The following is a 128,957-nucleotide window of genomic DNA, read 5'->3' on the forward strand; positions in this document are numbered from 1 at the left end:
TTGGCATCAATGTGTTGAATCACACTGTGAGCCTCAATCTGTTGGGCAAAAACGTCAACGTGTGAAGTTTCCTGGCGCATAAAATGTATTCTGAATGGAGGATGCTCATCACGCTCTCTCATGCACACACACTCATCAACATAAACAATACGCATATGAAATACACACGCAGGAGAGTGGGCAGATTAAAATGGTTAGCTGTAACAGCCATCACAGCAGAAAAATGGACCTAACACTTACTCATATAGAATGAAAAGTGTGATTATTCACCACGTTTAATATTCCGTATTGGACTGCAGACAACCCAAATATTCGCAACCAACAATTAGACCAAGTTGCTATTTTGGTACCCCCCCCCCCCCCCCAAAAAAGGTGTCAAATCCACAGGACATCCTATGAGATGCATTCCCTTAGCTTTCGTATTTTTTTCTCACTTCAGGGTGATTTTGGATGATTCAGAATCTTCCTCCCTTTGCTTGCTTTCACACACACACGCACACACGCACGCACGCACGACACACACACACACACACACACACACACACACACACACCCACACACACACACACACACACACACACACACACACACACACACACACACACACACACCACACACACACACACGAGAGGATCTTTGTGAGTAAATCTTTGCCATGTACTGCTGTTCTTTATTCTTTTTCTTCTCATACCACACACACACACACACACACACACACACACACAACACACACACACACACACACACACACACACACACACACATGCACACAAAGCTACGAACGTGCTCTGCTGTTTGCGTCATCCTCTATTTCCACGGGTCCTGTGCTGATATAGTCTGAGTCTTCTTTTTCTCAGAGCTCGCTGCATTATTTATTTATTTATTGAAAAATTCAGCATCTTGAGCCACGCAGCATGCAAATATCCAGAGTAATATCACCAGCGAACAGCTCTATGATCAACTCATATGTCGAGAAATGTGAACTAATGTGTGACAGGAAGTTGAGGGTTTTGTGGCAAACTTGGTCTTTATTTCAGGAAATATTATTCTTAATTAATATTATAGGAAATAAAATGAGCTTGCGGATTGAGCTGGTTCACCACTATTTTATCTGACTACAGTATAGAAATATAGGATAGAACACAGTATGATTCTGCTAAATAAAACATCATGTTTATTATTCATTTCACTTGTTTTCATTTAAAAAAAATTGTACACATTTCCATTCTGCCACAAAAAAAAACAAATCCTGCTGGTAGTGATGGCCAAATGAAGCTTCGTGAAACAGTGTTGTTATTTTCTGAGCCCACTAGATGGCGCTATTTGTTTTAAATTCAGTACATTCTCAACCAGTTGTTGAGAGAGACAGTTGACAGAGAGCGCCATCTAGTGGGCTCAGAAAATAAAGACACTGGTTCACAAAGCTTCATTTAGCCATCACTACCTGCTGGCTGGTGTGAGAGTGGACGATTCTGGACCTTGCTCTCCCTTGTCCCCTGTGAGTCCGCCATTAGTAATAACATCCTCACAGTCCAGACCTGGGTCCACAGGCAGGCATGTCTCTCCCCCCCCCACTGTCCCATCCTTCCCTGGTCTCACGCTGCCGCCATTTCAGTGATCCTCTCTCTATCTTCTATTTTTTTTTCTAAATGGCTAAACTTTTGGTTAAATTTGGTGAATTATTTAGCCCAAATTTTTATTTCTGCTAACAGCAAAAATAAGCTCACTACAACCCTTCATATCCATCCAAGTGAACTCATGAGCTACCTGCAATTCATTTCTAACGCATTTATTGTTCAAAATGAACCTTAATTAACAAAAATTATTAAACGCGTTAAGTTTGACAGCACTAAATGGCACGATCATTTTCATAATCATGATGCTCACCCATGTCGATAGCTGACTATGCAATTTGCTAAGATAGGGATGAAGGCAGCCCGCTCCTGGTCTTCTAGCTCAGGGGTTCCCAAAACCTTCAGCCCACGACCCCCAAAGTAAATGTGCAAGTGACTTGCAACCCCCCCAATATAAACGTATAAAAACATTGCCCACAACCACGCACTTGTTAACTTGCGACCCCCCCTCTCTGGCTCGCGACCCCCCTGTGGGTCCCGACCCCCACTTTGGGAATCACTGCTCTAGCGGATGTGAAATGAACTCGGCTGTCTGTCCCTCATCATGTCCCTCTGTGAACTTCTTGCATTTTGCTGCATGTCTCCATGAATTTTTCCCATCCGTCTTTCTCCTTACGTTTTCTACGAGCCATTGTCACGTCTTATGATGTAGGCCCATAGTTGGACGGCCGTTCTGGAATTTTCCCGAACGCACAGACTGTCGGTCCGTCCCTGCAGGCTACTCAAACAGTAGCCCCTTTAATGTTCTTTGTATACTGTACTGGTTGCTGGTTAGCATGTGCTTGGTGATTATGTGTCACATGTATTAAGGTTAACACCATGCTGCTACACAGAGGACCTTCAGATACTACAAACCAAATTGACAATAGGAAGGGATGAAATGAACACAAGTGTGTGTGTGTGTGTGTGTGTGTGTGTATGACGTGAGCAGCCTAATGTGAACATTGTCCAGCTCAGTCTTGTGTCTGGAAGTGAGGCTGCTCTACAAAGAGATGTTGCCTCGACAGCTATATCTGTTGCTCTGTGAAGATAGATGGCAGTCCATCATCATGGAAATTCACCTGCTTTTTCTTTACATTTCCTACACACACTGTGAGTCACGAGAGGCTGCGTTCTGGAGGGCCGCTACGTACCCTGAGATGGCTGCAGTCACGGGCAGCTTTGGCACCATCTGCTGGTGGAGTTGGGAACTCCACCCCTCAAGCACCCGGCATCCCAAACACACCTGAGACCAATCAGGGCCTGATGAGCTGAAGGGCAGCTTAAAGCCCAGAGACACAGTTGGTGAGGAGTGTTGTTTGGGAGACAAGCTCAAGTTGTGCTCTCAGAGGATCTACAGAGGATCGAAGCGGCACTTCCATGGGAAGGATTGAAAGACTGGAATACTTACCTGAAGACTGGAATACTTACCTGAAGACTGAGAGAGTTCTACCGACAGATAGGCCACGGGCTGCGACGCTGTCTAAAAGTAAGGCTGAAGACTGTTTTTCAAGAAGAGATTTACCTGAGGGAATCAGGTTTATGATTTTTGGTTTGAAGAGACATTGTTTAAGTTTGGACGTTGCAAGAGCAACCATTATCCTGAGTTACCTTTTTGAACTTGGCTTATCATTTTGTGTTAATTCCCAAGAACAATATTAAAAACCTTTGTTACACTCTAACTTTGTGTCCTTGCACTGCTGAACTGTCCCGCCGAGAGCCGTGTAGCCTCTAATGATATCCCATCGGGTGGAGAAGGGGGCCCTTTCAGACGAAAAACCAGGAATGTAGAAAAGGGAAAACCCCCCGGAATTTTTGATATCCGGTTTTTCCCGTTTGGCCAAAACCCCCTCCCAGAAAAAAAAAATGGGGGCCCGGGTTTTGGAAGCCCTGGGGGCCGGCCAGAAAGGGCCCAGGGGCCAAGGAAAACATGGCTCCCTGGAGGGCAAAGGAAAAGGCCCAACTCTGAAGGGGGGAAAACTACAAGGCAGAGCCATTTGGCTGTTTGAAAGGGAAACCCCGCCCAATAAAAGCGGGGGGGACTTAATCAAAGAGGGGGGCCTCAGAGACTTTTGGGGCGAAACTGTAAGCCTTTGAAGCCCCAGCCACTAGGGGAAGGGGCGGGGCCAAAGGGTTTACGGGGGGTTTGGGAAACGGGCTACCCCCTTTCTGTGGGGGAGTAGCCTAAATGCTGTCCGGGCCCCTGGCCCCCAAACCGGGCCCCGTGATACGAGGAAATAAAGGCGGAGATTCAGCAGAAGGGGGGGGAAAAACAAGTTCGGCATGGCCCAGGGGGTTTCCACAGCTGGATCTTTAAACCCAAAACCCCCTCCTCGTCCCCGTGCAGGGAACTTTTTGGATCCGCGGAAATGGTGGTCCCGGAGAAGAGTTACGGAAGCGCATTAGTGGGGGGGCCGTTGGGGGGGAAAAATCCTAGGGGGCCTCCCTTATGGGGGGGCAAAACGACTCTCACCCAAACGGGCCCTTTGACTAAAAGGGGAAACCTGGGGGGGGAAGCCGGGGAAAAGATACCAAGCCACGACAGGGGATGCTTCAGGCCCCCCGGGAAAGGGGGGCAACAGGTGCGTCCACCCCACAGATGGGAGGAGGATGCCCAAACCCGAAACCCCAAGGGCCCCAAACCCCAGCCATTTAGGAGCTGTCCAGGCTCCAGGGGACCCCGCCCCCCGCCGGCCCCCGGGAAGGGGGGAATCCGGGGGACCCAAAACGCCCCAAAGGTTTACCGGGGGTGGGGGGATGGGACCCCCTCTGGCAGGTGGGGAACGGTGGAGGACCTATGCCGGCTGGGACCCCCAAAGCGCACCACCCCCCCAAATTTTTTGCTTCGCTCGTGGGGTCATGGATGAGGCCCAGGGCCCCCAAACCCCCACGGCACGGTGACGGGGAATCCCCAAATGGGTAAAAAGTTTCTGAGATTTCCGGTAGAGGGGACCACCCTGGTCCCCAAAAGGTTGGGGGGGCCCCCATCGGGGTGGGAAATTTCGGGGAAAGCCCCCTAAAGGTTACCTGGTAAGGGGAACCGGGGAAAACTCCCCCACCACAAAACTCACAATGACCACCACCGGGGGGAACCCGTCCACCACAGCGGGAAAGGGGTTGGATTCCCTACCCTTTCCCGGGCCTAATTGGACAAAGACGGGCCCCCCCTTCCCCGGGTGGAGGGAGACAGGGGAGAGACGGCCCGAGTCCCAGGGAAAAGGGAGAGGCAGGACGTACTCGGGGGGAGAACGAAAAAAAAACCCCTAAGAACCCCTCCCCAAGCCTGTGTTCTTGCGGGGGATGGGGGGCCCAGGCTTTCGGGTTGGCCCAGAAAGGAGGAAGAGAACTGGCCCAGGAAGCGCTCCAAGTTTTCCAGTGAGGAAGACGCCCCAGGCACCCAAGAGCTTCCCCCCACAGGCCATTTATGGTCCCGCCCCATTTTTACAAGATCCCTCTTAAAATGCCTTGAAGAATGTGAGGTGCTAAGGAGGGATTGGTATTTTGGGGGAAATGGGGACAACCCCTCCCTCCCCCCTTTTTTGCGGGGTAAACCGGGGGTTTTGGGGTGTTCAGGGGGGTTAAAAAAAAGAGGGGCGAGGTGGGGAACGCTCCTGTCCCAAACCCCCAAAGGACCCCCGTGTAACCTACCCCAAACACCCCCCCGCGGGGGCCCAAACCTAGGGGTGGAAAAGGAAAAGGGAAAGGTTTCTTTGGGGACGTTTTTTGGGCCCCAGGGGTCCCAAAAAAGAGTTTAGAAAAATACGGGCGGAGTTGCCGGATTCCCAGAGGGGGGGGCCCCCAAAAGCCCAACAAAAAACCCCGGGCTCTTTCCCCTTACCCTTTATCGAGCCCCCGTTCGAGAGGTAGGCCCTGGACATTTTGGGGCCCCTTTCCCAAAAGGGGTCCCCAGGGGAACCCTTTACTTTGGGGTTTTTTCCTGGATATTGAACCCCGGATATCCTAAAGGCCATCCCGTGGGGGAAGGAAGCCCAAAAAGTTTGGGCCAAGGGGATTCCTTTGTCAACGATTTCTGGGGCCCCCAAAAGGGGGGGATATGACAGACCAAGGGAGTCCATCATGCCCAAAGGTTAAAAAGGGAACTCTGTACTCTGCGGGGAAAACAAGCAGTGGGGAAACGTCGGTCACCACCCCCAAACAGCGGGCTCGGGGGAACTTTTTAAAAAACCCCCCAAAAACCCATGCGGGGGAAGGGCGATCGGGGGAAGCCCCCGGGCGAAACGGGGATCGCTGCAAACCGAAACCTCCGTTTGGGGGGAGAGGTCCTTTCAGCGTTACGGTTTTTTTCCCTTGGGGTTTTGCTATCTTACGGGCCCCCGGGACGGTGGACTTTCCCAAAGGGGGGCCTGGGGGAGAAAACCTGCCCCCCGGGGGCCCCCTGATGGGCTTTTGGGGTATGGGGAGAGGAATAAAGGGCCCAAATTATCCCATGAGGCGGTGAAAAAAGGAGGCGGGCCAAGGGGAAAGCAACCCTCCACAAAAGTTTGTAAACCCCAGAGAGTTAAGCCCGGGGGGAACCCGGGGGTTTTGGTCCTGGGGCCAAACTTGGAGGAAAAATTCTGGCCCCGGGCAGGGGCCCTCCCGAGGTAAATTAAAACGGGTGGGAAAAGAAAAACACAAGGTGGGGGGAAACCAGAAAAAAGGGGAAAGCCGGAGCAATATACCTGAAAACCTTTTAAAAACAGTGGACCCCCGGGGAGGGGGTTGTTCATTTGGGTCAAACCCCCACAGAAAAACCAAAGGGAAAACCAGGGAGGGGAAGAGGTCAGGGGGGTTTCCAAGCCTGCCCCGCATAAACGGCAGAGGGGCCCGGAGTTGTGGAACGCAACAGAGAGGGTTTCCCCCCCTCCCTCCTGGGAAACCCGGGGGGTTCAACATAAAAACCCGCACCACCCGGGCAAAACGGTGAACCACCCCACCCCTTTTAACGGGGTGCGGAGGCTGCAAGGGGGGGTTATACAAGAGGAGGAAAGGAAAGGGAATGTGAAACTAGGGTTGATGAAGAGCCCAATAGTCCCCTGGGCAAGCCCCATCTTTGGGGGTTTCCCCAAAGCCGGGGAGGGCTGGGCCCACGGTTTTGAAAGGGGATTTTCCCGGAAAAAGTAAATGAGGTGTCGGTTTGAGGGATATCCCATCCCTAGGGTGGTGACTTAATAGTTTCTTTGGGGGAACATGCACGCTTCCAAACCCCCTTGCCTAAAAAAAGGATACTGGCAGGTCCCCCTAAACCCGGCGTAAAAGGAGAAGCGGCCTTTGCCAGCCGGGGGGGGTTTTACCGGGGACACCCGGCTCCCTTTTGGGTTTCCCCCGGCGCCCCGGTACGTTCCAGGGCGGATGGATAAAAAGGCCTCGCTCCCCAAAAAAAAAGGTACGCAGCAGCTATTTGGACGGTGGTCATACAAAGCCCCGACTGGGCCAGTCATTACCCCGATGGGCCCGTGGGGGGGATTCCCCTCGGGGAAAAGAAAGGGCCCCCGGCCCAAAACCCAGAGAAGTGCGGGGGGGGCCCTTCGTGAGAAAAACTACCTGGGGAAAACCCACGGGCGGGGGTTGGTAAAACCCTCAGGAACCCAAAAGTTTGAGGGCCCCATACGGGGAACGGGGCCCGGCCCTCACAAAAAGCAGGTGGGTTTTTTGGGGCTTTACCCGGCTATAAAGACGGTTTTATAACGGACTTTGTTACCATTGCTGCCCCTCTAACAAAAGGTTGCGAGAAACCCCACTCTGGGGAGGGTGGGTGGAATCCCGAGGCGGAAGGGGCCCTTCTGACCGAAACAAGTTTGTGTTCCGGCCCAAACCCTGGGGGGCCCCGGGACTTGAAAAGGGTTTTTCTTTTCCAAAGGCGGATGTTCCGGGGGGGTGGGTCTGGGGGTGTCTTGCCCAGGCGCAAACGGGGAGGAACATCCCTTTCTTTTTACCTCAGCAGGAAGTACTCCCAAAGGGGGAAAAAAAATTTTCCCAAATGTGGAGAAGGAGTCCCTTGCGGTCCCTGGGCCCGGGAATCCCTGCGGTTCTACCTCCGGGGAGGGAGGGGTTTACGGTGGTGCCCGGCCCAAGGGCCCCCAAACAGTGGATGGCCGGGAAAAGGGGGGAGACAAAAGGGTTTTAAAAAGGTGGTTCTTGGGGCCTACAGGGGTTAAAATTCTCGGTTGTGAAGGGGGGAAAGGGAGCCACGGCAATGGGGAAAATTCCCCTTTCCGGCGGGGACGCCTTTTTCCCCCTCTTTCACCCCGACGAGGACGTCGGTCTCGAGGGGGGGGATGTTTTGGTCACGAGGGGCCCTGCGTTCTGGAGGGGATACGTACCCCTGAGAGGCCCTGCAGTCAACGGGCGCTTTGGCCCCCATTGCGGGTTTGGATTTGGGAACTCCACCCCTCAAGAAACCCGGGCCCTCCCAACACCCCGAGCCCCAATCAGGGCCTGAGAGTGAAGGGGGCACCCTTAAAACCCCGGAAAACACATTTGGTGAGGAGTGTTTTTTGGGAGAAAAGCTCAAGTTGTGCTCTCAAGGATCTACAGCGGATCGAAGCGGCATTTTCCATGGGAAGGATAAAAGGGAAATGGAATACTTACCTAAAGGACTGGAAAAACTACCTGAAGACTGAGAGAGTTCTTACCGACAGTAGGCCACGGGCTGCGAACTTGTCTAAAAGTAAGGCTGAAGACCTGTTTTCAAGAAGAGATTACCTGAGGGAATCAGGTTTTTGATTTTTGGTTTGAAGAGGACATTGTTTAAGTTTGGACTTTTGAAAGAGCAACCATTATCCTGAGTACCTTTTTGAACTTGGCTTATCATTTGGTTAATTCCCAAGAACAATTAAAACCTTTGTTTACACTCAAAATTTGTGTCCTTGCACTGCTAAACTGTCCCGCGAGAGCCGTGTAGCCTTCAATGATATAAACAACACACACCAACACACACACACACACACCACACAACACACACACACACCCACCACACCACACAACCACACAAGCTGTGCTATTTGTACCATACTGACCGAACACATACTGTACAAGAAATGAACCCTGGTCATCGTATCAACACGCACCTTATCAACCCCAGCTGATGTGCAGTGTTTACAATGTTTTCTTCTTCTGTAATTATCAGTATGCGTAAAGCAAATTGACAACTGAACTTCTTCAACTCAATCTCTCAAACAGTCTACTTTCCCTGCACTCTTTATGCTTCCTATCTCTGCAGATGTCAGTAAGCCTTACTTGGAAGTGAATTACATTTCCAGGGAGCTTTGGCAGAACAGGACTTATTCGCATTTAGTAAATGTGGTGGGGGGGGGAAGCGTTCCTTCATTTAGAAAATAACATGAAAAACCCTAAAATGAAGTGCTTAAGATTCACTTACTGTATGTACCTATTAACGGCGTAATCCACTCAGAGAACACCGCAATGCATTGTCTGCCTCTGAAAGGAAGTCCCATCTTTTGTAGGCCGGTCTTGGCATGCTAATGGTTTCCTAACAGCAGCATTTCACAGAAATACTGCAAACTCTAGGTCTGCCTTATGAAAAAGAAATTTATTATGTATTCAACCTTTGTTTCATCCCTGCTCCATGATAGTCTGCATTATTAGATCCATCTGCATTCCAGGAACGGACTTCGCCATCTTGCCTGACCCTCTTTCCTTTAACGAACCTCATCTGCTTTACTTAGTGTTTGCCAACATTTCTCAGAATGCCTTGACAACACTGAGAGAGGAAGAAGTTGTCTTGTTTCCCAACTGAGAAGCAGTGAACCATGCACGGTACTTAAAACACAGCAGGACTTGCAGCTGCATTGGACTCTGGTCTAGTAAAGCTGCTGTCAGTGCAGAAACTGGGATCTTGTTTTTTTTTCTTCCTCTTTGACCGCTGAACAATGATGCAAAATGGCCGCTCTGAAAACGTCAGATTACAGGATGTTGTGCTGTTTTTCATTATAAAAATCAATGACTGTGTATGTGTGTAGGTGTTTTTCGCACCGACAAACCAAGAGAGAATTATCAACCAACTCTGCCGTTCCTCTACGTCTGTCCCCTCTTTAAAAAAATGAAACTATAGGTTGTTTGCTCAAGCCGCAATTATGACCCATAATTATGTTTATAGATGTGGCCATAGTAATTATGAGTGGAGTAATTGAAGTGACAAAGTATAAGAGTGCAAAAACCGCGTAAGGATGGAGGTGAATGGGTCAAAAAAATATAGGCTCTTGATTCCCATTTGAAAATAAAAATAAATGTTTTACAAAGTTTAATTTTACCAAAACCATTATCTTCTTCTAAACTTAACTACTTACTTCTGTTGCCTAAACCTAAACTAAGTCAAGCCAATTTTGCTGGACGATAAATTGTCCCAGAAATGATGGCGATAAATGATAATATTGTCGTTCTGGGACCATTTTCATCTAATGCAATGATAATGGCATAATAATGCAGGTACACCTTTTGAAAGATCAATAAACTTTTACTTCTAAAGAATATTTAACACTGGAACTGAAAGAAATTTGAAATGAACAAAAAAAAAATAACAATACATTGGGTGCTCAGTTTCTGTTCACAAAAAATGCACAGGAATAAAAACCAAACACAGTCAAAAACAGTAAATAAAATGGAAATTTTTCCATTTAAAAATTATCAAGCTCATTTTTATTTATCATGCGATTCATTGATTCATTGCATATTGCGACAGGCCAACCATTACCTTCTCGGGGTCGTATGTCCTGCCACCTTTGGGGGCGCTAATTTATGAAACGATCATGTTGGTTGTGTTATAGGGTGTGAATAAGTGACCTACTGTATATCGTCGTATGGTTTGTTGGTCACTTATTCATACCCTATAATACAACCCATATGAGCGTTTCATAAATGTAAATGAGTTTGATCATTTTTAAATGGAAAAGTTTCCATTTTCTTTATTGGTTTTTGAACGGAGACTGAGAGTCCATTTTATTTATTGTTTTTGGCTGTTTTTGTTCATTTAATTAATTTCTTTCCGTTCCAGTGTTAAATAATCTTTAGAAATAAAAGTTTATTGATCTTTAAAATGGTGTACACGCATTATTATGCCATTATCATTATATTAGATGAATATGGTCTCAGAACGACAACATACCATTGCCTGAAAAAACTCCTAAGGAATGGTAATGCTGTTCCATAGCTGATGTGTTAACTGTTTTCGGACAACTTCTCCATATTAATTTAAAAGGTGATAGTATGTCAGTGTTTTTACAGCTTGTTTCTGCTGCCACCTAGTGGCTAAAAAATCAACTACAGCAGATTGAAGTGATGAAAACGTAAAGGGCTTTTACGTGTGCTGCCCCTACGGGTTGTAATTTGCTGCAGACTGATTTGTGTCTAAGGCCATGGTCTCTCTGAGTGTCTTTAGTAACAGATTGAAGGAGTTGAATGATGGTACATCATGCTGTAGATGCATTGAAGTGCTATGTTCCCCTATGTGAGTCTTACTCATGTGATCAGGAATTGTATTGTGTGTAACTGTTGCAGCCTATGTTGTGTGTCTAAAACTCTTCTCTTGGCCAGGACACTATTGTAAAGGATTTTTTTTTTTATCTTAACAAGGCTGTTCCTAGATAAATATATAGAAATATATTTTTAAATTGTTGAGTGCTGAACGGGCTAAAAAAACCTGCATTGTTGGGTTGGTCAGCCACTTTGAAAATGCCACATGTAAAGAATAGCACTCTGCGCTAACCAAGGTTTTAGGTTTTAAGTCAGATGACCAGATTTCTCAGACAAAATCCGGGGACAGTTTCAGCTCAGAAGCGGATTTAACTCCAAAACACGTCATGTTTTTATTTTTGTAAAACTTGAAACGGGGACACTAGACCTAGAGCTGTTTCCCCCAACAGACAACATTATGGAAAGGATTTCTAAGGAGGTCAACCTTTCTGTTAAAGATTAAGATCCTTTTTTAAAACATAAAAGTCTGCGAAACTGCGTTGGATAAACCCACCAGACTCCATGTAAATAATCAGTGATTTAGCATCGTAAAACACGGCTTTCTAAAACATCTCTGAGCTTGTCTTGAGCGACTATCGGCTCCGTTTGGTCAGCGTTTTCTTTCTTTCATTCCAATATCAGTCACAGTGAAAACTGGGGACATTTCCGGGGACAGATCTAGCCGGGGACAGGTCACCAAAAACCGGGGACTGTTCCCGGAAACCGGGGACGTCTGGTCACCCTAGTTTTAAGCCTCTTACTTTCTACAACAATACGTGGAAATCTGTGTAGAAGCTCACACAGGAGCCAACCTGCATCCTGATCTAACTTGTTACAATGATTAAGTATGCTCAAGTGTTCAATTTGAAAATTGTAGTAAAGTATGCAGGCTGCTATTAGATTTGGTGCATTCCAGTTCTCATGCAAAGCCTCCTAATGCAGCTCCAGCACATTTCAGTAACTCCTACAAAAAAGAAAACACAGTTGCATGTGTATTTCTGCAGGCTACACAACAGTTGCACGCCAATAAAAAAAGAAAAAAAAGGCTTATCAGTAGTAGTGTGTTTTTTTTAGTAATTACTTGCAGCGTTTGACTTCTAACCATAACACCAGCTCCGCAAAACACAGTGTCCTGTTCCTTAAGCCACACGGACAGATGGATAGATGACTGATGCACAGGCGGAGGCAGACAGATGACAATCCACCAGAGCAACAGACTGACAGAATGCTGCCTGTGGTTGAATCACTCACTTTGGCACTAGCAAAAAAACGTGCTAGCTACTGATTCATATGTTACATACTAGCATCAACACAGCAGGACCCATGTGCACGTGCATGCAGAAGTTATGTTCTCATCATTCAAGCCTGCATTCATTATTTAGTTTTGGCCACTGGGGACAGAAGAAACAAGCTAGGTGTCAAGGCAACATTGACATGTGACTTTTTAACCCTCATGTTGTCCTCGGGTAAAATTGACCCGTTTACCTATATCAATGTTCTTTTTAATTCCCCAAAATAACATGATTGATTCCACACAACGCACAAAACAGTGGAGGTGCCCCCTGATGGTAATAAAAATAGAATGCAGGTTTAGGGTAATTCCTCATTGGCTTTGTCTATTGTTTTTACATTCTATGGCAATGTTTCCCAAACTTAGAGTCGGGACCCAAAATGGGTAAATTGCACTTCAATCTTCTGTGAATGAGTGTTCTTTTTTGCTACACTGGTCTGTTCAGCTCAGATGCAAATGGGAATGGGAACAAGTGAGAGTGGTCATTTTTAATGATTCTCCCTGTTATCTACCAGGCATTCAAAGGGAACCGAGCAGCGCCGAAGGCATCATTATCATGGAAAAAATATACTTCAGATACATTTAAATTCATGGTTTGTTCCGTCTTTTGTCCACAGTTTAAACATTTAGATGTTACAATGATTCATGGTGTACTTTTGTAAATTTGGGTCCCGGGGAGACACCAAATTTCTCTTTTGGGTCTTAAACTGAAAATGTTTGGGAACCACTGGTCTATGGGTGTTGAGCAGATAGTCTACAGCGGGATTTTAAAGCTGTTATGCTAAAAACAGCTGCCTGCATCGGCTGTAAATAACACTATGGGGGCAGAGGGCATGAATCTAAATAATGAGCTGAAACTTACTAGAAAGCTCTGTAATGCTGAGGGGAGCTGCGTATTCTGGGGATATCTCTCTGTCGATTCATCACTACCAGCGACGCATTTCACATTGTCATTTGATACATTGTTATTACGAAAATATTCATGCCTTTCATCAAAATATTACCCGGTTTCACTAACTGCAACTTCTTTCTCTTGGAGAAAAAGCACATTGCGGGCTATAAAATCTGACTTCTGACATTGATGTGATGTGCAGATGATTCTGTGTGAAACAGATTTTGCAACACACTCCTCTTTAAGTCTCTGTTTTAAAGCAATTAGACAAACGTTAGGAGAGCAATCCAAACAGACAGAGAGAATAACAGGGGGGGGGTTGGCCGAGGGCTGCTGACTGAAGGACAGTTCCACAAATAGGAAAAGCTCGACCTGACTCCACCTGGTCCTGCATTTGTACTGTGGAATGTACCATCTAAAGAAAAACATCATTGGCACATTGGTATATGTTCCACAAAGAACGACCATGGAAGCTTCCATGTAATATGTCAGTCCATAATTATTAACCTTCAACATCAGCAGCATGTGGTTAACCGTAACCTTATGTCTAATCTGAACATAATGCTGACTCCGCATCCCTTCTGTCCAGTGTAAGGACATCTTGTACATTGTATCTCCACTGCACAAACAATCCAAACAGTATTGCGCAGACTACTTCCTAAGTATGTTCAATACGAGCACACTCCCATAAGATCTCTGTTTTCATCTTAAAGAGACTCAGACACAGTGTTATTGCTCTGTTGGGATTTCCTCCGGGCTCTGACGCATTTTCCCAATGAGGACGAGCACTTGCACAATACCCTGCGGTTCAAGGCTGGATTCTCGATTCCAGGGCTGTCTGCAGCTCTTGAAACAGATCTGATCCTGATAAGCAACTGTCGGTTTCTATTTTGTTCTTGATTAACGGGAACTTTGTGTCTAGGTTTCAAGGACTTAGCTTGACACTTGACACTCTGTACCAAAACGATGTTAACATAGAGGAGCTTCTGGCAGCTAAAGAGACAGATGTTTATCTCGGGAGCAAAAAAAGAGCTAAAAGAGGTGTGAATATTAATATAGACACATTGCTAAATGTCTCCGAGTGTTTTTCCATGTCAGCTGGATGTGTAAACAGGTGATATTTCTGGGGTTCGGGTGTAGCCAGCGGACATCTGGGCCACCACTTCCCTCTTCTGTGCGCCAGGTCCAATTTGAGAAGCAATAATGAAGTAGGAGTTGCGAGAAGATGTCTCTATAAACAGATAAATAAATAAAAAAAAGCTAATACAGTACGTCATCAGACAATAGCCAATAGGATCCAAGATTGCCTTTTGGCCAATGCGTTCTTTTGGACTGTTTCCGCAGGATGCAACCAAAGCCCGCTTAAATGCGATTGGTCAATACTGCTTGGACTACAAATAAAAAAACAGAAGGCTTTGATACCAAAATCTTGCCCCGTTGCCTACGGTCTGCATTCATATTCAAATATCAGTTCATAAAGATGAGTTGAGAGGGCTGCCCCCTCTTGATTGATTGTTGATTTCTGGTCTTAGTAGACTTCTTTCATGCTGAATGACTTATTATCAAGAACCTTATGAGCACAAATCTGTTTAACACAAGATCTAAAGTGGGGCTTTTTATGATTCTTTGTGGAGAAACTCAATTTTACAGATCTGTCGATAATATCTAACTTATGGCTTAGTCGTGAAAATCCTATGAGTGTTAGTCGACTAAGAATTTCTCTGAGGACAGACCTACTAAATATGCAACTGTTTGCTAATATATTTGCAAAATCAATTATATAAGGTGTATGATTTGGTCAATACTGTCTTTAGAGGTTTCTTCTGCCCCCAGTTCTGCTTTAAAAGCTGCAATAAAACTTTAATTTCTCTGTATCTGTTTATTATTCAAATTATTATTGCAGTACACCGTTTGTAGAGGTGCATCATGCTGGATTTAGAGGCCTTTTAATCAAGACAAGAAGAAAACAGAATTTAAGAAGGTTGGATATTTGCTATTGGTAATCTCAGCCTGAACACACATTTGGCCTTGAAAAACTGAAGTCTCTCAAGTCTTGCCAGAACAACAGTAGTCAGGGCTAAAGAGCCAGACAGCTTTCCTGGAACTCAGAAAAAAAGAAGGGTCAAGGGGAGTTACAGAAGGGACCTTTATTTTTATTTTTATTAACGATAGTATTTTATCTCTGTGCTCTCTGAGGCCACAATTTGTGTGAGGTAATGTCATTACGTAAGCATACAAAAATAAGACCTAAAGGAAACCAAACCCTGGCCAATGCCCCAGCTGTGTGTCCTGTTTCAGTGACATTTTGTTGCTTTTGAAAGCATACTGTATTGTTGACTGGGACGTAACATGAGGCTTTTCTGGTGCGATAACGGCAGAGGAAGCACACACCCGTTAATTAACATTTCGGAGTACACATGCTATTGGTGTGTCTTAAACATTTATGACACATAATTCAATGTAGACATTTCTGTCTTTAAACAATAATCACGGGCCCAAGCTCTTGGTCACTGTAAGCCGTGGGTCTCAAACTCGCGGCCCGGGGGCCAATTGCGGCCCGCGGGATGATATTTTGTGGCCCCCTACTTGACATCAAAGTTAAGTGTTAGTGCGGCCCGCGCGTTCTGAAACTTTCTGTCACTGCGCATGTCACTTGTGGGCTACCGTAGTCTCGTGACAGCGGCGTAACCGTTGTCAAGCTAGCTAAGTACCCTTTGTGGCAAATGCCTGAGGTTTGACAATGTGATGTCTGTTGTTGTGAAATGCACCAACCATATCAGATCTAGGGGTTTAAAGCACCGGCAGTTCAGCGCCCCTTTTTTGAGGAAATAGAGTTTTTTTTTGGAATACCCAGACTCTACTTCCAGCGGCCCCCAAGTAAGTTGAGTTTGAGACCCCTGCGGTAAGCTCTTACTGGCCATTAACCATCATGTTGTCCTTGGGTCAAATTGACCCGTTTTCGGTTAATTTTTTTTTTGTCACAAAAAATGGGCCGTCGAAATAAGCGCTAAAAATGTAAACATTAAAAAAAAAAAAAATTGGAAAGAAAGACCAAAAACATTAAAAAAAGCACCCACAACATACAAAAAGTGACAAAAATGTGGAAAAAAAGTGATTAATAATTTTGAAAAAACATGTTTTTTTTTTCATGGTTGATGAAAAGACAACACAAGGGTTAAGAGATCCTCATTTCAACGTGCTTCCAGTGGAAGTAATATGGTCAAAAACCACAGTCCTCGTTCTGAATAAATATGTATTACATGTGATTGAAATGTGTGCAGGCCTGAGTCTGGTTGTTGGACTAAGCATAGCTTAGATATCACGTCACTTATCGAGCTTTAGTGTGTAACTTTTTGATGTCAATGAACGCCCGTTTTTGCCAAATGAGTCGCTACAAAGCTAATCAAGACTTCCAGCTCCACACAACCCTCTGTATTTCTCCGTACGGTTTTGTTCAGAAGATTGAGACGTACGGTGACGTTTTTTTAAACCTCCGTGGCTACTGTGCCAACACTTGCAAAAATTGTGCTTTCTACGATATCTGCATCTAAAGTATAGTTTGTTAAGTGGTTAGGGACAGATTATGGTTATGGTTAATAAATACCTGAGAGCTAATTGTAGGTCTGTGATGCCTTGCGACATGTTGGGTCCATCAGGTCTGAAACTGGCAATGAATGTTGGCGTTGGACATCCAGTTGGACGTTCCTGGTTTGAGTGGAGCTTGCATGTTGACGTCCAACAGACAGAGGGACTGGAAACTTTCAGAAGTTCTGTTATTCTGCTCAGTATCTGAGCCAAACAAACAGCCAGTAAGTTTGGAGGCTGACAAAAGCTGGGCCAAGAATATTCTGGTCGACCGCCAACCACATTTAACTACTATTTTGATCCAATTATGTTTCGTAAACATTAGTTTCCACTAGTGCAGAATGTGGGAAAAAAAATCAAATGAATGAAATGCCCCAGTTATGATAGGAAAACCTCTACAAAAAGAATTGTTCCACCCTGCATCCATCAAAATTCTTTCTGTTCTTTTCTATTCTGTTATTTATATTGCTCTGTTAATGCTAATAAAGGAAATCAATAGATGTATTTAACTCAACACACAGTTCAGCCTTCACTAGCCAGATTTAGCATGTTTATAGGTTTAATACAATACCAATAGCAGTTTAATAATAAAGGATTTGCCTGTTAAAGACCCCCTACACAGATGTGAATATGTGTGTGTTTGTTCGGCATATCTGAGTACTGTCTTAGGTATTGCACCTGAATCTCATTGTATGTATAATGTAATGACAATAAAGGAGTCTTATCTTTTCTTATCTTATCTAAATCGAGCATCTCATCAGGCTTTAATGGCAACACAAGTTCCTCAGCATGAAAAAACTAAAATAAACTGCATTTAGTCGTCTTTGTCTCGTCGTGACGTTCTGTCAACCATTCTGTCTTTGTGTCTCTTTGTGCTTTAGTGATGCATGCTGGGATAGACTCCCGCTCCTTAGAGCCATGCAAAGGCTAATGTAGAAAATCTATGAATGCCATGCTGGCAAGGTTTTGTTCAATTCAAGAACAAAACAAATTACACCCGGGACACGGAGCTCGACTGAGCGGCACAACAGAGCTCTGCTACATGCTGAGGTGAAGATCTGAGAGGGATTTTAAAGGCCAAAGAAAACCTCAAAGGACCCAATGCTGTGTAATTATCCAACTTCTATCTGTCTCTCTACACATCCTGTCCAGTTCACACTATGGAGGATGATTACACACAATTGGCCACACCACTGACACATACAGTCACAACAGAAGATGTTGTGGTTCAATGCATCCTCAACAGGTCCGTATGATATAGTATGGACATGTATGCACACCAATACATATATCCTATGAAACCTGGTGACCGCCGGCTGGTCACGTGACGCCGGCGGCTACAGTGACCGGCTACGAGTTCTGTGACGCCAAGTGGCAGTTGCTAGTTGATTTAAGCCGCTACAGAGCTCTTTGGTGGCAGCTACGGTGCTCCGCATGGTGCTCCGCATGGTGCTCCATCGTATCAGCGGTAGTTGGTGGTTCAGTCAACCCGAGAATAGGTGACTTTGGGCCGGGTACAGGGCACTGCGAGCTGCCGGTCCTTTTGGCGTGACATTGCGGTTGCGTTTAGGCTACAAAAAGTGAGGGTTATACAGCAACACACACACACAGTGGATGATATTTTTTTTTTACCCTTAGATACAGTATGGCCCCAGGTTTTCCTTCTCCTCTGCGAGAGCTGTAGTGAGATTCATTCAGAGTGCGAATGTAAACAGAATACCAAGGATTAATGGACATAAAGAGGCAGATGTGGACAGTTGATAGTGAGCTGTTCCCCATGCGTCTATCCTGATATTACAAAACGGACTGAGGGCAAACTGCAGTCTAATAATATTCATATTCAGCTGTTTTTTCATGTGTTCTTTACTGATATGATCAGCAGAGAGAGAGGACATAACAACAAAGAGCAACAAAGAGGAAGTTTCTTATGTTTGGTCAAAATGTCCCACACTGCCAGAGGGTCAACTCAGGATATTGGAGTTTCCAACTTTTGCCAAAAGACAGTGTGGCCCTATAAGTACAACAAACTAAACACACAAAGAAAATTAAAATGTACCTTTAATTGCACGCAAAAAAAGAGGACCATTGAAATCACCTTGGTCATCCTGTTGAACCTTTTTTTTTTTGTGTGTGTGAAATAAAAACACATATATTGGAGAGAAATAAACATTTTTAGACTAGGCACATTACCACAGCACTAAGTACATAACACATGTTCAGCATCCACCACTTTGTTCTTAAAAAGCACATTAGCAGCAACAGGCACATTTGTAACTGACCTGCCAAAAATAGCCAAAGTGGATTCAAACGTACTTACAGCATGTCTTAAATGACCGTGAATAACAAAGCAATTGATTTTTTTTTTCTCAAATGTTACCTTGCTACACAAAATGTGGATATCGTGTATGTCCGATAATGTATATCTATTTTCATACATATACAGTACAAATGACATGGTAAATTAAATACAGATAGCTTCTATTGTGTTGTGGAGGTTTCATTAACCCAATAACCTGGTTTAAATTGGATGCAATGTGTTTATGTGAACAACCAACAAAGAGAAAATATAAGAATAGGTACTGTATAAGTGAATTGTGACACAGATCTCATATTAAATGGCGTAGATCTTGAGCACTACTTATACAAATGTGGTGACTAGTTTGCCTTAAAACAGATGCTACACTGAACAAAATTATAAACGCAACACTTTTGTTTTTGCCCCTATTTTTCATGAGCTAAACTCAAAGATATGAGACTTTTTCTATGTACATATAGGGCTTATTTATCTCAAATATCTGTGTTAGTGAGCACTTCTCCTTTGCCGAGATAATCCATCCACCTCACAGGTGTAGCATATCAAGATGCTGACTAGACAGCGGGATTATTGCACAGGTGTGCCTCAGGCTGGCCACAATAAAAGGCCACTCTATAATGTGCAGTTTTACTGTATGGGGGGGCGGAGGGTGACCGAAAAGTATTCAGTATCTGGTGTTAGGGTTCATTCGTGTACCTCTCCAAAGTGCCAGACGCCATTGAATGCTCACTAACAGATTTGTGAACAATATTTGAGAGAAATAATCCTTTTATGTACATAGAAAAAGTCTCAGCTCTTTGAGTTCAGCTCATGAAAAATGGGGGCCAAAACAAAAGTGTTGCATTTGTTCAGTATATATTGGCTTTTGAATAATTGAGGAAACTTCCTGTTGAATGTCTTAACATTAAGCCCTGAAAAAGAGCTTGACCCACAAATTAAAAAAATATGATGTGTTCAAAACTAAGTTCAACGTTTACAGACACCGGCTGTGTGTAAAAACAAGAATATGAGAGTACAGATTAATCATCCCTGTGGTTTGGGTTTTAGCTCATTCATGACATCAAGAAATTAAGTCTTAAATTCATTAAAACCCCCAATAAACTATTTCTTTAAATATTTTTCAGTGACTCATTTTAATATATTTCCAACACTAGTGGATGGTTTTGGCAACGTGTTATGTATGCGTGCAATTCTATGGTTTTCCTATTGGTGTATCAGTTAAGATGCATAGATCATTGTGAAAAAGATGAAATATGTAAAAAACAAAACAAAAAAAAAACATAGGACTAAGCACCATATCTGCTCTTTACCAACCTTAAGAGATATCTTTGTGCGTGTGTGTATGTATATCGGCATTTACATGACAGTGGTACTCGGTGATCCAAGTCACATGGCAGTACTCCCTCAAAAAGTACTTGTTAAATGAAGACCTGACATAACCGTTGCAGCATCTGTAAGTCCAGGTCCCTCTCTTACAGCACGCATATGTATTGCACCTTCTTGCCAGTGCCTACGACTCAAGGAGTGTGTAGTGATGTCCCCTGTTGTTGTGAGTAAATCACTACTAACACATTCGGCCCTATCTAGCACCCGGCGCAGCGCGGCTCAAAGTCCGACGCAAGTGTCTTTGCTATTTTTGCCATGTTGTTTAAATAGCAAATACACCTGCGCCCATCTTTGCACCCATGGGCGACTGGTCCCACAGGGAGGTGTGTTCAGGTGAATTCTTGGCGTATTATTTTGAAACAGTGAAAAGTGCCACCGACCAACAAAAAGCTAGTCTATATTCAATAGCGCAGCATTTCATTGTTAATTTAACAGCGCATCGGTAAAATGTGCCAGGCTTATGCACAGCGCGCGCACACTATGCTTGTTACACACACACACACACACAGGGACTCGCAACAGCACACACACTCCAAAGACATATAAAAGAAATATGACGGTGCAAATCTGCCATTGTAATAGCAATGTGCCAACGTGCAAACGCACCTGGCTTTAAAAGGGAATGGGAGATGACACTGATTGGTTTATTGCAAGTAACGCCCAAAACACACTTATGAATTAATTAAGACACTAATTACAACCCTTTTGAACCATGCAGCTGGCGCACGGACCCTATTTTTCCCGCTGTTAAACCAGCATAAGTGGATTCGGACATGCCCTAAACACACCTACGCCAGGTGCTTCACGCCGTGCGCTTAGATCATAGGTATCATAAATTAGGGCCAATTAACAAATTAATGTCAAATAGTGGTATGCCTTTTGTTAAGACCAGATCTTGTATATTTAAAAACCTTGGAAATAATTTTTCAAGTTGTGAACAATGGCCTTCCAGTCTGTATTCATTTATATTGATTTTCTTTTCTTTTTTTAAATAAGTGAAGGTTATTATAATTTAAGACGATTTTCTATCTTTGAAACCTCTTATCTTTGTGAGGACTAAGATAGATGATAAATGTGTTTCAGTTTTGGGGGTTAAATTATGGAATCAACCTAATGATGAAAAAGCTCTAAAATTAAATTAATAAAAGCTTAAGAAGTAAGTTGAATAAAATGCAAACTGTAAAAGAAAATTCTAGAATTGTACTTTAAGCCTTCAGCCTATTCCTTTTTTTTGGTTAGATACAGTGGCAAATTGTGGTGAATAATTGTTTCTTTCATCTATGTTAACTGTAATAAAATGATTATCATCATATCTTCAAGACCACAGATAAAAAGCCCCAGTGTTTCCAAAATAAAATCCTGAGTTTAATGAGGAAGAGAAAAAAGAAAATCCTAACAATACATTTCCCAAAAATATTATGCAGACACAGAGCAGCTCACAACAACTTCTATGTGCCCTGTTACTCACCATTTTAAATTCAACGTTCTGCTGTCACAGTTTCTTCAGTGAAGTTGGGGGAAGGTGGATCCTGTCACACTCAGTCTCAGAGTGCCCCCTTGTGGTTGAACAAGTGAATGTCCATCCACAGCAGAGTGAAAAAAATCCAACCTGTATGATATTGTGAATGTGTCTGAACATACCCTCTTTTAATATTTTACCCTCCTTCCTTTCAGAAATTAAATCTGCCAGACGAGCCCCGAAACCCACCGGTGTGGCGAGGACGTTGTCTCTGGTGACCCCTCCTCCCCAAACTCGTCCACTAACCAGGAAGCCAGGGAAGCTGGTGCTTGTGGGTGATGCAGTTCCCTCACTTTCTTTTGCTGTCCAGGATGGCCCTCCAGTCGTCCGACCAGGACAGGAGTCGTCTCTGTGGGGGGCTGAGGGACAGATGCTTGTTGTGGCAGGCGGTGAACAGGATGTGCTCCCACGTTGGTTTGGGCTCCACGCCTGATCAGGAGATATGTTAGGTACAAACATTACTTAATTACATGTCACTGTGAAGAGGGTAAAAATAAACTTTAGACAGCTTTAGACAACCCCCGCAGATCCACTACTGTGGCAGCTGTCTTATACACACAAAATGAGAAATCAAACCCAACAACTGCAAAATCGGCGTTCAAGCTCGACAGAATGGCTACCTTGAACACGTAGGCTGGAGGAAGTTGTGCAGTGTTACACCTTTTACAGGATTCTTAACTCAAAACAAGTCCACTGGGATCATTCAGTAGTCAGCCAGAGAAGGCGTTTTTAACCAAAGAGTGCAGCTAACGTTAGCATAATTAGCTGGCCACTCCCTTCACTTTTCATTTCGGGCTGACAAAACGGTCACCAAATGGGCCCACGTAAGAATCCGTCTTTTTTTCTGCCTCTGTAGGGAATCAAGGACCCAATGTTCAATGAGAACTAAGAATTTTGTAAAAAAAAAAGAAAAGAAAAAAAGAAAGAAAATCTGCTACTGTTATTGTTAGAGACTGCATATGTCACGACGTGCCAGAGGGGTGGAGCTTAAAAAATGATCACTCATTGATCAGGGAGCTGCATTGTCTTTGATTTCAAAGATAAAATTATTATGAATATTATTACAATACAGATTCTCCATTTGTTAATTCAGACGGCAGGCACTTTTGGGTTTGTGAAGCAATATAAACACTGTGTGCACGCACGCACACATTACCTAGAATGTCAGGCTTGTCGTCTATCAGGAGGTCTCCGGAGATTACAGTCTTGTCTCTGGTCAGGATTACCCGCTCCAGAAAGTCATGGCCAAAATGCTTCTCTACCCAGGCATACTGGACACACACACACACACACACACACACACACACACACACACAGGACATACGATGTAATTATAAAAAGGAAACAGAAAAGTGGTTTCCAAAGGGAACAGAGAAGTTATTTATTATGTTGTTAATTGTCAGAGGGCTTACCTTCTCATACGGGCAGTGCTTGTAATGTTGGATAGGGCTGGTGCAGATAAAGACATCTGTGCTGTAGAAAGAAAAAAGGAAACACCAGGACCAGGGTGGAAAATTAAAAACATACAAACATTTTCATATCCCAGCTGCTTATACCTGACAGACACACTATTTATAACTGGGAGTAAAAGCTATTTTGGAGACAGGCTGTGGACCTTCCCTGGTAGGAAAACATAAGGTGACAAAATAAATAAATAAGAATATGAGACACGCCATATAGCAGATTTTCCTGATAAGAAAAAAAGCTTCAATCAGGTGGTTAAAGAAAGACATTCATTTCCACCAGGAAATGTAAACATACAATTTCATAACTACGCCGGCTATTTTTAGATGAATTAATCCGCTGTGGGGTGTGCTTCTGAGAATGCTACCGGAAATGTCAATCGCAGCCTCCTCCGTGTTGACTCAGATTACAATCAAATGAATCCAAGAAGTCATCACTGATACAGTAGCTTCCACCAAAGCAGATAGAGAGCACCAAAAGCTATTAGCCTCAGAAACAGCAACGCTACACCTCTCCATCAATGACTTGATATCAGTATCCGACATTGCAACCCAAGCATTAATGATAATTACCAGTGCATACCTTCCAATTCAGTGCATCCCAAGTAAAGGAGTGTCTCATCATGTGCATCAAAAAACAAATGGTTCCATGTAAGAGAGTGTTTTCATTATGACTTTACACGCCAACTTTCTGTTGTCTGTTGACTTTCTGTCAAGCAAACTGTTATCTGTACGCTGTGTACAGCGGACATAAACATACATGCCACTTGCCGTGTTATTGTGAGAAGAAAGCAACAATTGAGTTTAGGAAAAGAAAAAACGGATGGGTTTAGGAAAAGAAGAAACCGACGGTAAAGTTTAGGAAACGAAGAACCGGATGGGTTTAGGAAAAGAATAAACCAACAGTTACGTTAAGGAAACAAAGAACCGGATTGGTTTAGGAAAAGAAGAAAGCGACGGTTGGGTTTAGGAAACAAAGAACTGGTTGGGTTTAGGAAAAGAAGAAACCAACGGTTGGGTTTAGGAAACAAAGAACTGGTTGGGTTTAGGAAAAGAAGCAACCAACGGTTGGGTTTAGGAAACAACGAACTGGTTGGGTTTAGGAAAAGAAGAAACCAACGGTTGGGTTTAGGAAACAAAGAACTGGTTGGGTTTAGGAAAAGAAGAAACCAACGGTTGGGTTTAGGAAACAAAGAACTGGTTGGGTTTAGGAAAAGAAGCAACCAACGGTTGGGTTTAGGAAACAACGAACTGGTTGGGTTTAGGAAAAGAAGAAACCAACGGTTGGGTTTAGGAAACAAAGAACTGGTTGGGTTTAGGAAAAGAAGAAACCAACGGTTGGGTTTAGGAAACAACGAACTGGTTGGGTTTAGGAAAAGAAGAAACCAACGGTTGGGTTTAGGAAACAAAGAACTGGTTGGGTTTAGGAAAAGAAGAAACCAACGGTTGGGTTTAGGAAACAACGAACTGGTTGGGTTTAGGAAAAGAAGAAACCAATGGTTGGGTTTAGGAAACAAAGAACTGGTTGGGTTTGTTATTATGTATTATGTATTGTGATATAAGACTAGATATCGTCTTAGATTTTGGATATCATAATATTGTAATATGGCATGTTTTGTCTTTTTCTGGTTTTAAAGGCTGCATTACAGTAAAGTGATGTCATTTTCTGAACTTACCAGCTTTTAGCTGTTCTATTATTTGCCTTTACCCACTTAGTCATTATATCCACATTACTGATGATTATTTATCCAAAATCTCATTCTCATAAATATTTTGTGAAAGGACCAAGTGTCAACACCCCAATATCAATGCGGTATCGATATCGAGGTATTCTGTCAAAAAATATTGGGATATTTTACTTTTCCATATCGCCCAGCCCTAACTGAATCTTGTCATTCTGTCCGGTAGGTACTGACCGATTAGGCATTGGTTTTTCGGTACCCGACCCGTGTAACAATGAAACACATCTTCCATCCATCAGTCTGTAGCTCCATGCTGTCACCAAGTCACACACTGAAACTGCTTGTCAAACTGATCACCAAAGTATTGATCATAGAGTCAAATAAACGGTTGCAATATTTATTTCTAGTGTGAATGGTCTTGACTCAAACTGTGTTTCTGTCTAAGGGCTCTTACCAAAATCGCTCATTTGTTTTCACACTCTTTACTTTTTGAATTTTGTGCAGTTTAAGGCATAAAATCAACTCCTCCTGATCACCTCCCTGTAAGCTGTCAGCTTTTCGCATGTGCACACACAATTCAGCACGATTTTGCTTGGAAAAAAACCTGTCCATATCACATTTTACTACTAGATCAGCAGCATCCCAATCCGTTTAGAGATTAGATGAACAGACTGCCTCTTCAAGACCTACTTATCCATCTTGGCCATCTCCTTGACCGCCTCCACTCCTCCTGGCAGCGGCTCCAGTTCTATGAAGAAGTCTTTGGACTCCCAGATACTGATGGCTTTGTCCTGGAGTAATAAAAACACACACACACACACACACAGCTTGATATCAGTGTACATTGATAAAGTGTCCACGTGAGAAGATATGTGCTCTGAAGGCGGAATCTTAAAAGGTTGACCCTTTATTAAAGTCAGGTAGACACTTGGGCTGTGTCTCATTCCAGAGTCAGTACACTGCTAATGTGCACTGACCACTCACTGCCGCAGTGCCCATTGGCTTAAATGGCTTATATTGTCCCAAAAGGAACACTTATATAAAACAATTACCAGAAAGGATGAGTGGTCGGCTCGCCGCCTCTCAAAATCGGACAAAAATCTATCAAACTGACCATTGTCGAATAAAAAAAAAACAGACAGATTCAGCAACTGCACGGCCTAATTCTCACTTAAAATGTTTTCAGAAACACGTTTCAGTGAACAACTTTTGTAAAATTTCAGATCGTATTCCGAATGAGCCGCCATCTGGCAGCCATTAAGTTCGTTTTTTTTTTTTTTTTACATTTATATAGATGTCCAAACCTAGAGACTTTAAAACATCAGTGTTTCATTTATTGATATGTATTTGTGTTAAACTGACACATAACCATCTTTTGCTATTCTATTTTGCTTGGAAACGCTTCCAACTTGCTCAATAGGCGTCGGTTCTATTTTAGACTACAAAGTCACATGATCCTGCAAGGGTGGTGGATGGATGAGATGGTAAAGACATATGGTTCTGCCTGTATAGAGTGCCTATCTTACTTACTTAAGATTGGGTTTTCACAAAATGGTTATTGCGACCCGAAAACGTATGTGGGGCAGCGGCTTATACACTGTCACATACTAGCAGTCTAAAATCTGCTCACAAAATAAATAGATACAGACAAAATAGAGATGAATTTGGCTCACAGGACTCAAACCAATACAAAACAATATGTAATAATGTAATGGTTCAGTATGGCAGTAGTTTATTTATTAAATGGGTTCAAGAGTCCTTATGCATTGTGTCATTTATGGCTACTTTTAGATCTGTCCACTCAGACATTGAATGCAATTTAATTAATTTAAATTGAATGTAAGAGCCTACATGGGACATTGGAGGGGATGCACTGCATGTTGGGTAATATCAAGCTTCAATGGCAAACTCTAGAAAGAGACCTTGGACAGCTGTCATTCTGACACACTGATACAGTGCGGAAATGTGATTAACTTCTGTTTAAGTGTAGGCCTACATTTTAAACGGGGGACTCCGGGGAACCAGCGCAAGGCCTCTGGCTCTGTAAATGTGAATTTCTATAACAATATTAATAGCACGTTACGTACATGCATGTCAGTCACTTACACACAGGTCACTCCTCAGCTGCCCGTACTGCGTTGACACCCAAAACCCTCTCCTGTCGTCCAGGGTGATGTAGGGATCTTCCGGGTACCGGGCCCGGTACTTCTTTAAGAAACCCCCCTCGAAGTCTGCCAAGACCCCGTCCATGTCAACCAGAACCCGCAGTCTCTTACCCGAAGGAGAGGAGGACGACATGTTGACGCAAATCCTATTAACCGGATAACGGAGCAAAGTTTTCCCTCTTCCGAGTAGGCGTGTAGAACTGAACAGTAATAGCATAGCTGACTGTTGACCGGCTGCTACTGCAGTTATGTTCCCAACAACTGGCACTGCCGTTAACCCTCTCCAAACGACGATGGAAACAGTTGATAAGTCCGCCGAAATGTTTTTGTAAATACTGTGGCAGTTAAACCTGGTCGTTTTCAGAACTGTTTGTGTTATTTTTTATTTTCGTAATTTTTTCTTTAACTGCCAGTTTAACTTTATGGGCATATCGCTCCTACTAGGCAACTGCATTTGAGCTAACGGTCGGTAGCTAGCTAATTTTAGCTAGTCGCACAGCAACGGCCAGGTCAAATGTGACATGCCTTTGGCCACGGTGTAATGGGAGCTGTTAGCATCGTTTGTCTGTGTTTCTTAACTGCTCGGGTAGCTATCCACAGCCGTTCTCAAACCCACAGCATCTGAAACATCTGGCTGCTGGTGCTACCTGAGCAGAAACGAGTACTGATATTGAGGTACCATGGAGAGAAAAGCTAGCTAACGCTAGGCAGTGAGAACAAACTGTACAAAAAGTCCTGCTTGCAGCAAAGATATGATAGATGAATATGATGTCTCACTCCTCCGTCGTTTTGTGTGAGAACCATGTATAGGCAATTTGCAGTTAGACATTTTTGCAAATGTGTAAGAAAGAAAGCATTTTACCACCACCACCAATGTTATATATATACGCAACTTCTGCCTTAATGTGACAGTATGCTAACCTAATTCTGATGAAGCAATATTTCTGCATTTCTAAAAAAGGAATGACCCGAGAGGCAACAATTGTTCTGCATGCAGTGACACTTTCGGAGATCCATACATAAAATGCATGACATTTGAAATGTTGCCAAAGTAAATGCTTACTTTTCTATATTTGAGTTGTGTTTTTTTTTCCTTCTTTTGCTCATCTTCAATAATTGGTAACTTGTGATTTTGACTGCCACCAGTCACTACACTTCAGAACACTACAAAAAAACATAGTGGTGGTACAATAAAACAAAGCAATATCCATATTAAGTATGCAGTAACTTTTACCAAAGAAAACCAAGTTTATGAAGGTGATGAACTTCATAAACTTCCATATTGACAGAGTGAATAAATAGCAAGTCTCAAGCCACAATTGAATAAGTGCCAATAATGCTTATTATAGGTAACTAATTTAAATTAGCAGTTCTCAATCATTTGCGTACTTGATGTATTTTATCTGCAAAAGTAAAAAAGTACAAGAGTCCCAGTCCCAGACAAGATAATTTACAATAGTATCCGTATAATTTTTTAGAAGAATAAAAAAAACTTATGTCCAGTCTATATTCAGTGGATGCTTTAAAGTCAGTTAGACGGGTGCTCTTACGGTTTATAACATCTTTGCTGAAAACCCGGTAAATTTTACGTCACTTCCTGTATTTTTTCTTTCATTAAAGGGAGAACTGACGCTGCAGTCTTAAATAAACTAAGGTCCCTTAATCCACAAGATAAGCACAACAAGTGACACACACTGAAATCCTTAAAAAATCAATACAATTATAGAAATTATGACGATTATGAGATATAATACTTTCAGCAAATTGTGTGTCTGGACTGGTTTATAGACTGTTTATTTAATATTAAAGGTCTATGGTCTGGCCCTTTAAGAATCCAATGGTCGGTTGTTAAATCTCGTTGCAGTCTGTTGTTTTGTAATCTCGCGATAGCATCACCTCTGTGGCGGCTGTGTGGCCCCCAGTCTTAGTCCGTACGGAGTTGTTTCTGACGTTTGAATGAAAAACAGTGCAAATTACCTCCACTTTGGACCTAGGAAATAATGGCTTCAGCCTTGGAGCAGTTTGTGAACAATGTGCGGCAGCTCTCCGCTCAAGGTAGGGTTGCTAAACTCATTAGAGTCGGAAGTATTAGCTAGTTAGCTAGCATATGCTATCCAATGCCGTGCCGATAGCTAGGCAGCCAGACTGGTTAGAGCCCTCTTTTTGCTTTATCATGTAAACACATCGTAAAAATGACTTTCTCAGACTGCGAGAGTTGTGTAAAGTGCCACCAGAAGATGCGTTAGTACACAGGGACGCCTATGATAACCGCCAACTGGGTGGTTCCTCAAGCTAAATGTCAAAATCATACTTTTTGTTTTTGATCTAAAAAAATAATTTATGATGACTACCTACCGGTAGTCCCGCCCTGGGCACACACTATTGGTTGGCGAACGGAATTAGAGAATATGATTGGTTTAAAGTCATCTGTCAATCCCACTTGTATTACCTCTGTTGCAAGGCCTTGACAGGACACTTGACCGGGCGATTTATATTGAAATACTCAGCCACGGCTCGATGATTGTTTATAACGTTGTAAGTCAGGTTGTTTTCTACATTTGTAAAGAATAGCATATTGACAGCGATAAACAAAACCAAAATGTAAATCTGTCATCAATCCGACCACAAAAAAAAAATTAGGAAAATGCCACAGCATACTTGACCCCAAACTTGACCCCTTGTCCTTTGTGGATAAACATGGGCCAGCTGAATGAAAATTATTGTATATTTATATAATATTTGTAATGTTAAACTTACTGTACATGTGGAAGGCACAGTAAATCCTCAAGCTTAACTGAATGGTTACCTTACCTATAGTAATCTTTTCAATGTGTAAATTAAATATGTTTTTCACAAATAGGCCCATCTTTGCTATGTGTATTCATATCAATGTTCATATTCAGCCATATTTTTTTGAATAAATGCTTCCCTCTTGCACTTACTTTTAGGAGGGTCTCAGGATTTCTGGCCTTATTTTATTACAAAACAATGGGCTTGCCAAAAAAAAAAAATATTTGTGAAGATTGTTCTGCATCTACCATCGCAATGTAAACTCTTAAATGTAAAAAATGTGTTTTTTCCAAAGATCTAAAAGATATGCAAGAAGGTCCAAAATGGTTTAATTTCTCTCTGTTCTCCTGCCCTCTCGCCCCCCCCCCAGGCCAGATGACTCAGCTGTGTGAGTTGATCAACAAGAGTGGAGAGCTGCTGGCCAAAAATCTGTCCCACCTGGACACGGTGCTGGGGGCCCTGGACATCCAGGAGCACTCCCTCGGCGTGCTGGCTGTGCTGTAAGTCTTTTCAGGTTTGCCTACCTCTTCCTGGGGGTCTAGCATTAGTGTCTGGCATTGTTTAGATTTTAACAGCTTTGATTCCGATTCTTCCTTTTTATTTTACTTATCGATTCTCCATTCCGATTCTATGACCGGTGGATTTGAAATGGGTCACATGCTTATTTTCCAGATAAGAGGAAAATTTTATTTAGATTCAATGGCGTTTGACCACACATTAGAGAGCCGATTACTGTGCTCCATAGCTGCAACTAGGGCTGGGACGATTACCGCAATACCGCGGTCATGTTCAAACCTACCGCGAATCGGAGCTCGTCACCGGCCACACCGCCAAAAACATTGGCCTGCACGTGGCCACGTTGTGTTTAATGACATGGATTCATTGTGTGTAATAATGACATGTCTGATTTGTGCCTTACATGGATTCAAGGTTTTCTAAACAAAATCCGAAAAATGGTTCTCCGTTCTCAGCTGAGGTAGACACGTTTATGTTACAGCTGCAGCGTTCACCATTGCACGTTAGCCTAGCAGCTAGCGGAGTGTCCTTCTGTTTATAGCTTTATCCTGATGAAACGGCACGGTTGAGTTTCAGCCTGCATGCACGTTTCGTAGCCTAACACAGAGCGGCTTATATTGGTAGAGAGAGCTACAAGTTATGGGACTGCAGAGTCGCCCTCTCTGCTCTCTGCCTGCTCAGCTGCTAGACGGGCTGCACTCGTGCTACAACATATGTTGTAAGATTTAAGCACATGTTCTTTTCGGGGGTTACCCCCCCCCCCCCTCCACACTTTACCGGCAGCAGGCCAATTGACAACATATAAAGCCACTGTGTCTTCAGAAGCTCTAGCTTGTTGTTTTATGGTTCACTTTGAACTTATTTTACATCAACTTTGCGATCTCTTTTCCCCACAGCAACCCTCATACCGCTCGATCTCCTTGCGCTACCACACAGGCACTGACGTCACTCACTTAAGGCACCCTGCCTCTCTCTAACTTATGCTACTCTCGTAAGGGGGTCACGGTTTACCGTAATACCGCGGTAGAAAAAAATCCATACCGTCCCAGCACTAGTTGTCATTACCAGTTAGGTTTTAAGGTCTCTCTGGTTCATTTAAACATGTTTTTTTGCTCACCTCCTTCTCTATGCTTCCAGATTTGTGAAGTTCTCCATGCCAAACATCCCTGACTTTGAGACGCTCTTCTCCCAAGTCCAGCTCTTCATCAGTACTTGCAACGGGGAGCACATTAGATATGCAACAGACACTTGTAAGTCCAGACTAACCAAAGCTCTCCGTCTCCTCCATGTTTAAGATGCATGTTTCTATTCTGCTGGTGTTTTTTCTTTTTTTTCTTTATGCTGTACAAGTTCTTAGTTAGACTGAGAACGGTTCCTACACTAATCTGTATTCTATGGCTTATTGTGTTGAGAGTATGTACTCTGCTAAGCTGTGTCACACTTTATCTAAATGATGCCCACTATTTCTCATACAAGTACTTGACTTTACTACAGGCTTTTTCCAGTGTCTGCTGACAGGATCTAAAATGTTTTTTCTAGGATCAATCTGCATTGTTACGATGGTGTGGCATCTGTAGAGTAGGTCGATCTGGTATGCTGGTGTCAAGTAATAGTGCTCAGCAGTATCTGCGATTTGTAAAGTGTCTTCCAGTTCCGCCAACGTCTGAGCTTAGATAAATTTACGTAATAGAGAGACATTTGGCACCCTTGAACCATTTAAGGTTGAAAACAAATGCCAACACTGTATGAATGTTATGTGTGTGTCTAGTAATACGATGCATAACCTGCAGTGATGTATAGACCTATCTTGTACATGTAAGCAGTGCTTTACACTTAACTAACCACTAAAAGAGTATCTGGCTGAACAGGTGTACAATGCTAAGATGAAGCCAGACATCCAGCGCTCTCACTGTCGCCGCAGTTCGGGTTTGTCACCGTCCAGGACGGTTGTGATTGGTTTAAAGAGATACAAACAAGCCAGTGTTTTTTTTATTTCCAATCCCAGAATAGATAGGCGGTAGGGTTGGGCGGTAATACGGTATACCGCAGGGTCTTAAAAATAGCAACATTATCAGTTTCAATAACATCATTAAAAAATGCAATGCACCTATATAGGAGAGAAGGATTAAATATAATTTATTTAACGCCTAAAGTGCTTGTGTGTGGTTGGCATCACATGACAGTGTTGAGGAGAAGAGGAGGGGGGGGGGGGGGGGGTGAGGAGAGAGAATGACCTGGTCTGGAAAGAAAAACACGCCTTTTTCAGTTTGGCAACATTTGGGGTGTAAGGAGAGGTGTTTCAGTAGTGTCTGAACGGTGTAGGCCAGTGATCATCAACTGGCGGCCCGCGGGCCGAATGCGGCCCGCCAAGCCGTTCGATCCGGCCCGCGACTGGATTCCAAAATTGTGAGGATCAAAGAGAAAATATGTAGGCCTATTCTACACTATTAAAGCAACTAAAAGCAGCAGCAACTGAGTCTCTTCTCAGTAATCACCACCATTTATGACTCTATTTAGGCTACACCCCAAAGTCAAACTACCTCTCTGATCATTTAAAGTTCGAGTAGTAATGCCGCTTGCGTGGGAGTAGGCAGATTTCAGTGCGGCGATTTTCTCTGACGCGCCTCTGACTGCTCAGATATGAAATCTTAAAATTTGAATGTTTAGTGTGGTGGTGATGGCGCAGATTGTATTCTTTTGCAACAGCAACAGTTTCGTTGGCAATTAGGCATACTGGTGAGGCATTCCGAAGGTTGGCATGATAAATGCGTACTTTTCAGTCCAGTCATCATTGAAGGAAAGGAAAGGGCAAGGCAGCTTTATTTGTATGCACTTTTCAGCAACAAGGCAATTCAAAGTGCTTTACACAAAATCAGTTGAACAGATAAAACACAAGTAAAACAGTTAAAATCACAAGCATTAAAAAACCCGGGTAAAACACATGAATAGACAGTTAAAAAAAAAGAGAACATAAAACACAAGAATAACAATTTACAGTGCAGCATAAAATTTAAAGAAAGGCAGCATCAAATAGAAAGGTCTTCAGCCTTGATTTAAAAGACTGAGAGTAGCAGCGGATCTACAGGTTTCTGGGAGTTTATTCCAGATATGAGGAGCATAGAAACTGAAAGCTGCTTCACCCTGTTTAGTTCTGACTCTGGGGACAGAAAGCAGACCTGTCCCAGATGACCTGAGAGGTCTGGGTGGTTCATAGTGTAGTAGCAGATCAGCAATATATTTTGGACCTAAACCGTTAAGTGATTTATAAACTAGCAAGAGTACTTTGAAATCAATTCTTTGAGACACAGGAAGCCAGTGTAAAGACTTCAGAACTGGAGTGATGTGATCCAGTCTCTTGGTCTTAGTGAGGACTCGAGCAGCAGCGTTCTGAATCACTGCAGCTGTCTGATTGATTTTTTAGGGAGACCTGTAAGACCCCGTTACAGTAGTCAAGGTCTACTGAAGATAAAGGCATGGACAAGTTTTTCCAAATCCTGTTGACACATAAGTCCTTTAACCCTTGATATATTCTTAAGGTGATAGTAGGCTGACTTTGTAATTGTCTTAATGTGGCTGTTAAAGTTCAGGTCTGAGTCCATGACTACACCAAGATTTCTGGCTTTGTCTGTTGTTTTTAACATTGTTGTTGAAGCTGAGCGCAGACTTTTAATCGTTCCTCTCTTGCTCCAAAAACAACCCCTCAGTTTTTCCTTCATTTAATTTCAGAAAGTTCTGGCACATCCAGCCGTTAATTTGTTCGATGCCTTAGTCATTTTTGTATTGGACTATAGTCCCCTGGCGATAAGGTTATGTAAATTTGTGTGTCGTCCGCATAACTATGGTAACTTATTTTTGTTTTTCTCCATAATCTGAGCCATGGAAGCATGTAGATGTTAACAGAAGAGGCCCAGAATGGAGCCTTGCGGAACTCCGCACGTCATATTTTGTACGCTCAGATGCATAATTACCTATAGACACAAGTAATCCCTATTCTTTAGGTAGGATTCAAACCAGTTTAGTACTGAGTCCAGAAAGGCCAACGCAGTTTTCCAATCGGTCTAGTATATATCGTGGTCGACCGTGTCAAATGCAGCACTGAGATCAAGTAATACTAAGATTGAAATTTTGCCATTATCTGTGTTTAAGGTGGATGTCATTAAAGACTTGACAAGAGCCGTTTCAGTGCTGTGGTTTGGTCGGAAACCCGACTGAAGGTATCAAAACTGTTGCTTAGTGACAGAAATGGTTGAGTTGTTGAAAGACTACTTTTTTCAATGATTTTACTTAAAACGGAAGGTTTGATATTGGCCTATAGTTGCTCATTAGTGACTTGTCTAGTTTTTTCTTTTTTAAGAGTGGCTTGATTACTGCAGTTTTCAGGGCCTGTGGAAAGATACCTGAAAGAAGAGATGTGTTCACAATCTGTAGAAGATCAGAAGTCAACAATTGGAAACATTTTTGAAAAGTCCCGTTGGTAGAACATCAAGGCAACAGGTCGAGGTTTTCAGATGTTGAATATGTCCTCCAGGTTTGTAGGGTTGATCGTGTGAAATTCTGTCATATTGGAACTATTTTGCTTGAACAGACCTGTTTTCATATCAACTTTGCGTTTCATAGCCTTTGAGAGTGCCATTTTACCTCTGTTAAGAGACCCTTTCCTGTCACTTCCTCGGTGTTTGTTTTTCAAGTGCTCTACAAGTAAAATTGACTTAATTGAGTTGAGGCAAAATATCTATCACCCCTGGTGGTTGTCTGTGGTATAGGTGATAGGAACCTGACTCATAAAGGCCTTCAGTTTTGTAATGAAATGGAAAAAGTATTAACAATAAACATCAATCATAATGTTATACCAACATTTTATTTTTTTATTTTATTTTTATTTAAGGGCCCGGCCCCCAAGGAGACTGTCTGGTAAAATTCTGGCCCTCTGACAAATATAGTTGATGACCCCTGGTGTAGGCACAAGACAACAGTTTGGTGTGGGTGTCCGAGCCTTACCTCATCATTTATAATTAGTCACAATAATACCGAATAATAGGGTATCCAAATTTGGACACCGCCCTACTCTAATAGTATAATAGGCGGTGTAGCCAGATCTTACTCCAGCGCTGACAGAGCAATGTGAGACTACTAAAAGTGTCACCTTCCTTCCCTTCTGTTTCCTCTCCCAGTTGCTGGTCTATGCCACCAGTTGACAAACGCCCTCGTAGAGCGGAAACAGGTAAGACTGTTGATTCCAACTTGGCCAACTAAATGTAAATGTAAATGTACTGCTCTTATATAGTGATCTTCTAGTCTTAACGACTACTCAAAGCGCTTTCGATAGTATAGGAACCGTTCACACGCATTCACACACTGAAACCGTACAAGGTGCAACCTGCTCATCAGATAAACACTCACACACATTTACACTCCGATGGAGCAGCATCGGGAGCAACTCGGGGTTCAGTGTCTTGCCCAAGGACACTTCAACATGGGATTGCAGGGCCAGGGATTGAACCACCAACCTTCCGATGGGCAGGCAACCGCTCTACCACTACTCATCATTACAGAGCAAAAAATGTTGTGTTCTTTTTTTTACTGTCTAAATGAATTGGCTTTGATAATCGAGTGAATTTAAAATGTTCTTAAATTTCTAGTTTAGTGTTTAGAATGTAAAACCTAATGTTGAGAAAACACGCAGGTTTTTATGCAGTTGTGTTTTCTAAGAGTCGGTAATATAAAACGAGAGAGAATCTTTGCGTGAGTCTCCACATCTTCACAGGAAAAAGTACTTTCTTGAGTAGCTACTTCTTTATAGATTATGCAATGTATAATTCCGTCATGGCTGCGCAAAATTCTTTTTTTTCCATTCATGACTCACAGCAGCAATCCGCAGCGACGCGATTGCTAGCGAAGACTGAATAGTTCTAATACAGAATTCGAATGTGGTTTATTTATTTCAAAGCGGTGTCTACTTCCTTTTATTTAGTCTCGTTCGTCTTTGGTTTGTGAGCCATACACCTCTAGCCTCCATCAAAGACCACCTGCACAGCTGAACATAGTGTGAACACAGCGTATTTATGGACATTTATTTATGTATGTATTTATTTATGTATTTATTGTAGAATGTCTACCAGCTCCAAAGGCTGCAGGGCCATGGACTCCGTCATCACATTGTAGGGCTGAACCATTTGTGGGAAAAACTCGAATTGCAATTTTTTATTTTTTATTTCTTTTCTGCCAGATAAGTATAGAAGTATTATCCTGTCATAATAAACGTCATACTCAGATTCTAGTCAGAATACACTGCTCCATGGGGCTGCGATTATAGGGCGTGTTTCACCCAAAAATGCCTTTGCACTCATTTGGATAAACCTACAACCAATCAGAGCAACGGAGTATGTGATGTATATTTTGAACTTTTGCTGAATCCTGTAAGTAGGACGGCAAAAACCTCTATCCAAAAATTAATCATTAATAATTCAAAGACATCGTGGCAGAGAATTATATCAATTCTAAGCAACAAAAATAATAAGTGATTCATATTTTCCCCCGAATCGTGCCGGCCTAGTGCGGTACAGGCCCAGGCCGTTTCCAGTGTGTCTGGATGTCTCTAGAAAGCCACAGCTGACTCACTAACTGAACATGTCTTCCTTCTCCCGCAGCCGTTGAGGGGAGTTGTCGTCCTAAAACAGGCAATAGACAAAATGCAGATGAACACAAACCAACTTACCTCAGTTCATGCAGACCTGTGTCAGGTGAGTCTCTGGCCCTGCTGCATCAGCACCAGGATCCAAAATGAACTTGCTTGTGTCCACCCGCCGATTGGCTGGTGAAGGGACAAATTGCACCGGCCACTTAATAGATTACCATTGTTTGTTTGGCTGGTGAGTGAAGCAAATCTACCATCCGTTTGCATATTTTACCAGCATTTACAGTGCTAATTTTGGAGCCTGATTAGCACCATGGCTGTAGTCCTAAATGGCCTCTAACTTTTAATTTAGCTTCCTAATGTGGTCTATTTAGCTGTATTAGATGTAAGATTTAGTTGTATTGTCCTAGAGGGATATTTGTCAATTATGAATCAACATCCTTGTTATCTTAATTGTTTTCTATTGCCTTCTCCTAAATTCAAAGCATTTACATGGTTGTGTTAAATAATTCAAATGCAGGCTTAGTTCCAGCACAGTTGCTGTCTGGTGTGTGTGTCTTGTGTAACCCTCTAAGTTGTCCTCACTACATACCTTTCTCCTTGCAGCTGTGCTTGTTAGCAAAGTGCTTCAAGCCCGCCCTGCCCTTCTTGGAATTGGACATGATGGACATCTGTAAGGAGAACGGAGCTTACGACGCAAAGCACTTTTTATGTTACTACTACTATGGTGGCATGATCTACACGGGCCTCAAAAACTTCGAAAGAGCACTGTATTTTTATGAACAGGTACTCTCACACTCCTAAAATACCCAGATACACACTCAAATACGTATATGTACTGACATGCATGCATTTAATGGCACAGCAAACATTGAAAATTGGTTTCTAATGTGACTATTAATTCTTCAGAGTTTGTTTGTACTTATGCAGGACTTAAAATTCTCATAATTCTCATAATTCCTCCAGGGCAGCATTTCAGGCCTCTATAAACCCTGCCTATGTATGCCTGGAATGCATACAATTTCACTTTTTCTCTGGCATATATGTAGACGCTTCGACTTAGAGACTCAGACTTCTCTTTATTGGGTGGCTAGCATTGTCAATAATGTCCATCAGTTTGTCCAGTGTCCTCCTCTCTGCCACCGTCACCGTGAGTCCAGCTTCATGCCGACCATAGAGCCGGCCCGTCTGATCAGTTTATCCAGCCTGGAGGTGTCCTCCTTGGATATGCTGCCCCCCCCCCGGCACACCCCAGTGTAGAAGAGGACGCTGGTGACCACAGACTGGTAAAATGCTAACGTGTGTCTCGTTTTCTCTTGTCAGGCAATAACCACTCCAGCCATGGCAGTGAGCCACATCATGTTGGAAGCCTATAAGAAATACATCCTGGTGTCACTCATTCTCCACGGCAAAGTGCAGCCGCTGCCCAAATACACCTCACAGATAGTAGGGAGGTTCATCAAGGTATGGATGAATAGCAGCGTTGGCATGAGTAGTATTATGGTGTTTTTCCATTACATGGTACCTGCTCGACTCGACGCAACCTTTTTGTTTTTCCATTATGAAAAAAGTACCTGGTACTAGCTAACAGGTACATTTTTGTTTTTTTAAGTATCATCTCTGTCAAGCTTCCAAGTGTGCTGATGCGATACCAAAAGGTGACGTGAAAACCTGCAGACCACTAGTTGGTTGGAGAGAATTTTCACTAATCACTGCGTCATCATCGCTAGCGACAAGGGATGGGCGATATGGTATAAAATCCATATTGCGATATACATTGCAGCTTATTGCGATAATGATGTATATCACAAAATATAAATTATAATAGAACCATTTTGGAGCAAGTTACATAGACCCTATGGTATTTTTGAGAACATTTATTGTGCAAAACAGTATTTATACAACATAATGTTGCAGATAAATACAATTCAAGTAAACTAGTTGCAGAGTCTTTAACAAAGAAAAAACTTTAAGTGTTGGCCTTTTTTTCCTTTTAGTGTAAACTATTCTAACCACCCACTTTCAAAGAAGCACAGATACTTTAAATAAAAACATATTTCAAACAATGCTTCTTACCTGCAGCTTAATGGAACGCATTTGAGCACACTTGTATACACACACAAACACACACACATGAGCGGCTGTATGTTTTCCCTTTTTATTGTAGTGACAGTGTATATACATGAAAGAGGGAGAAAGATGGGGCACAGACATGCAGCAAAGGGCCACAGGTTGGATTTGAACCTGGGCCGCTGCAGGAGTCAGCCCACATGGGGCAAACGCTCTTACTAGGTGAGCTAGAGCAGTGATTCCCAAAGTGGGGGTCGGGACCCACAGGGGGGTCGCGAGCCAGAGAGGGGGGTTTCCCCAGTTGATTTCCAGAAATAAATAAAATGTAAAAAAGATTAAAATAGCATATGTTAGCCATGTTTTCAAACACGTAAAACTAGTGGCTAAATTTAAAATACAACCAAGCAAATAAATAAACAAAAACAGCCTTTTTGATTTTCTTTCTTTCCGAGTAGCGGTCTGCAACATTAACCAAGATTGGACTTGCTGTGCTCCCAAACTATTGCCATCCATCTCATTAGGTGGGTAAGTTCAAATTAAAATTGAGTAATTTACTGTAGAATCATGTCATGGCTTTTTGGGGTTTTTTTGTGTTGTCAATATCTCGGGGTTTGGATACGTCTGTAGTGCATGCCCGTTTACGCCCAATGTTTTATATACGTTTTATGTGGGGGGGGGTCGCAAGTCCCTTGCCACCGTTACTTTGGGGGTCGTGGGCTGAAGGTTTTGGGAACCCCTGAGCTAAGGACGCCTCGAACCTGCCATTTTTAAATATTTAGCCAGCTGTGTGTTTTTTTTTTTTTTTTTTTTTTTTTGCTTCCACTTTTTTTGAAACTAACTACGTTCTCTGGCTCTGACAACAGCCACATACCGAGAATCAAAAAACAACACACCTTCGACGTTCTGTGTGTGTGTGTCGCGTTAGGTCACAGTAGTTTCCTGCGGCGTCGCTGTGACGACCAGCCACGCTTGCCTCACGCATGAGACGGTACTAAATCTGGAATGGAAATTGGCGGATGACGCACCGCAGCCAAGCCGAGTTCGTACCATGTAATGGAAAAACGCCATTATAACTTAGAATAACCAGATAAGCTAGTCAATAAATATATAATAATGTAATAAATAATTAACACAATAACATGTGCCAAATCCTATCCAGCTCAGAAGGAAATGGTGTTGATTGCAGTGTGAACACACTGTGAAACCCAGTAACAGATCTAGTTATACAGTGGATCATTTGTTGTGCCGTTTAGTCATTTGGCTTTGCTCTGTGTCCTGTCTCTTTGTTTGTCCTCTTCCCGCTGCCCTTAGCCCCTGAGCAATGCATACCACGAGATGTCTCAGGTCTACACCACCAACAACCCGGCCGAGTTGCGCGGCGTGGTCAACAAACACAGCGAGACCTTTGCACGAGACAACAACACGGGCCTGGTCAAACAGTGCCTGTCCTCCCTCTACAAGAAGAACATCCAGAGGCTAACAAAGGTGGACGCGCCTGCGTGTTTGTGTGTTCTTGTATTCTTAATGCGAGCCAGATGTTTTCCTTACTTCTTTATGTGGAGATGACGCTATGGTTTGAACGATACTGTGTGACCGCTGTCTTGATTTTGGTAAAGGATTCAATTAAGTTTAGTCAGAGGGATATGGAATGTGTACTGAACGTTTTAGCTCTAGTGCGCAAGCCAAGTGAGTTGCTACAAAGCTAATCGAGAGTATCAGCTCCACACAACTCTCTCTGTATTTCTCAGTACGGCTATGTTCAAATGATTGTTGGCATGTCGTGACGTCAGGCATTTTCATTACTTCTGTAATGTGTGAGCTATGTTTGAACGTTTACTTATTCCTCACTGGTGATTTGGAAGATTCAATAGTTTAGTCAAGGGATAGGAATTGTACAGACGTTCTTGTGTAGCTCTAACGGGTTTCTTCAAGTCCAAGCATTCTACGTTATTCGATATGTTAGCATCTAAGCGCCAACCTCCTCTCACTTGTGCTCACTACCTTATTAAACCATTGGGGAACATCCCTAAACTGGTGGCTGAACTAAGCAGAGACCACTACAGTGTTGTCTGTTTGAACTACATAGAATGCTGGTGTCTTCGCTAGGCTGGTAACGAAACCTACATATCACTATTAAGGATCAGAAAGCTTCGATCTACACAGGAGTTTTTGGTCGTACCTCACATCAAAGGGCTTTGTCTTACCAGAAACGGTTCCGACAACGCGATGGTTACCTCGTGTGGTGTCTCTCCCTTGAGAGTTTAGAGCACATCTCGAGCGCATCAGTCCCTCTCCTTCCTCGAAGGCTTGATGTTCGGCTCTGTAAGGATCCTAATAGCCCAAGGAGTTCCCAAATGCGTCTTGGGAGAGGCCCCGGAAGCAGACGGAATTAATAGCCACTGCTGGGAATCTGTGGAGCCCAAATCGAGCTGTGTGTGCTTCAGCTAGAGGGTTTGGGTCCTACTGATCTCTCCCACCACAAAGTTATCGTTACGAGAGCATGCTGGTGTTTGTTATTCCTTAATATAAGTGAGTTTTGTTATCTTTATTAGAGATACTTATAAAGGTGCCCTGCCACTAAAAAAAACTTTTTACTTGCAGTTTTTGAAATACATTAGGTCAGAGTCCGTGGTAGAACTTCAGACATTACCACAAATTAATGAAATGCGTGTGGCAGGACACCTTTAATCCCCAATGGGGAAATTACATTTTACACCCTGTTGCTACATACACTTAAAATAATTTTTTAAGTGTATGTAACATTTTTTTAAATGCTTTGCTATATTTGGCTGGTGCAATATTTTTCTTTTAAATCGAGCTGCATAAGCTTTAATCAAGTGAATGCAAAGATCCTAAAAACACTCAACCAAAGAAAAGTAACTGCACACAATGTTCCACTAATAGGTTCAGTAGATGCTTTTGTCTAGTCTGTTTTAATATCAGTTTGGATGTCTCCTGCAGACCTTCCTGACACTGTCTTTGCAAGACATGGCAAGTCGAGTTCAGCTGTCGGGCCCCCTGGAAGCAGAGAAATACGTCTTACACATGGTGAGTTGGTCCAGAAAGACTTGGTTGGTCCAAAATCCAGTCTCTGGTGCCATCTGTCCACTTACTGGAAATCCAAAGCCATGTTTCACTGCTCCTCGTTGTGCTTCCGTGCAGATTGAAGATGGTGAGATCTACGCTAGCATTAACCAAAAGGATGGCATGGTCTGCTTCCACGACAACCCTGAAAAGTACAACAACCCGGCAATGCTCCACAAAATTGACCAAGAGGTGAGGGTGTCCAACTCTTGTTTGCAGTGTTAGCTTTGCTTTGCATGAGGTTCTGTCATGATGTGTTATGCGTGAGCCCTGATAGAATGTTTGGTGGTGACTGCTTTTAAACTGAAGCTTTGCTATTGTTTTCTCCTTTCAGATGTTGAAATGTATAGAGCTGGATGAGAAACTAAAGTCTATGGATCAAGAAATCACAGTAAATCCACAATTTGTGCAGAAGGTGAGGCAATCAAATAATTTTGGACAGTTATTGATACTTTTTTTTATTTTATTTTTTTTACATATGCGTGGATGTACACAGAACAAAATTATGATGAGCCTGAAGACTGAAGCCATGAGACTTTTTCTATGTACATAGGAGGCTTATTTCTCTCAAATAATGTTTACAACTCTGTGTTAGTGAGCACTTCTCCTTTGCCGAGATGATCCATCCACCTCGCAGGTGTGGCATATCTTCTTATTGATATGATGCTGAGTAGACAGCAGGATTATTGCACAGGTGGGCCTTATGCTGGCCACAATGAAAGGCCACTCTAAAATGTGCAGTTTTACAGTATCTGGTGTTATAGTTAGGGTTCCTCTCTCGCTCTCTCTCGACCGGACTGCAGCCGACTTGAGTGGGCAAATCCTCACATTCAATGGTGTCTGGCGCCTTGGAGAAGTGTTCTCTTCACGGATGAACCCTAACCATAACACCAGATACTCTGCCCCCCCCCCCCCCCCCCCCCCCCCCCCCAAATACAGTAAAACTTCAAATTTTAGAGTGGCTTTTTATTGTGGCCAGCCTAAGGCACACCTGTGCAGTGATCCTGCTGTCTAATTAGCATCTTGATATGCCACACCTGTGAGGTGGATGGATTATCCCGGGAAAAGGAGAAATTCTCACTAACACAGATTTAGACAGATTTGTGAACACTATTTGAGATAAAAAATCCTTTTATGTGCATAGAAAGTCTCAGATTGAGTTCAGATCATGAAAAATGGGGGCAAAAATCAAAAGTGTCGCGTTTATAATTTTGTTCAGTATATTTTGCTTTTGTACAATCTCAACATATCTTCCCTTGCAAATATCATGTTTTTTAGTGGCTCATTGCTAAATTAACAATTTTATTCATGGTGCAAAGATGCTTGCTATGTGGTTATAGTAACAGGCGGTCAGGTAGCATTTTTCACCTGTGACACTTGTTTTTCAGAGTATGGGATCGCAGGAGGACGATGTTGGTAGCAAAACATCAAGTTATTCCTGAGGGGCCTCGGACGGGGAGAGAACGCAGCAGCCGCCCAACACGTTCTTCCCAGGATGAGTTGGATTTTTTTAAAAGAGGAAAACAAACATTCTATTGCATAAGGACATTGGTCAAGGAAAATCTAATTGTGTGGAATGGTGATAAATTTGGTTATTCTTTCTTCACAGTGTCTTAAGGATATCAAATTATCCTTACAGAAAAGGAAAAAAAAAATACAATTTTGTCAGTGTTTTATTTATCAATGTTCAGGTTGGAACGCCACTGCTACATTAACAGAAACCACAATAATAAAAACTGGACTTATTTGTTCCAAACGTATGTGTGAATAATCTCACTGTTTTGTATTGGTTCTGGTGCATGAGGGCCGTAACAACAGGGCCTTACATGAAGTAAAACATCTATGACTGGCGAGGGATGTATTCTACATTTGTAAAGACGGCAATCACCGTTATCCTCTCACTTCTTTTGGTGAGAATGCAGATATCATCAATAGCAAGTCTGTACACATGGACATGCCCTTGACCAAACTCTGCACAATGGAGGAGTCGTTCACAATCTGGTGCACTGTTTTTTTTTTTCCTTTCTTGTTTTTTTTAGGTTGGATCCACTAGAGGTCGTTAGAGCACTGTATAGAAAACCGTTTAGACAGCTTGTTATTATTATACGAGGTGAAGTCAACAGATGAAACCAAACTGTCATGTCATTTGGGAGCTTGAGCTTTGCGATTGTGGATCTGTTAATAATAAATTGTTTAAGAATATAGTTCTGGGTGTCATGCCTTCTTATCCCTTTTGGTTCGACTTGTACTTTCCCATCCACTCTTGCTGCTCTTGATTGTCACATTATAACGTTCTTTATTGATACAATGAAGCTCGTTGATGTTTCAGCCAATAAACGTCCTTATACAGACGGATGTGGTTTGCCGGAAAATTGTACCAATCGCGACGCAGCAACAACTTCATAGGGGCGGGCCTTAACCGTAAAATGAATGTTGGCACACGCCAATCAAGCAGAGCACTCGCCGCTCATTGGTCGGCCGTTATGAATGAGGTGGGTCTTGACGACACACCGTGTGAGCTACTGTTGAAATTCCAGTGCTAACCAACTTTAGCCAGCTTGCTAACATGTAATTTAGCTAATGTGAAGGACTACATATACAGCGCTAATCTGGATTTAAATGCAAAAATATTGTATTACCAATATAACTATATCGTAAAAAATCGTCTTGATGATCGCTACTGCGCGTGTCTTATAACTGCAACCAGGACATGTCCAGTTAGTTAGCCAGAACGCAGCACTCGGTGGATAACGAACCTGGCAAGCTAGCCAGACCCTTTCTACTGGGTCTGCGTTGTGGGAATTTGACAGGTTTCATCCACCCAGAGGACAACTAAGCCGGTGGCTGTGACTACCATGAGTCCCGCGGGCTGCCCCCATGTCAACGGCTTCAAAGTGGACAACTGGAAGCAGAACCTGAGGGTTATTTATCAGTGTTTCGTGTGGAGCGGGTCAGCCGAGACCAGAAAACGCAAGGTAACAAGTGCCAGAGGGAGACGAGTGGTCAGACAGGGACGCGCGCGCGTGTGTGTGTGTGTGTGTGTGCGCGCGCGAGCGAGTTGGCGTCCCGTGCGTGGACACTTCCCCGCCCTTCCAAAACAACACAAACATCCGACTCTGAATGCCAGAGTACTGTTCTCTCTCAGTCAAATACTACCCACGCTCTAGTTTTTTGCTGTCTGGCTACAACTAGCCAACATAGGCTACCAACCACAACAACACCTGACTGACTCGCCACAGCAGGCCAACGTGAAGCCAACTACGAGCATCACCGTGGCAACCCCTGCACAGCCGACCGTTAGCTTGCTTCAAAGCTCGAGACCGCATTATAGATTAGAAAGCTGATGTGCATCGGTTGGCTCTGCGCCTATACTGGCTCCACTTCCTTCCACCAGCATCACACGGTGCTATTTCCTCGCAAAGGGTGGTGGTGGTGGGGGGGGGGAGGGGGCAATAATAATTGTTTTAAACTCAACTGAGCTTACTCTACTTGTTATCCTGCCAACCCCTAAGCTATAATGACAGAGATGCAGCCAACTTTGCACTGCATGACGGGATCGATACGATGTTGTTGAACCGTGAAACGATGTGTAATCAGTCAGCATCTCTTTGACACGAGTACAGTATTCTTTAGAAAAGGGAAATCTATTTTATTGAGTCGTATTTATGGTAAAGATGGATACAGAGTGCATTAGCATGTTGTGCATGTATCTTCAATGTGTGAGTGTGTGTTGCTTGGCTACCTACATGCTGTACTCCAACGGGCTCTGGGACAACCCCATCCCCTGTCATCTGTCATGGGATCAGTGGGGAGCTTGTAGTCCTGGAGGCATGTTAACTGAAATAAATGGGGTAAATATTTGCAGAGTCTCCTCCTGTTGTAGTGATTATCTGCCCTCCCCACACACCATGCCCTGAAGAGCAATACGTCTGGTAAAAGGGGTCTACCTCTTACCTCTAAGGCTGCACAATATTAGGAAAATATCTAATTGATTATTTTGACTGATATTGCGATACGATTCACGTTATTGGAGGAAATTACCTTTTTTTTTTTTTTTTTTTTTTTTTTTTTTTTTTTTTTGATTCTCATTGAAAAAAATGATTGAAGTTTGATTTATTTCTTTTACTTTTATTATTTTTGCATGGATCTGTACCAAACCAAGATTATTATATTTTAGACTGTAGAATACGGTTTGTAGATTGTAGACTATGATCGCACTAGTTTGTATTGCGATTTCGATGAAATTGCGATTAATTGTGCAGCCCTAATTACCTCCCTGTGAGGTGCATTCTCATTGATTTTGATTGTGGCTCAGTCTTCCACTGAGGTGGAAGCATGCGGTCCACAGGAGTTGCTCTTTGTTTTTTTCTTCAATGGGACACTTACTCTAAAATGTCCCTGAAGAATGTATATTTCACATCTTTTGGGACTTCGATAAAGAGGGTGATTGATGTTTTCCATCCATTAGTCATTTTCCAATTTAATCTTAGCGCCAGCATATGCTTCAGTTGGTTTGTGTCTGTATGGGAGCATTCTCAAGACCCATATGCTCGTTTATAATGCTTTATCAGCCTCTGGGGTAGGGCTGGGACAGTTACATGACGCCTACCGCGGGTCTGGGCTCGTCACTGACATCACCGCAAAAAAAAAACCTGCTGTGCACGTTGTCTAATGACCTGGATTGTGTCTGATGACATTTGTGTCTTACATGGATTCAAGGTCTTCTAAACAAATCTCATCAACAAATGGAGCAAATCCGACTTTTCACGAGTTGGGGAGGGCAATGTTTCATGACACATAATACCATTCCATTTGTGTTGACTATTAGGCCTATATGCCAGAGTACCTGTGTCTTCCGTTCCTAGCTGAGGTGGACACATTAACGTTATCTGCAGTGTATTTTTTTCTTTTATGTATTTTTATTGAAAACCAGAGCAGCACCCATACAAATCCACAGAAAAGATACAGGTTTCATTTTTTTTGTATTTTGTTTGTATTCCTCCCAGCTGTTTTGTGGTATGGTAGAGCATAACACCACCTTGCAAACACCACAAACCCAGAGGGTAGAGCCCGACCGATATATCAGCGGACTGAGATTATCGGCCAATATTAGGCATTTCCTGATCTATCGGTATTCATAATGGCCAAAGTTTTTTTTGTTTTTTTTAAATATTCATTCATCAGAATCTTTATGACAAATAAATGACCAGCCTAAACCAGCGGTCTGAAACAGAGCTCGGCAGTCCGACCAGTAAAATCAGTTATGTTATTATTAATATTATTTATAATTATTGATTATATTTCAGGCTTCAGTAGACAGGGTCAGGGAGACAAAGAGACAGATTTGTTAGGCATTATAGAAAGAGTAGGAGAGGAGGACAATACAATTTGAAATGATATGAAAAAACAGAGAAATGTATCTTTTTAGATTCAATTCAATTTTATTTATAGAGCGCTAAATCACAACATCAGTTATTCATTGCGCTTTTCATAAAGAGCAAGTCCAGACCGAACTCTGGGATGTTATGTACAGAAAACCAACAGTCCCCACCAAGAGCAAGCACTAGGCCACAGAGATAAGGAAAAACTTCCTTTTAAGAGGCAGAAACCTGGAGCAGGACCATGGCTCAGGGTGGGCGGTCATCTGCCTCGACCGGTAGGGGTGAGAGAGAGAGAGAGAGAGAGAGACAGAGAACGAGAGACGGCCAGAGAAGAGACAGAGAGAGACATGGAGAATTGTGGCAGACGGTGTCGAGCAGGAACATGGAGGCAGCAGCTGACTCCAACCACAGCTCCAGAGCCAGAAACACCTGCAGGAAGACAGATAAAACAGATGTTGACAAAGTTTCCTTTTGGGGACATCATTTGAAATTGGGACAAATTAGAAGTTGGAAAAAAGGTTATAAATTGCTTTATATCACAGAATATTGCAATATGCTTAAAATTGCAACAATATCGTATGGTGGCATAAGTGTCGTGATGATATCGTATCGGGAGGCGTCTGGTGATTCCACCCCCCCCCCCCCCCAAGACATGTCTAATCACATCTGAATGACAGTTGCATTGGATATTACCAGTCCACATGTATTATGTTTCTCAAGATACTGCAGTGGAGAAGAATAACTAACTGCATTGCAATGCATTCTAATTTCCTCGTGTTATAGCAATACATTATGCCACAAGTAAATTCATAATTACTCCTCATGTTTCATTTACAAATAATCCTCATTGCTTCAGCTAGTAGGAGCAGCACTTGAACATGTGTGCACCGAGCTACCACAAAATTGATGTTGAATTCGGCTGACAGTGTGATAATGTCCTCACTTACACTTCTAACCAGGATCTTTCCAGCCCATTACCCTCTGCTGCTCTTCTCGCATAACATCCTGCCGGCAGATGGCTCGTCCCTGACATCGCAGAGTTCCCAGAAATATGACATGGGCAGAACTTGGAGAGTTTGGAAGAACACAAGGCATTACTGAGCGTGTGGCCTGTTAGTACATGGCCAGTGTGCTAAAGCAGAACTAATGTATGTCCATAACTAGGGCCGGGTACCGAATTCAATACTTTTTAGGCAGCAACTTGCAGAGAATTGCCTTCTTTGCATCGAAAAAATGCCTCGTCAACTCGTGAGTTAGTGAACTTGATTGGTTTCTCACGTGGAAAATTCCAAGCATTCCAAATTGCGTCATTACAAATTAGGCCAGAACGTCCAGCCCTTTTTATTAGATAAATATGTCTGGGGGCGGGAGCAAGAAAGTAAATACAGTAAGAAGGTCCTGTGTTCTGGTCTAGTGGTCAAACCAGCTCCTTTCATTAAAATGATCAGACGTTTTACAAGAGACGTCACTACATCTGCTCTGGCCACCAAGACCTCGCTCTGCTCTGCCGCCGTCTGTCCGCCATTTTAGCGGCAGCTGGTTTGACCACGGAGATACGAGTGATGGACCGCAAGCTTGACCTCTTCAAGCAGGTCTCAGTACGCTTGTTTGGCCCGCTTTTGGTACGCACCAGAATTTGATTGCCGCAATCTCTCCCCCCAAACGAACCGCACAAACTCTAGTTTGATTCAACCGAACTAAAGGCTGTTGGTGTGGAAAAAATATTTAAAAATCCAATATTCCGATGTACATACTGTATACAAATTTATTGTCCATTATAAATACCGATGGATTGGGAAATGCGTAATATTGGCGATGATATTGCAGTAATTTTTGTTAAAATGGATTTCATAAAATTGGTATCAACATTTAACCAATACCCAGCCATAGTTGGCACCAACCGGTACAGGTTGGGACATTACACCCTGGTTTTAACCCCAGCAGCCCACTTTAGAGACGGACCAATAGTCCTGGTCCAATAGACTTTCCTCCTCTTTTTCTTCTAGCTATTCTGCTCTGCGTGTTTATGTATCAGAACACGTGTGAACACATCAAACAGAATTTGACATACAAATCAACCCTTTGCAGTTGGCATCTACTTTTCAAATATCACCTTCTCTTAGATCTTCTCCCGTGGCCTTTGACTCTCATCTGGGCCTTTATGCCTCCCTCTATCTCCCTCCTGTCTTTTCTTATCTTCCCTCCTCTCTTCTTCCTTGCATTGCTCATTTCTTCTCACCTGCTCATATTCATGCTGGCTCATTGGCATGCCAGCTTCTCATCTGCATGCTTTTGAACCACACTATCAACCCTCCATCCAATGTCATGCGGCCACCCCCCCCCCCCCCACCCCCGCCCCCTCTATCTCATTTTTCCAACATCGCACTGTCGACTATCAAACAGAATATATGTATTATTTATCAACGATCATTATATGCTGCAATTTAGGTGTATACGTGAATCACATAGTTCTTAAATGATCCCCATGGGCTTCTTTAGCTTTAGCATAAGGTCCTGTTTTTTTTTTGTATACATCTTTTGTATTCAGATTTTCCCAGACGTCAATAGGAGAAATTAATGGGAAATTTATTTCCGGAACCCAAGGTCTCTTGGAGTAAGGACGGGACTGTTGAGCTCTATTTTCTTTTACTCAATGACGCCTCATGTACAGTACTGTACAGCCACATACACACACTTCTCTCTCTCACATGCACACTCCAAAATGTCCCTGTTAGATTGCTTTCCATTCGCCTACTGGGATTCAGCACAAGGCAAAAGAGGTTAAAGAAAAGCTATGTAAGATGTTGTTTTACTTGATAGAAAAGTTATTATCAAAAATGATGAAGCCAAGTCAGGATTGGCCCTTACAAATGATTACATTTCATTACATTGTAATTAAAGAGGTATTTGACATTATGAAATGTAAAAACTTCCTACGCATGTCCTCTAGATCTTCCTGCTGTGGTTGGATGGCTGTTAAATGACATGGTGCATTAGAACATTGTGCACTAGTGGCAATAATTCCCTGTTGTCTCTCTTTTAATGCCTCCCTCATCCCTCTCTGTCCCCTCCCCCTCTCTTCCAGGCCAAGTCGTGTATCTGCCACATGTGCGGCGCCCACCTCAACAGGCTCCACTCATGCCTCTACTGCGTCTTCTTCGCCTGCTTTGCCAAAAAACACATCCACGAGCACGCCAAGAGCAAAAGGCATAACCTAGGTATGGTAATGTTCACTCTGGGGTTGTTTGACAAATCACAACATACTCACATACTACTACTTACTACGTACTGCAGAAGACTCTCATCCACAAAGGCAATCACAGGTGCAGATGGGCCAGGTGTGCTTTTAGGGCCCTGATGGTGGTAACACCAGGCATCCAGACCTGCTATTAGCCCTCTTAGCTTAAACGAGTTGGTCCCTGCCTAAACAGACACACTAACAGCATAAACATAATGCACGCACACACACCCCCACAACGTTGTAATGCTTCTTCTCTCAAAACAAAGGCTGTTAAAAGGGCTAATTATACACTTGAGTAAGAGCTAATGAAGATGTAGCTCAGTGTGATTGCATAAAGCGCTGACTCTGTGTGTGTGGGTGTGGGTGTGGGTGGGTGTGTGTGTGTGTGTCTGTACTTAAGCTTTATTTCTGGGCTCTCGCGATGTAACCTGAAATGCAAGAAATTCCACTAATTAACCCTGACAAGGCCCGCCTGTGAAGTGACTTGACTATTAGTCAAAATAATTCATAATTTTGGCTTTATTAACTCAAATATTAGGTATAATTCTTTACAAATGAGGGTTATTGACCATGGATTCCAAAGAAGTGTAAAACTAGTGGTAGAAGGTGGTGTTTAGTGAAATAAAAAAAAAAAACAATAATTGAAAATGACAAATGTCAAAAAAAGGGTAAAAAGTGTAAATCTTTTTGACCACAGAAGACAACACAAGGGTTAAGTTGGTTATGTATTGGACTTTGCCCGGTATATATGTATATGTCCCGGTTTAACCTTACTCCCAAACCCTTCAAACCATTCATTGGTGCCTGGGTTTATGGGGTTATTATAACACAAAAATGAGATTTGGCTGCACCTTGTAATGACAGGATTATGATTCCTGGTCAAAGAAGGCAAGGTAAAACACTGCACATCAGGGATTTGAGTGTTAATCCGCATTGGATTTGTTAAAATATTCTCCCTTAAATTACAGCGAAGGCTTCTATTTTCAGAGATGCTACGACCACACTGTTTCTCACACGCACGGACGTCGCTTTGTTGGCGAGCGTTCGCCGTGAGATGAGAATGGGAAAGTTACATTTCAATTCGTCACTGGATAAAAATATTTGCATCAAACAGACACAATCTGGAGGGCTCCGGATTTGAACAACGGGGTGGGTGGTTGCTGAACACCAAGAACTGTTGGCTGCTTTCCCCATCCACTCTACTCCCACAGGGACACACCACATGGCCTGTAATAATCACAACACTGCACACAAATCTCCGAATGATTGCAGAGAAGATCGCTGCGTATTACCTGATCCCCCCCCCCCCCCCCCACAGTTAAACAACTGCAGAATGTGTGCAGTCTCAGGCGCCATGTGAAGACTTGTGCAAAAGGCATTCACTTGTAAACTGCTGTCTGTTGCACTTTGTGCAAAGAATATGTGGCGTTGATATTCAGATGGGTGACATTTCAAATGATAACACGCCGGTGTATCAGTTTGCCTTGAGCCTCCACAACAGCAGTGACGCTCCTTGACATACTGTAGATTAGAGCCGTCAATCTTCCTCTATAATACCATTCAAATTTCTTTTTTTTTTTAAAGGTGCTCTAAGGGATGTTGGACGACGTTACTTCTTGTTGACGTTCAAAGTATTTTCAAACAAAACGAGAATAGCTCGCCTCTCCCTCCTCCTCATACCGTCCCCTCCCTTCTGTGCTTCTGCACACTAAACAGTGTTAAAATTTCGTCTCGTCTCGATGCCGTGAACCCAGTCTCGTGTCTTGTGTCTCCTCTCGTGAGCTGGATGTCTCGACACACCGCTAATTCAATCAGAAGAGACATGTTTGCTGATATGTAAATAAGTTTTTTTTTTTCTGTACAGCTCAACAAATGTACAAAGTCTTTGGTGATTAGACTCCATCACTATACGAATCTTTCATAATATATATATATATGGGTAGAGAACCATCAGACCCAATTGTGGAGGGTGTTGTTGGTTGGTTCTTTGCCTGCAACGACAACTAAATAGCACAGGGAGAAAAAGATTTGTAAAGCAGGGTTCTGACTCTGTGATTGGCCCTTGCATTTTGTGTGCGATTCTGATTGGTTTAACAGGAAGGTGAACGCCTCCAACAGCTGATTCCATTTTGGAAGAGAGCATTGATTAAATTGGGTCTTCCTAAAGAATTTACGCTGATCTATATGTAAATCAGGAGAGATTAGTATATATGCGACAGTTATACACAGCAAAAAAGAAAGCGCAGATTCAAAGTTAGGTCTCCCTGAAAGAATTTACGCTAAGCTACATTAGTATACATAGTATGAAGTGCAGAGTATGCGATTTTGGATGCAACCCTGAATCAAATTCCGAATATTTACACTAGGTAGACATTCATAGGGAACTCATATTCAGAGTCCAGAGGCAGCGTTCAGAAGACAGCATGTCATCTTCAACACAAGGCATTGTCCTGTTAGAATGAACCAGCGCCAGCTCTCTGCGCCCAGTAGCATTCCCTTTGATTCTCCACATAACAGAATTAGACTGTTTCTGTGAAGTACGGTACACTGCAGTGTTTTGGAGGAGAACGCTGCCGCAGCATAGACACTGGGGGGGGATGTCCGTAAGAAAGGTTGGGGGTTCGGCAGATGTTGAGAATCTGTTTTTATCAAACCTCGACGTTATCGCTCAGCTCAGAAAGACCCCCCCTGTGTGCGTGCGTGTGTGTGTGTCACACATATTAGGAGTTTAATTAGGCTGGCTGCTGAATCAAATGCTGCAAAGATGGTGAGAAACCATCTAAAACGGAGGGAGAGAAAAGATTTTTTTTTTCCAAAAAGGGACAGATCTCCGCAGCCTGCTGAGTAGGTAATTAAGTCGTCTTTAACAAACCCTGTGGAATTAGCCTTCATTAAACCCCGGCCCCTCCTCCTTCCTTCTTCTTCTCCTCCTCTTCCTTTCTCTCTTGCCGTTCCATCTCTTTCATCTAACCCGTTCTCTGCATTTTCACTCCCAGCTATTTGGTGAATGCTGTTTGCAGCCTTGATTTGGGCTCATCCCTGTTTTTAGCCTCCTCTGTTTTGCCCTCCTCCCATTCCCACCCTGTCAATATCCAGAATTGTAAAAGGATTTCATGTAATTGCACACTCTCCTCTCAGTTCATTTAAGTTCTGTACTCTAGAGTACTTCTTTACCTTCCTCCGTTCTGTCTAGGGCTGCACAATATATCGTTAATTTCATCGTCATCGCATTATATTGATATGCTACTTTCCTTGATATAGGTACTTTCCTGGTTAAATAAAGGTTAAATTAAAAATATATCAACTGGTGCAAAAGACACTCAAAGATTGAAAGAAAATATCAGCAGAAAACTGCACTCTACAATGTAACTGGTATTCTGTTTTTTGTCAGTGGTGCCTTTTTATATCCAATTTAAAGTTCAATCTTTTCAGTAAAAGAATGTCGGAAATGATTTCCTTTTTATTTGTTTGAAAAAAATTCAAAAAGCAGTGTGCACAATAGGGCTGTGTAGTATGAGAAAAAATTGTTGCATATCATAATAACAATAATACTTGGGATTAATATACAGACATTGCAGTGTACTCAGTTCTGCATTTCTGCTGCTTTCAGTATGGCGCTAAAATACAACAGATTGCATGTTGAATTTCAAACAAATAGAAGGAAATCATTTCCAACATTCTTTTATTGGACAAATTGAACATTGAATTGCATATAAAAGGCAGCACTGAGGAAAAAAGAGTGTCTTTCACCACATGTCGCAGCCTTTCGCGATGTGTTTACTGGCGCATCGTTATCATGATATTCAACGTTACCGCATGCTTTCCTCATATTGTGCAGCCCTAGTCCTGTTTTACTCCTCCTCCTGCCTGCCCCCCCTCCATACCTGCAGAGGATGACAGCTGGGAGAAGCTGACAGGCAGGTTGTCATGGCAACAGCAAACTGGTAGCGGCAGGGTATAGAGCAGGTCAGTGAGTGGAAGGACTTTTTTGACAGTGTTTGAACATTTAAGTGAGCGTGAAAAAATGCTGACAATGCCTGAAATGAATGCTGAAGGTCTGGAGTAAGGGCCCACTCGTTGCTTTCTCCGTCTCGGGATGTCTCTCTCGGGTGTTCCTGGATGGTGTTAGTGTTAACAGATGATATGTCAGCAGATAAGCCTGGCTACCTGGCACCGCAGCACCATGGCAATGTGGCCTGAATAGAGAAAGTCAAAGACATGAAGCAGTTAGCGGTTCACACGGCTCGTAGTGGCGTTTGACTAACGGCTTCCTCATGCATTATTTCTTTTCCTTCCCTTTCTCTCACCCTCGTCTGTCCTCCCAGCCATTGACCTGCTGTATGGAGGAATTTACTGTTTTATGTGCCAAGACTACATTTACGACAAAGACATGGAACAGATTGCCAAAGAGGAACAGAGGAAGGCCTGGAAAATGCAAGGTATGACGGCATTAAAAACACACACAGCCATACTACACACTGTTGCACTAGGGCTGTGGGGGGGGATCATTACAGCATCTTATTGCAATATTTTCTTTGGCAATACTGCATCGATACACACAAGTATGGAGTTCTATATTATATATATATATATAATATATGCCAGTACAGTATACTGTATTGGTACTAGAATAATAAAGTCAATTGTTTTTTCAGTTTACTAGAATCTAGTGCTGACAAAGTCTCCCTTTGGGGACGTGTGTGTATGTTTGTGTATTTGTGTCTCACACAGGCATAGGGGAGAAGTACTCAACGTGGGAGCCCACCAAGAGGGAGCTAGAGCTTCTCCGCCACAACCCTAAGAGGAGGAGAATCACCTCCAACTGTACTATTGGTTAGTATATCTATTTCCCTCATGCACACACACACACACACACACACACACACACACACACTAGAGTGCGGATCGGGCCGGATTTTTCTGTCGCGTCCGACAGAGCAGTAACCGAACCCGACCCGAGCCCGACAGGCATTAAGATATTTATGTCCGAACCCGACCCGAGCCCGACACCGTTAAAATCGCATTTGTTTCTCATACTAATGACACATGCAGCCTACGTTTGTTTGTGTGGAAAGCCGCTTTTATTAAGCAATTGTAGGAAGGCATTCGGAAATGTCAACAGATGAGCGCATCAATGCACACGGGGCAACAAGCGCCATTACCTACATAATAAGCTGTTTTAAATTCTAAATGTTCAATGCCTTATCGCGTTGATGTGACCGAGCCCGACCCAAACCCGAACATCCTTTCTAAAAATCTGTCCGAACCCGGCCCGGCCCGTCGGGTACCGTCGGGCTCGGGTCGGGTATCCATCCTCTAACCACACACACACACACACACACACACACACACACACACACACACACACACCAGTGTTGGAGAGGATGGCTGTTTAGGCTGGTTGTCAAACTGGGCCAATCGCTAAGTTTCAAAGAGAGGGACCGAAGGGAGATCTCAGAGGGACAAAAGGTCCCCTGTAAATGTAGAAAGACAGGAAACGGCACTACCACCATCATTGGCAAATGTGCAAAGTTTCCATCTATGCGCTTACATTAAAATGAGACTTTTAAATCATGTCAAGTCATCTAAAAACCATGAGCACAAGACCAAATATTTACCACTCAGGAAATGTATTCATTTGCTTTAAGCTTCCAAAACCAAATTTGTTCTCTCTTATTAGCCAAGATTTTAGGAAATGCCGCTTTCCCATTTTTACAGATTAAAGTGCCAAGAAATGTCAACTCTTTAACATTTTCATCTGGTTTCCTAGCAAGAGACAATTAATTCTGGGTATTGTAGGAATAGGAATAGTAATAGTAAACAGATACAAATAAGAGTGTCCACATAAGAGTGACATGACACTGTCATGAACATTAAAAAAAAAAGTCATAAAAGTACATGACACAACTCTTCTTTTGGTAAGTGTCATTCTGTTTGTCATGACAAGTTAGGGTTAGTGTCATGACTGTGTTGACAGTGTCATGTGTTCATGACAGTGTCATGTCACTCTTATGTACATACCTACCTTCAAGTAAAATGTTACCACTGATATTTTCATCTTCTCAAGCACAATTTCCAAAAATATTTGAAAACCTTCAAACTTGAAAAACTTGGAGTGGACAGCAATTTTGATGAGTGAAAACTAATTAATGATTTGTCGGGAGAGAAAAAAAAAAGGCAAAACTTGAATTTGCAGCTCTCTGTTGAAGATCGTTTAGGTTTCGGTTCGATGAAGTCATGTTGGGCTCTGGGAAGCAATTTTTCTTCTCCTTTTTTATTTTCTGACTAAGAATATCAGAGTTATGAAGGGTTAACCGCTAAAGAAATTTGGCATCAAGCCCAGTTTATACCAAAGACCAGATGCAGCAGTCTGAGTCGGGCCATCTCAGCTGATCCAGTCCCCGGTTATTAGGTTCCAGCGCTTAAGTGACGTCACCTGTGTCAACAGCCAATAGCAAAGTCAGCTGGCTCAAGTCAGTTACAGACTGTCAGCCAGTCGAAATGGCAGACTTTGACGGAGGCTCAACGAGCGCCCGCGGGCACGGTTGTTGTTGAGCGAGCTAGAGAATGACTGAAGAGAGGGAGCAGCGTTGGAACAAAGCAGTGAATCGGAGGAATAAGACGTTGTTTCAGCTCTAGTAGAAATGCAGCTGTAGCAAGAATATCTCTATCCTCATTCATATTTTGAGAAGCTACAAACGAAATCCAGCTACAAAAGCCTGAAAAGTCGGAAGTGAGGACGAAAGTACAGAGAGTTGTTGATATGGAGATGATAGTTGCGTTGGTGTAAACTGGTAGCTTCCAGAACGTTTGGTCTGGGCTTTCCACGCCGCCCTACTTCAAACCAATAGTAAGGTGAAAGCCAATGCACACATCCTACACAATGACGCACATGCAGTGTGTCTGAGATAGCTGGAAGCAGTGGTGGGGGTGTGTGGGAGCGAGGAAAGCTGGCATACGTTTAACACCTTGCACAAGCCTGCAGCGACGTGCTCCAGCACCATTAACAGCCCTGGCTCTGTCTCAGGTGAGGGAGTCTGCAGGCCTCGCTGCTCATCGCTGAGAGCACTACCTCCATCTTTCCTTCCTCTCCTTCCTCCGTTGTCCTCCTCTTTCTCTTCCTCTCCCCTCATCTGTGTGCTGTTTGGTCTGCTGTAATCTGACATGGGTCTCCCTCAGGTGTGTGTGTGTGTGTGTGTGTGTGTGTGTGTGTGTGTGTGTGTGTGTGTGTGTGTGTTGTGTGGTGTGTGTGTGTGTGTGTGTGTGTGTGTGTGTGTGTGTGTGTGGTGTGTGTGTGTGGTGTGTGTGTGTGTGTGTGTGTGTGTGTGGTGTGTGTGTGTGGTGTGTGTGTTGTGTGTGTCTCACAGGCATAGGGACAAGTAGCCTACTCAACGTGGGAGCCCACCAAGAAGGAGCTAGAGCTGCTCCGCCACAGCCCATGTATTCCTGAACCTCTGACTTTGTGTGTGTCAAACAATGTAACTAAACGTCACAGTGACATAGGCCACAACAACTGTGATTGGTCCGCTTGGCCGTGACTTGGTAGCGTTGCATTTCCCCTGACTCATGCCCTGGTTCTCTTCATCTATGAACAACTTGAAATCAAGGGGTGGGTTAACTTTTCATGCCGTGGTCAGAACCACAAAAGGTGGCGGGGGGGGACTTTGTTTCTCCCACGATGACTAGAGTCGGTACTCCCTCACTCTCACTTGCCCTACCTCACACTCCCCGTGCGCACACACACACACGCACGCTGGCCCTGCTGTTCACAAGTATAGACTTGGGGCAACTGTCTCTCTTCCTCCCTCACCCCTCCCTGGGGTCCTGTTCAAAAATAACGTTTTTGTCCTACAGCCAAATGGCTAGTGAATGTTGAAATTTTACCAGCCACTCAATAGATATTTACTGTTTTCTTGGCAGGTAAGTGAAGCAGGTCTACCAGCCACTTGCATGTTTTACCCGCATGTGGCTGGTAGCTAATTTCGGACTCTGCCTCCACCCATCCATCCGTGCTCTTTGTCTAATCTTTTTGTTTTCCTGCTTCTTATTTTTGGATTCCTCTGAACCCGCAGGCCTGCGCGGGCTGATAAACCTGGGCAACACGTGCTTCATGAACTGCATCGTCCAGGCGCTGACACACACTCCGCTGTTGCGTGACTTCTTCCTGTCCGACCGACACAAATGCGAGATGCAGAGCAACTCCTGTTTGGTGTGTGAGATGTCGCAACTCTTCCAGGAGGTAACACAGAATTATTTGAAATGGGTAAAAGACGGATACAAGGCGTAGAAGGAAACATGCTCTCTCGCTCTCTCTCTCTCTCTCTCACCTACTGTATACAACCTTCCTTCTCCAGTTCTACTCAGGCCACCGGTCGCCACACATCCCCTTCCGTCTTCTCCACCTGGTGTGGACCCACGCCCGCCACCTGGCCGGCTACGAGCAGCAGGACGCCCACGAGTTCCTCATCGCAGCGCTGGACGTCCTGCACAGACACTGCAAAGGTGGGACACACCTGTACACAGAGGCAATACATCTTGTTTTGTTTCTTTATTTGCACATGGATAAAACATACAATAGATAGTAGGGGTGGTTAAAGAAATCGAAAATCCTATTTTTTCTTTTTTTAGGTCGGGTAGAATCTATCTCAGTAGATCCCGTTTGTTTGTTTGCTGCTTCCATGGCTGCACTAAACAGACATTCGGTCACTGAACAGACATTTCAAAACAGAAAATGTTAGCATTAGCATTGTTGTCAGAAATAGTATAGCTAGTATTTCAACTTAGGTCATTTTTGGATTTATTACAGTAAATACATTACGTATTGGGCCTTTAAGCTATTAAGTTTGTTATTATTATCTTAATAATGACTCAATAAATTCCTTTTTCTGTCAATTAATTAATTTTTTCAATGTTTTTTTGGGTCTTAATCTATAAAAGTGATGTGGTATTACTATTAAAAAGTATTATATTTGACTTTAAAAATTGTCCAAGAACCCTGTAGGAGGAATGGCAGAGAGGGGGCTTTTATCTCAGTGTAGCCAGGAGAAGGGCTGGTTGGATGAGTGGAGAGGATGAGAAGAGAGAGAGATGCACTGACTGAGAGAAAAAGAGAGGGGGAGAAAGAGAGAGAGAGAGAGAGATAGAGCCACAGTGCTGATCTGTCTCAGATCTGCTTGTCTCTCTGCAGTTTAGAAGCAGAGGGTGGTTGGGAAGTTACACTGCGTGTGGTGTGTGTGTGTGTGTGTGTGTGTGTGTGTGTGTGTGTGTGTGTGTGTGTGTGTGTGGTGTGTGTGTGTGTGTGTGTGTGTGTGTGTGTGTGTGGTGTGTGTGTTTGTGTGTGTGTGTGTGTGTATATCCACACAGATGACAATGGTAAGAAAGCCAACAACCCCAACCACTGTAACTGCATCATCGACCAAATCTTCACCGGGGGCCTGCAGTCTGACGTCACCTGTCAAGTCTGCCAGTAAGTGTGCTCCTGTGTGAGGTTCTTCCAAAGCAGAAAAACACAACAAATCTTTTAGGCCACAATAGAGACTGAATAAAGACATTGAAGCTTAAAAACAAACCAAGCCAAGCCCTTGTACACTACGGCGGTGTCTTACCATACAGCTGCATTGTGTGACAGTGTGCCTCCAAAATGACAGACTTCACTTCACGCCTCTCGCCATCCTGGATCCATACGCTTTAATTCCCTGCCCTGAGGGGAACACCACCCCATCCCCGCCTCCCCTTTTCTCCCCCACCGCTCCCCTCTCCTTCATCGATCAGGCACAAGCGCACACACACACTGCTACACTGCAGCAACAGCAAAAGCCTTTCATGGCGTACAAGTTGATCTCTAGCTCCACCCGGTGGTCAGTCAAAGTGTCTGATCTCTCTGCTCCGAGATGCATTTTTCAGACTTTTTAGGAATTTACAGGTGCTGACACACTGCAATGGACAAGGAAGTGAACCAGCAAAACTTGGTTTGCATTGTAATTGACAGCATAATAATATAGCATACTACCAGCATGTTTCTCTTCTATAGATCCAGACAGAATACATATATATATATATATATATATATACACACACACACACATATACCTCATAGGACACTGGAATCTGTGCAATTTCATTTCATACAATGCAATATTTAATACATTAACCTTTCCATTACTGTGCAATATTTATTTATTTAATATTAGTACTTAATCATTTCATTTCATCACTGTGCAATATTATTTATTGAGTGTTTAACACTTATCTATGTTTACACAACGTGTATTCAAGCTGATTTATATATGTATACAGTTTTATTTGCTCTCCGGACTCAGGACTATGCGCCAGCACCCCCCGCCCCTCTTTATTTCTCTTTTTTTTTTTTTTTTTTTTTCTCTGCACTACCCACACTTTATATCTTTGACTTTATATTTTTGATATTTTATACTGTTATATTCTTATATTTTTTGTGTCAACGCTGTAAAGGGATTGCTTTAATCTCGTTGCACAAGTACCGTGTACTTGTGTATAATGACAATAAAGGCATTCTATTCTATTCTATTCTAGAATCATTAAGCAGGCCACCTTTGAACAGATTTTGGAGCGTCAATGTCCATCCCACCTACAGTTTCTGTATGACTTTGGGTTAGCTTTGGCGTAGGAAAACACACTGTGCTCTTAAAGGAATAGTTTGGATGTTTTGAAGTGGGGTTGTATGCACTACTTCTCCATAGTCAGTGTATTAGCTACTAGGAGTGGGAATTGCCAGAGGCCTCCCGATACCATATCATCCCGATACTTATGTCACAATACAATGTTATTGCGATTTTAAACATATTGCAATATTCTGGATATATTTCCCAATTTCAAATGATGTCCTGGAAAGGAAACGTCAACATCTGTTTTTTCTTAATGAAACATTTCTCAGTTTGTTCATGTCACTTCAGTTTTGTTGCTGCAAAATGAGATTGTCAAGCAGACAAACTGACCAACACATATATAATAAAACATCCATACTTCTGTGTATTGATACAGTGTTGCCACGGAAAATTTTGCGATACTGTATCGATTCCCCACCCCCCCACCATCAGCCACCTAAAAAGAACTCCTTATCAGTTTAACTGTACGTTCTATTTATAATATTTCCACCACCTTACCTTGCCGTCGGACAGCCCTGTCCACCACAGTTTGCCCCCACTCTCTTTCGGCCCGCTAAGACTCCCTCTTCAAAAGTTCAACACATACAGTATATTCGCTTGTCTCCACAGTGCATGCCACTTTATTGTTGCTTTCTTAATCACTCACTTTCATTTGTGGTCTGTGAACCGCTGAAAGTCTGACCTGAACAGCTGATCTGCAGCGATGGCCAACCACCATCTGTTCCAGCTAATACACTGACTATGGATAAGTAGCTCATTCAGCCCCACTTGAAAAGATCCAAATAATCCCTTGAAATTAGAATGTAAGAGGAAGCGATTTAAAGCCAACTTACAAGAAGCGCTGTGCTCTGGCTTAGAGTCTGAAATAGATTCGCTTGCAGACATAAGTGGATCATAATCATCATTTTTAAGCATACAGTTGAATACTGCTTTATTAGCATAGCACCACAACAGGCACGTAGAAAAGCACTATAGCAAACTCAGCGATCCACAACATGTGGATTCTGCTGCCTTGTTTTTGTTTATATCAGAGTTAGGATCTCTCTAGGACATGTCTCTAAAAGAAACCCCTGCTGGCACAAGGCTTTTTGCTTATTCATGATTTATTCACTTTGTATTCTCCATTTAAAAGCCTAACATGGTGCCAACTCATCCTTTTGCTTTTCGACAAAATAAATGGATCTTGGATGTTCTATAAAGCCCAGAACCGATTCTAGCACACTGCAACTAGTCACCGTTTTCAGACAGAGTGAGTTGAGCCTTTCAGTCTAGGTCAGGGGTTCTCAAACTTATTGCAATAATGTTCCACTTTTGGAAATATTTTTTTGGGCCAAGTACCCCCTAAACAGAGCAGAACCTTTTTGGTTATAACTAGTGCTGTCAGTTTAACGCGTTATTAACAGCATTAACGCAAAATGGCGAGATTAACGTTCTTTTAGGCCTAGCAAACTTTGTATTTTTTTCACATGCTTTGCAACAACTAGTAACATTAGAAAAACTACAGCACCACACCGGATCTAGCTAGACCGGAAACAAAACTACAGGCACGCTGCACACACGCCGTTTGGGCTTGCAATCCGGCCAAAGACGCTGAAATGGATGCCAATAACATTCTGAATGGAAATTTTCCTTTTTAGAAGTTGCCAAATGTTCCATTGACAAGACCAAACTGATCTGTGTGTTTAGTCATTGTGGACTGAGGTATCATCGCAGCACGTCCAGTCTGAAATACCACTTGATGGCCAAGCCCAACACACAAATTGCAACCCATTTGAACCATGCACCTGGTGCACTGATCCTTTTTTTTTTTCTTTTTTCTTTTTTTCTCGCCGTCGAACTAGCAATAGTGGATTGAGAGGCCCTAAACGCACCTGCGCCAGGCGCTTCACAACATGCACTTAGATCGATAGTTTCTGTCGCCCCCATGAGGAATTCTAAGTAATGACAATGAAACTGTCATCTTGTCGACATGATTCAAGCCTTACGTGATTGCGACCCTGCTGTTCTCCGCATGCAATAACTGGAAGTCAGACATTTTCAACAAGAAATCCTTCAGAAAAAGGATTTGACGCCGGTAACAAAGGGAGCTCTTTAGATAACATGGTCTGCAGTCCAATTTTTAACGGTCACGAATGCCATCAACCAATATCATAAGTCTTGTATCCTTAACTGCCTAACTGCGCTAAGCTTTAGTGCGCATCTGCGAGCTACGTTCAGTGGAAATATCTCCATAGCCCAGATGAGCAAGCTTAGCTGCCAACATTAGGAGTGCAAGGGTCTGAGCCGCCCTGCCAAGTAGCTGGTGTCTCCCTTTTTTCCCCTCCCTCTCACTTATCTCTGTCTGAATAGAAGAAAACTACAAAGTGCAGTGTCTTACTGTGCGGGTAACAGCGGGAAGACGTGCTAGTCAACACGCAGCAACGCCCTCGAGTCTACATGAGATATCTGCAGCATGTTTTTAAATCTTCTCAATACAGACACAGCCATCTTGTGTGTGTTCTCCTCTCTCTCTCTCTCTCTCACTCTGTCTTTATCGTAGTGGTGTCTCGACAACCATAGACCCGTTCTGGGACATCAGCCTGGACCTGCCGGGCTCCTCCACCCCGTTCTGGCCCCTCAGCCCTGGAGGAGACGGATCTGCACTGAACGGAGAGAGTCACACCACCGGGGCCACAACACTCACAGACTGTCTGCGCAGGTAACTGACATAACAGTGTCATGTAATTATTTCATAAATGACAATACACGGTCGGACTGGACGATTACTTAAACATATAACCTCAATTATGATTAATGAACGATGACTTTGTTGGGTGTTCGTGTCCCAGGAAATACCAATACTACTAATAAAATCAACACTTTTATTGAAGCTTTCTATCAATAAAAAAATTGAAAGATGTCCCTTTTTTTCATCACTTTTTTTCAATTTTTGCCACTTTTTGACATTTTCATCACTTATAACACTAACTCATTAACTTAAGTTTTAGTTTTATGGTAAATAAAGCTAATTTATAGGAAATTATACCTAATATTTGAGTTAGAAAAGCAAAAATTAGAAATTATTTAGACAAAAATTACAGGAATATATGTTGATCGATAATCACAGACTGGAATATGTCGGAATATGTCAACTTTTACTCAATACTATTTCAAAACCACTTCAATTTTTTTTTCAAATGCAATAAAATTGAATAAGACACCTCAAAATTGAATGCGAGTAGAGCTTTGTACTTGCCAAAGAACGTTGTGTGGAATCAATCATGTTATTTTGGGTAATTAAAAAGAACATTGATATAGGAAAACGGGTCAGTGTGACCCGAGGACAGCATGAGGGTTAACTGATTGTTTTGGTGAGTCACACAGGAGGATTACAGCAGGTGTCAAATATAAGTGAGAAGTTGTTGCATTTTGATATATTGCGACGTCTTTGCGATAAATTGCATTTCATTGATTTTTTTTTTTTTCAACTTGAAATTATGTCCCCAAAGCAACATCTGTTTAATCTCACGTAAAGTTTCCATCAGGTGGACCGAAAAAGCAATTGATCTGATTCTACTACCAAAACGTTAAATTCTCATGTGAAATGTACTGTATATAATAAAAGATTGATACTTGGCATCCGTGTATCTATACAGTTTATACAGGCTTTTACAGCCGCTGAAAAATGTTGTGAGACTGCACTGCATCACCCCCCCTCCATCTTTAGCACACTAAACCTCCTATGAGACAGCATCCCTTAAAGCACTCCCATACACAAACACATGAACACTAAAGCTCCTCCTCTCCCATCTACTGTAGGTTCACCAGGCCAGAGCACCTCGGCAGCAGTGCTAAGATCAAGTGCAGCGGTTGCCATAGTTACCAGGAGTCCACCAAGCAGCTGACCATGAAGAAGCTGCCCATCGTGGCCTGCTTTCACCTCAAAGTAGGTGTTTTCTTTGGCTGCTACTTTAGTGCAGTGGTTCCTAAACTCTTTCATATCAAGGAACCCTAAACTGACACAAATTAGACCACGGACCCCCCCTCTTTGGTAAGATTTTGTCCCAGGGGCCACCCTCTGATAGGATTTTTTGCTTTTAGATGTTTTATTAGAGAAAGTGTATGGAAACCCATGGCCACCAGAGCACCTTTTTCTCCCATCCCAGAATGCTGTGTGGACTCGCCAGACCCTCCTCCGCAGCGCTGTGGGGGAGGGCCTGACAATGTGAGACTATTGTGTTACTTATGGATGGAATTCTAGTGAAAGAAACCCCCTCAAGGACCCCTGGGGGATGTTGGTTATCAGAGCTGCGTTTTTTAAAATGAGTGTCATTGTTTGTTTTCAGAGGTTTGAGCATTCAGCCAAACTGCGGCGGAAGATCACGACTTATGTCTCCTTCCCGTTGGAGTTGGACATGACCCCCTTCATGGCCTCCAGGTGGGCACAAACTCCAACCATTTCTTCAAATCCGCTCAGAGCGCTTTATCTGTTCACACCCCTGTATAATCGTAATACAGGAATTGAAAGAAGGATGCGGCGCACAAAACCGAAAGTCCCACTGCAGTAAATTGACTTTGTCCGTTGGACTTGGAGACATGCTTTATAAAAGACACACTAATGACTCTTGCAGGAACAGTTGTTGCTGTTGTGACTACGTTTGCTCTGCTGTGTGTTTCAGTAAAGAGAGCAGGATGAATGGGCAGTACCAGCAGACCGTGGACCCCTTCAACAATGACAATAAGTAAGTAAGCAGTAAGCACAGGGTTTTGGCGGGGTCTTAAAGCCTTACATTTCAAAATCAAGAGTTCGAGCTTAAAAAAGTGTTAAATTTGCTGGAAAATTGTGTCTCAAATTAACGTTAAACAGTTCGTCACTCCTCAGTGACAGCAAACTGAATATCTGTTGCTACGCTGTTTGTATGCACAAAGACGGCGTCATAGTTTTTTTTTTACCTTTCTTTTATTTAGGGAAGGTTGACTGAGAGGAAGCCTCTCTTTTTACAGGTACGCACATTTATACCTGGAAGCTGCCCAGTACAACCACACTCTGATCTGCTGGCCACTGCGCAGCTCCACTGGAGCCACCTCAGTGGTTGTAGTGAGGAAGCAACATCATTGTCTCTTTTACTTTCCCCACCCATATTTTATCTTGTCGGTTTGGGGATTGAACCGACAACCTCCCGGTCACAAGCTTGCTTCTCTAACCTTCAGGCCATCAAAAATCCCACTTGTGTTTTCACAGTCTGACATGCATATGGCAATATACATGTATATCCAATATACATGGATGAATGCATCAACAGCATAAATGTAACTTTATTAATCCGGCAAGGGGAAATTACAATTTACACACAGGCCTAAATTACACACAAATACTCAGTACCCATACATGTCAGTGGGGGGGGGGGCTGCCCATGGAGTTTGGGGTTTGGGGCCTTGCTCAACTGGCACCTCTCCAGCTACCAGTCCACCACCATACTTTGGTCCAAATGGGGACTTGAACCAGTGACCCTCCGGTTCCCGGCCCAACCCAACTCCCTACTGACTGAGCCACTACCCCCCCCCACAGGTGTATAGACACATAACAACCACATTTACAACAGCGACACCGGATCTATAGAAATGGAACGCGTTCAACTCAGGTGTGACGTCATTCCCAGCTCCGGCTTCCGAGTTCCCAGGTAAATGGAACGCACTAGTAAGCCTCTTCTTCTCTGTCTCTACCTGTCTGTTTTCAGGTACAGTCTATTTGCAGTAGTAAACCACCAGGGAACACTAGAGAGCGGCCATTACACCACCTTCATCCGCCAGCACAAGGACCAGTGGTTCAAATGTGACGATGCCATCATCACCAAGGCCAGCATCAAGGATGTCCTGGATAGTGAAGGGTGAGCCGGTCGCAGCATTTGCCCTTTTGTGTTTTTCGGAGGGGGGGGGGGCTGTTCCTTTTTATTAGATTTGCTGAAATGTGACCTCATTGTACTTTCATCTCCCCAGGTACCTTTTGTTTTATCACAAGCAGTTCCTGGAGTACGAGTAGCTTCCCTCCACCAGAGCCGCCTGCGGGTGGAGACGAGGGATGATGCAAGGATGAGTTGCACGGGAAAAGGTAACGGAGGGATGAGACGGGCACGGAAACGGGAAACGCAAGCCTGCCTGAGTCACTCTTTAATTGCAACTCTCACTCGTAACATGGAACCACCCCTTACTCCATACTAATCTAGTTCCACTTGTACGACATTCAAAAGAGAACTGTACGCAAGTGTTTAGGAACCAAACAAAACGCAAGGAATTTGGGATGGTGATATGTACGGGCCCTGATGGGTTATTGTATAAAATGACGTTCACTTGAATTCAAAGGATATAAGCAGCTGTGATCATCCGCTGTTCTGCAAAATCAGCGTGTACTTGAGATCAGGCACAGGACATACAGCGCCGTATCCCGCCTTGTTCCACTGTTTTTTGTTTTTGTTTTTTTTTTAAGATCCAGACAGATGAACCGACGGTTATTTTGTAACTTTCATTTATCCGGGGAAGGTTGACTTAATCCCCAGTGCTGTTCTTCACCGTGTTTTGTGTTCGCACAGCTGCATTTAATAACACCTGAACGTGAAAATATGTGGAGTCGCAGCCTTCCGCAGGGATTTGAGGCTCTGCTTTAAAGAAGAATTTCTTCGTCTTTTTTTTTTATTTGCTTCACCTAAACCGCAACTTCTGGACACAAGCGCACTTGTCTGACACACCCACACTCCTCCAAATGACCAAATATTTCAAAGGATGGAAGTTATCATGCTTTTTTTTGTTGAGAATGCAAAAAAGCAGAGGAAAAAAACTACAGAGACAGTTAATTCCATTTATTACTCGTGAGTTTGTAGGAAACATTGACTTTAACAAGGGATCTGTTGTTTTCTGCCCCTCATGCTCATTCCAACAGTCCCGGGGGAAAGAAGTGACACGGTGAACATTACATTTTTATACATGCTGTAATTAAATCGTCTGTTTACGGTTTTGCATTCTCCCCAAACTCCCGCATCGTTCGCCTGTGTCACTTTGTGCCGTCAATCATGTTTTTATTTCTTTGTACACACAAAAGCAAAAATAGTGCCGCTAACAGTCCTGGCAAGGCAACACTTCTTTTGAAGGGGTGTGCATAAGACTGACATGACACCGTCATAACCATGATATGAAACCTGTCATAAACATGAGTCTTTTGAATTTTGTGTCATTCGCTACATTATGACACTTTTAACGATAAGGAAGCATTGCTTGAGATGTTTGTGTTGGCGTAATGATAGCTTGTTGTATTTTTAACACATAAAGCTAAATAGTTTCTTAAACCTTGATAATTAGGCCCGCCATGACATGTTTTTGACAGCTCATGGTGTTTTGGTTAATGTCAAGTTGACATAACACGGAGGTTGTTGTCATGGCTCATGTCAAGTTGTCTTAACACAAACATCTCAAACAATGCTAACTTTGCATTAAAAGCGTCAAAATGTAACGAATATCAGTCATAAACATTCAAAAAGACTCCCTGTCATAGTCACAACTGTGTCGTGTCAGTCTTACGCACACCCCTTCAAACGCAGTGGAACCCAGTCGTGACACTGCTGCTATGGCGGCTTCATTTCATTTTCTGTATGTTTCCTGTTTAATTTGACGGCATTTTGGCGCTACAGAGTCATATTCTTCATATTCAAGATAAATCGTCGCCGTGCTGTTTCATGTAAATGGCAACAAAAAAAGAAATGAAACAGGAGTATGTATAATGGGTCCGAAGCTCGATCCTGCAGTGTTAATTGTCGGCCGCATGTTGCTCTCTCTCTGTGTGTGTGTGTGTGTGTGTGTGTGTGTGTGTGTGTGTGTGTGTCTGTGTGTGTGTGTGTGTGTGCGTGCGTGTGCGTCCGAGAAAAGAAAAGATCAGTGTAGATGTTTGTATAAAATGTGTCATTTTGCATAAAGGGAGAAAAACATAAAGTGCGTATGTGTTCCCGTTTGTATGCACGTGTGTCGTGCGTATGTACCGAGTGTCCGTGTACTGAATCAGTACTTGCATTCAGCATGCCGTCTGAGCTGGGTATCACAGTTTGATAGGATTTTTTTTTTTCCACATGTTGATGATGTATGGTAAAGTATATGTGTACAGTTTGTATGTTAAGAGACACATTGTGAAACCTCAGAGTGGATTTTCTTCTTCTTTATCGCTGGATCCGGCCACGGGTTCGTAATCAGAAGAAACGATGAACTCGACCCGGTCGATAATTACCCACACACACACACACACACACACACACACACACACACACACACACACACACACACACACACACACACACACGTAACTGCTGCAAGAACTGGACACATTGATAGAAAAAGACACTCAAATAAAGAAAATCTATATCTGTTAACGCGTGTGCTTCTTATTTGTTGCCTTTGATCATTTAACTCTTGTGTTGTCTTCCTGTCAACCATGGAGCTTGTCCTCTCAGGCAGAAATTAAACCTTTTTTGACACATTTTTTTTCCACTCCCACCGGATCCACCACTGACATCCACTTTTTAACACCAGTTTTACACTTCCTTTTGGAATTCATAATCAACACCCCTTATTTAGATGAAATTATCCCTAATTTTTGATTTAGTAAAAGCTGAAAGTATGAATTATTTTGACAAATTGTTATGATTACAACTGAAGTAAGGATACGGTTTTGAAACCATTTCATTTTTTTTTCAAATTTGATAAAATGTAATTAAAAATTCCAGATTCTTAATATTACTTGCTTGAAAGAAAGCCAAATAAATATCTGATGTAGAAACTTTGAAATCAAGGGGACAACATGAGGGTTAATTTTGTTTTGTAAATGTACATTATTTACTAATATTTAATGGGACTAATAAGTCAACTCATTGCCCCATTTTCAGTTCTACTATTTAAAGGACAATTCCGTCGCAGGGGTTACCGACCGTTCTCTGGGATATGTTTTCATGCTAATCGAACATGTGTCTCTAGCAACAAGCTAACATGCTAACAGCTGATTAGCTTCAAACGCTAGAGAAAAAATAAATTGCTATTGTATACCACTAACAAGGTTCAAAATTGCAGTAGGTTAACCGCAAAAATCATTTCATCTGCATGCCTTCGTTGGGGAGTAAAACGTGTTTTTCACATTGAATATAAATTAACCAGACAACAGATTTTGAAATATTTCTATTGAAAAGATGTCCTCTGCTTGAGAGAAGCTTTTATGATACTTATTCATGCTGATGAATTCTCACTGTTGCTGCTTGTTGAGAGGGTGATGGGGTTTGTAGATGAGCGTGCAACCCTTTTTTCAGTTTCGCATGAGTGATGTTATCTTACAGTCTGATTAAAAAAAAAATCAAATACACTACAATACAATCTTCTATGTCCTGGGGACCCATTTGGACATTCCAGTAGTCCCGTGGGACAGCTAAATGAGCCTCATCCGACTTCCGCCTCCTCCAGCACCTCCAGTCCAGAGTTGTGTAGGTTCTCCTCAGCCCAGACAGGCCCTCTATGGAGGACAGGCTGCTGGTAGAATGAGAAGGGGGCCCTCGGTGGCCTGTCGTTGCCCTGGCCGAGACCCTTCAGATCAGGGAAGCAGTGGACGCATACGCAGGTCTCAGTAGGAAGGGAGTCATTTGATGGCTCGCGGTCTCTGGTGCGGTTTGAATCTGGTACAAAATCTGTGGAAAGATGGAAAGGGTAGTGGGCACACACTGGAGAAAAATGCCATGACTTGTTTAATACCCTAACCCTAAGTTTTGAAATACAAAAAAAAAAGAAGAACGGTAACTTTATCACTTTAATACTGGACTCCACTGACACTTTGATAATAATTGATGGTCTTTTTTCTTTCTTTATTTGACAAATGTTCTTATTGTTACTGTTATTATTACTGTTATTTTGTTGTCTTTATACTGTCCTTTTTATCTATTTTTTTTTTCTTGCAAAAACTGTTGCTGGAATTTTCAATTTCCTTGCGGGAGTCATCCCAAAAGGATTAATAAAGAGAAGTCTAAGTCTACACTAAACTGCTCCGTGGGTTGCCAGAACAGCAGTAACTGGGGGCTGTTCTTACCCCCGGTTAAGTGAATAACCGGGTTATGCCTGTTTTTTCCCCCCCCCGTATACATGAGCCGGGAAGAACTCTACCTCCACTACATTAGGTGGTGCTCATCCAACGTACAACTGGTCAGAATAAGGCTTGAAACCTTCAGGTTGACCTTTTGTCAAAATCACAACAAATGAAGAAATGTGTCTCCTCGTCCGTCTGGTTATGGGTTTGTTTAGCACTACTTGCCTTGCCATGATAAAGTCTTCAATAGATTTAAATATTTAAAGCTTGTTTTGTTGTGTTTTTAGCGGTTGCTTCCATCTGCTGTGTTGTATTTCTGAGTCATAAACCTCTGCAGCGGAGCGGGGACGGGACGTTGTGACCTGCAGAGCATGCAAAGACGCGTAACCCGAACTTCCCCTGGTTAAGATGTAAACATGCACGAATACCTCGGTTACTAGAGGACTTATCTAGGTCTGTTAACCGTGGAGTGAGAACTCTGTCAGTGTAAGGTGTTTTCATGGCATTTGTGAAACCGTGATATTGCCTTCACCCAGATATAATCAACTGCATGGGAACGCACTGATTGTGGAAGTTCTCCTGGTGTTCTGAGACGGTTAAGATAAACCTCTTTCAAGCATATTGTACTGCTTTTTACACTTCCCCCTTATGGGTCAAGTACAAAAAGGCAAGCTTCAGTGAACTGCGGGTCGCTTATAATGATTGTTTGCGCATTCTACTAAGGAAACTTAGGTGGTGTAGTGCAAGTGAATTGTTCTGTCAAGCAGGAGTTAATACATTCTCTCCTTTACTGACGAATCTGATGTATAAGTGAATTTGTTGCTTGAATTCTTCTTGTAACTCTGTCATTTCACATCTGATTGACCTGAGGTTCAGTGCTTTGCGATACCAGTCCCCCTCATGGGTCTACTGGTATGGCTGTCTTATTTAATTGGTGTCTGTCTTGTGTATCTGTATCTTTTTATTTTAGTTTATTTTTTTATAGACCGTGAGTCTAATAATAATAAAGGCTATCTATTGTAGTCTTTGAGATGTATCCATACTGCACTAACCTTTGGACCCCTGACCAGGCCGACCAACCTCCTGGCCCTGCTGGACCACACTCTCCAGGTTGTAGTTAGCCTCCTTGGGTCCTGGTTTGGAGGTTTTGGCCCTTGCTCTCCTTAGTAAGACTGCCGATGCTAGAGACAAGCTAGAGAACAGCAGCAGCATGCACAGAGCCAGCAGGGAGTAGAACAGGATAGTGGAGTCTTCCAGGGCTGTCAGCCCTGAGGTCCCTCTGGAATTTGGCACGTGTGAGGGAACTTCAACCAGGAGCTTTTTGGTAGTCATGTGAGGTGTCGGAGCTTGGGGGGTAGATGGGAAGGATACCTCTATAAGACAATCAAGACAAAACTGTATGGTGACAAGCATTTTGTTGGGCATGTTATTCCTTTATGGGCAGCTGATCGTAAAGAAATGACCGGAAATGAATGGAGAAAGAGATGAGGAGTGCCATGCAACAAAGGTCCCTGGCCAAATTACTGTTGTGGCTCATGGTCCGTACCCTCACCAATGGACAAGCATCTTTCAGACCCTCTGGGATTTTGCGATGTCGCGATCGCGCCAATTCACACAAATTTAACCAATTTCTGTGACTATGGTGAAACTCGCAATTTTGACTCATCACCGCAACTTTTTCCGCAAATTTCACCATCAACCGGAGTTTCCCAATCCCAGCAGTCCCACTTGCCAGACTCTGTACAAGTATGTGACGCTGAGAGCAAAAACGATAAGAATGATACACTAAAAATCGCAACAGTTTTTGCAACTTTTTTCTGTCTCTCGCAACTTCATTGCAACAAACATACCAAAAAAAGTTGCAGCTTTTATCGCAAGTTCTTACAAAAGCTCCCGCAACATCAGGCATTTTGGGCTGTAACAATCTCAAAAAAAGGACACAAAATCCTGCAAAGAAATAAGCATCCTCTATGCAAACCTAATACCATTCAGCCCCATTGGACAGGAGTAGTGGCTTTTTTACCTATAGCTAATGTATTTGGGTTAGCTTGTTAGCACTGCATTTGTGATCGGGATAAACAGAAGTACTGTACATTTCTAGCTTCCACTCTCTGTTTGTTGCCGTTCTAAAAATCCCCTCCCTAAGGGAAACAACAACAAAGCTACATGTGGAAAATGGCACTTTTTGAAGAAAATTTGGATTGTGCAATAAGGCAGGCCTTCTCTTAGGGAATGATGGGAAAGATTTACACAGAATATGTTTATGGCATTCACTCTGTGATTGGGACGTTTTGGGGAAAGATTAGTGGGGATTGCTGTGGACAAGACAGACAAGAACACACTGGTAATAGCAAATGACGTTTACCGTGGATCTAGATAATTGAAATGGCTCACATATTGTCTGAACAGTTACTTCATTTAATATTGGATGTGGTGTTTTTCTTGAGTGGGGTTCAAATGTTTTTAGAAACTGTTTTGCAGAGCCACTGTTGCTGCGTCCAGAGCTTGGCGCTAGAGCTGGGCAATATATTGATATCATATCTATATATATGAGACTAGATATTGTCTTAGATTTTGGATATTGTAATAGGACATAAGTGTTGTCTTTTCCTGGTTTTAAAGGCTGCTTTACAGTAAAGTGATGTCATTTTCTGAACTCACCAGACTGTAACTGTTCTATTATTTGCCTTTACCCACTTAGTCATTATATCCACATTGCTGATGATTATTTATCACAAATGTCATTGTGTAAATATGTTGTGTAAGCACAAATTGTCAACACCACCATATTGTTGTGGTATCGATATTGAGGTATTTGGTCAAAAATATTGTGATACTTGATTTTCTCCATATCACCCAGCCCTATTTAAAGCCGCTCAAGACGAGTGGGATTGATTTAAAGAGATGCCAACAACCCAGAGCGTTTTTTTTTTTTCCTCTTATCCCAGAATGTACTGTATGTGCAGTGTACGCAGACCTTACTCCACAGCACTGTTGTCAGGCAATGCGACACCACTGCAATTGGTATTCATTTGTAGTTAGTTTGAGATTGACTTCCTTCCTGACCTCAACTCCTGCTTTGAAAACTTTGTCCACTGAGGCCTAACTCAACATTAATGCTTCCAGAAAACAGAGAGAGGCAGTGAATAATTGAAGCAGTAGTCCAGACCAGCGGGGTCAGTACTCACTCTGGCAGTGCTGGGAGCATTCTGCTGGATGACTGCCACAAATCTTAGTGCACCTCACACATGTCTTCAGCAGTGCGTCGTAGTAGTGGCCGAGCAGGGCTTTGCAATGTGCAGACTCTAAGGAAGGAGAAGGAGATATGATAAACTGGAGAGGCAAGAAAAGAAAAGTACAAGTACCTCAAATGTGTCCTTAAGTACAGTACCTGAGTAAATGTACTTAGATAAATTCTACACTGTATTTACCCAGCTTGTATCAATGGTCACAGCCTACAAAGTGCCATAATAAAAGGGTCATTTTGATGTTTTTTAACCTATTCTCCCATGCATTGGTGTCTAACTGCGGAATACAAACCTCTTTGAAATTGGTCCAGTTCTGAGTGAGAAAGCTGTGTGTGCACTGTCAGTTGCGTCCACTAAAAGTGCTGTTTCTGTCAGTGACAGGCTCAGGTTGTTATTTTAGATTCCAACGTTATGGAAAGGAACCCTACAGAGATGGACGTCTTTGTTAAAGAGTAAAATCCATTGTTTTTAACCAGAAACAGCCCTGAAATCGCCAAACCCACCAGACTCTATTTAAATAAACAATACTTTAAGAGTGTATAGAGTGTATATTAAAGGTTTATTTAAAAAAAATCTCAAAGTCGAGTTGAGTTTTGAAACAATGGAACCGAGAGAGCTTTGAATAAAATGTGTTTTACGATGATTAAACTACTGTTGGTGGGTTTGGCGATAGAAATTTCGGGACTGTTTCATGTCAACAAAAAGGGTCTTTCTCTGTCGGGATCCTTTCCATAATGTTGTCAGAAACTTAGAAATGGCAAAAACAGCACTTTAGATGACATTAATTGAAGTTGCACAATTGCCCATTAACACTACGTTGTAGCTTCAGTCACTTTTCACACAAAAACATAAGAAAAATCTAGAAGTTGCCCTTAAATGTGAGGAAAATGTTCTTGGCACAACCATGGATTTATGTATTCCTGAACTGTGTGTGTGTGTGTGTGTGTGTGTGTGTGTGTGTGTGTGTGTGTGTGTGTGTGTGTGTGTGTGTGTGTGTGTGTGTGTGTGTGTGTGTGTGTGTGTGTGTGTGTGTGTGTGTGTGTGTTTTGCACTCACCACAGTAACTAGTGCATTTGGGGATGATATGTGGTTGCTTGCATTGCATTTGACAACCAATACATTTTTTGAGCAAAGCATCGCAGTAATGACCCCCATGGCAGCCTCCACCCATCAGGCCTGATGACCCTCACACTGACAAACACGAAGGACAACACAGACATACACAGACAGATAAGTAAAGAGAAAACAGCAGTGGGCAGTGCAGTTATGTGCATCGTGTTGCTATAACAATGTGAAATCTTAGTTCAGTGAATTCTTGTAACTGTGTTTTTATTCTACACTGTTCTTAAATGTAATATTCTCTTACATTTTGTCCACAAAGTATAGGCTATTAAATTTCTTTTACAAAGGTCTTAAATTATGTATTGTCATTTCTTAGGATATACCAGAACGTCAAACCAAAATCATTTCTTAGAGTTAGCTATCTTTCATCTTTCATGTATTTATCTATTTTTGTGCTTTCTTATTGTGTGGATTTGTTGTGTGTTGTTGTGTGTGTGTGTGTGTGTGGTGTGTGTGTGTGTGTGTGTGTGTGTGTGTGTGTGGTGTGTGACTTTACAATTGACTTTGTGTTACTTTAATGTTATACGACAGGTAGGCTAGGGTTAGGTGTACCCAACATGGTGTTTTACTATAAATCCATGGACGTGGTGAGCAGCCTCTGGCCCTAAATAGTTGGCATTTACATTGGTATATTCAATATTAAATATCTTATAAAGATATTGTATATTATGTTATCTAGCCAAGGTGGAACTAAAATTTTGACCCAGAAAAAACTAAACGTTGTGTGGTCTACACTCCTGCTCTCCCTCTCACAGATGAGATAGAGCCTCAGCCAAAGGCGGGAGTCTGGCACAAGCTCTTCCGATTGGTCGCTTTCTGTTAACCCTTTCCTGGACTGGGTTACAGGTGCATAGCATCGGCGACAGCAACACAGGATATTAAACCTGTTTCAAGCCCTTTGAACCTGTAAATTGTTTGTCCTCGGTCACTAACAGACAAGTTGGCAAACTCAGACGTGTATGAAAAAAAAAGTTATTTTTATAATTTTTAGGGGGTCTAAGTTGAAATTTAGGGGGGTCTAAAGGGTCTAAAATCGCCAATGGTTTTAACAGTGTTATATTTTGAAAGTATTTATTATGTCCAGAAGCTGCTGAGAGTCAACCTTGTGTTGTGGATGTTGTTAGCTCTCAGTCGTCTGTCTGAGAGCTCTCTCCCTGTCCACATGCCTTCATCTCTTCTATTCTTCTATAATAACATACTTACAGTGGTGCTCATACGTTTACACACCCATGCTTAAGTTGACTGAAAAGAGGAATGCAAAAATCATCTTTAGTAAATAGATCTTAATGCCTTAATTAAAAAAGGAAGGAAAATCCAACCTTTAAGGACACCAATTTTCTTTGTGAATGAATAATGTATTGTAAATAAATAAATGTTCTTCCTTAAAATACAGGGGGCATAAGTATACACCCCCCTATGTTAAACTCCCATGGAGGTAGGCAGATGTTTATTATTAAAGACCAGTTATTTCATCGATTCAGGATACTATGCATCCTGATAAAGTTCCCTTGGCCTTTGGAATTAAAATACCCCCCCCCCCCCCACACACATCACCACATACCCTTCACCATACATAGAGATTGGCCACGCATGTGTATGGTGAAGGGTATGTGGTGATGTGGGGGGGCTATTTTAATTCCAAACGCCAAGGGTTAGGGAGATTTTTCCTTTTTTTATTATTAAAGCATTAAGATCTACTTACAAAAGAGGATTTTTTTTTTATTCCTTTTTTTAGTCAACTTAAGCATGGGTATGTAAAGAAACAAATGTCAGCTTTTGCTAAGATGATGTGATGATCATTAGATAAAGGTTTTTCGATATACTGTATATTGCAGCATATTGGTTTAACTGTGGAAGATGTGTAGGAAGCTGAAGTGTGAGCTGTACTAACGCAGGATAGTTGTAGAAAAACGACAGGTCTTTCTGGGGAAGGTTTTTTTTGCCTTTGCTTTCCTTTGGTTTTGAGACTTTTCTTGAGCAAGCCTTGCGAAGCATGCACAAAGAGACCAGTGATGGAAAGATGAGGGGCCATCGGCAACATGCCAGGCTTCCAAACTTCCATCCTTTCACAAATTATGTTTTTTTTTTCTCGCAACCACAGTCCTCTTCGCTCCGTTGAGCTCTGAGTCAGCGGACTGTGAAAGACGCACGGTTTAACCCTCCTCCGCCCTCCTCTGCCGTGTACTACAGTATTTATGTCACACCCTGATGATCAGCACTCGGTGTCCTACTCACGCCCCCCCCCCCCCCCCCCCTTCAGATTTCATGCACAGTGAGTACAACGTGTTAAACATACATGATGTTTGCCTAAATCAAAACAAAAGTGCTTATTTCCATACAAACCAAAATCATTACTTAGTTGGTTGTCTTCTTCTTTCGTGTATTTATCTATTTTTGTGCTTCCTTATTGAGTTTTGTTGTTGTTCTTTTTACCATTTGTCTTTTTCTGTGTGTGTGTGTGTGGTGTGTGTGTGTGTGTGTGTGTGTGTGTGTGTAATTGGACAAAGGACTGGGTTCACAGCAAAGTAAAGGCGTTTCTGGTGATCAAAGCTCGCTATGAGCCGAGTATAGTATAGTATAGTACAAAGTGTGGTAACGCTGGCTACAGTTGTAGGGGTCAAATATTACCTGGACCACAAATACTGACCCCCAAAAATACTGAAAACACCACATTCAGTTTTCTGATGTGTCCCAGTATGGGTTGAAAGCCATTAGGGCTGGGTGTCACCAATGATTTCACGAATGGATTCCAATTCACAAGATCCCTTTTCAGTTACATTTCCACTTCAGCATTAAATAGGTCAGTTACAATACCGATTTTTCTTGCATATAAGAGATTAACCAATTAAAATCCAGTCACCGCATCCATTGTGAAAATGCATAAATTAAAAGGTTGATTTTTGTGATTTTACTAATCAATCTCAGATCACTCAAACAAAGCTCGACCTCCATCGGAGAATCCGTTATTTTGAACCCAGCCCTAAATACGTTGTTGAGGGCGGCCACTCACCTGGCGAGATGCAGAAGCGCTGGGGGACTCCTCGGTTTGAAGACCAGAGTGAGGTGGGCCTGCGTTTCAGCAATGGAAGCTCATTTGGGTACCAGCTCTCTGCCTGACCTGGGACTTCCCCCCCCTCTGTGTGTGTGTGACACACACACCAAAGTTAGACCAATGCCAGTGCCTTTAAAAAGTCCCCCGTGAACTTTGTGTTTCAAAACAGTGAATCACAGCAGATGTTCAGTAATTAGGACACCATGACAATAATCAACATTTAAAAACCTATCTCTACCAATGGAGGGAAATATCTACAAATATATATATGAAGTTCTGGCATGTTTCAGGGGCCCTGTGAGTTAAATGGGAGTTTCAGGTCCTGTACTTTGGCTTTTGACACCTTTCAGAACAGTTTTTTGAGCCTAGAAACGGTCACAAAAATAGACCGAGCTCATGGTCCACTTGTTTTCCCTGAAGCTTTCAGACAGTTTGGGCCTTTCTCGGCAGATGGAGTTTCCTCAATTGTCATGAATTAATTTAGTTGTTAACTGTGAAATACTGTAAGAACAAAAGAAATACAAGTTTTTAAAGTGCCCATATTATGAAAAAAAACACTTTTTCTGGGATTTGGAAAGAAAACCTATCCATGCTGTTTTTAAGTGAGATACAGGGTTCTGAATGTCCTGAACCTGAAAATCGCTTTAAAAATTAACATTTTTGCATTGAAGCCTTTCTTGTCTAGCTTTAGCTTGAATATATGTTTAGGGTTGTTGCTCAGCTGGAATGTAAGTCTTCTCCCAATATAATGTAAAATATCAATAGAACACTCGTAGAATAATATTTAAGAAAATAAATCTCCTCCCTAGTGGCAGTTTCCTGCAGGTGTCCTTCAGGGTTTTTTAAAAAACGTACGTGTGTATCTTTTTCTGCTATGACGAGTCAAAATGTCAACTCAAAAATTCCCGTTGACTGAAAAGCTTTTCACATAAAAATTACTATGTGGATTTGAATCACCATCGCCACTTCATTACAGCTGTGCTTCTGTTTACCTCGTAACTCAAACCTGGGTTTTTGTTAAAAGGGGACACAAGTACTCGCTTTGGTTTAATTTGATTCTAGTGTCTTTTCACAAAGTGGCCTCAACATTGTACCAAAACGATCAGTCTTTAACAAGTCATTCTGGTAGAGCCACCTAACCTGAAGTTAACACACACAGGTTGACCACAGTGACTCACTTTTAACAGCAATTAATGGTTTTTAAAAGATGTGAGTAAACCCACTTTCCAGACATCAGAGTGAAACTGTAGGACAGTTCTGCACCATGTGTTCCACTCTCCACTGAGCACAGACCAGATTTCATGGTTTCATCTCTGCATCACCTCTCATGTCAACCAGGATCCTTCTGGCCATGTGCAACTTAGTTTTAGACTGAGACTACATACAACACGGAATCCTTTTTGAACACAGCACCTGCCGATATTAAAGACATGAACCAGACATAACCAGAGGTTCATTTTAATTTTCAAATCCTACAAAGCTTTAGTTGAATTTCCATAACCCTTGTGTTGTCTTCCCGTCCACCATGAAAAAAAGTTACCGCTTTTTCTGACATTTTTGTCACTTTTTCAATCTTGTGGGTGCTTTTTTTGATGTTTTTTTTCCAAAGTTATTTGATATTTCTAATGTTGACATTTTCAGCTTTTTTCAAAGGCCCTTTTTTTGTGATGAAAAAACTGAAAATGGGTCAAATTTGACCCGAGGACAACATGAAGGTTAACCCTAATGTGGACCTTGGGTCAAATTGACCCATTTTCCTATATCCATGTTCTACACAGTTGTAATTACCCAAAATAACATGATTGATGCTACACAACGCTCTTTGGCAAGAACTAAACAATCTCTACTTTCATTTATTTTGGGGCGTCTTATTTAATTTTATAGCATTTGAAAAAATTGAAGTGGTTTCAAAATAGTGTAAAAGTTGACATATTCCAGTCTGGGATTATCCATCAACATCCTTTCCTTTAATTTTAGTCTCAATAATTCCTAATTTCGGCTTTTCTAACTTAAACAGTAGGTATAATTTCCTATAAGTTGGTGTTACGTAGTGTTGAAAACAAAAAATGGAACAAAAACGTAAGAATACGTTAAAAACATTGAGAAAAAAAGCCTCAACAAAAAGGGTTGATTTTCAGTTTTGACAGGTGGCATTCAAAAAAAATGTTGGCCACATATCTGTAAAGTATAAATTATTACCCCATTATTCTGTGTTAAATCTTCTTAGCCAACTTCATTCCAACCTATTACAACTAGTGTTACACGTCTTGCTGGAATGTATGGTCAATAAACCTCATTAATTAACTTATTCCTCCTTTCTGAGTTTACAAAAAGCACAAATTATGAACTATTTTGACTAACGATTAAAATCAGAGGATGTGGAGTGGATCAGAATGGTATATGTCAACATTTAGTCAGGAAACTGTTTTGAAACCTTTTCAATATCTTTTTTTAAGTACTATAAAGTTGAATAAAACCCACACAGTTTAATGAGAGTAATGATCCAATCCTTCGTTTTACTTGCTAAAACCGTTGTATGGAACCATCCAAGTTATTTAAGTAACCTGGATTTCTGATACAGAAACTTTGAAAACTGGTTAAATTTGACCCGAGGACAACAGAAGGGGGTAAACTATTCTATAAATCTCACCCAGTACTTGCTTGCTTACTGTAATTAGTCCTGATGTATTTATGTGACTAGATCAAAATGGGTAAAATAAAGAGAGGACATCAGAAAAGAAGAGAACCCAAAGCTTTAGGTTTCACACAACTTTTTGACAGGGAGGCTTTGCTGTGTTAGAAGATGAATATAATTCTGGGGTTACAAGTCATTCAAGGTGTTAGTTTTTCTTTCTTTTTTCCTTTTTCTTTTTTAATACGTATGATTTTGGTTCGGCCTTGTGACATTTTTAAGGCAAAATTCATAGGATTTGTCCATTGCGGATAAACCCAACATTTAAAGTTGGCCCCTTCTCAACTGATCAGCGAGTATTTTAGAAGAGATATACCGTATGGTCACAGAGTTATGGACATTAATGATGGACTAAAATGTTTCAGTAACTAATTAGACAGTTGTTTGGATGGATGCACATAGTTTATGGTTGCAAAACTTGGCCTACTTCTCGTAACTTTGGTGCATACCAGTCACACAATAACCTCTAAACATACGCGCGCAATATATAAAAGACACTGTCCTACCTGAAAGACGCCCACATAAGCCTTTTGTTCAAGCAGCAATTACGACCTGTATTTACGTTTATAGTGACGGCGCCCACTAGTGACCGTGGTAATTATGACAGGAGCATAGCAGGAAGTAAGATGACGAAGTATAAGAAGGCAGATTTCCGCATAAGGAGGCAGGTTTGGGGTGGTGGATGGTTTCAACAAACGGGACTTTCACTCAGGGGACGGGGCTTTATGTCCCATTGAAAAGAAAAATAAACGGCAAGGTTTATTTTTTTTACCTTTTACGGAACTAACGAAGCTACGTCACCTTCAACGTCACATGCGTAACCGGAAACTAAGTAGCATCTGTTTTGAACCCAAATCCTAATCTTTTTCTAAACTGATTTCCCGCAACCGCTAATTTATGGATGCACCATGGGTCGTATTACTGTAGAAGGTAAGAACAAACAACGGGTTTCTTGGTAAGGCTTGGAGGACTCTTTGTAGAGTCTATCAACGACGTTCCACTTTCGGGAATTGCTCCTTTGCCGCCGGAAATTCCGCCTGATATCCAGACGGATGTCCATTACCTTCCGCTTTTTTGTGTTGGCATTCTAGCCTCTGGTGGAGTTCTGAGGACTATGGTTACCTGGTCCCCAGATCTCTGCAGGGTAAATCCAGACAGCTAGCTGGACTATCTGTCCAATCTGAGGACTATGGTTACCTGGTCCTCAGATCTCTGCAGGGTAAATCCAGACAGCTAGCTAGACTATCTGTCCAATCTGAGGACTATGGTTACCTGGTCCTCAGATCTCTGCAGGGTAAATCCAGACAGCTAGCTAGACTATCTGTCCAATCTGAGGACTATGGTTACCTGGTCCTCAGATCTCTGCAGGGTAAATCCAGACAGCTAGCTGGACTATCTGTCCAATCTGAGGACTATGGTTACCTGGTCCCCAGATCTCTGCAGGGTAAATCCAGACAGCTAGCTAGACTATCTGTCCAATCTGAGGACTATGGTTACCTGGTCCTCAGATCTCTGCAGGGTAAATCCAGACAGCTAGCTAGACTATCTGTCCAATCTGATGACTATGGTTACCTGGTCCTCAGATCTCTGCAGGGTAAATCCAGACAGCTAGCTAGACTATCTGTCCAATCTGAGGACTATGGTTACCTGGTCCTCAGATCTCTGCAGGGTAAATCCAGACAGCTAGCTAGACTATCTGTCCAATCTGAGGACTATGGTTACCTGGTCCTCAGATCTCTGCAGGGTAAATCCAGACAGCTAGCTAGACTATCTGTCCAATCTGAGGACTATGGTTACCTGGTCCTCAGATCTCTGCAGGGTAAATCCAGACAGCTAGCTGGACTATCTGTCCAATCTGAGGACTATGGTTACCTGGTCCCCAGATCTCTGCAGGGTAAATCCAGACAGCTAGCTAGACTATCTGTCCAATCTGATGACTATGGTTACCTGGTCCTCAGATCTCTGCAGGGTAAATCCAGACAGCTAGCTAGACTATCTGTCAAATCTGAGTTTTCTCTCGCACAACTAAAACAACTTTTGAATGTTCATGTTTCCCAAAAAAATATTCCTCCCTGAGGCTATTATGCAGCGGCTCCATGCGGATCTTAGCGCCATGACTGTTGTGATTGGTTTAAAGAAATGCCAATAAACTAGAGTACATTGTTCTCCCACCCCTGAATGCTGCGTGGACTAGCCAGCCCCTCATCCGCAGCGCTGTGGAGGAAGGTCTGCCGTGATCCCTCACTGGCTGCCCACAAGCAAACCAGATAGAGACACAGCTGTTGAAAACTGAACCTGGGTCTCTGCAGCACATCAGTCCAATAACGAGCTTTCTGATTGGCTGAGGAAGTGGACAGAAAACAAAGTATTAAACATAAAACAATGCATTTATAAAAATTCAAAAAAAAACAGCCATGTAAGGTAAATGAGTGAGACTTCCACTTCAAGCACATCTGTATGTAAATCATCTCAATGCAACTTTGTGTCAGACAACAAATGAAGAAGAAGAAAACCAAGAAGCTGAATTTGAGGAAGCAAAGATCCAATAATGACTTGGCTCCGTGTTGAGTCACAGTGAAACCTAAAGCTTCTTCAAGTGGAACATTTACTTTAACCAGCGCTGAGATTAGCTCAGATTAGCCCTGCACGATTCGGGGAAAAACATAATATCACAATTCTCTGCCACGATTTCTTTGACCATGCCAAATTAAAACAGACTTGGCAGTACCAAACGTAGATTTTATTTTTTTATTTTTCATTTATTTAAACACAGAGGCTCCAATGAAGGGAAGAGAGAGCATTGCAGCGTGTTAAAACTTATTTACAGTATACTATGTACAGTATATACGAAAGTAGTAGTGTTTGTGATCTCAGCTCATAAAATTAAACGAAAATCAATCCTTTTTTTTTTTTTAAATCAGCATTATTTAAAAATTAAAACGCGAAACCGGGTGAATTGAAATCGCGATTTTATAATGAATAATTGTGCAGGCTTAGCTCAAATAAAACTTGAATGATGAAACCTAAAATGGTTTGGAGGAACAAATACAGAAGCATGCAAAGAAAAATATATTAGCAAGTAGGATTTATCCATATTGTGAATCAAATAATTTTTTATATATTTACATATATATATATATATATATATATATATATATATATATATATATATATATGTATGTACACACATACAGTGGGGCTTCACAGTTTGGGCACCCCAGGTAAAAAATTTTATTAATGTGTATAAAGAAGCCAAGAAAAGATGGAAAAATCTCCAAGAGGCATCTAATGACAGATTAGACATTCGTATTATTTGTCACAAAAAGTTAGATTTTATTTCCATCATTACGCTTTCAAAATAACAGAAAACAAAAAAAACTGTCAGGTCTCACTTTCCAAGGGGGGGGGGGGGGGGGGGGGGGCATGTTATAAACTCTGCAGGTGCCTAAACTTTTCCAGACGCCATTTTTTTGTTTTCTGTTATTTTGAAAGTGTAAATGATGGAAATAAAATCTAACATTTTTGTGACATATTATACTAATGTCTAATCTGTCATTTGATGCCATTTGGAGATTTTTCTATTTTTTCTTGGCTTCGTTATACACATTAATGCAAATTTTTACCTGGGGTGCCCAAACTTTTAAGCCCCACTGTATAGTGTATACACACTTATTTTTTAAATGTTTTTCTTTATACAACATGTACAATGTATTCGATTTGAGTGTTACAGCATAGGTAAAAATGAATAAGTGACAAACAAAAAAACATACCATAGAAAGGAAGTCAGGACAACTGTTTTACCAGTAGGTTTTAGAGTGCATTTTGAAATTTGAATCACCACTTATAGAGCCTTGCATGGTCTAGCTCCCGCTTACACCCAGGATCTATTACACGCCCCCCCCCTACACTCCTGGTCTCTCTCTGAGGTCTTCAGACCTTCTAACTGTCCCCAGAACCTGTTTTTAAAACCAGAGGTGATGGAGCTTTTTCTGTGGTGCCTCCAAGGCTCTGGACCTCTCTCCCCTTAGCTTTGAGACGATGGATTCTGTGGAAACTTTTAAAAAAACACCTGAAGACACATCTCTTTAGACAAGCTTTTAACTAGCAACATGGCTTAGTATTTTATGTGTTGCTGTTTTCTTTGTTTTTACTGTAAAGCCCTTTGTGACCCTTCTTGTCTGTGAAAGGTGCGTTATAAATAAAGTGTACTTACATACTTATTTTAGGAAAACGCACTGCGTAAAGGTACAAAATGGGTCTTCATTTATCACACGCCAACAGAGTGACGTGTGAAAAAGTAAGGGCTAAAAACTGCAGACACCCAAGAGGAAGGCTCTGTGATTACTGGATGACACCTCTAACCAAAACTACCACCTTCAGAAACCTGAACACCCAAAATAGAGTCGCTGCAGGTGGGTAGTCAAATTCAGGGAAGGCAAAAAAGGAAGCCAGTCGACACAAAAACAGAACAACAAAAAATGGCTGAATCAGAACTAAATCAGTCAACCTATGCAAAATTCTAGGCGAGTTAAAGACGTGCCGTTTTCAAAAGTCTTGATTAAATGAAATACTTCATGAATATCTTCGTGCTTTTTATACCAAATGGTAAAGGGGACGATGATGTTTTTGGAAAATCAGACAACAAAGGTAGGCTTAGGTCTTAGAGTGGGACAGACATATTTTTGTTGTTTTTACGGCATCATTCTTTGTACAGTACACTACATTTTGAGTAATTTTAAAAATGATCGATATAATTTCGACCAATGTAAAGATACTTACTTACAAGAAAAGAACTTATTACAAACTTTCACTAACCACATTTTCATAAACAACATGAATACATGATACATGTCCTAAAAGGAGTAGGAATAAGTTCTATGGTCCTAATTCTTCTCCATAACTCACTAACTCAATATTTATTTTTTCACTGGGACAGTTCCAGATTTACGCCACTAGATGGAGACAGCCTGCAATTTTTGAAAAGACAATCTCATCAGCGCAGGATCAACAATAATGTCCAACCTCCCTGTGTACTTGTCATAGCAGATTGACATTCTCATGTCTAAATACTGTCTGTATATCTTAGAAATCACTCTTAATCCTACACGTTATGCAGGGAAGCGGATTCCCTAAAACTTGTCCCGGGTAAAGTATGTTATATGAATATTTTATATTCATAGGACAAACCCATCTGTAAAATTCTGTTTATAATAGTATTCATTTCCATATTTATTCACTTATGCACTTATGAAAACATTGTATATATCCTGCACTAACTGCTACTGCACTTCTGGTTAGACCCAAACTGCATTTTGTTGCCTAGTACCTGTACAGGTGTAATGACTATAAAGGTGAATCTAATCTAATGTGGATGAGTGGAGGAAATGAGCTGTACTATGGAATATATATTGAGTATTGTTAGGGTATATTTTAGCAAAGAAAGAGAGCTCCCACATGCTGTGCAGTACTCAAACTAAAACTTCTACCAGACCATTGAACGTTGGTTCCACCCACAAAGGGAAGGGAAGACGTAAGCCCTGTTTTAGAAGAGTGCTGAAGCCACCCTTACGTTTATCCCGGCACCCGTAAAAATTAATTGGAAAAAATAAGTCTTTGTCAGTGAGCTGTGATTATGAGTTCTGCTCTAGGAATATCACAGCATTGGGGGAACTAATCCCAGAATCTCGACCCCTGGATCATTCCGAAAAAAAATCGGAGCCAACCATTTTTAGAAAATAGTGCTTGTTAGCCATTAGTTCAAAATGCATACATCTCTAATTTTCAAAAGTTATTGATACTGCATATTGGAAATGTCTGCTTTTCCATATCCGATTTAATTTGTAGCACCGTCCCTGGGGCTCAGCATTAAAGCACGTTTTCTCAGAATTGTTAGTTTCCCCTGCCATGATGGTCCAAAATGATGTTAAAATGCAGGTAGCACAGTAGAAGAACGTTTAAAAAATTACATAAAAGGGTGACAGGCCCCCCCAGATAACGGAATATCTGTTCTGTCACTCTAAGTCGAGGAAAACATGGTTCAGTGCAGGTGGAGTTTGTAAGATGGAAAGACATCTCTCACCCTGATCCCACGGCTGTCGTGTGAACCAGTTTTTAGAGGCGTCTACGTTTTTGTTTTCGTGCATTCATCTTTCATTCTTCCTGCGGTGGAGAGATACTGCTCTCATAGTACGATAGAACCCAGACTACACAAAGCTCAGCTGAAGTATCTGTAATACCAACTTATCACTGCATCCCTAGTATCCAATATGTTCCTGCAACAATTTCAATATCATAAAAACTACATAAAAAAGTCAATGGTTTTATCTAGTCTTAATTATTATCAAAGCAGCTGTAATCAAATTGCCTACTACTCGTATGTGAAACTGGTCCCTGGGGATGAACCTACAGAGCTTCATTTCCCAAATATGCTGTTCCATTCATCTTTATTCAGCTTTATGGTGGTTTTAATTTGAAGTTTTGTCTTTTTGTTTGGGTTTTTCTTGCTCAATTTCAATTTATTCCTTTTTTATTTATAGCATCAATTCATAACAAGAGTTGTATCAAGACACTTTACAGATAGAATAGGTCTAGACTCTAGACCATACTCCAGAATTTACAAGGACCCAACAGTTCTAGTAGTTTCCTAGCTGACGACTTTCGTTCTCCATTGATATCCGTTGTAGTCATGAGAACATCAGCCTTGGTGGTGTTTAGTTTTGAAGTTTGCTTAGTCCGTAGGGAGTTGGGTTGGGGACCGGAGGGTCACTGGTTCAAGTCCCCGTATGGACCAAAAAGCACGGAGTGTGGATTGGTGGCTGGAGAGATGCCACTTCACCTCCTGCCTCTTGAGCAAGGCACCGTACCCCCCGACCGCTCAGGGCGGTGGTTCGGCTGGCAGCCCACTCACTCTGACATCTCTCCATTAGTGCATGTACAGATCCTGAGTGTGTGTGTGTGTGTGTGTGTGTGTGTGTGTGTGTGTGTGTGGTTCAGGACTGTGTGTGATAACTAACAAAGTGTGGACACAGAGTGTAAATTGTAATTTCCCCATTGGGATCAATAAACAGATTCAAATTAAATTAAAATTAAAGCTGAAAACATGACTTTTTCTTGGCTCGGCGGGGTCTCACTTGAACTTGAACTCAGCCTCAGTTCCTTTAGAATGCCTACTTTTCCCAGAAACTCTGCTGGGCTTTACATCCTGTTCAGGACAAACACCGGATGCTGGACTTCATGTGAGCTGTGCTGCATAATGTTATTCATACGCTGAATCTAGATTGGCCTGCTTGCTTTAACTTCTACTTTGAGTGAATATTATGCAACAGAATAAAAAAAGAAGGTTTTTCAGGACTAGTTTGACAGGTCATTTTTCTTTTGATCACACCCTACCCAGGCTTCGGCGCCACGCTCCCACATGTAATACATCTATTGTTGACCGCGCTGATATTTTTTACATTGACATTTAAATTGCTATTCAGCTGGCTAGAGGTGGATGAGAAAATTCATTTTCTAATATGGGCTCATTTCCATCCTCTCACCTGCCACCACCACACTTAGACACCCCCAAGCACGACATTCATTACAGAGCACTTTACTTGTTTTCACCGTGGAACTGGCACAGCGTTCGTAGTCGTGAGTCATATGGAGGCGACTCAGGCGGGAGAGAGAATAAGAGGATATATATGAGGTGTTGTTTTACATAGTCTCACTCTGGGAAGGTATTGAATTTGAGCGTTACCTACTTCTACGTGTCAGAGGATGTCTAATTAATCTACATTTAGCCAAAAAAAACAGCATCTGAAATGTTGTCGCGTCATACGAGATGATTTAGATTTTCAGCTTCAACTTGATACAAAATGGCACGCCTGTCTTTCCTGGGGGGCCTTGTTAGCATTCATTTCGACATACTGTCTTTCACCCTTTGGTTTTTTTTTTTATTTGGGATGTTTGCTTTATATTTATTTTGTCTTCGTTTCTGTTTTATGGAAGCCCTGAAAGGCAAGGTGAAAAACTTAGGTTTTGGCCAAAAGTGCACAATTTCTTTTCACCTTGCCGTTCAGGGCTAATGTATAGTTTTGAATAACTATTAACAAGTGGTCTTCCCATCTTTATCCAGCCTGGAGCTATGTGAAATTTACTGTTCTGTGTTTTGGAGTTCACAGCCTCTCCCACATTGGATATGATCTGTATATAGCATTGTGTATTAGGTATGATGTTCACATATCAAGGAAAAACTAGCTCCTCCAAGGAATTCCTGTGGGAAAATACACAGTGGAAAAGATCTTTAAGTAGAAAAGGCGCAAACAAACCGGCTTGACCCCACATGAACTTGCATAGTTTCTTTCTCTACCTTCAAGTTTCATTTCCAGGAACTTTCTATGTTATAACTTACAGTAGCCAGTAGTAATCATACTGCATGCTGCAAAGTGAGTCCACACTAAAACAAACCCACACACAGGCTACATTGCACATCCACTCGCACACTAAAACACAGGTGGACCATGGGAGCAGAAACTGGCCTGCATTTTAATCGCAGAGACGAGTACATTGGCCTGTCCAATACAATCAATGATCACGTTATAGTCTATGCAACAATAAAGAGTCACAAATAAACATCTGCTTTCGACATTATATCACACAAAACACAAGCTATGTAAGCTGGGAAAATGTTACTAGAAATGATTTACAGTATGTTTTGGTTACTAACATGTCTGTATAGTACAAAGGCCTTTGGTTGTTTGGCTTTTGGGAAAAAACAGGTTACAATGTTGATTTGCTGTACATTGATGTTATCACATGATTTTATATCAAGTTCCAAGGCACATAGATAAAAGTAACTGCACAGAAAAGTACATATCCATGTCTGTACACTGTCAGCAACAAGCATGTAAATCACAACCAGCGGGGCTAAAATCTGGCTTTAATGTGCAATCTGTAGTGTTGAAAACCCACTTCCTTCAACCAAAAGAATGTCTCATTAGTTGCTGCTGATCGTAACTTAAAACTCTACAAAGATGTTGCTAAAGCTGAACCCAAACTCAGGTACATATCTGTAACTTTTTTTCTGAGACTGTATCTGGCAAAAACAACAGTGGCCAGCCAGTAAGTGTGCAAATCTGGTTTTGCTTAGTGAGGGAACACAGAAAGTGGGATACACAACCCTCCCCATGCAAGAACAAGCAGAGGATACCACAAAACACATGGAGTTAATATTGAACGGTGCATCCTCATCCTGGAGTGCATGTTCTAGCCCTTCGCAAATAAGTTGTGTTTCCAAAAGAAGAAACAGAGCGCAAGAAGGCAGAGGTTTCCCATTCCTCCGCTTCTTTCTCATCTCATCTGTACACTATACAGTGGCAGGAACCAGAGAAATCTGGACAAATGCCAGTTTGACATTTGGCACTGAATTGTGCCCATTGAACAAAGAGTCATGTCAACCCAAACCAAAAATTACAATGAAAGCAGTGACTACAGACAGCGTCCCATTGCCTAAACTGTCCTTTTAGCGCTACATTTACACTGGTTTTGGCACAAACCATCTTATTAACTACTACATAACACCAGAATGGTGGGTTAAGTACATCAACTCCATTAAGTATGCCCAAATAGACAGTGACATGGTGCGTTTTCTCCGGTCTGGTTCAGTTGAGTTTGGGTGGCTGTAAAGTGTGCTCATGTAATTCTTCCCCAGCAATGAGCATGAACGAAAGAGGGAGATGAATGGATAGGACAGAAACAAAAGTAATTTACTGTGGATGATGAGAGAGAGAATAGTTCTTAAACCTCAGGCTTGAATGCGCTAAATACCTTGACTGTAAGAGGTGAGATTGTAAAATGGGTTTCTCAGTGGGACACCCACGTCTCGGAGAGTATTCACAGAAAGGAAATCAAGACACAGAAACATATATAGCATGTTTCAGTTTCAATCACAGGTTTTTGACATGTGATGATCAAATTTAGAGCTGCAAAGATTAATCAAATTTAATAGCTGAGCTGTCAACTATTAAATGAATCTGCAACAATTTTGATAACCAGTTCATCGATTGGAGAGACATTTGAGGGCTTTGGACATCACTGATTGACATTTTTTACCATTTTCTGACATTTTATAGACCAAACAAGTAATCAATTAATCAAAAAAATATTCGCCAGATGAATCGTTAGTAGCAGCCCTAATCAAATTGAAGTCCTGGTTGTGGGTTTTATTTATAAAGCCTTTGGATGTGTCCCATTATTGGACATAGATATGCAAAATTGGTAATCTAATGCATTACTCAGTCAGGGACGTGACGCACTTATGTCTGGGTTACACATTGTGAACAACATGAATGGAAAGAGTTCCTTGTGTCTTACAGTATATTTCTTATGGAATTGTTCCTACACTTGTCTCTGAGAGTGTGTTCCTATTTCGACTTGTGCGTTAATACACGACTGACCCCGCTACAGCGGTGATGGCAGAAACACATTGCCATGACAAATTATTTTCTGCGGTAACCACCCGGGACAAGCCTTGCCTAGCCCTCATCTCTTTTGATTGCACTGATGGATGGCTTCTACGTTGACTGATACACCACACTGACACCGCAGCATATGGCGGATGACCTTCTTACCACAGAGACTTTGACAAATCTCCTGGCAACTAGGTGTGGCTCCATCATGGAGGTCCGTAGGATAAAAGGGACTGATAGCTAAAACGGAAATAGATGTCCGCTCTGGATGTGGGCTAATTCATTTAGCATGAAGGGAGTGATAAGGTTTCCAAATCCAGGTTATTGTGACATTTGACTCTTGCTCTACTGTGGCTCAGTGGACTCAGACCATTTAACTAGGCAAACCGCTATTGTTTTATCTAGCTGATCAACTAGATAGTTAATTCATAATACCTGATGATGATGTTAATTTGTGGAAGTTGAAGTTAAAAAATGTAAGAACCATATATCTTCACTGGAGCTGTTTCGTTTTTGGACAATATGTACATTTCAATTCTAAACGGCTAATAGTCTAAAGTCATGCTAGCAGCTCTGTGGTTGTACTTGAGTGCAATGCTAACATCAGCATGCTAACATGCTCACAATGCCAACACAAACATACAGATATTTCATAAGATATAATATTTACGGTATGCATCTTTGATCAACGAATACCTGATTTGTTCTATGCAGGTAAATGATTAAGGTTAGGCGTTGATCGAATGATTAGGGTCGTGATAGACGTGATAGGTCAGGAAATAGGTCCTGAACAAGTTGGGTTTCTGGTACTGATCAGGTGGCATATTAGCATGCTAACATATTAGCAATTAGCAGTAAGCAAAGTACAGATAACGGTGACGGGAATTGCATTAGTTTTGCAGGTATTTGGTCTTAAAGTGCTGGGAAAATTTTAAAAAAGACCTAATGTTGGTGCTACATGTAAGTTAAGGCATCACCAAAGTTATAAAGGGTCATCCTCTGGGGACAATGAATGTCTATACCATAGACTGGATGGGAGACTTCCTCCCACTATACAAAAGTTAAGCCAAAATATCCCAGATATGGGTGCTGCCATCTTGTAATTTTGGAGCCAGAGTCTGCGCTGCAGTAATTGGGCGGTCCCGCCCATACACCCACCCACCCAACCAATTGTGAGTCCAAGTCAGCTGTCAATTAGGATTTTTACCCCGTTTTCGTAGCACTCACAAAAAAAAAGAAAAACTTGAAAATGAGCATGCTAAGAATTACCTAAAATGACATCTTTGAGAAAAATGTATGTGCAGTTTTGGCCCATTTCCCATCCACTAACATGGAGGGGGGGGGGGGGGATTTATGACCTAAACTGCAGCCAGCCCCCAGGGGGCGATTGAGTCGTTTTGGCCCTACTTATACAGTCTACGCATCCGTGGTCCATACCAAATATGCTGTCTGGTATCTCTGTCCATCCAAAAGTTGTTTTGATATTTCAATATTGATCAAAGTGGTGAAATGTCAGCCTAGCATTGCCTCACCCCAAGCATGGCAAGAAAATAAATAATAATGCATGGGAACCTCCATGATGTTCCATTGATTGATTGATTGATTATTCTATTAATCAATCTGGCATTCTGACAGTTGTGTGCCCCTCAAGAAGCCACTAATTATGAAGAGTGATAAAATGGAGTTGTATGCACTTTTATCTATAGCTGCTGCCTGCTTATTGTTTTTTTTTTATTGGTCATCTGGTGTAGCTAATGCCACTGAGAGATGTGGGATGCATTGAGTCAAGTTACTTTGACAGGTTAATGGTAAGCTTTTTGTGGTATGTGGTATACAATTATTTTGTGTCTGAATTTATTATAGAGGTGTTTCAAATTCTGTTTCTTTTAATGACTCTCACACACACACACACACACACACACACACACACACACACACACACACACACACCACACACGCCTTGCTCTCTTCCTGTCAGCTGTATCCAAATCTCAAGCTTTCCCTTTACGGTACATGTGTTGTGTTCTCAGTAGATACTAATCATACACAAGCTTTAGTCCTTTCTAATTCCTACTCTCTGTATCTCTTTTCCCTGTCTCTTTCTCTCTTTGACTACAATACATATGTCACATGTCACTCATCTTACATTGTCAAAACACAGCACTTCACAAGTAGTTATGTATGTATATGCCTTGGTGATCACAGAAGACCAAGATAATCAGCTGCTATGTATAAAACATTACCATGAATCTTTTCCCCTTTGGCTCAAGATTAGTGATTTTTTTTTTTTTTTTTTTTTAAAGACTCTATAGATTACTGTGCTGGCTGTTTCCATCTGAAATTTTTGACGGCCTTCTTCATCATTTCCACGTTCAAAGAAATCAATGCCAACCCTTCATAGCTCTCAAAACGAGAGCCTGGATGATGATCAATCCCGTCTAGCTCTCTCTCTGAACATGGGTGAACAGTATTTCTCCTGTACCCACAGTCCCTTCTCCGATCCATTGATCTTGGTTCAGTCTCCATGACGTCTGACAACTCAATAGAACCCATGGCAAGTATTAATAGCACTCCTATTTATGTTTAACATCACTTGTCTCTGCTGTGTTTAAAATCACTTCAGCCAGTCCTTTTCGACTCACAGAGATTTCAACCAAAATATTAAGAGTTTTGTGCTGGAGTCAGTGTACTTTCCCTTAAGAAATTGTTTATTTTTCACCTAGACTTTGTCCATGTGTTGATGTCCATGAGCAGCAGTTATTATATCATCGTCCAACCCTTGCACCTTTGAACAGGGGTCACTATACTGGCAGCTCGTCTGTGTCTCTGGGCTCCTTGGATGTGACTGCCGCTGCTCAGATGCTGGTTTGCAGCTCTCCATTCAGCAGGGCAGCATTGTGAGTCTCCAGGTTGGCGTTGATTACAGCATCGTTAACCATCCTGCTCCTGTCTGCCCTGCTGTCGCTGCGCTCTATCTCGTCCAGGCCTGCCACCTTTTTCAGGCATAGGACGTTCTGAAAGCTCTTCTTAAAGTTGTCCGACAGGAAAGCGTACAGAATGGGGTTGGCGCAGCTGTTGGCGTAGCCCAGCACCACGACAAAGTCGAAGGTGCTCTTCACGGCAGAGGTGGGGTTGATAAAGCTGGTGACGGAGGTGACGTTGAATATGTAGAAAGGCAGCCAACAGAGGACAAACACCGCCACCACTATGGACACCATCCGTGTTACCTTACGCTCAGAACGCTTGCGCTTGCTGGAACCCACCCGCATGCCAGACGACTTTACCTGGCAAAGGAATGGACTGTCAATCTCAAAGTATAAAAGCACAGTGTTAACACTATGAGCCATAGAAAATATCTTAAAGTTAAATGTTGACATTTTGGCATATACACTTTTTTTTGACAAAAATGAGATGAGAAGATTGACACAAGTCGAATATCTTTCTGTTAAATATGACGCTACAACCAGGAGACCGCTTTCGTAGCTTAGCCTAAAGAGCTAGCGGCTCTGTTGAAAGCTTAATAAACAATATGTTCCCAAACTAAAGTGCAAAATCATCAAGTTGGGGTTTTACGTAAAGTTATATTGGAAATTTCATGGCCGGGCACAGTGACCTTAGCAAACAATATACAACGGGCTAATTTTGGTGAGCTTCAGAGGTGCTTTTGCTAAAAGGAGCTAACCCTCTTCTAGCTTTAGCTTCAAATTTAATAGTTATATGAGTCGTTTTCTTATCTAACCCATGGCAAGAAAGCAAATTAGTGTGTTAACCAAAATGTCAAACTATTCCCATTAAGAACCTAGGAAACAGATTATAAAAAAATCACCTCTCAGCATTTTCAGGGCTGGATTGTTACACTTGTAACCAACCAAAGTGCTAGCTAGCTCATAGCCCTGTTCCTGGACCAAGCCAATGGCTATCAGAGGGAACTAAAACATTTTAGTCACTCAGATATTCATAAACATTTGCAAAATGGAGGCGTTTTAAAACCCCAAACTCCCCAGGTGGTAGACATGTTTTATTTTCAATAAAGTCCATACCAACCATGTAACTTCATGAGCTAACTGGCTGATATACTATTGATTAAAACTGTCTAATGTTTTAGGCCTTTCGGTCGGACTATGGAAAAACTATGGACCCAATTTGAATCAAATTTGTTGGAAAGGTGTAGCATTGGCCAAGGATACACATACACAAATTATTATTTTTTTTTACTTATTTGCAAGATATGGTGTTTTGTTGTGATGTGTTGTCAGAATAATCGGAAAAATGACTTCCCGACTGGGAAAATTCACACTGAATTAACATTGTGTGATAAGTAATGTGTTTGTGGATGTCTGTTCTCTCCGAGTAGCCTTCTAGTTTATTGCTCCGGTAATCACAATCTGTCAAAGCAAATCATGTTTTTGTCGATTGAAACCAACCTGACAAACTTCTTTTACCGTATGAGTCTCTATGAAATGACCTACCATCTGGTGTATTTCATTAGGATTCCCATTACAATGTTAACAAATTCCTGTAAAATTAAAATGTTGAATTCACCAGCTAGCCTGGAAAGCCTTCCAGTTATAGCTAGTTAGCTTGTGTCCTATACTGTAAAATTTAATATTGACATATCGCCATTAATCGTGATGTGGATTTTCATATGTAACATATATTATATTAGCCTAAGCAAAAATGTCTTAGTTAACTGTGCTGCCAAAAATGTCCATCATTTCAAAGTTGTCAACTACATTCTTCTGCAACAGGGACATTTTAAAATGAGCCATTTATCGGAATCTGAATTAAACATGACTCAAATGGCCAAAAAATCGTCCACTATGTTGGTGACGGTTGGATGTGTGAAACATTCTAGTACTGTAGCCAGAAATAATCACGTTATTGAACTGAATGAATAAAATTAAAATGATCTTGCATTATATGTCCCACATGTGGAGGCGGGCTCTTACCTTGACTATGATGAGCAGGTAGCAGAGGCATATGACTGCCAGAGGCAGACAGAACCCAATGAAGAAAGTATAGATTATGAAGGCTGTGTAATAGACATCCTGGGGCTCTGGCCACTGGATCCCACATGTTGGCACCTTGTTAAGGCCACTAAAGATCAAAGTAGGTAGGATGACTAACAGGGACACACACCACACTGTTAGGTTAATAAGTTTGGCCACGCGGGGCTTCCGCCATTTCGTGGACTTAATAGGGTGGACCACAGCGAAGTACCGATCGATGCTCATCACCATCAGGCAGAAGATGCTCGTGAACTGATTGAGGGAGTCTGGGACAGGGTAGAGGGAAGAATAAAATAAAAATATGTATTAGTTATTGCTTATGCTTGTTTGTTTTTTCAAACAGGAGGTTTATAAAGTATGATAATGGCTTAAAGTGAGACAACTGGGCTGTCCAACACGGTTTGAATTGCGGATAAAGTCTATACAGCATCTACTGTATAATCTATACACTTAAAGCAATAGCTCAGCATTGAGGGAAGGACAATTGTTTGTTGTTTAAAGATGAAGCTACAACCCGGAGACAGTAAGCTTAGCTTAGCTTAGCTTAGTTTAGCTTGGCAGAACAATTAAATAAAATAAGAGCATTTTCCAAATTGTTAAACTATACCTTTTTATGACACTTAAATGTGTAATATTTTGAGCAATAGTCTTTAATAGAGCGCAACAGTGACCGCCCACTTTTGAACTGCTCTGGTTCCGGAAGTGACATTAACCGTTCAATTGCACTATTGATGTCATAGAATATGCTTACATAAAGAGTTTTAAGCCTGAAACCAAGCTAACATGCTACAAGATGAATTATTCCCATAAAACATTTGATATGGCAAAAAAGAACATTTTAAAAACAACAATACGACCATAGACTTCAGTGGTAGCAGGCTAGCAGCTCGCTATAGCCGTTCGGTAAACATTTCCATGGTAACAGTGAGCTCCACCAATCAGAGACGCAGCTGTTACACTTCAGTGTGTAGTGGGGTATTTCTCCAGGACATCGCAAATGAAAAAAATGGTTGATTTCATACAAACTTGTGGCATCTACAGGAGCATAAACCTTCGTTTCACAATCTCGTAGCTTGTGGTAAGTCTACCTTTGATGGTTCTTATTTACATTATGGCTAATAATCAAAATCCTTGTGGAGAAAATGAATTGGACTTTCACTTCCGGAACCACACTCTTGAGATCTATTTGCAACTGAAGTCCTAATACTTAAAAAAGTACAGATGTTTATTGAGTTTTCTTTCAATTGCAACCACAGCAGACAATGATTTCAGGATAATTGAGGAAACCAAAATGGTTTCTTTGCCCATTAAAACTGCTGCTGCTTTCTCAAGTGCACCATAAGCCTTCTGCTCTACACCTACCGACAGTCATGATCACCCTGCACAGCACCTCTCCAAAGGGCCAGTGCACCAGCGTCAGCTGCAGGGCGATGAACGGCAGGCTCATCATGCACAGAACATCAGCCACCGCCAGGTTCAGGATGTAGATGTTGGTCACCGTCTTCATTTTGGCATATCGCAAGATGACATATATGACCAGGGCGTTGCCGCACAGGCCCACGGCGCATACTATGAAGTAGATGAGGGTGATGACCACTGAGCTGGTCTTGTCCTGGTGAGGCTCCCTGGCCTTGGAGATGTTCAGGTCCAGGTCGGACTCATTCCCCTGCATGTAGCTGTCGTACAGGAGGGGCTCAGGGATGGAGATGTTGGGGACAGTCGGGAGAAAGGGCCACTGATCCAAGGCCATGATGGCTGAGAGGTTTTAGGGTGTCAAAGGGTTCCGCATTCCTAAAGATGGTAGGGAGAGATGTTAAAGGAGCTTGGAGAAGGTAGATATTATTGAGTTTGAGATTAGGATGTAACATGTCTAAAAGCATTGATATTACCATGCAAGACTGTTGAAAGCAGGGTAAAGGGTCTTCAAGTTCTAAAATAAGCCTGGGGTAATGGGAATTTGACCCTTTGGGGTCTAAGTGTTTGGGGCTCTGGGGATTGGGATGACTGGAGATTTTCATTAACGAGGAACCATCACATGTATCACATTGAAGCTGTAGAGAAACAAAAAAAACTAGCAAGATTGATCTATGGGGAGAGAGGAGAGAGAGAGAGAGAGAGAGAGAGCGAGAGGAACAGAATGAGAAACAGTTTCTTTTGACAAATAATAAAAAGTCTTTCAAAATCCATGGCAACAGTTGCAACGCTACTTAAATAACTGCTTACATGCCTTAACATGTAAAATATTCTCTATAGGGAATACTGCAGGTATGTCTTTCACATGTTTAGTTCTTATTATGCTCAATATTACGTAGGAGTGAAGAATCTACAGAATATTCACATTTAAGAAGCTGGAATCAGAGAAATTAGATTTTTACAGAAATCATTACTCAACCCATTCATTTAGCGATTCATTAAATAGTTGATAACTAATCGATTTATCTTTGCAGCTGTAGTCATGACAATGATTTGCACAGTTGTGCAGTGAAGAGTCCAGTTTATTAAAATTTCTCAAAAATGGGCAGGCGTGTGTGACTACAAAATCACGACCTTTACTTTAGAGCCATACTCGTGCCAATGTCAAAATTTCAGCTGGATCTCGTCTGGTCTTAGTCTTTTCTCACTTTCTAACACAGTCCAGACCCTAATGCTGTGTGTGTGTGTGTCTGTCTGTCTGTCTGTGTGTGTGTGCCTCCCCCACATATGCATACATGCAAAATGGTCCGCCTGAGCGAGAGCACGTCAAGGGCACCGCGCTGCAGAAGACAAATGTTTATTCAATTGATCTCGGGGACAAACAGCTCTGGATCTGTGGCAAGATCACGCACTCTTTCCTGGCGGTGTCATCAGGGACATATTCTCCATTTCTTTGCTTTTTTTTTTTATAATTAACCTTAAAAAAGCCCACATGTGGTTGGCACAAGTGGGCCCGCTTTAGACAATCCGCTTTGTGCTACACCGCTGGGCTATTGTGGGATAATTGTTGGTGACAATTACTGTCTATGTGTGGTGAATGTGTGTGTGCATGCAATACTGAGGATGTGTCTATTATAAAAAATCTACAAAAGGTTTTTCCATAATAAATAAGTATATATATTATAATATGTTAAAAACTGACCACAAATGCTCGTTACAGTCAAAAGAGATGTATTTTAGGTTTGTCAACCAATTCCAGCAATATAGATAACTAAATCTAGCCAATAGGAATCCTTTGGTGGCCATTCACCTCTGAAACAGTGGTCTGTCTAGTTCCAAATGGGTGCACACATTAACCCTCAGTTTGTTGAGGGAGCTGCTAACCACTCTGCTTATTATTAAGCTTCATAACAGAATTGTTGAGGCCAAACTGATCTACAAGCTATCTTACGGTAGAAGCTTTCCTTTTTGTAAGAGCAGTTATATGCGTCACCCTGCGTTCTCATAACTGAAAAGGAATTGTATTGGACGCAAATGAAGTCAAATTTTCAAATTAGAATCCTTACGATTTGAATGCTGGTTGATGTGACTGGTACTGTTGGAGGAACTACAATATAGTGTAATTACACCTCTCTCTGACCATAGCTCTCATTAAAAATGGGATTTGATTTCATCACAATTGTATTACTTTAAGTGCAAAAGTCTAAATCCTCAAAAAGAATCTCTGTTGGCCCTGGCAAACAGATTTCGGCGGAGCTCCATTATACACATGAAGTATGTGCTTATGTGCATGTGATAGTTGAGCGTGTGAGAGATATACAGGGTAAAGTGCACAGAAAAGCAACCCGCACTTAATATGCATCCACTGATGAAAGGGTTCACAATGTTATTTGCTGGCAGGAAGCAGGGTAATTACTGTGTAAGTGTTGGTGTCATTTGGTTACATCTTGGAGTTTAATTATCAGGCAGGGTAATTGTGTCATGTTATTAAGAGTAAAGGGTGATTATCATTATCATTATTGATTAGTCTATTAAAACTATTGCAATGGAAAAGTCTAATAGGCTCCCAGAGAGTCGGAGAAACATCAACTGCAGTATGGATTCTTTAACATCTGTATGACTGTATAGATGCCGCCCACAAAGAGCCTTGGTCTGTCCAAGGTTTCTGCTTAAAAGGAAGTTTTCCTCACTAAATGCTTGCTCATAGAGTGTGGTCTAGACCTACTCTGTGTGGAAAGTGTCTTGAGATAACTCTTGTTATGGTACTATAAATGAAATAGTATTGAATTGAATTGAGTGTCATCTTGTCCAGCTCACTTCCATTCATTCAAGTTGAAACTCTCCTCAAATAGTGAGCAGGTGGATTTTTCTTCCTTCACATGGACACTTTGACATGAAATGGCTGACGAAGCCATAACACCATTTGGCCTTTCTTATTGAAAGACAAACCCCCTTATTGTCCCTGACATATTTCCAAAACAACTCCCCCTGTCAACTCGCACAATTCTGCTTGTTTCTCCTCTGTGGTTGCACCTGTTCCAGTTATGTCTGCTGTGCTGGTATCTACCCAGAACTAGACATTAGAGTGCGCATAAAGCTCATGTGATTGGTTTGAGTTCATTTGGGTGATTTTTATATGGGTGCCATATACAAAATTAAGTGTGTAGGTACTTCATGGCAAAAAAACAACAACTTTCAATCAACAAAAAGCTAAAAAGGATTGCATTGTGCGCAAACACAAGCCAAAGTCCGCTCCGTAATGCCTCTATGAGGACATATTTGATGATAACACATTCATACCAAATAATGTCAACAGCATCACTTACTTTTAGTTTGAAAATTGAGCACTCCCTCTTAATATTTAAGCCCATCGCGTCAAGGTGTCCTTCAGCTGAGGATAAGGTGTCCAGCCGCTCCGAAGCTGCATCCCGCCAGCCTCTCCATCCACCTGCTCCCCGAGTATTACGCACGGCGTTGGCGTTCAGCCGCCCACTCGCCACCTTCGCCGGAGCTGCTGGTTGTAGGCTACTGCGTCGTTTGTGTAAATTTTACCTCCAAGAAATCTTCCGCGTTTGTAAAACGGAACTTTGGTAAACACAGTTTTAACAAAAAAAAAAAGCCGTTATGCGCGCACAGTGCGCAGCGACCAACGAGAACGACAGCCTTGGCACGACGAGTCAGTCAGCGCGGCAGGACTCACGACTGCACCAGGGAGAGAGAGAGAGAGAGAGAGAGAGAGAGAGAGAGAGAGAGAGAGAGAGAGAGAGAGAGAGGGAGAGAGGGAAAGCAACCGTCTAAGCGACAGATCAGTAGAAACGTCGCGCGCGTCACCGTGTGTGCGTCGGTGCCGGGTCATTGCTAATTCGGAGTCATGCATACATGGCTGTTTTTCTGAAGCCTTGTACCTGAACATTATGTCGCTGCATCACACTGTTTAAATGTCTAAAAGCAAGTTAAAAGTGCAATATAGTACATACCTGTACTTTTACAGCCTCTCTGTAAAGACAACTATGTTCATGGCAATTCCAGGTACAGCTAATAAAAACAAAAATGCTGGATGGTTGCAGAACACATGAATGCAGAGACGTACAAAATGTGAAGCTGCCTTGCAGAAAGATGCCCCTGAAAATCAGCTTTACAATCCAGTGATTTCAAGTGTTATCCAGGCCTTCATGCTCACAGTCAGTGGTGCATTCTTGTCAGACAGTGATGACACTCGGATCTGAAGGATGGAGCCATCAACAGCCCCCTTTTCTCCGTCTTTATAGAGGAGGAGGAATAAAGCAAGTGCAGATGGCGTGTATCTTCCACGACCTCTCCATGAGAAAATGTCCCGCCACTTCTCTTTACATAGCAACACAAAAGTGCTGCTATTATTGTAACCAGTTGTTGCCCTATTAAAGATTAATAGGTCTATTTACATCTAAACTTATTGGAAGGACAGAAGCTGCACGGGGGCAAGAGTAGTTATTTTTGTGGAGAAATCCCCTCTCCATGTAGACCAGAGGACAGTCAGGAGAGTTCAGGTGTGTGTGTGTGTGTGTGCTGGGGTCTGAGGTCACCAAGTTGTTTTGGGTGAGATCATAGTGTGTACCAATGAGGACCACATCTGACCTGCAGGCGGTTTGGATTTAAATGATCAGTAAGGCCAAAGCGGTAAAAGGGATAATTTAGCAATTTTCAACCTGCTCTGTGTCATGGCAGTGTGGGGAGACGGACCTGCAGGAGCTACACAGAAGCTACACGCCACCTCCACCAGCAAAATCCACCAGCAACATCTACGAGGTGATGCATTTTGCTTCTGGGATTATTTGGATTTGGAAGTCCAACACAGTTTGCTTGCATATACTACCCACACTGCAACAGAGATGGTAAAAGTACTTACTTCCCGTACTCAAGTAGATGTACAGATACTAGTTTTAAAAACACTCTGGTATAAGTAGAAGTACTGATTTAACTTACTCAAGTAAAAGTAACAAAACCCTCATGTTGTCCTCGGGTCAAATTGACCCGTTTTCCTATGTCAATGTTCTTTTTAATTCCCCAAAATAAGATGATTGATTCCACACAACGCTCTTTGGCAAGTACAAATCTCTACTTTCATACATTTTGGGGCGTCTTATTCAATTTTATAGCCTTTAATGTCTTCGCCTTGTCTTCTGAGTCTCTAGGATCTCTGTTTTCTTCATTCTCAGTCCTCTCGCCGTCCATACTACTATGTGCTAACGTTAGCGCCATCAAGCTGCAATGATTTGCCGCAAATGACTAATCTTAATAGTGGTGCGTCAAGTGCAACGTAGATTCCATCACAATTAAATTAAATTCAGTATTGATGATGCAAAATTATACGGTAACTTCAGTGAAATTATTTGAAACTAAAGTAACGAGCCAATTTTGTAAAATGTAATAAGTAGAAAGTACCAATATCTGTGTTAAAAATGTAAGAAGTAAAAGTAAAAAGTCGGAACAAAATAAACAGTAAAGTAGTCCTAAAGTCAAAATATCTGAAAAATCGACTTAAGTGCAAAAGTATTTGTACTTTGTTGCTTCCGCACTCAGCACTGCAATGACACAAAGCGGTTAAAAATCTTCAAATTATGCCTTTAAAAAAGCAACGTTAGCGTGACAACGATCTACAGTGGCTTGAGAAGGTTTACACACCCAGGCTAGAGTTGATTAAAAAGAAAAAGAAAAAAAACTCTTTTGGAAATTGATCTTAATGACCTAATTTAAAAAAAAATCAGGAAAATCCAACCTTTTAAGGACACCAGTTTTCTTTGTGAATGAATAATGTATCGTGAATAAATAAATGTTCTTCCTTAAAATACAGAGGGCATAAGTATTCACCCCCCATGTTAAATTCCCATAGAGGCAGGCAGATTTTTATTTTTAAAGGCCAGTTATTTCATGGATCAGAACACTATGCATCCTGATAAAGTTCCCTTGGCCTTTGGAATTAAACTACCCCCCCCCCCCCCCCCCCAATCATCACATACCTTCACCATACCTAGAGATTGGCATGGTGTAATTCCAGTTAGTTTAATAGCTGGTTTGATTTGCATTGAGAGATGATTTTATGGTAAGTTTACCATGCCAATCTCTGTGTATGGTGAAGGGTATGTGATGATGTGTGGGGGGGGGGGGAGGCAAGGGAACTTTATCAAGATGCCTGGTATCCTGATCCTTGAAATAACTGGCCTTTAAAAATAACCATCTGCCTGCTTCTATGGGAATTTCTTCTACTTTCACAAATTTGACCTTTCCTTTGCCCCCAAACAACCAAGGTGCTGACTGGGCAGACGTTAACTGTAAACTAGCTGTTTAGCTAGCTGTGTGTTGTGTTTAGCTCAGCCCTTTAACTGTACTCCATTTACCAGGAAGTCAGGGTCTCTGTTATTTCCCCTCAGTCTGTGTCCCTTTTTCCTGTTGTGTCCATGTGTTTATGAAGCAGACTCATAAAGCCTCAGGACAAGTGGAATTCTTTTGCTTAAGCTGAAACTTTTTTTTTTTTTTTACCATGCACCCTTTTACCACCCTTTGCAGATTTGCGTGTAATCACTCCTTTCCATTGACTTGGTATGCAATCGCACCGCTTCTAAGATGTTCCTTGTGATCAGTGATGGGTATTTTTGTAATGTTTGGGAAAATATTAACAGTTTGGCAAGAGCAGACATAGAAAAGTCAAAAGAAAAATGACTTCCTACATCCCCATCCCAATGGTGTCCAGCAAGAGTAGGATGAATAGGAATGGCGAGGTCTGGGTTTAGAGAAACAGATCTTATTTCTTTATAGAGTTTATCTCATATAAAGTCCTTTTGCAATTTCTAAAACTGCTTCACATCCCATATATGAAGTTTCTACATATGTTATCAGTAAAGCAGTACTAATTTCTTTGATATGTCCCTTTTTAAAATGGATAGTACTGCTCAATACCAGCGCCTACAGCATGTCCTGCTGAAAGAAAATTATAAAAGTGGAGTATAGTACATTTGGCCTTCAAAAAGCTGACACAGTATGATGAATCTCAAACTTTCTCTTTGCTTTTGGCTCCCCATAAACACACACATAGCCCTGAAGGTCATCAGTCAGCAACTCAATATCAATATGTCAATATCAAGCCTCGTTTCAGGGTGAAGGTCCATTTAAGACGAGGCTTGAAGTTCAAAAACTTTCTTTTTTAAGATTTTTTTGGGGGGTTTTAACCCTGTATTTCAGAGTGACAGTGGATTGAGGTGGGAGAGAGATGGGGGGATGACACGCACCAAAGGGTCGCAGGACGGATTCCAGCCCGGGTCACTTCAATGGCCTCAGCCTACATGGGGTGCACGTTCTTACTGGGTGAGCTAGAGGTCGCCCCCCAAAAAACTTCCTTGTATATTATATACTCTTTCCTTTCTCACTTCTCCTAGACCGTGGAATCCAGCTGTCTAATCTGTGGAGCCAAGTTCATGATTGTGTACATTGGGCTGTGACGTCTGTCAAATCCAGTTGCAGTGATCCAGGACAGACACTGACAGAGGACTGCAGCTGCCCATGTGCTGCTGACATATTTTTTTCACGAATGTGTTACTGGAAAGAGTGAAGGAGCTAGAGAAAAGTGTCAAACTATATATGGCTCCTTGTTCCTCTGCGGGCAGCCCAGCGCCTCTTGCCTGCTATCCTGTCATGGGCTGTTCCATTGCCTTCTTCTCAAATACATCCCATGGCCCCTGGTATGCTAAAAGCACAGACACATCTCCAAAGCGTGACTGTTTAGATGCTGCTGCAGAACGCAGAGCCTTGATGCTGTGCTTGTCGTGGAACTCGTCCACAGAGAAAGGTAGCATTCATTGTGAAGTGATTTGTCTGCTGTTTATTAGCAATTAGGCTTTGGGAGCTGAAGAAAGGAGCCAGGAACCTCAGGTGGACAGCCTGGGTGCAGGGCAGAGATAGAGTAGCGAGCACCAATCAGATCATTTTTCAAGATCATTTTTTGGGCAAATTTGAAGGGATGAAAGGGGAGAGAGAGGGGGAACGACATGCAGCAAAGGGCTCTAGCTCAGTATCGAACCTGGGGCGCTGCGGTAAGGACTGAGCCTCAGTACATAGGGCACATGCTCACCTAGGCGCGTTATCCAGGCCCCCTAGATATGGACATTTGAAGAGGGAATGTCATGACCATATCATGTTGTTTGCTTTTTTTTTTAAATATTTGCACTCTCATGTAGTTCAGATTCAGCTACTGTACAACTCCCACTATTTCTGACAATTTGTCTCTTTTCCTTCTGTACACTGCTGGTTTTATCCCTTTTGTCATGTAAAAACGTTTCTTTCTTTTTCCTAGCATGGTGTGGATGTGTGTCTAAAATATTGCAGTGTGAAAATGTGGGGTTTTCAGCCTGTGGCGTGTGATAGGAAACGACTCTGCTGTCTTGTTTTCAGTGGGGAGTTCATTTACCCAGAACAGAGATGAGCCTTGTTAAGGATCAGGGACCAAAGGGACCTCAGAGCAAAGGAGCGGTCATCCACCTGCTGGCAGAGCACTGTGTAGGGTTTGCCCACGGCTTGGAGGCAGTAGCAGTTCTCGTCGTCGTTTTATAATAATAATACAGCATAAAAAAGACAAATCTGAGCGGTACAACATAGATGATGAGCTAGAATTACTCCTAAGAAACGTGCACTTTCTTTAAACCTAGCATTCTCGTCTCTGCACACTGAGCAAGCTGTAAGCTTGCATAAGAAATCCCCACTCATCCGGAAAACATGTGATGATATCATGACCACTGAAATCTGTTTCAGGGTCAAACCTCCAAGGCCGTGCAGAAACATTTCTCAGAACGTGAATCATCCCTGAGATGACATGCCACTGTGTAATCGCCGTGGTCGGACTGTGAGCTGAATGTGTCAGCGGACACATGTTTGGACGGCCTGCGCGGTCGCATGCTCGGTCCACTGATGTGTAGTCACTTAGCTGAATAATGACCATGTGCCATCGCTCTGATGGATTACTTTTATGGTCCCAAATCCATAAAGGTTTTCAAGAAGCACACCTGCAGTGTTGACTGTGAATGGAAGATCAACGGGAGTGCTGGAGCCTTTATCCCTCATGTTGTCCTCATGTTGTCCTCGGGTCAAATTGACCCCTTTTTTTGCTATATCAACGTTCTTTTTAACCACCCAAAGTAACATGATTGATTCCACACAACGCTTGTTGGCAAGTACAAATCTCTACTTTCATTAATTTTGGGGCGTCTTATTCAATTTTATAGTATGGAGGAAAAATTGAAGTGGTTTTGAAATAGTATTGAGTAAAAGTTGACAAATTCCAGTCTGTGATTATCCATCAACATCCATTCCTTTAATTTTAGTCTGAACAATTCCTAATTTCTGCTTTTCTAACTCAAACATTAGGTATAATTTCCTATAAATGAGATTTATTGACCGTAAATTCTAAAAATAACTGTAAAACTAAAGTTAATAAGATAGTCTTATGTAGTGTTAAAAACATCAACATTAAAAAAAAGCATTAAAAGTGTTGAAAAAAGGGACAAAAACGGAAGAAAAAGTTAAAAAACATCGATAAAAAGCGTCAACAAAAGTGTTGATTTTGAATTTTGACGGGAAGACAACACGAGGGTTAAAGCCTGTCAGGCTTCATTTTCACAGCAGTGACAAGCTGTGTGAAAATTATAGTCTTTTTCTGACTTTGGGTGTTATTATAATCTGCTTTTATTTTGTTCATTATTTCAATTCATTCTCAGCAGAGCAGTACAACAATGGGGCAGTGTAGACCAAGGGCATAGTCGCAAGAGAAAGAAATTTCCTCCTCTGCTCTAGGGAACACTCATAAAATATGATAGATTGTAAAATGGACATCAATAAAATAGGGATGTAATCTCTGTGATATCACCCATAGACCAGCCCTACTCTCCCTCTGATTGGCTAGTAGTCACTGCCTTCGTTTGTTGGGTTACTTAGGTTTAGCCAAGTGGAACTGGTAGAATTGGTTAAGGGTTAGGGTAATCAAGATTAAGACAGATTCAAGGTTCAAGGAGTCTTTATTATCCCCGAGGGGCATTTTGTTGTGCAGCAGCATGTAACATAAATAACACACAGGTTATGCAAGACAACAGCCATACATCTAGAAACAAAATAAATACACGGACGTCTACACCTCACATTGACTTATTAAAAAAGCCTATTGCAGCAGGGACAAAAGAGTTTTTGTGTCTATTTGTCCTGCATTTAGGCTTTAGACTGAATCTGACCAGACGGCAACAAGATGAAGCAGATGTTCGGGGGGGGGGGGGGGGGCGGCTAGGGTCGGCCAGGACTGACTGGGCCTTCCTGAGGGACCTGGTCTCATATACAGAGTTTAAGTCAGTCAGGGGGTTGTGAGAAAGCTTGCCACACACCTTAACTATATACTGCAGCCTGTTCTTGTTTTTAAGCGTGAGGGACCCAAACCAACTCGCAAAGGCAAAAGAAAGAATAGATTCAATAAAACAACAATAAAACATCCTCATCAAAGTCTTATCGACATTAAGATTGCAAAGTTTACGATGAAAAAAACATGCGTTGATGTGATTTCTTGCAGACGGCGTCAACTTGTGGCTCGAAGGTGAGTTTGTCATCGATTATAATACCAAGGTGTTTGTATTGCTTTACCACGACAGAGAGGGGCAGGACATGTCGTTGCCGTCCTAGGAAAATATACTCCGTGGTCATCTTGGGAGTAGCACTATCTGATATGTGCCGGGCCTTGGCTGCAGGACTAGTGATACTAATGACTCTTTTCAAGACAAGCCCGGGCCCTGTGGATTCAATTCTTCCTCAATTTCTGTTGTGATAGGTAATAGGAAAAGAATGGTGAATAAGCACTTAACTGCAAACTTAGCAAATTTAGCATCCATTCCTCGTCAGCTACAGCCTGTCCCAAAAAATGAAAACACACTAACACTAGCCTTACTAAACGTCAGGTCTTTGGCAGGAAAATCATTTTTAATCAATGATTTTATTACTAAGCACAATCTAGATTTTATGTTTTTAACTGAAACCTGGTTAGACCATAATAACAGCGCTGCTGTTCTCATCGAGTCAGCTCCCCCTAACTTCAGTTTTATGAGTGAGAATAGAGTGAATAAGAAAGGAGGTGGAGTCGCCATTTTGTTTAATGACTCATTCCACTGTACGCAAATATGTTATGGAAATTTTGTTTCTTTTGAATATGTTGCTCTTCAATTAAGATCTTCCCCTCAAGCGATGTTTCTAAATATCTACAGGCCACCTAAATATTGTGCAACCTTCATTGATGACTTCACTGAACTGCTGTCTATTATCTGCATTAACTTTGATTGTGTAATCATTGCGGGTGATTTTAACATTCATGTTGACAGCCCCCAGGACAGGGGGACAAAAGAGCTGTGTTGTGTTTTTGAGAACTATGGACTGACTCAGCATGTGACGGAGCCCACCCACAATAAGGGGCACACTCTGGACTTGATTGTCTCCAAAGGTCTGAACATTTCCAAGGTTGTGGTGACTGACGTTGCTCTCTCAGATCATTCCTGTGTTTTCTTTAACGGCACTATCTCTGTGCCCAAAAGTGTCCAAACAAAGATAATCAGAAAACGGTATATCACTGAAAACACCAGTGACACATTTATACAGCTTTTCTCCTCCACACCAGCCCTCTCTGGGCTATCAGTCAGTGAGCTTGTAGATAATTTCAACTGTAAAATCACAAATGTTATTGATGCCATTGCTCCCACTAAGGTCAAAGTTGTATCTGGTAAGAAAAGATCTCCATGGAGAAATGTCCTTCTGGTGAGAACAGAAAAAAGAGAGTGTAGGAAAGCTGAACGAAGGTGGCGAAAAACAAATCTCCTGGTCCATTATAACTCCTATAAAGAGAGACTTCGCATTTATAATTTGGAACTGAGGAATGCAAGAAGGTCCTTTTCTCTGATATTATCTCTAGAAACAATAATAATTCCCGTGCTTTGTTTGCTACTGTTGATAGGTTAACAAACCCTCCAGTACCAGTAGCATCTGAACTTTTATCTACCAAGGCCTGCAATGACTTTGCCTCCTTCTTCAAAGACAAAATTCAAAAGATTAGACAAACAGTCAGTGCCTCCATATCAAGTCCAGGATATGTGTTGTCACAGTGTTCAAGCAAAAATAGTTCCAATATGACAGAATTTCACACGATCAACCATACAAACCTGGAGGACATTATTCAACATCTGAAAACCTCGACCTGTTGCCTTGATGTTCTACCAACGGGACTTTTCAAAAATGTTTCCAATTGTTTGACTTCTGATCTTCTACAGATTGTGAACACATCTCTTCTTTCAGGTATCTTTCCACAGGCCCTGAAAACTGCAGTAATCAAGCCACTCTTAAAAAAGAACAACCTAGACAAGTCACTAATGAGCAACTATAGGCCAATAAATCATTGAAAAAGTAGTCTTTCAACAACTCAACCATTTCTTGTCACTAAGCAACAGTTTTGATACCTTTCAGTCGGGTTTCCGACACACCACAGCACTGAAACGGCTCTTGTCAAAGTCTTTAATGACATCCACCTTAACACAGATAATGGCAAAATTTCAATCTTAGTATTACTTGATCTCAGTGCTGCATTTGACACGGTCGACCACGACATACTACTAGACCGATTGGAAAACTGCGTTGGCCTTTTGGCTCAGTACTAAACTGGTTTGAATCCTACCTAAAGAATAGGGATACTTTGTGTCTATAGGTAATTAGCATCTGAGCGTACAAATATGACGTGCGGAGTTCGCAAGGCTCCATTCTGGGGCCTCTTCTGTTTAACATCTACATGCTTCCACTGGCTCAGATTATGGAGAAAAACAAAATAAGTTACCATAGTTATGCGGACGACACACAAATTTACATAACTTATCGCCAGGGGGACTATAGTCCAATACAAAAACTGACTAAGTGGCATCGAACAAATTAACGGCTGGATGTGCCAGAACTTTCTGAAATTAAATGAAGGAAAAACTGAGGTGGTTGTTTTTGGAGCAAAGAGAGGAACGATTAAAAGTCTGCGCTCAGCTTCAAAACAACAATGTTAAAAACAACAGACAAAGCCAGAAATCTTGGTGTAGTCATGGACTCAGACCTGAACTTTAACAGCACATTAAGACAATTACAAAGTCAGCTACTATCACCTTAAGAATATATCAAGGGTTAAAGGACTTATGTGTCAACAGGATTTGGAAAAACTTGTCCATGCCTTTATCTTCAGTAGACTTGACTACTGTAACGGGGTCTTTACAGGTCTCCTAAAAAATCAATCCGACAGCTGCAGCTGATTCAGAACGCGGGTGCCGAGTCCTCACTAAGACCAAGAGACTGGTCACATCAAACCCCGTTCGAAGTTTACAATGGCTTCCTGTGTCTCAAAGAATGATTTCAAAGTACTCTTGCTAGTTTATAAATCAAATTAACGGTTTAGGTCCAAAATATATTGCTGATCTGTACACACTATGAACCCCCCAGACCCCTATAGGTATCTGGGACAGGTCTGCTTCTGTCCCCAGAGTAAAAAACTAAACAGGGTGTGAAGCAGCTTTCAGTTTCTATGCTCCTCATATCTGGAATAAACTCCCAGAAACCTGTAGATCCGCTGCTACTCTCAGTTCTTTTAAATCAAGGCTGAAGACCTTTCTATTTGATGCTGCCTTTCTTTAAATGACTAATCATTTCTTTAAATTTCTTATGCTGCACTGTAAATTTTATTCTTGTGTTTTATGTTTCTCTTTGTTTTTAACTGTCTATTCATGTGTTTTACCGGTTTTTAATGCTTGTGATTTTTAACTGTTTTTACTTGTGTTTTATCTGTTTAACTGATTTTGTGTAAAGCACTTTGAATTGCCTTGTTGCTGAAATGTGCTATACTAATAAAGCTGCCTTGCCTTGCCTTGCCTATCTGAAGTCGCCTACCTCCCCAGTGTAGATGGAATGAAGCCCATATATCTAAGCAATAGTCGGTAAAATTCATAGACACAGGTTACGGGCCTGAAAAGTACAGCAAATGTGAAAGAGCCTTAAACCTGCATTCTATTTAATTTCCAAAGAAGTCTGTTCCAATAGAAATCTATGGGAAAGTGCCCCTACTTCTGACTTGATTTATTACCTGAATTAACATTTCAGGCTTCAAAACGGCAGTCCACACACCAATGGAGCACGTCACGGAAGCTATGTCCACTATTTTTACAGTCTACACCAGGGGTCATCAACTATATTTGTCAGAGGGCCAGAATTTTACCAGACAGTCTCCTTGGGGGCCGGACCCTTAAATAAAAATAAAATAGAAAAATAAAATGTTGGTATAACATTATGATTGATGTTTATTGTTAATACTTTTTCCATTTCATTACAAAACTGAAGGCCTTTTTGAGTCAGGTTCCTATCACCTATACCACAGACAACCACCAGGGGTGATAGATATTTTGCCTCAACTCAATTAAGTCAATTTTACTTGTAGAGCACTTGAAAAACAAACACCGAGGAAGTGACAGGAAAGGGTCTCTTAACAGAGGTAAAATGGCACTCTCAAAGGCTATGAAACGCAAAGTTGATATTGAAAACAGGTCCTTCAATGATGACTGGACTGAAAAGTATGCATTTATCATGCCAACCTTCCGGAATGCCTCACCAGTATGCCTAATTTGCAACGAAACTGTTGCTGTTGCAAAAGAATACAATCTGCGCCGTCACCACCACACTAAACATTCAAATTTTAAGATTTCATATCCTGAGCAGTCAGAGGCGAGTCAGAGAAAAATCGCCGCACTGAAATCTGCCTACTCCCACGCAAGCGGCATTACTACTCGAACTTTAACTGATCAAGAGAGAGTAGTTTGATTTTGGGGTGTAGCCTAAATAGAGTCATAAATGGTGGTGATTACTGAGAAGAGACTCAGTTGCTGCTGCTTTTAGTTGCTTTAATAGTGTAGAATAGGCCTACATATTTTCTCTTTGATCCTCACAATTTTGGAATCCAGTCGCGGGCCGGATCGAACGGCTTGGCGGGCCGCATTCGGCCCGCGGGCCGCCAGTTGATGATCACTGGTCTATGGTCTATGCTCCTCTCTAAGGGCAGCGACACAGCTCTCATGAAGCTAAAGAGACCAAAACTGTTTTTTTGGGGTTTTTTGTACCAGGCTGTAAACGTCTATGCATTTTAACAAGGATGTCTGTGGAGATTAAATCTCTTTTGGAGCCAGTCTCGTGTAGCCGTTCAAGAAACTGCAGTTTTTGGCGCTTCAGAATTGGCTTTTTTTATTTTACCTTGATTGACATGAACCAAACTGTTCATCTTTTCAGCTTCAGCGTGTTCTTGCTGTATTCTTATGCTGCAGATGTGAAAACATTCAAACTGATAAATTGACTTGACAGAAAAGCTTTTTTTGAAGCATAATAGACTCTAATTAGGTTTACCTTCATACAATGTGTCTTATAAATACATCTGGGATTTTAACTTGCTGATTAATCACACACCATTTTATTCAAGTTGGTCTTTCTGTGATTGGCTGATTCAACTTGATTGTTTGGTTGAAAGGAAATAATGAATGAGAAGATTAGGCAGTATGAATAAAAGCATGAATTGATTCACAAAGAAACATTCAGAAGAAAAACTATTTTTTGATCACACCACAAGTGATCCATCGGGTGCTGTGCCCACCTCCATAGTGGCCTACAGCTGCTGTACATACATTATATATTTTCTATTGCTCTATGCCAGAGCAAAACAAGACATGTCCCAAGACTCCATACACAGACTATGTCCTTTACTCAGACCATGGATTGTTCAATGCTTCAATGCCCAGCCATAATTTTCCTATTCTTAGCATTAGAATATGTACAGCCACAAAGCAATGTGTAAGTGAGAAGCCTAAGGGAGGAAGAGACAAAAAAAACACAACGTATCCATACTTGTCTCGTTAGAAACAACATTTTCTGTTGGACCAAACTACATGGAATGTTACTCGAATTGATTGGAATAGGTTTCTCTTTGTATTTTAAACTTTGCTTTTGTGCTGAGAGTGATTATCAACGTAATTAGCCACAACTCCGGTTTTAGAAAACCAACTAGACAGGCATACATGCATTAGTACAAAGCTGTCTAACCCACAAAAGTTCATTCATGAATTTTGAAACTAGTTTCTCTCAAAACTCAAGGTCCAGTCTCAAGCTTTTTTCATGGCTTTCAATCCCATCTTGCAGTCTGGGTCAGCTAATGGAGCTTGTGTTATTGTCATGGAGATAGCGCAATTGACTGTGTCTTTGTCGATAGATTTTAACAGATGTTGTGATCTGTCACCTTTCTGTCTTTTTCTGATGACTTGTCATGAATCGGGTAACTTTCCACTTCAAAAAGACTTGTGGCCTCCTAGGATTTTTAATTTCACTTCAGGCCATATAGTCCTTGTTTAGGACTCAAAGCACTGAGCTTTTTAGCTGTAGTGTTCTTGCTTTATTCTTATGTTGCAAATGTGAAAACATTCAAATTGAAAAATTGACTTGTCAACCTTTTTTCAGTCCTAATGGACTCTAATCATAATCCTAATCTAACCTTCGAAGGTTTACTGATTAATCACATATAATTTCTTTCAAGATGGTATTACTGTGATTGGCTGGTTCAACTTGATTATTTTGTTTTGATGAAATAATGACAGAAGATTAGGCAGTACATGTTGGAATTGATTCACAAATCAAAATTTGCAGAAAAAGGTGTGTATGGAGATAGCAAAATTGTCATTGTTGATACACTGACAGTGACTTTGTCGATAATAATAGTTGATAGCTCCTAGCAGATGTTGTGATATGTCACTTTTTCAAAATCACCCCAAATCCTGCTGTCTTTATAAATCTGCTAACTTTAGACTTGAGTTGAGAAAATCAAAAAAGTTGTGACTTCCAATGATTTTTGACATCACATCAGGCCACATCTGTCCTTTGGGGGTGGCAGTAGCTCAGTCCATAGGGAGTTGGGTTGGGAACCTGAGGGTCACTGGTTCAAGTATGGACCAAACAGAAGGGAGTGTGGATTGGTGGCTGGAGAGATGCCACTTCACGTCCTGGGCACTGCCAGGTGCTGTTGAGCAAGGCACCGTACCCCCCCACCCGCTGGCAGCCCACTCACTCTGACATCTCTCCATTAGTGCATGTATAGATCCTGAATGTGTGTGTGACTACTAACAAGTGTGGACACAGAGTGTAAATTGTAATTGTAATTTCCCCATTGGGGATTAATAAACAGATTAAAATTAAATTAAAAATAATGACATGCATAGGATTCAAAGCAAAGTTTAAGACTTTGACTTGAGATTTGTTGGTCTTGACAAAGGCTGGGTATCTTTTAATACATGGTGATACCAGTACCAATAAAGTTATACCCATAACAATAGAGTACTTCATTCGATACCCTTCTTCCATGATTATTTCAATGGTAGCATCTCAGCATGCTTCACCACATCCCAGACTGTATGGGTTGTAGCTGCTGCAATAGTGGACCAATCAGACGTCGCATTAAATCGAAGAATGGTTGCAGTAATTTTGATGCTAGTTCTGGGTTATCTCGGCCGATACCTTGATTTGGTATTGAGGTACCAGTACCATACTTGTTGATCTCGGCTTGGACTTGAACTACAAAATGTGAATTAGCTGCAGGCATTGTTGGTGACTAGGCAATCCTCTTTGTGGCTGCAGCTGACCTTTTTTTCCACAGGATCCACATGAAAGTAGGCCAGGTGTAATGACTCCGGATGGCTCCAGGAACATGACTATGCTAGATGAAGAGGACAAAAGGAGAGAAAAGAAGAAAATTACAGTAACAGAGTGAGACAAATTCAATTTTATTTATAGAATCAAATCATTACAAGAGTTATCTCAAGACACTTTTCAAAGTTTAGACCACCAAAGTTTAGTAGACTACTAGGTTTTAGGGTTTGGACGACACTCTATAATTTATAAAGACCCAACAATTCCAGTTATTCCCCCAAGAGCAAGCATTTAGTGTGACAGTGGTGAGGAAAAAATCAACACGCATTCGTTTGTAGTGTCACAATGATCCGTTTCTTTATTGCACAACTGCAACAGAAAAACTGTTTTGTAAGGGTGTTTCAGGTATGGTTCCTATCCGTGCAAACTCCAGTTGTGCCAGGCTTCCTTCTATTTTATCAGATGCATTAACTTGGTAACTTCCATTTCTTTTCCAGATTCTGAGGCTTCATCCCTTTCAAATTCCTCCAGTGCCTTTATCCTTGCATCAGCTGCAGCAACATCTGCTTCCAACTCCAAGGATTCCATTTTTAAGCCCAGCTGATGCTTCTCTATTTCCAATTCATGTTTCCTTTTGAGAGCTTCAGCTGTGGCCTGCAGAGCAGCTCTGTCTGCAGCAGCCTTCATGCATGCTGAAACCTTTGGACTATGGAGCCTTTAGTGCTCTTTGAGCCAGTCTGTGAGACACTGTCCTTTGAGCCAGTCTGTGAGACACTGTCCTTTGAGCCAGTCTGTGAGACACTGTCCCCAACATTCTCAAGAGCTTGTGGGTCTGACTGAGTTTTTATATCCATTGCTCTACCTCAGTTAGAAAAACATCGTAATCTGCCATTTTTGGCTCATACCAGTCCAAAGTTTCATTCATTTTCATATCCTCAGGCAGCATTTTCTAAATAGATTCATGGCACCTCATGAATTAATTTTGCAGTCTTAGAAATTCACTTGCACCTTCATTAATACTGGCATCATCACCTCTTCACAAACACTCTTTTGATACAAAACATAGTTTCTCCAGTTACTGTGTTGGCTTCCTGCTTTCCACTCATCGTCTTACAGAACTTCATCTGACTTTTTTAATCATTTTGTGAGTTTTTTTGTTGTGGAAGGCAAGTCTCTCGTGCTCCACCTGAACTGTAATTGATGACCTGTTGGGTTATCAATTAGTAGGGGGGATATAAAAATCATATTATTGAGATTTATTTTAAGCAATCCGACAAAATCTCACCTTTAAAAAACAAATTCTAAATAAATTCACACTAGGAAGTAGAGTTATTCAATACCTGTATAAATATGTACACATTTTGGATTGATTGCATTTGGACATTCTGTCAAGGCTGTGCAGGAAGTGAGAAAAAGTTAAACAGGTGTAAAAACATCTAATTAATCAAAAGAGTCGGCCATGCATCAGCTTGTATTTAATGGTGATGCACAACATAGAAAAATGACATAAAAGCCGACAAAGCAGCCATTAACCCTCAAAGACCTGAAGTCATTTTAACAGTTTATTGTCCGTCTGGTTTTATTTTCTAAAAAAAAGCTTGTTAATCATCAACCCTGTTGTCTACAGTCAAGATATGAACATCATTTCAAGATGGTTGTAGGACCTTAAAGACAAATAAATAAATAAAACGGAACATGAATCTTCCAGATATGTATTGATATCCCACACAGAGCAGTAAAACCTCTAAAACACTTCTCATATGTCCTGGGAGTCACACTGTGAAGAAATAATTATCATAACTTATACAGTTGACAAAATACATACATTTTCTCAAAAAAAGTCCAGACCCTTTTGGCCTGATGACATTTACATGCCAATATTCATATCATATTTATTGATATTACACCCACAGCAATGCTACACAAGCATTTGTGTTGTCTAGAACAGTTTTTTCTATATGTAAAAAGAAAATATAATAAACGTTATAATTCATATAAAGTACAAACTATTTACATTTCTTCAACAAAGGGCCAAATATATAATATATAATATAAATATATGCCAAATCTCAAACCAGTGAAGCCATTCTCCTCTGTAAAACGGTAGATATCTATCTTATCTGTCTGCATATAATATCTTTGATGATATTAGACTAGTTTGACTTGGCGGATTGTTCTCTTTCCCACTCTATACTCTTTGCTCTCGCTTTCGCCCATATAAGGGCATATAGTGTGCCTTAATTTCCGTAAACAAACTCGCATCGATTCATGGGAGAGCTATAGAATACACGGAGCACAGAGCTAGCGGCAAAAATAAGCCACAACTTGATAAATTATGGAAATCCTCATCCATAAATCTTGGATGTAACAGTAACAACCCCGAAGAAGGCACCAGTTCCATGTTGGATAGAAAATCATCTGCAAAGGCGAGAAAGACCTCAAAGAGACCTAGCTCGTTAGCTTTTAGCTGTAACAATCAATAAGTTTCTGTGTTTTATGGTTATTAAATGATTGAATTATGAATCAGAGGTGCTGTTTTTGCTCGGATGCGATTCTCTCGGTTCCTGAAAGAGGTGAGTCATCAAAGTTCATGAACCTCTCCGATCCACTGGAGTCTTTTCACCGCAAAGCCTTGAATCACAAAGAACTCAAGACACGTACACAATGGGCTGGCTGGTTCTGGAAGCCCAGCTAAAAGCTTAAAAGGAAAGAAAATCATTAAAAAAAACGTCTTTACAGGTAAAATAATGACTACATCCTTTGAATTTTGGGTGTTTTAGTCAAAATTATTTGGAAAAAGAAATGTCTAAATGGTTTCTAAACAGTATCCAGTGATCCACTCAACATCCTCTAATCTTAGTCAAATCATTTATCCTTTCTGCTTTTTTTAACTTAAAAAATAGGTATACTGTCATATAAAGCAGGTGTCATAACATAGAAAAAAGGGAAAAAACGCAGGAAAAACACCAGAAAAAGTTCATTTTCAATTTTGAGCCAGAAGGACAACATGTTCATGGTTGACAGGAAGACAACACAAGGGTTAAACCACACACTGGAAATAAATGGTGGTTAAAGCTACAGTGCGTAGTTTATGTCTCCTCCTGGCTTAACGGGTCACATGCCTATTTTCACAAATAAGATGAAAGTTTTATTTTGATCCAATGGTGGTTTGCAGATTTTTCAATGTAAAATAAAGCCACACTAGAGCCACACTAAGTGCCTGGCTGCTTTGGAAACGCATCTTAAATTGGGAAACGATGGTTAGATTTGAAACCAAATCCTCTATACGATTCCAATAAAGAAACCATTCTGCTAGAATCTTCATTTTTGAAAAAGATTCCAAGTAGGAATCGTTTCTCGATGCCCAATCCTAGTTGCTAGTAGCCAAGGAGGACTCTTCAGAAGAGGTAATTGTCTTCACTCCAGTTTCTGTGCGGGTAGGTCGCCAGACTACATCAAGTTCTGAACATAGCCATACTGAGGAATCCAGAGAGAGTCATGTGGAGCTGATAGTCTTAATCAATGTTTTCCCGAACTTAGGGTCGGGACCTAAAATGGGTCGCAGACCCGTTTTATTGGGTCGCCAATTGGCAGAGAACAGACTAAATGCCCAGCATGACCTCAGAATGGCACTTTCAACAACCGAACCTAGAATAGATCAGCTGGTTGATATCTTCAACCAGACACACACATCTCATTAAATTCAAGTCAACATTATTTAAAAAAACGTTGATGATGGGAGGGGATAAGCAAATGAGTTGAGAAAGGGGTGAGACACAGAAAGGAGAATAGAGACCTTTTCTGGTTTTGTTTACTTTTATAATATACTTTATATAAATTTAAATTCATGGTTTGGTTCCGTAAATTTGGGTCCCGGGGAGACACCAAATTTCTCTTTTGGGTCTTGAGCTGAAAAAGTCTGGGAACCACTGGTCTTGATTAACTTTGTATCAACTCATTTGGCAATGGCTTGAATGTAACGGACGTTCATTAATGTAAAAAAAAGTTACGCACTAATGCTTTAAAAATAAAAGGTGAAGAGGTACTGGAAACAAAGTATGACAAATTTACAACCAGTACAAAAAAAAACGACCATTGTTTGGATAGTATTGACTGACCCCCCCCCAGAGAAATCAGTGAGGAAGTATTGATCCACTGGAGAGGACCTGGCTGACACACACAGAACAGGGAGGTCAGGGGGGGTTCAATTTGGAAAGGAGTTCCTCTGACTGCACTGTCATGGTACAACGAGATATGAACAAAGTAGCCCACTTTGACAAAATAATGTCCCCCGTCTTCATTGAGATCCCTCCGGAGACGAAACTTATCTGCTCTGTTTGAGGACTGTCACGTAGCGAAAGACAAATAAAAACTCCAAGTCTGTCCCAGTTATTTTCCTGAGGTGCACATAAATGCTTCTGTCACACTCGGCTGTGATTACGTAGCTGTGTCTCCGACTGAGGTTAGCCCAGTTGGACCGAGATGACAGAGAGGGACAGGTGGGAGTTCAGTTTGACGTCAAATCATGGCCGTGTCTTGTTATTGCTCCACAGTTTTAATCAATAGTTGGGATCTCTCCCATGCCCTCTGAAAGCACCCAGCAAATATTTAGATGTCGAAAAGATGTTGAAATGATGACCAGTGCCAAAGTGCAAAACATGGGTAGATGTCATGCTACAATCTGAAAACGGAGATTATTAACAATGTCAACGTCAAAAGCAATGGTATGTCTCTCTCTCTCTCTCTCTCTCTCTCTCTCTCTCTCTCTCTTCTCTCCTCTCTCTCTGTGGTTGTCCATTCTGTGGCCAAGTAGAGACAGTTTTTCACAGTTGTTATGAATGCCATGGACTCTGTTCGATGTGCTTGAGAAGGTTTTTCAATTCAATTTTATTTATATAGCGCCAAATAATAAATAACAATACATTTTAGTTATAATGCCCTTTACATTTCAAATGAAATCTCAAAGTGCTACAGTAGCAAGGAGTTAAATCACAACAGTTATCTGATTGCGCTTTCCATAAAGAACAGGTCTAGACCGTACTCTGTGATGTTATTTACAGAAACCCAACAATTCCCACTTTATCCATTTTTATATGGTTCGGTGAGAAGTGGTCTAAGGTTGTCTTCATTTTTGGAGCCGGCTATGAAAAAGCTGATGCGTGGAAATGGCAGCTACTTAACCTGAGTGTAGGAGAGGTCAACATGTCCATCTACAGGAGCAGGAGGAATAAAGTAGAGGACAGGACGGGACAGGAAGCACTTCCTGTTTTCATTTCTTTGGTGAAAGCCAGGGTTTGGGTTGATTTTAGGTTTTATGAAGAGAATGGATAACATTGATGATTTTCTGAAACAGTGGTGCTATAAAAATGTAGTTTTTAGGAAGAGATAGTAAATTACCGTTTTTTTTAGGCGCAATATTTTCTGTTGCCCTATTTATTGTTACGGAAAAAATGTTTTTTTGATTTGGTGTTTATAGTTTAAAAAAACTAAGGTTTTTATAAAAATCAATAAAAAATAAAGATGTCAAAAAGATGTTGAAATGATGACCAGTGCCAAAGCGCAAAACATGGGTAGATGTCATGCTACAATCTGAAAACTGAGATTATTAACAATGTCAACGTCAAAGGCAATGGTATGTTCTCTCTCTCTCTCTCTCTCTCTCTCTCTCTCTCTCTCTCTCTCTCTCTCTCAATTCAATTCAAAGGGGCTTTATTGGCATGAAGGTTTCAATAACAATGTTGCCAAAGCTTCAACATACAATTGGTTCAAATAAATATTCGAACAAAACAAAAGACAAAGAAGACAATAATAACATAAATTAAATTCTCTCTCTCCTCTCTCTCTCTCTCTCTCCCTCTCTCTCTCACAATTTCCATTTTCAATTTCAATTTCATGTTGCTTTGTTGGCATGACAAAAAAATCTGTGTTGCCAAAGCAGAAGAACAAACATACATATGAACAACAACAATGAGTACACACATTTGAAACAATAAAAGAGAAGGAAAACTAAAAAATTCTCTATTTATTTCGCCTCGTATTGTGGCAGGAGAAGACATATTTAGCTGCTAGCCATGCCGTGCTTTTATCTTCCCCTGATAAAAAAGGAAGCTGTTTGTCCTCCTGGTATATGTCTTTCAAATTTTTGGAAATGTTTGGTTCTTAAGTCTTCATATTTGGGACATGTACATATCTCTCTCTGTCTCTTTGTATGTTTCCCTTTCAAATTGTCTACATTTTGTCTATGTTTGAGCTGATGTTGAATATTATTTTCATTACTGGAAAGAGGCAATCTGAGAAGATTTAGACAGGCTCAAAAAGTAACACGGTGCGTTGGAGTAATCTCTTAAAATGGGCGGACACTGGAGTTTGATTGGTCTTGTACGTTGTGTTTACTGGCCTTTCTGCAGGGTCGGAACCTGGGACTTCAATGCTTCCACTGTAAGGATCAGCTGACGGGGAGCTCATGTAATTATTATTATTATTATTAAGGAAAATGAGACAATCCTAGTGCTCTCTTCTGCTCCTTCAGCTCAGCGTGGCTGGGTTGGATCGGAGGGGTGTATGTACAGGGCCGGCTGTGGCTCAGTGGTAGAGCGGTTGCCTGCCAATTGGAAGGTTGGTGGTTCAATCCTGTCAGTCCTGTGTCTTTGAGCAAGACACTAAACCCCGAGTTGCCCCCGATGCTGCGCCATTGGAGTGTGTGTGTGTGTATATCTGATGAGCAGGTGGCACCTTGTGCGGCAGCCTCGGCCACAGTTTGTGAATGTGGAATGTTTCCTTTACTATATAAAAGTGCTTTGAGTAGTCGTTAAGAATAGAAAAGCGCTAAATAAAATACAGCACATTTACTTTTATACTTGCTATATGGATTTTTTTTTGTGATACTACCACACCTATTTATAGAGGAAAAGACCGCTTCATGAACTAACCACAATTTTACAGGGTTACAAGTTAGGTTAAACGGGACTGGAACATCCATCCTGTGGCAGCCAAGATCAGAGTGTGTATCAGTCACACACAGTATCATTCATAATGCAATTCAGGGTCTGCATCATTCTGATGTTTCAGGTATACATGCATTTCCCCAATCCTACACCCATTTGCGTGCTTTCTTGCCAGGAGTCCAACACCATTTGTCTGTCTGTGTATTCCTTTTAAAGTTGAATTATATAAATGTGGGTAATGGCAGATCTCCTCGCACAGCCTCTCTCCAAAACAACGTTACATTTCGTTTTCTTCTTCTTCTTGGAAAACCAGCCAGTGCTGCATACGCCAGTAACTGGAATTGAGTGTGGAGTGAGAGATGGAGCATTCGCAGTTGGCGTGCTTGCTTTGCAATTTTTGTGACCACGCGTTCACAAATGTTGGGCTGCAAGCGGGCGTTAAACACAAAGGTTTGTGTAGACCTTTGCAGACATGGGCAAAGACGGCCTTCACGTCATGCGGACCCTCGCACAAAGTATGAAGCTAGCTTATTTTCTCATTTTCATGTCCAAGTATGTTTTTCTAAAGTAATCATCCAAACCACCAAAGGGTTTTGCTAGAATGAATAACTAATTAATTACATTTCCTTTAAAACTGTCTCTAGTACACTAGCTTTAGCCTGAAATAGATGAACAGTGACACTCTCTATGTACATGAACTCTAGAAGGATCAGCTGGTGAGGATGTTGACTTATTGCCTGGGACATATAGATATAGCCTCATTCTTTTAGCATTATATTGTAATATATGTAGACAGCATATATAAGACCATTTGATAGGATTCTAGCTTTAGGACAAATGCACTGTAATCACTGGAATCGCAAGCTGCTGACACCGTCTTTTAAGCTGACAAAATAGACTATTTTTGGCTAGAACGAGGCTTTTCTTTTGTGTGGAATCGAGGACCCATTATTTCAAAAGACAATGTGAAATTTGAGGGGCAAATCTGTCACCATAATCGTTGTAAACTGCATGCTGTGTTAGAGCAGAGAGCTGGACAGGTGTAGCAACAGTAACTAAGGGGAGAGGCGTTCATCGAGCCGTCGTTTGGTTGTGTGGGAAAAGAAATCATAAAGGAAGTGATGAGACGTGTTTCCAGTTTTACTTTGGCTAAACAGCCAGCTGTAACTCTACGATCAAATATCATCAACAGAAAGACATCACGTGTATTGAGAATGATCTCTGGGAAGTGTAGTGCAAAAACAGCACTGCTTGACCAAAGCAGAGAGAGAGGAAAAACATAGGATCTCCCCACTATATTTACCACGTTATGTGGACAGCCTCGTTACCTTCTGACGGCTGAAACAAGAGGATACTTTTCCAGGGTGGATCGACATGTCATGTGCGGCAAAGCAAATCAGTTTTCTGCAGCTGTTTCTGTATTAAGCATAGACAGATGAGCCCATGGACTCATATAGGGCCAATTTAGACTAATCTCAGTACCTTATCACTGTGAGAGTCAACCCATCGTCGGATCCCCATAGCACCTAAAAACAGCTCATTGATAAACCTAATTTGGCCCTATGTTCTGCCCTTTGCGTGATCCTGGGACGATTTCCAATGGGAATCTAGATTTTGTCGTTTCCTTCCTGAGAGGCACATTAACTGAGATGGATGGCGTAAGATGCAAAGTGAAGTGGAAAGATATGCTTTTAGATTATGTAAACAGAAAACAAAAAACCACCACACAGTGTCCTTGAGCAAAACACTGAACCCGCGTCATCTGTGCCCCCTTGTAACAAAAGGAATAAAATGAAATCCTGAATCATTTGTTTGAACACTGATTGTTTTCTATGCAACAATGAATGCATTGTCTGGATCCACCTTTGAATTTCCCAAAAAAACAATAAAACACTTATTTCAGTAGTTGGAAGGAGTCCATAAATGTTCCACCCCGTCTGAAAATAAACTTTAAAAAGTAAATTTCAGGTCCAAGTTTTTGAATCCTCCTCCTCTCAAGTGTATTTTGGCATTTTATGATATTTTCATTTCCTGCACAATGTAGACTAACCACACTGATTTTTAACAAATCACTAGGTTTGGGAAACAAAACTACTTGGTTTATGTTTAGGCAAAATAAACAATTTGGTTAAGTTAAGGCCATAAAAGTACTTTATTAGGTCTAGGAAACAAAACTTACTGTATGTTCACTAGCATGGACCACGCCACAACCATGTGTTAGTTAAAGATTTAATGAACATTATGAATGGGCAGATGAACATTATGAATGTGCAGATAGATAAATTGATTTGGATGTCGCCCGATGGCTGGTCTGGGAGGATGTGTGATGACCGGGTTGAGGAGACTCAGAGGCAGTTTTCGCTTGAATAGTTTACAGACCCCCAAAAGTGTCAGATTGTGTAGAACTGAGTTGTGCGTGGGCTTGACGGAGATCGTTGAGATTGTCAGTGGATGTAAGATCGGTATGCCTGGGATGATCAGCGGCCTGGGAACTGAATGGTTTGGTGGCAGATGCCTGATCTGGCGGCTGTGGATGCTACGCCGATGCAGAAAGACTGGCTGGAATAATGTTTGCGTGATATGGCTGAAATGCAGAGAATTCTGTTCAGCTGTTTCTGAAACCAGAGTCAAGTGGCCATTTTGGAATAGTGAAAAGTGGGTGTTGTGGAGATGCCTTGGCGGCGTACCTGGAGGAGATGTATTTGATTAGTGGCTCGTAGGGTTGAGGTAGGAGCTGAGGTGGAAGACATAAATGGGGAAGGAAACTTCTAAGTGTGGATGGTGATGTCTGATAAACCGGGGAGGACGAAAAGGATTACAGACGGATGAAGTCGGTGCAAATTCTGAACAACTTCAAGCAGGGCTGGTCGCCCTGGAAATTTAGACGCACCCTAGCAACAGCAAATGTAATTAGCAGCTAGGGTCAGTCTAGCAAAAAAATTCTGGTCAGCCCAATCACATTGTGTGTAGAGTCGGTGGGCGGGCTTAACATAAGGACAACAGAGTTGCGACGGTTCCACGTAAATTCCCTGCTACTTGAAAACGAAGAAGATGGCTGCTGCAGCTGGGGAACAGCGGCCTTTTGGAAGACTTGGAGTTAAGCACTGAAGCCATTCTTAAAAAAGGAAGATGTGTTCGTTTTGCCGACCGGATATGGCAAAAGTTTCATCTATCAACTAGCATTGCTCTGGTTGGTTGTAGCGCTATCCAGTTGTATGCAGAGGGAAGTTGAAAGACAACCGTTTATCCCGCTCCTCGGATTGAGCCTGCCAATGAGAAGTTCCCAGACCCAACCACTTGATGAGGCTTGTCAGGCTAAGGGTTGGTAACATTTTCCAATACACACTATTTTATACCCTGTATATTTTTAAGTGGTCTTTACACCCGTACAGCAGTATGTCACAGATGCTGTAATCCTGTAAAATGCCAACATCCCCCACTGTGAATGCGCTTCTCAGCCACCAGAGTAACTGCAAGTCTGGTGCAGAATGGAGATAAAACTCAGCAAAAGTTGCCATGCTTGCATGCAACCGCCCGATCGTACTTAAAATCCAAGGAAAAAATACTGAAGCTGAAAAAACGTTGACTAAAAACGGCTACAGAGGGCAAACTTGAGCAAACGTTGTTTTTTGAGGTAACGTTTGTTAGGATTTGATACTATAAATAAAATAAAATTGAATTGAATTGAATTGAACAGCTGGTTGGTAAGTGTCAGCTGTTTGAACCTTAAGTAACTAACTGAACTTTGCTGTGTCACCAATTTAACCAAGATTTTATGGATTGCAACCTTTAAAATCTATCTATCTATCTATCTATCTATCTATCTATCTATCTATCTATCTATCTATCTATCTAGCTAAAATGTAATATTTTTAAAGCATTACATACTGGAGCAACCATAAATGGAAACTGTCCAATGACACAAAAACACAACCATAATGGGTAAAAAAAGGCATTGGGAGTTTTTCTTCTTATATGCTCTCTACTTTACTAAATCTGGGCCTGAGCCCCAGAAGCAGCAGCTACAGATAGTCATCACCATCCGTCATCTCAGTCTGAAAGCACTTACAGAAAGCTGAATCTGTACATGTGCTGAGTTTGCTGTGCGCTGAATTTTGAATAAAGCCGGAATCCTTTCCATTGGGGAAAAGTAATTAAAACCTTTGGTAAAAGAATGTAACAGGAAGAAAAAAAACAAGAACCCAGTTTAAATTGCGTGTTCCAAGAACACAGCAAAACAATCCTAGTTCCTGGCTGGTTGTGTTTGCTGTCGCCTGCCATAAAACCCTGACTCGGCACTGTCTTGTTTTTGTCATAAACATGTAAATGGTGGCCAACTGTCAGCCCTGTTGCACAAACAGAATGAAATTGGGATGTCGACATTTAAAAAGATAAATCCATTGTTGGGAAATGAGCTGGGGGAACGACAAGAGTGGATAAGGAAGAGAAGGAGGAGGAGGAGGAAGAGGAGAAGGGAAAGAAAAAATGAGTCGGAGGAAATTGAAAAAGAGACATGAGACAGAAATGTAGAAATGCCCGACAGCGAGTTGTATGTAAATTGCCTAATTGAACTTTATTGAGCTGTTCCTCTAATACTATCATGGACACACACACACACACACACACACACACACACACACACACACACACACTGACTCACTGACTCTCTCTCTCTCAGGGGTCCCATCAATATTATTTACTGAGAAACCTCTCAGGAAGTGTGCATCTGGTCCTGATCACATGTAAAGGGTGAAGGTGGGATCAGTCAGAGTGAAGCGGACCAATGAAAATAACTCCTGTCTGCTAGTGCATTAATTAGGACCCCCCCCCCCCCCCACACACACACACACACATACACACACTGGCCAATTTAATTAGTTTGACCTGTTTGACCGTGGCTCAACAGTACTTCTCGGATCAGTCGGCACATTCGATCGAATGGTGGTTGATTGAACAATTTATCACGTTAGTTATTTCCTGTTTTTGTCAGCGATGTGAGCTGGGGGCGTTTTATCACAACACAGCATAGAAAATCTTCACACACAATGTAATTCTGTTAAATATAACATCACAATGACGGTTCATTTCACTTGTGTTCATTTTATACAGATTGTATCTGAATACAACACATATTTTCTATACTATAGGCTCAGTCTGCCACACAAATCCAGCGCCGATTCTATGGAATCAGAATTTTGGACAGTCATCATGAAAATATGAATTGGTCATGTGACAAGGGCTAGGAAGATTGGCAGAACAGAAAGCCAAGTGACAGGACTCTGGCCCAATGGATTGGAGTATTCAACCATTAGTTATTCATTTTAATTGAATTAATTCATCTTAAAAACTCTTTTAGGTTTTATGTGAAATGTTAAACTGTGCAATTAACGAAATGTCTAATGAGGCTCCTCATCAGAGAAAAGCTGGTCGGTTGAAAACTAAATTATTGTTTTTTTGCTATTATGGCCTAAA

At 41.8% G+C, this 128,957-nt stretch overlaps 5 protein-coding genes across 8 annotated transcripts; 2 read left to right on the top strand and 3 right to left on the bottom strand.

Moving 5' to 3' along the window:
* Window positions 1-18,892: 18,892 nt before the first annotated feature.
* nt5m (5',3'-nucleotidase, mitochondrial) lies at window positions 18,893-28,232 on the bottom strand. Its single transcript, XM_032501659.1, has 5 exons — window positions 27,323-28,232; window positions 25,907-26,007; window positions 23,484-23,544; window positions 23,228-23,342; window positions 18,893-22,500 (listed from the first exon to the last, which is right to left on the bottom strand). Exons 1-5 carry the CDS (start codon window positions 27,596-27,598, stop codon window positions 22,361-22,363), a joined length of 693 nt encoding a protein of 230 aa, XP_032357550.1. The 5' UTR covers window positions 27,599-28,232; the 3' UTR covers window positions 18,893-22,360.
* A 1,015-nt stretch (window positions 28,233-29,247) lies between these two features.
* Window positions 29,248-44,235, top strand: cops3 (COP9 signalosome subunit 3). Its single transcript, XM_032501656.1, has 12 exons — window positions 29,248-29,436; window positions 30,542-30,671; window positions 31,825-31,937; window positions 35,859-35,908; window positions 37,335-37,427; window positions 37,928-38,107; window positions 38,645-38,785; window positions 40,703-40,876; window positions 42,353-42,439; window positions 42,554-42,667; window positions 42,810-42,890; window positions 43,864-44,235. The coding sequence occupies exons 1-12, from the start codon at window positions 29,382-29,384 to the stop codon at window positions 43,915-43,917; spliced, it is 1,272 nt and encodes a 423-aa protein (XP_032357547.1). The 5' UTR covers window positions 29,248-29,381; the 3' UTR covers window positions 43,918-44,235.
* A 673-nt stretch (window positions 44,236-44,908) lies between these two features.
* usp22 (ubiquitin specific peptidase 22) lies at window positions 44,909-70,127 on the top strand. 2 transcript variants are annotated; one of them, XM_032501654.1, is made up of 13 exons: window positions 44,909-45,450; window positions 50,942-51,074; window positions 55,423-55,536; window positions 55,829-55,930; window positions 59,170-59,336; window positions 59,452-59,599; window positions 60,461-60,563; window positions 64,280-64,438; window positions 65,539-65,665; window positions 66,066-66,157; window positions 66,399-66,461; window positions 67,458-67,607; window positions 67,717-70,127. In XM_032501654.1, the coding sequence occupies exons 1-13, from the start codon at window positions 45,331-45,333 to the stop codon at window positions 67,757-67,759; spliced, it is 1,521 nt and encodes a 506-aa protein (XP_032357545.1). In that variant the 5' UTR covers window positions 44,909-45,330; the 3' UTR covers window positions 67,760-70,127. The 2 variants fall into 2 exon arrangements, with proteins under 2 accessions (XP_032357545.1, XP_032357546.1); XM_032501655.1 differs by lacking the exon at window positions 50,942-51,074 and having other exon boundaries at window positions 45,366-45,450.
* On the bottom strand, window positions 69,826-79,717 carry tnfrsf13b (TNF receptor superfamily member 13B). The gene is made up of 6 exons (XM_032501658.1): window positions 79,646-79,717; window positions 79,199-79,312; window positions 76,123-76,257; window positions 75,007-75,123; window positions 72,871-73,191; window positions 69,826-71,426 (listed from the first exon to the last, which is right to left on the bottom strand). The coding sequence occupies exons 3-6, from the start codon at window positions 76,235-76,237 to the stop codon at window positions 71,182-71,184; spliced, it is 798 nt and encodes a 265-aa protein (XP_032357549.1). The 5' UTR covers window positions 76,238-76,257; window positions 79,199-79,312; window positions 79,646-79,717; the 3' UTR covers window positions 69,826-71,181.
* A 10,712-nt stretch (window positions 79,718-90,429) lies between these two features.
* On the bottom strand, window positions 90,430-102,495 carry LOC116670932 (somatostatin receptor type 2). 3 transcript variants are annotated; one of them, XR_004327155.1, is made up of 6 exons: window positions 102,129-102,494; window positions 99,279-99,474; window positions 98,752-99,180; window positions 97,330-97,655; window positions 94,331-95,664; window positions 90,430-94,275 (listed from the first exon to the last, which is right to left on the bottom strand). XR_004327155.1 is itself a non-coding variant. In XM_032501657.1 (4 exons), the coding sequence occupies exons 2-4, from the start codon at window positions 99,137-99,139 to the stop codon at window positions 95,236-95,238; spliced, it is 1,143 nt and encodes a 380-aa protein (XP_032357548.1). In that variant the 5' UTR covers window positions 99,140-99,474; window positions 102,129-102,495; the 3' UTR covers window positions 90,430-95,235. The 3 variants fall into 3 exon arrangements, 1 of the variants encoding a protein (XP_032357548.1); XR_004327156.1 differs by lacking the exon at window positions 99,279-99,474 and having other exon boundaries at window positions 102,129-102,495; XM_032501657.1 differs by having other exon boundaries at window positions 90,430-95,664; window positions 98,752-99,474; window positions 102,129-102,495.
* Window positions 102,496-128,957: the final 26,462 nt, after the last annotated feature.

Source organism: Etheostoma spectabile, chromosome 21 (genome assembly GCF_008692095.1).
Source record: "Etheostoma spectabile isolate EspeVRDwgs_2016 chromosome 21, UIUC_Espe_1.0, whole genome shotgun sequence".
In the NCBI taxonomy this organism is placed as follows: domain Eukaryota; kingdom Metazoa; phylum Chordata; class Actinopteri; order Perciformes; family Percidae; genus Etheostoma; species Etheostoma spectabile.

Coding starts and splice junctions, on each gene's coding strand:
- cops3 (XM_032501656.1), top strand. CDS start 29,382: ATGGCTTCAGCCTTGGAGCAGTTTGTGAACAATGTGCGGCAGCTCTCC. Junction 31,938..35,858: donor TAGATATGCAACAGACACTT/GTAAGTCCAGAC, acceptor TTCCTCTCCCAG/TTGCTGGTCTATGCCACCAG. Junction 42,891..43,863: donor ATCCACAATTTGTGCAGAAG/GTGAGGCAATCA, acceptor CTTGTTTTTCAG/AGTATGGGATCGCAGGAGGA.
- tnfrsf13b (XM_032501658.1), bottom strand. CDS start 76,237: ATGGGTGGAGGCTGCCATGGGGGTCATTACTGCGATGCTTTGCTCAAA. Junction 75,124..76,122: donor CAAATGCACTAGTTACTGTG/GTGAGTGCAAAA, acceptor CTCCTTCCTTAG/AGTCTGCACATTGCAAAGCC. Junction 71,427..72,870: donor GCCTGGTCAGGGGTCCAAAG/GTTAGTGCAGTA, acceptor ATCTTTCCACAG/ATTTTGTACCAGATTCAAAC.
- nt5m (XM_032501659.1), bottom strand. CDS start 27,598: ATGCTATTACTGTTCAGTTCTACACGCCTACTCGGAAGAGGGAAAACT. Junction 26,008..27,322: donor AGCTGAGGAGTGACCTGTGT/GTAAGTGACTGA, acceptor TTATTACTCCAG/GACAAAGCCATCAGTATCTG. Junction 22,501..23,227: donor CGACAAGCCTGACATTCTAG/GTAATGTGTGCG, acceptor TCTCCTGATCAG/GCGTGGAGCCCAAACCAACG.
- usp22 (XM_032501654.1), top strand. CDS start 45,331: ATGAGTCCCGCGGGCTGCCCCCATGTCAACGGCTTCAAAGTGGACAAC. Junction 65,666..66,065: donor TGGCCTGCTTTCACCTCAAA/GTAGGTGTTTTC, acceptor GTTTGTTTTCAG/AGGTTTGAGCATTCAGCCAA. Junction 66,462..67,457: donor CCCTTCAACAATGACAATAA/GTAAGTAAGCAG, acceptor GTCTGTTTTCAG/GTACAGTCTATTTGCAGTAG.
- LOC116670932 (XM_032501657.1), bottom strand. CDS start 99,139: ATGGCCTTGGATCAGTGGCCCTTTCTCCCGACTGTCCCCAACATCTCC. Junction 97,656..98,751: donor CAGGGTGATCATGACTGTCG/GTAGGTGTAGAG, acceptor ACCCTGTCCCAG/ACTCCCTCAATCAGTTCACG. Junction 95,665..97,329: donor ACCTGCTCATCATAGTCAAG/GTAAGAGCCCGC, acceptor TTCCTTTGCCAG/GTAAAGTCGTCTGGCATGCG.